The following is a 135,783-nucleotide window of genomic DNA, read 5'->3' as shown; positions in this document are numbered from 1 at the left end:
TGGTTCTTCCACCATGCCAAGATATCAAACTGACCACTAAGCTTGAGAAGTGGATCGGCCATATACTTATCCAACTCATTCATCTCATCAACATTAGGTCCACTAGACTCATACAGGTAGTTCTCTAGTTCCTCATCTCCATTGTCCACTAAAAGGTCTGCTGTGTCAATATCCATATCACTAGTGTCGGTACCCTACAACTGGGGTACCCACTCCTACTGTGCCAAGACTCGCGTAGTTATCCGTAACTACGCCCTAAGGAGCTGAGCAGCCGGACTCCTGGGTTCCGACTCCATCTCACCGGACCAACGGTCCCGGACCCGCTTCCCGTTCGGGGACGGGTCCGGTGTCACCACGTGTCCCAGAGGTGGAAATGCTCAGCACCTGTGGCCGCGGACCCGGATTCCCGCAGGTGGGTCCGGGACCTCCACGTGCCATCCGGACCCCCCGTGAGCTCTCGGCTCAGCTAGCTACTCGGGAGGGGTCCGGAGCCACCACGTGTCGCGCAGACGCGGGCGCGGGCGCAAGCCTTCCGCTGGAAGCTCCCTCACCCACCCGCATTAAGTGCGAGTGGTTGAGGCAGGCTCTGCTGCCGCTGGGCACGGGGCAGCTTTTGTCAGTCCACACTGTGGATCGCCAGTTACCGAGGCGGCTCGTCAGTTACCAATGCAAGCACTAAAGACGCAGCGCCGCGCCCATGGGCGACGAGTCATGATGACCAGCTACTGACTGGAGCAACAGTGCACGCTGCTACAGTGGACTGAGTCAGTAGTTCGGCGCTTCATCATGACCTCGACGCGCGGCTGCAGAGGCTGGACTCTACTCTGACAGGACAACTCAAGACCATCCCTGGTCAGAAGCTACGCACAGAAGCCGACGACAAGATCTCCGGATCTGAGCCATTGAAGGCCAAAGTGTAGTTTATAATACATCGCCGGGTCCACATGTCGGGGCCCCGCTCAGTGTACGTGCTCCCCTTGGACATATAAAAGGGAGAGCACGCCCGCTAGAACACGGGGGGGGGGTTCACACATCATCTCCACAATCCAGACTCAAGCTCTAGCGAACTTCTCACTCTCGTGGGAAGGCAATACAACACACAGTGGATGTAGGGTATTACGCTCCGGCGGCCCGAACCACTCTAAATCCTGCTGTGTTCATCGTGTTCTTGAGGAAGATTGATCTAAGACTAGCTAACCCCCGAGTACACACCCTCTGGGCTAGGGCGGGTGCCTTCCGCCACCCGGCTGTGGTTTGCAGCACCACGACATTTGGCGCGCCAGGTAGGGGCGCTAGCTGGTCGCATTTCATCATCTTCTTCGTCCCCATGGTTCGCGTGGACGACGTGGAGATGACGGAGGGGGTGGCGTCCTCCACGCCACATGCCTCTCGCGTTCCTGCTCCAGGGGCAACTGTGCCTGTGGAGCAGCCACCGTTGGCGGCGGCGCGCGCCGCCCGCCGGCAAGAGTCAGGGCACCCGTCAAGGGCCCCCTCACAAGCTGCGAGCGGCGGAGCGACAAATCCCAGCTCACAGCATACCTCACTCATGAGAGGAAGCCCGCTCCGGCGGAAAGCCGACTCCAGTCGCACCAAGCCCGCTCCGGCGGACTGCCGACTCCGGTCGCACCAAGCCCGCTCCGGCGGAAAGCCGACTCCGGTCGCACCAAGCCGCTCCGGCGGAAAGCCGACTCCGGTCGCACGAAGCCCGCTCCGGCGGGAAGCCGACTCCGGTCGCACGAAGCCCGCTCCGGCGGAAAGCCGACTCCGGTCGCACCCCCGACTCTACATCTCTGTAAGTCCTACCCTTAGAGGCCCAGCAGGGAATAAAGCCTTTTCCTTTGTAACTAGGTAGTACTTCCGTGTGGTCCAGTCCGGTGAGCCTCCCTCGTGGAGGGGTCCGGACCTCTGCGAACCAGGTTCAGGGAAGCGTACTCACCCTCCGGGGAGGTCCGGAGCCGTGTAGCCGCTTAGCCTGGTTCCGTACCCTAAGCCTGCATGCTCTACCTCCCCAGGGCGAGTGCCGTAGTACCTAAGACTGGGGGCCCGGAGGTCCGGACAGCTCCGGCCTCATAAACCTGTGTTCTGGCTTACATCGCACATCTCATGTACATCTAGTTATAAAGGAAAAAGTTTATTCTCAGTTCGCCTCTAAGGATGTTACATTCCAATTTCAATTTACGCATTCTGTTTGCGCTAACCCCCACGTGGCTTCTTACTCTTGTGCGGTGATTGTGGTCCGAATTGAGTTGGCTAGTTAGTGACTTAGCTCGAGACCCCTCATGGAAGAGAGGGGTTCGGACCCCTGGGAACCTGCAGGTTCAGGGAAGCGCACTCATTCTCCGGGGAGGTCCGGAGCCGTGTAGCCGCTTAGCCTGGTTCCGTACCCTAAGCCTGCACGCACCACCTCCTGTGAATGAGTGCCGTAGTACCTAGGGCTGGGAACCTGGAGGTCCGGACTTTCTCTTAACCTAAAGGCCGGCCCCTTGAGCTCCGTTCACTGAACTTAGCTGTCTATCTCAAAGGATTACAGCCAACAGGATTTGGGACCCGTGGGCACGGTACTAAGCATCTACCTTGAGTCATGTGCAGGTCCAAACGTGATGATGCAGCAGGTGACCCAAAGGATGGACGATGCAGGGCAAGACCCTTGCGGCGCGCACCGCTGGGCGCTAGAAGCAGCCAAGTTGCTCACAGTAGTGGCCCCACCTGCGGGTTCGTTGCCTCTCCCGAGGCGGGCCCGGGGGCCTCTGTCGGTACCCTACAACTGGGGTACCCACTCCTACTGTGCCAAGACTCGCGTAGTTATCCGTAACTACGCCCTAAGGAGCTGAGCAGCCGGACTCCTGGGTTCCGACTCCATCTCACCGGACCAACGGTCCCGGACCCGCTTCCCGTTCGGGGACGGGTCCGGTGTCACCACGTGTCCCAGAGGTGGAAATGCTCAGCACCTGTGGCCGCGGACCCGGATTCCCGCAGGTGGGTCCGGGACCTCCACGTGCCATCCGGACCCCCCGTGAGCTCTCGGCTCAGCTAGCTACTCGGGAGGGGTCCGGAGCCACCACGTGTCGCGCAGACGCGGGCGCGGGCGCAAGCCTTCCGCTGGAAGCTCCCTCACCCACCCGCATTAAGTGCGAGTGGTTGAGGCAGGCTCTGCTGCCGCTGGGCACGGGGCAGCTTTTGTCAGTCCACACTGTGGATCGCCAGTTACCGAGGCGGCTCGTCAGTTACCAATGCAAGCACTAAAGACGCAGCGCCGCGCCCATGGGCGACGAGTCATGATGACCAGCTACTGACTGGAGCAACAGTGCACGCTGCTACAGTGGACTGAGTCAGTAGTTCGGCGCTTCATCATGACCTCGACGCGCGGCTGCAGAGGCTGGACTCTACTCTGACAGGACAACTCAAGACCATCCCTGGTCAGAAGCTACGCACAGAAGCCGACGACAAGATCTCCGGATCTGAGCCATTGAAGGCCAAAGTGTAGTTTATAATACATCGCCGGGTCCACATGTCGGGGCCCCGCTCAGTGTACGTGCTCCCCTTGGACATATAAAAGGGAGAGCACGCCCGCTAGAACACGGGGGGGGGGTTCACACATCATCTCCACAATCCAGACTCAAGCTCTAGCGAACTTCTCACTCTCGTGGGAAGGCAATACAACACACAGTGGATGTAGGGTATTACGCTCCGGCGGCCCGAACCACTCTAAATCCTGCTGTGTTCATCGTGTTCTTGAGGAAGATTGATCTAAGACTAGCTAACCCCCGAGTACACACCCTCTGGGCTAGGGCGGGTGCCTTCCGCCACCCGGCTGTGGTTTGCAGCACCACGACAACTAGGTTCATTTGATTTGCTTTTAGGCCTCGAAGACATGGGTGCATCAGTAACATAGAACTGGTACAATTTCTTGATGATATCAACAAGTTCATCAACATGAACATGAGATGCATTGCCATAGAATTTTCTCATGTAAAACTCTATAAGCCTTTTCTTATACCTAGGATCTAGGAAACAAGCAACAGCAAGTGTGGTGGATGACTTCTTCCAATATTTTTCAAACTTTCTACTCATAGAAGTAGCCATTGCACAAATTGTGGTATCTTCACTAAAAGACCATTCATCTAGCAAAACCTTAATCTCACAAAACCCTCTATAGAACAGATTTGCAGTGGGATATTGTGTTCCAGACAATAGTTCGGTGAGATCAAAAAAATTCTTCAAGCATTGGAAAAGTTTGAATGCCATAGCCCATTCACTAGGAGATGGAGTAATTTTTTCATACCTACGACGATCTGATGATTTCAGCCTCATGAATGCATTTTTATAGTATAAGGCATCTCCGAGCATCAAATAGGTTGAATTCCACCTTGTTGATACATCAAGTGAAAGGCCCTTGTTTTATCCAGTCCACACTCGGTTGCACGCTTCATGAGCTCCTCCCATTGCAATGGAGATCCTTTGACAACAAGTACTAGTTGTCTAATATTCTCAATTGTGGATGTGATTACACTCAAACCATCCCTAGCAACTAGGTTTAGTATGTGACAAGCACACCTCACATGAAAGAATATCCCATCACATACCAAAGCTGAAATACTAGCATTGGCCCTTAGATCAGAGATGATGTCTTTGACTACTACTTCATTTGCTGATGCATTGTCCAAGGTCAGAGAAAGCAATTTCTTGTCAATATTCCACTTGACCATGAGTTCAGTAAATGTTTCAGACAACTTGGCACCAGGTCGACGCCCACCTACATGCACAAAGTTCACAATCCTTTTCTGCATACACCAATTGTCATCTATATAATGTACAGTGACACACATGTAGGACTTGTTCTGATTTGAAGTCCATATGTCCATGGTAGTACTAATCCGGCAAGAGACATATTTGAAATATGCATACAACTTCTCTTTCTCTTGTAAGAACATGTTCATGATTTCTTTCCTAATGGTAACCCTAGATTTGATTGGAAAGCTTGGACGCAGGGATTTGATAAACTCAACAAAATACTCATGCTCAGATATATTAAATGGATACTCGTGCATGACTATTGCCAAGTAAAACTTTCTCAAGCTTGCCTCTTCGTCATACCTGTATGGTACCACAGCTTTGATGTCTTCTTCCACTTTTAGCTGCTGCTGGCCCTTCACTACACTATGTGATACCCTCAGATGAGTCCAGAACCCTGTTGTTCCATAATTGCTCTCACATCTACCCCTGAATTTGCATTTTGGGAATTTGCAGTAAGCCCACCTCTGAACACATGTCTTCCCGTTATCCTCAATGACCAGCTCCTTCTTGGTGTAGTGCTCCCACACACCAGACGTGCACCTCTTTTGCCTCTTTCCATTTCGTTCATCTCCGTCTCCATCTCCATCTCCATCTTGGACTGCAGGATCATCACCTTCAACAATGATGGCATTTGTAATATCTCTTCCTTCTCCCTGTCCACCAGCAGCACCAGTGACACCCCCACTTGGCAAAGAAGAACCAGAACCTGCACCAGCTGCATCACTAACACCCCCACTTGGCAAGGAAGCTGCATCACTAACACCCCCACTTGGCAAGGAAGCTGCATCAGTTGCTGTTCCTGGGCTAGATCTAGATGTAGGAGTTGTATTGGATATACAGAGACCAGAATCTTGAGTAGGAACAGGACTTGGGCTTCCATTTGACGAGCTTGACCTCTTAGATCCTAACAAGAGAAAAAAAATCAAAGGCATACACCCATTTTTAGATAATAAGCTTCATTGATTTAGTAATGAACTATGAACTACTCAAATACAAAATCAACTGACTACTAATTACTAAACTAATCAAATGCGGTAGGATCTAATCTACTCATCTACCAGCAGCACCATAAAAAACTATCCATCATTCATCAATGGATCAACTAAGAACTGAGAACCTTCAAGTTTCACATGCATACACATGTACCTGTTGTCTAAGGTGGAGGAAGAGTGGCGCTGTGCACCACCACCGGTGGCAGTGGTGGCTGTAGCTCTAGGATGAGTCGACGCTTGGATGCCGATGAGGCACCACCAGAAGCAGTAGGACCTCCTGCTCGCGACATCCTCAGCGGCGGCGGCGGACCTGAGGGTGAGGAAGGACGGGCGGTGGTCGGCGGCGGCCAGACTGGGGACGGGCCGGCGCCTGGCCTGGGGCTGCCGGGCTGGGGCCCTCGCCGGTCGGCGGTGGCGCCAAGTCGCCCACTCGTGAGGCAGAGTGAGAGGGTGAGAGAGATTGGCGGCGGGCGGCGGCCGATTTGGATTGGAGGGTGCGGTGCGGGCGGCCGAGCGCGCGGCTTAGGGTTAGGTTTTGGCCTTTTGGGGGCGGCCAGGCGCGGGCGCGCGCCGCGCGCAACAGATTTGGAGGGAGGGGTGGGGGACAGTGGTGCTGGGCTGGGCCGAAAATTTGACGTTGGGCCAAAACGGAGGATGGGAGCCAAAAAAACAGGAATTCCTGCGGGATTTTTTCCGGTTCTATACGGGATCCGCGAATTTGGGCGGGAAAACCTCCTTCCCGATTTCGTTCCTGTTCCTAACCGGATTTCCCGGGAACTTTCCCATTTCCTTTTTTTCTAAAAAACAGAATACGATGAGTTTATACGGTATACGGTGTCGGTCGGTACGGGATTTTACGGTTCCCGCTTTCATCCCTAACGGCGACGCCGCTGCTCAGTCAATCCACACAGGCGGGAAGACAGTGGCACCACGGCGTGCGGCGGCTGGGCGCAGTCGAGGGCCTGGGTGCGTTGCCGGAGGCAGGGGCGGGACAGCGGCGCGCCTCCCTTCCGGACACTCCGGCACGGTGGGATAGGAGGAGGGCGGCGGCGGTCACTGGACGGCCGGAGGCAGGGGCCGGATCCGGGCGGGATTGGGGACGAGCGGCGCTGACCAGGAGGCAGGCAGAGACAGGGGGCGTCAAAACGGGATGGGAACGATGGAAACGGGAGAAAACAGGATGTCTGTGGGCCCAACTAGTAGTAGGCGTTGGATCCATTTTTAAGGGCCAAGATTCACCCAATGTCACGCTGTGACATGCTTAAGGGATGTCACCGAATCTGGATCCACCCCACCCCACCCCTACACCGAGGCGGAGCTCCATAGAAAACGACGCCGTCCGAGCGGCCGCAGCGCAGCCCGCCGCCTCAAAACCTCAGACACAAGCTGCTGCTCCGTTCCCTCCCCATTAAGCCTCCCCCCACCCTCCCCCCTTCCCCCCTTCCCATCACTCTCGCCGCCATCCCCCTTGGCCTGCTGCTGCTGCTGCTGCTGGTGGTGGTGGTGGTTGTTCCCCAAATCCAAGCCTCCGATTCGGCCGCCCTTCCGAGCTCCCCTCGAGCCGGCCTTTCGCGCCGCCGTTGTGGTCCCCCTTGCGCGCAGCTAGCCATGGATGAGGTCCCTGCGACCGCCGCCGTCCTCGACTTCCGACCCGGTTCATCTCCCCCACGCGACTCCGCCGTTCCGCACCGCGACACCGGTAAGCCCTCCCTCCGCCGCCGCAGCGGCTTCCCGATCGACGCTGTTCTCTGCCTCTGCGCGGTTGGTGGTGAACGGAACACCAATCCCCTGCCGTGGTCGGTAAATGGAACGCCGGACCCCTGCCGTGGTCGGTAAACGGAAGACCAACCCCCTCAGCTGTGGCGGTTGAACGGAATAGCAACCGCCGTTTGTTTGACTGCTTGCCGATGATTTTGCTGCTAACTTTGGTTTACTTCTTCGTTTCCTGATTCGATTCAGCTTGGTTTGCTCTGGACGCAGGCGGTGCAGACGATGCGGCGGGAGTTCCGGGTTTTCAGGACAAAGGCGCCGTTGCAGCGGAGTTGACGGGGTCAAAATCGGCCGTTCCTGAGAGCCAGGCTGTGAGTGGTGATATGTCCGGAGGTCCCGCCGGCGGTGATGCCGGGGGTGTGGATGTTTTCTGCTCAGAGAATGGCGCCGAGCTCGAATCGGCGGAACCGGGTGTTCTGGACGTCAGATTAGGGGCTCCAGTGGTGGGACGCCATGGCCGGAAGTTGGATGGTACAGGTTTTGGCTCTGATGAGGCTGGTGAAGTGGAGGGGATTTCACCGGTTGAGGTGTCCCACTCAGATGCCAGTTCAAGTTTGGATGCCACTAGGTCGATTGGTGGATACTCCCTCGTGGAGGGGTCTCTGCCAGAGGCCGGAGGTGCCCGAGGATGTGAACAAGAGGTGCAGGACGTACCAACAGAGACCTCTACTGATGTGGGCTTCCCCAATGGGGATTTGAGTCCTGGATTCGGAATTCAGCAGAGTGATGATGTGGATGGTAGAAATGGCCTTGCCGGAGGGGAATTAGAATTGTCTACTGATGGTGACGATGCCAAGCAGGCCACAGAGATGGCTGGTATCTTGTGTAACGAAAGAGTGGAGGGGATGGAGACTAATTTGGGGGAACGTGAGGCCTCAAATGGTTCCACAGACCGAGTGGACAGGATGGAGACGAGTTTGGATGACTCTGAGGCTTCGGACGGCTCCACCACGCAGGATTTTGATACTGACGTTGAGACAGAGTCGAGTGGTTCTAGTATAGAGGAACAGGACACAGGATACGGAGCCCACATCCCTCAACTGGTATGTGTTTCATGCAAACTCCTGTAGGAACTAGACACTACTTGTCGACTAAGCTATATTTCACATAGAACTTTGTTGATTCCTTTTCTTTTGTAGTTTCATTTGAAGAGTTAGAGTTAAGCTACTATGGGTCAAAATTCTTCTCTTGAGATATTTGAGGCCCGAGAGCATATTTGTCATATATTCTATTTTCATGTTGCAATTTGAAAAATTATGTGTGAATCAGCACCCTAGGATATTTTCGTTGTGCAGTTAACTTATGTCAAGATATTATGTTTCCGTGAGGATCTGTTTTAGTCCAGTTCTATGCTCGTTCATAGAGATTTGGATCACTTCTGGACAGTAGCTGATTTGTCTACTTTTATTTGGCCATATATTTATATCTACTAGTAAGGGACCACTTTTATACTTACTTTCTTGAGAATTGGGACCATGTTTATAGTCAAGCAAACACTCTCCATCTAACAGAGATGGCACCCGTTGTGACTTGGATGCACCTATTTACAATTATCTCATATGTACAAATCTGGTGGCATGTTCTTATTTCATGGGTTATGGGTTACCTTCTGGAAAACAGTAGGTGGTTCTTTTAAACCTGTCTTGTGCTGCTATATTGATATACTTCGTCGGAGATGGTGCAAAATTATGAGGCTTAGTGGATGATGTGTATAACTCTTCTCTCCCTTTGTAGGATCAAGCAATCTGCAAGGTGGCTAGAGAAAACAGCACGTCAGGAACAAAGAGCTATTACAGGTATTATTTTGCTTTATTGATTTAAGTATTTTTGTTCTGTTGCACATATTTGCAGTGAAATATTCAGATAAGGCTTGTGTGTACTGTACTTTCTATTGAGAGTTAGATGAACTCATTTGTTTTTGTATTTTCCCTGGTATATTCTGTTGAATTATAAAATATTTGAATATATGACTTTATTGTTCAATTTGTCATAGGATGACTTCAGTTCCCAAATCAACGCTTGTTCTGGCTTCAGGTGCAGCAATGCTGCCACATCCTTCAAAGGTACTGCAACCAGAACTAAATTATTTGGGTTGACTTCTGCATCTGATTTACATATGCTTCTTTATTTGGAGACAAAATAAAAGATACAGGTTTCCATACTGATAATGGTGTAGCCACTGTTTCTTGATGTTATTTTTTTGTGAAATTGTACCTGTTAATTTTTCCAGGTATCGACTGGTGGTGAAGATGCATATTTTATAGCTTGTGATGGCTGGTTTGGTGTAGCTGATGGAGTTGGTCAGTGGTCATTTGAAGGTAAAAAAATCTTTTTCTCCACTGTAATTCTGTGTTTTAGTGCATCCCCATCATGTTTCCACTCCATCCGTGCCTTCTTTTTTCTTAAGTTGTACTGTACTTGTTTTTGAATAGTGGTACTCATTACCATTTTCAGATGCTGAATCTATGTTTGTGCCCTTATAAATTGATGTAGCAATTTTCTGTCATACTGGGTGTATTTATGGTTAAAGTTGACCACTTGACGTCAACAGATATTTGGAACCAGGCAAGGGAAATATGAAATATGTTTGTTGACTTTAGGGAATGTAAGAAAAAAAAGAAGAAAATGAAGTTCTGTAGTAAGATTGGGAACTAAAGGACTTGACAAACCTAGACCCGAATACAATTTGGCCTGGCATGAATTAAAAGAACGCGATCGCACACAAGCAATAAGGTATTTTGCAGACACCTATGCCTGTTGTGTCTCATACATGTACTGGACTCATTCCAATGTGCCCCTCGGTCGGGTAGAGTCCATGTGTGCTGTTGGAGAGACTGTATGAAATCCAGTGTTTATTTCTGGCCATTGTGTTTTTTTTTAACTTTAGGTTCATTAGTTTGAAGCACCTGCAAATTTACTCTAAAAATTTGAACAACTCTAATTGTTGATGGGATTTTTATCTCAGGGATCAATGCTGGACTTTATGCGAGAGAACTGATGGATGGTTGCAAAAAGATTATAACAGAAACCCAAGGAGCTACAGTTATGAGAACTGAGGAGGTTCTTGCAAAGGCTGCAGATGAAGCACGGTGCCCTGGTTCTTCCACTGTTTTAGTTGCTCACTTTGATGGCCAGGTATGTTCTTTGGTTAAGCTTGAGACTTGGCTTCCCTTTTTTTCATATCCATGATGGTTGAATCTGTGTGTATTGTCCTCAAAACTTAGATATACTTGTGTGAACTCGATATTGCAGGTCCTACATGCATCAAATATCGGTGATTCTGGATTTCTTGTGATAAGGAATGGAGAGGTCTACGAAAAATCAAAACCAATGACTTATGGTTTCAATTTCCCATTGCAAATTGAAAAGGGTGATGACCCTTTAAAACTTGTACAGGTGCCATACCACTTTCTGATGTTATTGATTCCTCTTGTAAGCTCTATCAACATGTTGTACTCAAGCTGTTCTTAACTGGGCAGGAATATGCCATCGACCTACAAGAAGGTGATGTCATTGTAACAGCAACAGATGGGCTTTTCGACAATGTGTACGAGGAAGAAGTAGCAGGCACTGTATCCAAATCTTTAGAAGCCGATCTCAAGCCCACGGTCAGTGCTCCGTACTCAAAACCAGATGAGCATTTTTGTTTTATGCAGTGGAACAGAACCCAACGAACACCCCACATAGGAAAAATGAAACTGACAGGCAAGAATGATACTGACACGAGCCATTTTTCGAACCATTGCAGGAGATCGCCGAGCTCCTGGTTGCTAGAGCAAAGGAGGTGGGGCGGCGTGGATTTGGAAGTAGCCCATTTTCGGACGCGGCCCTCGATGCTGGGTACTTGGGTTACTCCGGAGGCAAGCTGGATGATGTAACAGTCGTTGTATCTATTGTTCGGAAATCTGAAGTTTAAACTATAAAACAAGCACTCGAAAGTTCAGTGCAGCCCCGAGTTTTTGCTACAGCTGCACGCGCTGGCAAATGCCCATGAGCATTTCGTGCGCCATGAGCACAGACCTGGCTTACGCTAAGCCAAACGTGTATACAGTCATGCATACTAAAAGTCTCTTGTCAGTATATCTCTTTGAGCACGGCCCCAGTAAGTCGCGAGCCGTTTCAGTGAACTTTATGCGACTTGATGCACTTTTGCTGATTGGCTGGATGAATCCATTCGTGACTTGTAACATTATCATCGTGTGTAGCAATGAAATCTATGAACTTTATTTCAAAAAAAAAAGTCCATGAACAATGCACGTCCAAAAGAGGCGCAACCAAAACGGGAATTCTCACAAGATACAACTCGGTATAGGGGCTATACGCTGGTACTGGTAAGACGAGGGAACGGACTGAACTGATGAACACAACTGGTGAGCTGGGCTCACAAGATACGGTACACGAGCAGAGTAGCGGCAGCAGCTGCTGCCGTGAAAAAGCTCTGTGCTGATGCTGCCGAGAGGCTGGCCGCGCGAGAACGCGTCGGGGAGGGAGCTGGAGTGCTGGAGGCGATCCCGGTCCCTGCTGGCGATCCCGAAGGAGCTGGCGACGACGGTGACTGACTGAAGAACGGGGCCCCGGCAGATGGAGCAGGAACTGAAACAGCATGAAAGACAGTTTGTCAGTCGCCTGCAACACAAAGGATCCCTGGAGAATTTTCGACAGGCTTTCTATACTCGGACAGAGGCCAGCGCGAGCAGGGTAATGAAGAAACCAAACGTACCTGGAGACGCGCTGGGCACACCAGGAACAGAAACTGCATCGGCAACAACAAGAACGAGTGGATTCATCCATCAGTCAAACTCGCACAGGGCACAGCTGCACGGTAGCAGAGGCTAACAGGGGACAGCGTGAGGGCGTACCGTGGCACTTGCTGACGGGCGGCGTCTTGACCTTGCAGGCGGCGGGCAGCTGCAGGGCCTTGGTCATGTTGAGCGGGATGCCGAGGTTCGGGCCGCCCTGGAACACCTGGCAGAGGCAGGCCACCTCGCCGCGCACCACGTCCCGGAGCCCCGAGCAGCAGGTCGGGTCGGGCGTCGCCACCGTGCTCCCCTCCTGCACGTAGCTCAGGCACCCCGCCAGGCTCAGCAGCGCGCCCGTGCAGTCCGCCGACGGCGCCGGCGCCGGCGCGGCCGTGCCCGTGGCGCCGTCGGCGCGCGCGGCGGCGGCTAGTAAAAGCGCCGCGAGCGCGAGGGCCAGCGGGCATGGGGACCGCGCCATGGCCGTCGTCCTAGTCGCTGCCATTGTTCCTACCGGCTTCGCTGCCGCCGTCGTGTTGGTGCAGACGTGAAGTGGTAGCGGCGGGACTAGTGGTCGCGAGTGCTACTTGTAGATGCAGTAGCACTTGGCACTAGCGGGGGATTTGGTCGTGCTCGCGGAATGTGGCGTGGGAACGACGATGGGGGTGCACGGGTTTATGTGGAGGCGCCGAGACGGACTACTGCCGCCGGCCAGCCACCGCGTGGGCGGTCAGCACACGGCGGACGGCACTAGTGGGGAGTTGGGTTGGTGTCTCGCCGCTGGCAGATGACAAAGAAGTGGGGGCAGTGGCCGCACGGGTAGTGTGGTGGCACAACACTATTGGCGCTTGCACACGGTGTGCAATAGGGCCACAGCTAGTGCCTGTGATCGATAGCAGCAGCAGTGTAGGATCGCTGATGATTGCTGCATCGAGCTCGCGATTAAACAAAGCCAAGGGTTGCGGCGGATAGGATTTTTGCTTCTCCGAGTGGCGGTGCGCCTGAAATGATGAGGCGCGTTGCGGCTGTGGCTTCGAGCTAGCGAACGGAGCGTGACTTTGAGAAATCTTTTCCGCTTTCAAAAGTGATCATGATTCAACGGGATTATGGCAAGAACTCATCTTCACCCCCCCCCCCATCCATCCCCCTTCCCCCACTCTGCCATTCCGTGGCTGCAAGGGGCGTCGCAACCGACACGCACAGTAGAGAAGAGAACTAGTTGAGCGAGCGATGCAGGGGAGATGAGAAAGAGGGCTAGAGCTAGCTTTTGGAAGGATTAGTGGTGGGCGGCATGGAATGGGGGAAGAGACCAAAAGAGAAGGCGCACGACGGCACGGGCAATGGAAATATGTGGAATCCACCACGAGCCGTGCTCCGTGGCCGGGACCAAAGTTCACACAAGATGGCGCACGCCCACCTCTAAACCCCTCTCCTTTTCGTGCGTGTCTGAACCCAACGACCGACTCGGCCTTGAGACATGGCTGCTGCTTACGCCGCCGCGTCGCATTGCTCACGTCACGATCCACGGTACGGGCAGGCTAAGCAACACGTCGCCGGCACAAAAGTAGAAACGAATCGAGAAGAAACAAATAGAGACGAATCGAGAAGAAATAATAATAATAACTCTACTAATTCCAGATGATGATATTGCAACTTGTTGTATATAGGAGAAACGGGAAATCCCTAGCTTAGCCTTAGAGCGATGGCGGCGGCGGCGGCGAATACCAGCGCGGCTCCCGTGGAGGCAGCCAGACCGGCGGCGCCGGAAGAAAGGTCGTCCGCGGGCGGCGCTGAGCCCTGCGTAGATGCCGTCGTGGCCGGCGTCGGAGCTGGATTCGGTGTGGCCGGCGCTAGAGCAGCACTTGGACTAGGTGGCGACGGGATCACCGGAGCTGGAGCTGCACGGCACGGCGGCGCAACGCGTTAGCCTGAAGCCAGCACAGCAAGCCACTGCTGATTTCCAGTTCAGTTCCAGATGCGATCCAGCAAGGTTCACAAATTCAAACTACACTGACTCGGAGCTAATGGTCACGGCTTACCAGGTGGCCCCGGAGATTGAATCACCGGAGCTTCTGCTGCTGGGGCTGCACGAACAGATTGTTAAGCATCAGAGTTAGGCTTAGGCATCAGAATGCGATGCGACTTTAGCTACATGATTTATAAATAAAAGGGAAACGGAACGATCAAGAAAAAAAATAGAAAGATAAAAACTGCGAATGGGCCAATTCTGGGCACAAGATAAACCCACGGGGCCTAGCGGGCCCAGTCAACCGAACGAACTTACGCGGTGCACGGGGAAAAAAGTGTAGCGCCGTGGTGTCGCGCACGTACCGGGCGTCGGCGGCGCTGGAATTGCGGGCGACGGCGCCGGCGTGGTCAGGGCAGGCGCGGGTGCCGTCGCCGGGGAGAGCGCCGGTGCCGGTCCGACGGGCATGAGCGGAGACGGAGACGGAGCCGGCTGCTGCGAGACCGACGGCACGGGCGCCGCGACGGGGCTAGAACTAGAAGGCGGCAGCGCGCTGGGCGGCTGCACGGGCGAGATCGACGGGCCGGTGGTGGGCTGGGCGGCGGCGGCCGACACGGCGCGGAGACGGTGAAAGTGGAACGCCCTTGGGGCGGAGTACACCGCGGAGGTGAGAACACCTGCAGCAACGGGGGCAAACACACAGATGCAAGTCTTCGGATTGATGATGCAATGCCGTTCGATCGGTGAAAACTTCATGAGACGCAGTGTACGGTGAGCTTACTTGATTCGACGACGGTGGCCGTGGCACAGAGCAGCACCGCCAGGACGGCGAAGCTCTTCTGCAGCGGCTTAGGCATGATGGCGGCTACGGCGACTCGGCGAGGCTGCTTGGATTGTTGCCCTCGCGGCGACGTTCAGTTTACTTGTCCAATATATATGGCAATGAGTAGGGCGAACCGGGGCCAGCCTAAAACTTCTTTTTCAAGCGGCATTTTCTTTTTTAAAAAAGACGCGTTTGTTTCTCGCCTCGGTTTCCTTTTTTTATTGCGAAGTTTACGGTCTAGAGATTTTGTTCCCTCATCCCTAACAAAACTCGTGAACAGGCAAGGTAGGCAGGAGAGAGTCTGTTTCGCGGATGGCAGGAGCCGGAATTGGCAGCATTTTCACACCATGGAAATTGTGACGGAAGACATGGGAAACACTACGCAAGAGTCACTCACGGATGAACACATATTTGCAACGAACACTAGTAGGAGTCCCTTAGGAATAGAGAGGGGAACTAGCACCCTCAGTACATTATCATACGACACAGTTACAGGATTCGTGCCGCTAATAGCAGAGCCCTGATAATTACGACCTGACGAACAAACCCATACTTGTACAACAATGAGCAGGAAAGAAGGCAAAAAAAACAAACGAGAAGCCAACACAGTCCCATAGCTAGTCTCGCCTTTCTTGTTCCCTTCCAGTAGGCGCCCGCCCGCAGCGCTCACTTGTACTCCAGGATCATGTTGTTCTCAGGGGCCAGCCCGACGCAGGCCCTCATGATGTTCTCCAGCATCGCCCTCTGCTTCGCTAGGGCGTTCACCACCGGCGTGCCGGGGGGAACCTGTTGTTCAGTGCTTCCATTATTGGAGGAAAATGATGCGCAGTGATGCCAGAATGCATGAGACTAAGGAGCTTACCAGGGGTGCCTTGGTGAGGTAGCTCAGGATGGTGGCCACTGGGTGGAAGGAGTGGAACTTCTCCTGAACCAGAGCAAACATTGATCAGATGGTGTGAAATGCTGGAGCACCTGACACGGGATCATCATTCAGTCTGTGGACAGAGCTTTTACCTCTCCCTCAGCTTTTAGCTGAATCCTGGTGCTGAGCTCAGCCAGGAGCACCAGATCAAGAATGATTGGTGCGGCGAGGAGCGAGTCCTCGCAGGTGTTGTGCAGAACGATGGTGTTCTTGCCGCCCATGAAGATCTCAGAGGTGTACTCATCCATGGCTCTCTTGCTGTCCCCAACGTACGGCACATACTGCAATTAGGTGTGGCAAGTTTCAGAACAAAATCTAAACTTTTTGATAGCTGTATGTCTGCACTCTGCACAAGGTGGAAGATCAGCTGACGAACCTTGATCACGACAACGTGATCAGGATGCTCGCCGGGCTCATAAAGGATAGCGTTGCTTGAGACCATGTCATCCACCACATTGCTCTTGGAGATCTCCTTGGACCGGAATGTTTGAGGGGCCGACAGGTTCATGCCATCATTGTTTCCCAAGTGGTTGTAGCTCACAATTGAGGTGGGCTGCAAGATCATAAACAAAAATTATTGTAAAGATGGTATTTGCCAAAAACAGATTGTCAACTTAATACAGGAGACATATTAGGTTTGGCTGATATTTGTACCTTAATTCCAGCACCAACAAGGAAATCAACCAAAACAGACTTCATCTTGGTCTGTCCACTCTTGAAATCATCTCCTCCAATCAAGCAGTTGTTCTTGATAGCAAGGTCAATCAGCCCTGCGCACAAGAAACTAGTATAAGCCATGAAACAGAATTGGCAAACCATAGAAAACTTTGCAGACAGCAGACTACACACCAGGCACAAAGGTGTTCTGGGGGCTTCCATTGATGAATGGTACACCCTCCGTGACACAGGCAATGGCATACAACGTCGACGGTGAGATCTCCGCCTCGTTCTTGTCTACAGATTTCAGGAGGTTCTCCACTGTGTCGTTGAGACCAGTACAGACATTGCTGTACCTTTCAGTGTTTGCAGTCCACAGCACAACTACCTTGTCCACCTTGTTCTTCTCCTTGAACTCCCTGTTTCATTAGCCACATGACATAAGCCACAGCTTTTGAAGGGATTACTTATACTTGCAAACCATTTTGCTTTCCCCATGTTAATCTATATTCTCAAACCATATCTACCAAATAACATCGTCAACTATATGATAGCATTGCTTATGTTGACAGTACTTTCATCTCTCTTGAGTCCTCATGAAAGTGTCAGTGAGTGCTGTATACTTCATACCAAAACGACACTACTTTAGACTGTACTGTGAGACATTTTTTAGCATCCACGCCATAGAAACTTTTATTCCGTCAGTTAAAAAATACATTCTGTTATAAGCAAAGTGCCTATCTTGGTTCACATGCACCATGTTTGTAGTATTGTTCCTTTGGTTTTTCAGTTCACCTGAGTGTAACTCACTTGTGTTAATTATAAAAAAGCACATTAGCATTCATGTCTGTATACCTGATGTCCTTGATGATCTGGTCAACCTGCTCTTTCTTGGTGCCCTTGATGACATTGTTGGCGCGAGAACCCTGGTTTGCTGCGATGAAGTCGGGATCATAGATGCCGGGAAGTGGCACCATGGACTCCATGTATGGCCTGAGCTGCTTCTGCAGGTCAATGTCCAGCACCTTGGCCCTGGTCATGGCATCGGCCAGGTTCATGTTGCTAATGTCCCAGCCTCCAAACACAATGTCATCAGGGTTTACCTGAAAACAAGTTCAGCTTAATCATGGCAGGAAGGTACAAATTTTGCAAATCTACAACCTATCAGTGACATCAGTGTTGCAGGACTAATGAACAGGGCAATCATTATCCAGTCCAAAAAAGATGGAACCTTTCAACTGACCCACAACGTTTTGACTTGCACAAGTAGGATCACCATATGGCATAGCCTTACTTTTTTAAACACCTTTATTTGACAAGACTTTACCTTTTTGTTATGCAAAGTTTAACATTCCTCTCAGGAAATCAGAACCTTTATTTGTTTATTACGCAATGTTTAGCGTCCCTTTCAGAAAATCAGAAACTTTGTTTGTTTATGCAAAGATTAAAATTCCTTTCACTTCAGAACCACTGGCCTTGAAGAGAGGTTTATTGTATAACACCAACTGGCACCTTCGGAATATGCCTTGTTCTGCATGCGTCTTTGCTTTGAGTGAGACAAGACTGCAGCAATAATATTAGATTACCATGGGCAGGAGGCTCTTGAACGGCGCGTAGATCTCCTCCCCGTTGTAGCTGCCAACCCTGATGGTGGAGGCCTGGGTGAGGGAGCCGAAGTAGTTGGCTTGCTGCACCTTGTCCTTGGTCGCCCATGAGATCCCCCTGAAACAGGACCAGCTAGTTCAGGTTTCAGGACATGGAAACACACGCAGGAACGGGAAGCGATGTTGAACGAGCACTTACTCCCTGTTGGCGATGACCCCAGCCGTCAGCGTGGACCCGTTGTTGCCGCCCCACCCTACGAGCATCACCCTGCACCACCACACAACACCCGACAGAAATCAGCATCTTCTGTCGCCTGTCGGACACTGTAACACGACGATTGCACGTAGTACTAGCCAAACATGCACAGGAACAGGAAGAAAACAAAGTGTTCAAGATGGCAGCATCTGGTTCCGCACACTTGCAAGTAGTATACTAGGGGCCGTGTTTAGTTGTTTACATGTAAAATTTTTGTAAAAGAATAATTTGAAGTACTAAATAAAGTCTATTTACAAAACTTTTTGTACAAATGAGTTGTAAATCTTGAGACGAATCTAATGATGTTAATTAATTCATAATTAACGGATAGTTATTGTATCATCACTGTTGCAAATTATGAATTAAATAGGCTCATTAGATTCGTCTCGCGATTTACAGCCCATCCATGCAAAAAATTTTGTAAATAGATTTCATTTAGTACTTCATGTATGTGTCCAAATATTCGATGTGACATTTTTTTTGTGTTTACCAGATTTACGGGTAAAGATCTAAACAGGACCTAGGTGAGGGTGAGGAGTTTTTTTGCGCTGCTCATCGTCCCAGCTGGACTCGGATCTTGCAGGAACAAATTGCAGCCCGCTCACGTGCACAGGGCAAAAACAAAGGCTAAGTTCAGAGGAAAAGGACGTTGCATCGCCGCAAGGCAACAAGCCCAGGTTCGGAGGCCGCCGTAAACTCAAGGCGAACGCGATTTGGACTCTAGAAATGTCCCTCTCGCGGCCTCTGCGATGAAAACGAACCCCGAAAAATACGGTGCGAGAATGAAAACAAAAACGGAAAGCTCGGAGCACCAATCGAAATTCCAGTCAGAAAAATTCGAGATCGTGCAGATTCGACGCATCCGGCCGAGCATGTGTGCGCGCGTAACTGTCAACGACGACGAGTCGCCATCAGGCAAAGCAAAGATTCCATCAAAATGGGAACGCCGACCGGCTGATCTGGACGGAGGTGTGATGACCGGGCGCGAGGAGGGGACGAGATCGAGCGAGGGGCGAGAGGGTGCGTCCGTCCGTACGTACCCGAGCTTGGGGACGGCGGTGCTGGTCCGGAAGTAGTACTTGACGGACTTGGGGCGGACGACCCAGCGGGAGGCGCCGTCCTTGCCCTCGTGCACCAGCTCCGTCGTGTCGTACCGGTACTCCGACTCGATCTCCGACGGGCCGTACCGCACGTTCGGGCTCTCCACGCGGAAGCTCTCGATGAACATCTTGCCTCCCCTCCCCTGCCCTACCCTCTCGGTCGATCGACCACCACTATCTACCTGCCTCACTGCTCTCCTGGAACGGAACGCGAAGAGCAGCGCGAGAGAGAGGGAGAAGAGGAGGAAGGAGGCGGCTGCGCTGCTCTGGGGTGTGATCGGGGAGGAGCGCCCGGGGCGGGGGATTTATAGCCGGTTCGACGGCCAGTGCCACGTGGATGCACGCGAGTAGCTGGATCTTCCGGGGCCCACTTGAGCGAAACGGAGCCCATGGGGGGAAGCAGGCGCGGGAGACGGTTTGTGCCGCCGGGGGGGCTTGGCGTTGCCGGAGGTCCGCCAATGGAGGGGCCAGGCTACCCGGGAATTCCGCTGGATCGCAAGCAGCGGAGACGGATGGATGGTTCGGGAGGAAGATGGAGGAGCAAAAATCATTGCGCTGTGTGAATTTGCATAATCATCCTTCTTCTTTTCCTGTTTTAACAGCGGTTTGGATCCCCGAGTATAGGGACCACATGGGGACCACCGTACCACACGACACCGGCCGGTGAAACAGGCAACAAACGCCTTTCATGGCCGTGGCACGAGAAAAAGGAGTCCCGAAAACATGGTAATTTATTGCGTCACCGCACTGAAATTGTGGTTGGATAAAATTTTAACCCATTTATTTACAATGCCAAAATTGCTGATATAATTACAGCATCTTCAAAAATCTAGTCAAATCTTTTTCTATATATCCCCATTTAGTCAAGATTTTCTCTCTATATTTAGCTATCCAATAGACTAGCCAAATCAGACTCTTTATACACTTTTAAATACTATTTAATTTTTTTTTGCTTTATCCAGATCTGATTGGTTCTTCCTCCGTGCTCTGGCTCGCCGATGCCAGCGGGAGGGGCCTCGCGGGAAGAGCTAGCAAAGCTGCCCGTCCAATGCCGCCACCCGCTCCTACTCCTCGACGATCCGCTCCGCTTCCACCTTCAAATAAACCAGCCTAGAGCTTCCGACGTCACCTCCAGCGCGCGCGGAGGACGAGCCGCGCGCGCAAGACGAGGGGATGGCGAGCCGAGTGGGTTTGCGAAAGATGGCTAGCGGAGGGGGCTGGATACCGATCTAGATAGCGAGGAGAGGATTTTGGAGAGACTGTTGGACCCGATTTTTATCCGAGCTTTGTTATTTCTAGTTAGTCAACTTGTTTTATCAGAGGCTCTTGGAGATGCTTATTAGAGCCCATTAGCCTTCGACACTAGCACATGTTTAGCTCCATTAGCAAGGCTAGGGTTAAAATGTAGCACCCATATTTTAGCGCATCCAAACTTCCTCTTAGTTACGTTGAGTTTAATTTCTTTAAATTTTGATGTTTCAAAAGTACAGCGCAAGCCACAACACATCGAAATTTAGTGTGCAAACATTGGTACGGAACACAAGCTATCTCCTTTATCGAATATAGTATGACGTTTAGAATTTTATATATTACAAACACCATATATTTAATGGAATTAAACAACGTAGGACATCCCTAGTTAGTTCTATCATACAAAAGTTATTAGTACTCAAAAAAGACATTATTAGGTGCATGTAGTTTAAGGGGATGTTTGGATCCATGTGTTAATGCTCCAAAGTGCTCAAGTTTAGCACAGCACCAACCAATCCAAACGGAAGGGTAGGCTAAAGTTTAAAACTTAAAGATTTTAGCAAAAGTAAGTGCTAAGAGGTGCTAAGCCGTTTAGAAACCTGATGGGAGCTGGGCAAAAATAGTACAGTACATGAGTAGGATAGATCTGTTATTGACAAAAAATGAATTACCCTAATTTAATTCAACATTTCAGCAAAGCTGCTAGATATATAGAGACCTAGACGCATGCGTAATCTACACGGTCTAGCTCTATAACTTCACGGATATGAACGTTCCAATAGACATGATGCATGGTATAGCGACGACAATTTGGACGGGTAATAATGCAGAGTACCAGGTCCAGAATCCCCGGCCCCGCGCTCCGATCTGCATTGCGAGTGCAGGACCAAAAGCCAAGTTCAAGTTCAGGTGCAGCTTTTAGAGTACCCACTTGCTCCACCAAGCCTGGAACATCTCATAAACTTCAAAGGAAACAGAATACAAAACATCTTCTTGCTCGTAAATTAAAGCTAGCCATGAATAGCTGCAGCCGCCGTGCAGGTATACTAGATGCAAGTCGTCTCAAAATTTAAAAATATAAGACTTCCCTGACAGAGAGCGTGAGAGGAAAAGATAATAGTCCATAGTAATAACCGGTTAAAAATAGGGGGAAATGAAGGATCGAGAGCGCACAAGATCAGAGAGCGTGGACATCAGTTGGTGCCTTGGTGAGCCGGACCCCGGACGTGGATCGCTGCACGCACGTCCGGTAATTCCACGCAACCCCGGGGGGCACCGCGCAAAACCGCCGCGCGCGCGTGGCTGAGAGCCGCTCACCACCCCACCAAGTGGCGCTTTTGGTGGCGTGGAGCTCCCCCGCGGCGTCACGTGGTGTCCCCCCCGCTCTCGATCGTGGTGGAACCTCCTGGAACCGCCCCCCGCCTCACGCCGTCAGGCTCGCCGTTTGCTTGTGCGGCGCAGCTTCGTCGCGGCCCACCTAGGAGCGGTCCATGGACCCCCAGGGCGCGGCACTGACTCCCACCAAAGCCGCCGAGCGCCTGGCGCCACGAGAGGCCCCTGGCCCCTGGGCGCGTAGGCGCAGCGCATGTGGTGGTGCGGTGTCGGGCGCACGGCGCGCGGCCTGTGATGGCGGGTGCGCCATGTGGCCCGGGCCGTTTGTCCTTGCATGTAAAGGGGCTTGTCCTTGCATGTAAGGGCTCAGGGCTCTTGTCCTTGCATGCAAATAATTCACAGGAGGAGCACGACACGGCGGCCTACGGTGCCTGGCTGCCTGCTGCCACCAGTGGCCAGTCCTTTGTGATTCGTAGCACGCACCGGCGTGGGCGGCGTGTTCCGATCCGTGTTTCTCTGGGCCAGTCTTTGTGATTCGTAACATCTGCTCGTACTCTGGAATTCTGGATCATGGTGGGGTTAAATTTTTTATGTTTGGGGTAAATCCTGTTCCAATGAATTCAGAAAAATATGAAAGTTGCTTCAAAATCTTCACTCCTATCGGTTCAAATTGATTGGTTACGCACTTGTGCGAACAAATTTATTAAAAATTGGCACATGCAAGCCATAGAGACCGAAGAGGCAAAGTGTTCAGCATTTCAGTTCATATAAAAGTGCAACATAAAAGAAAAAAAGATGCTCCGAGTGCAATCCAAATGTATTTCGATCGAGAGAGCTTCTGGGCTAGTTGTTGACGGCGGCCAGGAGACGAGATCCTCTGGATTCTGCTAATCTCCCTTCACAAGTCCAAACAACACAGAAGATGCGCGGATGCGATCAAACTGGAAGGGAAAAAAGTGTTGAAAAGAGCTGCTGACATGGACGGGCTGGACAGTAGCTCGCAAAATTCTCGCAAATTCGTGGTGACCGCGCCGTTGCGCGACCCCTCGCCGCGCCTTCGGGTCGTTCTGGGAGCACGCAGAGGAGGCAGAAAATCACTACCGGGCTACTGCCCCATCTCGTTCTCGTCCCATCTTTTACTTTTGTCGCTCCGCTCTTGCCTTTTCAGGCTTTCGCATTTCACGTGCTACCACTGCAGTCACGATCGTGGTAATGAAAAGCGCAGGATTCACGAATTTCTTGGATGCGATTCCACGATATGATCGATGGGGGGCTCTGTCGTCAAAATTATTGTATTTATTACTATATATAAGCACGGTCTAGAGAGTTCTTGCAGTTTTTTTTTTAATTTGAGGCCGGGTGTTATTGCCAGGTGTACCTCGTGATCTGCCCAACAAGCGTTGGCATCTGTCAGGGCCTCAAGGCAGGAGAAAGAAAAATAAGATTGTGCTTATTTACCGCGCAGAAATTTGTGACCTGGAGTATTATTAGAAAACAACTGTCATTATTAGGTGGACAAGAAGCCAAAATGTTGTGACCTACTCTCCGGTCCAAATTGTAAGCAAATCTAGATATATAAGTTTTACCATACACTTAGATAAACATTATATTTAGATACATAGTAAAAATTATGTATCTAGACTTGTCAAAATGATTTACAATTTGGAATGGAGAGAGTAATATTCTTTCATGTATTTTTTTAAAGCACGGACACATTCATGATTCAAATCTCACCAACTTTGACTACAAATTTGATAAGTAGTTTTCTTAGGGATAATTTGCCATGTGCAAGTATCACGTAGGAGAATTAAATGGTCGCAACGTTCTATCGGAGGCGGCAGCAACTCAAACTGTAAACGTTTTGTAATATTTTGTGATGGAGAAAGTATTCCCTACGCTAGTAGAGAGAGCAGAGCACAGAGCAGGTCTTGGGCCTGGAGACCGGAGGTCCGGAGCACACACATGAGATGAGAGTGCAAGCGCTTTTCACGATTTTCCTCGGCCCATTTTAAATCATGCTGAGAGGAAAGCCCAGCAAACTCGCGTCAACAAGCTCAAACTCCCTATTGTTCCCTGTTCAGATGGCAGGGAAAACGTTCCTTGCGCCAGGGCATAACTGTGAGCACCATGCTTAACACAGGGGGGTTAGTGAAAGATCTGCTGAAGGGAACGCCCGCACAGATCCTGCCCGTTCTTTCTCGATCCAGAGGCGGCAGAGTGACGGTTCCCGTTCCCGTTCCCGTCCTCTCTCTCTCTCTCGCCTTCCCATCCCACACCGCCGCCGACGAGGGATTTCTCCTTCAGTTGGTAAGTAACCCTAGCTGCTCGCACAGATCGTTCTAGGGCTCGTTTTGTCCTCGGAGGCCTCCCCTTTGCTTCGATTGGGAGCAATGATTTATCCAATTATTTCTAACCACTGTTATGTTACTCGTGGGTTTGATTGCCGCGTGGTATTCTGCTAACCTAATCTAATGCGCCATGTTTGGATCGATTAGGTTCTTCTTCAGAACAACAGCACTAATAATCTTCTTCAGAAACACTGAGTCTCTTGCTGTCTTGCATTATTTATTTACCCCTTTCTTCTGTTCTTGCATTGCCCAGCAACCTCATAATTGTTTTTGTTTTACGTTGTCTAACTAGTAACTACATAGTTATTTGGGGATTTGCTGATGCATGTTTTGTTATAAGCTAATATGAGTAATTAGAACATTATGAGTTAATTATCTTCCTTTGTTTTCAGTCCGACGGGTTAACCGTGATCCCAGAATATGATTGGAAATTGTTCTCTGAGGAGTGGAGTGCCACTCCTGGAAAAAGTATATATGCTGAAATTGCTTTTAGCAAGAACATTCAAGATAAACTGCACATGGCATCTGAAGCAATGCCAATTATGGATGGAAAGCTTGACCAGTCTCTTGATGATGCAAATGATGATTTGAGGGCCAGAGAGCCCTATCTCAAAACTGATCCTGAGGTAAGCAAACTGTTAGGTTGCACTATGGCTTGACAGCGTAAGTTGATGTTACTCTTTTATATCTGATATATTTTCACAGTAGTGGACTCTTTCTATCTGACATATTATATTTCCAGTTTCCATTTATATTATTAGTCTGTGATGTGTTGGAGACTGTATCCACCCTAGTGGATGATAAGAGGAAGTAAGCAACAAGAAAATAGTTCTTTATTTTTTTAAAAAAATAGATCTTTATTTGGATGGGACAGAAGCATGCTTATACTGGTATGCTTGGCATATTGCAGGCGAAGTAACGTGGTGCTTTCACAATCTACAAAGATATTATGGAAACAATTTTTTATGAGGTTATTTCTGTAACTACATATCTCTTTAACAGAAAAACGTTAGTATCGGCTTCGACAATCTATATAACTAAAAGATTTGGGATCTCATCTCCCAGTAGTTGAGGTTGGATCCCATCTGATAATATGGGATGTAAGAAACTGCAGATCTTGAACTTATGCATATTAATTAAACTCTTCGAATGAAATGATCTCTAGCTCTGCTGCTTCAAAAAGTTGATGCTGCTTGTAGCAAGTTTCTTGAATGTCTGGGCTTCTAGATAACCAAAGTTATGAGGAACTGAAATGCTTTATCTAATGTGTATAAAGGTTGCTTCCTATTTTTCTGCCCTTTTCAGCTCTACCTATGAATTTTCTGTGCTAGGTTTGTGTAGAATGTATTGGAGAAAGAGAGAGATGTGCATTGGTGGAGAAGGTCAATTATCGGAATGAAGACACCCATATTTATTTCATCCGTGGAAAGGAAGCACCAAAGTGTATCAAAGAAGCGTCTAAAGCTGTTCCTGTATCAGATCGTCGGACTTCAAAGCGTTCCAGGAGAACAAGCTCTGAGAATTTAGTCAGTTTGAAAGTTTCTAGTTCTACATCAGTCTATCAGTTGAATCTTTTGGGGGTATGCTATAGGTATTGAGACTACAAAATTGTTGCCAGTGCGGTCACTAATTGGTATTTGTTTAATTCCGCATGTTTGAAAGGGACTGGCAGTTTTGCTTTTCCGTCAAGATCTGCAGCATGCTTTCTTGTGACATATTATTTTTATACCCCTGCTTCTTTGGACGACGGCAAATTATTCAAATAGCTTACTTATGCTCTTGTTACATTTAGATCGTTAAGGAGAATCAGAAGCTTCACAAAGGTTATGTTGAGATTGAAGATGACTGACAAGATAGTATTTTTCATGGGGATGTTCTTTGGGTGAGATACTCTGAAATCTACGAGAACCGTGACATAGCAGGTGAAGTACCAAATATGATGTGTCTGCCAGATCATTTCTGAAAGAAAACTAAGACTGTTGAATGTTGATGGTTATAAAGTGTTTTTTTCGTTTTTTTATGTTTCAGACGAGATTTCAGAGCAGAAGGGTGATACACTACAAGCCGAGGAAGGCTTTAGAGGGACTCTATTGACATCAAGTGGCCCTGTTTAGTTCCAAAAAAAATTTCTACAGTACCCGTCACATTGAATGTTTGGACACATGTATGGAGCATTAAATATAGTTGAAAAAAATAACTAATTACACAGTCTAACTGATTAGCACGAGATGAATCTTTTAAGTCTTATTAGTCCATGATTGGACATTATTTATCAAGTAACAACGAAATGTGCTACAGCAGGGGCGGAGCTGCAGCTTCTCACCGGGGTCCGCCGACCCCAACGAATTATATAAAATGCAATGGAAATCACTGTTGCTACGTGTTAATAGTGCTTAATGACCCTGTTGATTGATAGACATGACCCCGACGAGCTGGTGGCCTGGCTTCGCCCCTGTGCTACAGTTCCAAAATCCAAACTTTTTCGCGAACTAAACACAACCTTGTCAGGTTATAGCACTTGGTGAATGAGTTCCCGCTGGCAGATACATTGTGCATACCTCTTCGCTTAAGCTGGTTAAGGTTAAGGATATACTACCTGATTGCTTCACGGAGTAGTACTGAATCACGGGGTGTTCTTGTTAGCCCGGACGGATATTTTTAATTTGTCTGCCCTTATCTCCCTCTGGTGTCGCACTGAAGGTTAGTCTTTTTTCTTGGCTGTGACGCGCGACCAAGGCCTGAGTGGCCCTGTTTAGTTCCCAAAAAATTTTCTACAGTGTCCGTTACATGAATGTTCAAACACATGCATTAAGCATTAAATACAGTTGAAAAAATAATTAATTATACAGTCTAACTGATTAGCACGAGATGAATTTTTTTAAACCTAATTAGTTTATAATTAGATATTATTTGTCAAATAATAATGAAATGTGCTACAGTACCAAAACCAAAAACTTTTCACCGACTAAACAACAGGTCTCTACTCTCGGACGGAGCTTGTTTGCATGCATGCTCAGAGAGATGAGCTTGGAAATCGCTTAGCTTCCATTTTCAAAAAAAAATAAATCGCGTAGCTGTTTTCTAATCAGCTGATGTCTAACTAGTCTTAAATTTGCCTAGCTTGGCAAAATGCAATATCCTATGAACCTGCATCCTGACAGCATATTTTACATGACTACTAGATGCATTGACTTCCCCCAACTGACCTCACTTGTCATGCATGGAGTATAGTACTCCATCCGTTCTAAATTATAAGTCATTCCAAGAATTTTAGAGAGTCAAAGTTTTTCAAGTTTGACCACATTTATATAACAAGATAATAATATTTATAATACCAATTAAGTATGATTAGATTCTTTGTTAGTTATATTTTTATTGTGCACCTATTTGATGTCATAAATCTTTATATTTTTATTTATAATTTTGGTCAAACTTTGAGATAATTTGACTCTCCAAAATTCTTAGAATAACTTATAATTTGAAACGGAAGGAGTATATGCGAAAAAGGGAACCAGAGCTAGGCTTTTGGTGCTAATCCATCCATCTCAGAGTCTCAGACGATGATGACACGGGGCAGGAGTCCGTGCACAAAACAGCGGCATGACTGACGCGGCAACCCACCCACTCTCTTGTCGGAACAGCCAAAAATGTGCCGACCCTGCGACTGCGAGCCCAAACAAAAGGCGAATTTGTGCAACGAGTCGCGGTCCACCAGGGCACGCGGTTACGTGGACCATCCCCGGTCCGACCAGCCGGCCGGTCAATGGCTGGCTTGGCACGACCCAGCGCCAGCCGGTTTCCGTGAAACAGCTGCGGCCACCAGCTTTCTGGCGGGCGACCCAGCGGCCAGCGCTTTGCCTACGTCCGCGTGCTGTCGCGCTGCCGTCATCATCCCGTATTCCTCCCTCGGCTCGGCTCGAACTTAGGATTTGACTAAACTGCCCCCAATGGCATCAAAATGCTTCCAGTAAAATGCACTCCGTGTTTACTGTTGCAAGACAAGATGATGTAATGTAAATGTACTACGTCAGGGCCGATTAACTATCTCTTGGCCTGGTGGGTGCGTGGCAGGGTTGTGGTTGTGGGGGCGCACCCAGTAGACTTTGCTGGCTCTGTGTCGTCGCTGGCTGGTAGATTCACATGTGTCTATTGGATCGCTGTGCTTAACCTATTTCAGAGAAAAGGCCTCTGTGCTTAGCTATGATTCCACTGTGTTAGTACTTCCCTCCGCACATGCTGATGCAGTTGGGAAACAGGATGCGGCGACAACGACGGTCTCTCTCTCTCTCTGTGTGCAGGAACCATCATCCGTGGAGAGCGAGCATAGGACGGACCGACGCAGGTTGGCCTAGGTCTATCTCTGTTCAATTTTTGAAAAGGACACGATCTCTTTGCGTCACCAAGATAATCACACTGGCCGTTAAATGCGATGATATCTTCCTTGGGGACAAAAGTATCTTCCAGCAGCTCGACGATTGGACGTCCGATCAGCAGACAGCAGGTGGTCTGACTTGTGGGACACAAGCTGCCGTAAACTGCCGACGGGGAGCAGCATTTTTTCACTTGCCGACTTGTACTGCGGACCTGCTGTGATCGAGTGTCAAAGGAGTCCGGTTTTTCTTCGTGGACCGGCAGCTTCTCAGAAATTAAACCTCGAGAGTCCGAAGGCAGTCAGCGTGAAAAAAATGGAACCACGTTGTCTTTGTAATGATAGTGATAAATAGCACGACATCACACGGGATTAACCGATTGAGGAGTGTACTCCACTGTAACCTTGACTATTCCTGTGTCACCATCACATTTGAGATTTGACCACACGAGACTACTAACAAGTCGTGGCAGCTAACTAGTATGCCGTGGAAGAAGTACGTTCTGCGCAGAGGCAGGCGCACAGCAGACAAACTAGTAGAGGGCACTGGTGACAAATTTATCCACAGTCCAAAAACTCTAGACTCAAGAGGAACTTTTCTGCAACTTGCACACGACAACCCCATCTTCTCCCTTCCTAATTAGCATGCGTTGAAACTGATAACCTCAAGTCCAAATTATTCCCAAGACACCACGGATGGACACGGACACGCCCACGACGCTCCCCTTCCCTCCAGCAACAGCGACCGCGCCATGGCGCCGGCGCAAAAGGCCAAGCACGACGAGCCGGAGACGCGTCGACGCTTTGGAGGTGTGGAGCATCTCGCTTAAGGATAACGCGCCGGTGTACGGTGACCAGGAAGAAGTAGCGTGGGGGATCGGAGGGAAGGGAAGCGATTAATTAGTTAAGTGCAAGCACGCGAGGTGTTGGTTAATTAGGTGGGCGGGCTGTGCCTGCCCTGCCTGGTCATTATTCTGTGCCTGGTGGGGATCATGTTTTAATGCCTACTGCTCCTTTTAATTAATCGGGGATCAATTTTTTTAGCCCTTTTGTTGCTTGCCCTTCGTATTGTATTACCACTGCACCACCGGCCGATCACAGGAGAATCACGGATCCACCCTCCACCTGGCTTCTCGCCCTTCCTTTTCTCGTCTGCGAAGTGACGGAAATACCCCCGCCGCCCCTTCGGGTCCCAGCTATCAACAAGCGTCCCCTTTTTCTTCCTCCTCGAGTCCTCTCTCGTCCTGGGTCCTCGTCATTCTGTTCCCGGCGACGGTGAGTGAGGCAGCAGACGCCGCCACCAGGCACCAGTCCCGGTTCTCGAACCCCCTGGTCCCCCTCCTTGCCTTCTCCGTTTCCGCAGGCCGGTTGCCTCTTAGCCTCACCGCACCGCCGGGCGCAAACGCAGCCGTGCCGGCTTCCCTCCGCCTCTCTACTTTTTCGAGCAAGCTCCGCCTCTCCAGTGGCGGCCCTGGCGTGGTGTGGAGATCCTCCCGGACTTGGATCGCTTTCTTCTTTCGCTGGTAAGGAAGCGTTAATCTGCTAGGATGGATTATTTTTACAAGGAAGCGTGGGTTTTGTTCGTTGAGCATCTCTTGTTCGCTCTGAGAAATGGAATCCGAATCCTGCTCTCCGAGATGAAATTTGGAAACCCTAGGCTATCTGATTTGTTGCGGAATCGATTGTTTGTTGTGAGGAGCACTACCAAGTATTTTATTTTCCAGAAATTTTGGTGGTCCTCAAAAAGAAAAAAAAGGTTCTTCATGTTCAGCTCTTTTGCTTTGACCGTGCTCATATCGCTAGGACCAGGCAGATATAGGGCGGGGTCTAGGAAAATTTTGCATGACATAGCTGGGAACCAAGTTCATTGTGTCTGGAGAACGGGAGCTGCATGACTTAGGCATCGTCAATTCATCATATCAACCTTTTTGACTACTTGTTTGGTGGGGGGATGCGGTCGTCCGGTGCCATGTTGTGGCGTGCAACTATGCGGCACCTAGTAATTCCAGGCAGGCACGATATATGATGACCACAGTTGCTCTCAAAGTGTTGCTGCCATACCAGATCCGCTAGGAATTTCGGACACCCCAGCTAAATGATGCTATTAATTCCAATGGATCCGAAAATGACATCTCTTTTGCATTTTATTTCCTCCTCTGTCCTGCTTTTGCTTCTGTTCTGCTGCTAAGCAGGTGAGAGGGAGGGAGGGATGGACTTTGGATACCAGTTGCGGCTAAGTATTTATGGAGTTGGTCTAGCTATGTTGGCGACAGGCCTATAAATGGACTTTCCAAAAAGAAGTTTAATAATTTGATTGACATTCATCTTCTATTAATTTCTTAGCTTTTGTTTATTTATGGAGGATTATATCAGGATTTGCTTGTGAGACTATTGGGATTTAACTTGCAGATTTAATAATTGTGCGTGTATTCTTTTCAATGTCATACTGCCATGGCATAAATCTGGTACTGGTACGTCAACAAATAAAATCCAACAAGGAGAATTTGTTGATTATGTACAGTCCATTTATGATCTCTTCAAACCCTGACTCGATGCACTTCCTGTGCTTAAGCCTTTAAGCTGTATCGTCTTATCTGCAATTGTTCACCGCGACCATGACTATCTATTTATGTGTTAGTTGTCCATTCAAGTTACACGACACAACGAAGCTAGACTCTGCTCCTTATGTGCTGTTGTAGTAACATCGGTGAATGTTCCATGTTGTACGGGCACAAATGCTACAATACTTACACTGACACAATTCCTTATGTATCATTAATATCACGGTTCAGGAAATATCACATTTGGTACTCCAGCAGGTGCTAGAATATGCGCACTAAAAAATTAAATTGTATACTGCACAGAACATATAATTTTCACTAAATTTTCCACTATAATGGCGGGAATAGGTAAAACACGTCAAACATCATATAGTTTCCTAAATTCTCATGGTACCAATTTATTGCAGTATATAGTTATTCTAGCTATTGATTTACGTGCCAATGAGATAGCAGGTTGCAGTTTCTATTCGATAGCTTTGCATTTTTGTGTAAAATTACTGATTATCCTATACCTTATTCCCTATTTGTAAGGGGTTTAGAAGTCAGCTATGGTAACAGAGTGTTTATGTCATGGTGTTGTACTGTGTTTTTATTGGACATAGCTGTGACATTTTTAGATTGGGTGGTGCACCTAGCACGGTTTTGCACTGCTTTTCCAGACATCAGCATGTCTTTTAAGTCTTAGCAGAATTACCCCTGCACCCTGCCTTTCATTTATCTATATGCGGCAAACACATAATTTCCCTCCACTTCTCATTTGAAATGCAGTTCTTTGCATCATTGCAGACCAATGCAAAGGTTTTGAATTATTGTTGGATTTAGGAGACCAACTGTCATTAACCAGGGCCGTGATACTAATTAATATTAAATTAACCCATTAAATGACTGTACATGCATTTACTCTTTACGGATTTTTTTTTTGTGTTCCCACTGGATTCGATTTCACGTGTTGATTAGGAAATTATTTTGTTTTTCTTGTACCTTAGAGGTTTGGAACTTTGGACTATTTATCTGTTCTTTCATTATGATCTACCAGTAACTTTGTTTTTGTACAACTTAAAATCCATCTTACCTTCGTCTGTTTGTCTTGTCCAGTTGATATCATCATGCTGAGCATTTTGTGGTAGACGGCAAGATCATCTTTGGGTTCAAGCTTATACCTCCTTCCCACAAGGTTGCTCTAGAAAATATGTCGACACAGGCCTCTAACCGGTCGTACAGATATCCGGACAATACCCAAATACCATACTACAATGGCAATCTAGTGCCAGTTGGGGGCAATGGTACTTACTATATGCCACAAAATCATGATGATGGTCACTACATTTCCTCTGATGACGGATCGCAGAACACTAATTCTAGAGCTCAAGGTTTTCAAGCACAGTACTGCACCCTAGACTCGTCCTCAGCCAATTGTGTTTATCCTGCACATAACTCTACCTCTTCTCAGAGCCAAAGCGGGAGTCCCCTGTCTCAGCAAGAGAGCCACTCAGATCATGCATATGGTTCCTCTCCAAGTGCATCATGTGTTACTCAGGTTCCCAGTTGGACACTTAAGGATCTAGAAAATGTAATGCTCGGACCTGATTCTGACATAGGCAGCCCTGACAGCTCCTTACTATCTGGCACTGCTTTGCATGAAAACAATTGGAGAGAGCTTTTGGGAATTAAAACCGGGGATTTGAGGCAGTTAATTATAGCATGTGGTAAGGCAGTTGATGAGAATGCTTGCTATATGGACGCACTGATGTCTGAGTTAAGGCAGATGGTTTCTGTGTCTGGTGAACCGATGCAACGACTGGGAGCTTATATGTTGGAAGGTCTCATTGCGAGGCTTTCTTCCACTGGACATGCCCTATATAAATCTCTGAAGTGCAAAGAGCCTGTGGCTACGAGTTCTGAGCTCATGTCCTATATGCATCTTCTTTATGACATCTGCCCATTCTTTAAGTTTGGTTACATGTCTGCCAATGGTGCCATAGCTGATGCTGTTAAGGGTGAAAACTTTATTCACATCATCGATTTCCAAATCGCTCAGGGGAGTCAGTGGATGACTATGATTCAGGCCCTTGCTTCAAGGCCTGGGAGACGACCATACCTAAGAATCACTGGCATAGATGACTCAAATTCTGCTCATGCCCGAGGTGGTGGACTGGATATAGTTGGACAGAGGTTGCACAGCGTTGCTCAGTCATGTGGTCTGCCCTTTGAGTTCAATCCTGTTCCAGCAGCTAGTCATGAAGTTATGTATGAACATCTTTGTATAAGACATGGGGAGGCCATTGTTGTCAATTTTGCTTATCAGCTGCATCATACTCCTGATGAGAGCGTGGGCGTAGAAAACCATCGTGATAGGATATTAAGAATGGTCAAGAGCCTCTCTCCAAGGGTGGTGACTCTTGTAGAGCAGGAGGCAAATACGAACACGGCACCTTTCTTTCTTAGATATCTGGAGACTCTTGATTATTACACAGCGATGTTTGAGGCGATAGATGTTGCTCGCCCCAGAGATGATAAGAAGCGCATTAGCGCTGAGCAGCACTGTGTTGCAAGAGATATTGTCAATTTAATTGCTTGCGAAGGTGCAGAAAGAATAGAGAGGCATGAACCTTTTGGAAAATGGAGGGCAAGGCTTGCCATGGCTGGATTTAGACCATACCCATTAAGTCCAGTGGTGAACAGTACCATCAAAACACTGCTGGATAGTTACCACAGCTATTACAGGCTTGAGGAGAAGGATGGTGTCCTTTATCTTGGCTGGAAGAACAGAAAGCTGGTTGTATCTTCTGCCTGGTGCTGACATTTCCAATTTTGGAAGAAGCTTTGTTTAGGTATGTTGCTGGCACCTCACGTTACTTATCCCAGACTTATGCATCTCTGGCAACTTTTTAGTTTCCAAGCTTGGAACCACATCAGCCTTTTGACCGCATAATCTTCCATTAGGTGAGGAAATTAGTTAGTAATACCTGACCCAGTGATTTACTACTTTCCAAGCTTGGAATCATCAGTCCTTTCGGTTGGCTATATAGTTGCATAGTTAGTAGTTAGATAAGGAAACAAATGAATGATATGACCCATTATAGTTTTTCCCAGAAGATTATACTGGGACTTATAGCCCAATGCAAGTGTTCTACCTGAAGTCCCTGGACATATAAAATGGGATAGCAAGCGGCATTGTTCTTGCCAAATCTACTAAGCTTTTGGGATAATGGAATATCATGCTTCTACCATGCAACGTAGCTTAATGCATTTTGTGCTGTGTTGCTTCAGGATTAAATAACGTCTATTGAGGGAAATAAGTTTGTCTATGGGTTGAACACACGCTCATGCCATTCATAGGTACATTCCTTTCAACAACACAATTACTTAGTTTGTATTTTGTTTCGTACAGGTTCTTTCATGGCTTTGTGTTCAGCACATGAATCCAAGGTGGAACCTAGAGTTCTCAATGCAGACTTCAAAATCAAAAACAACTTGGTTGCTTCCTTGCTTACTGTTGTTGCCCAGCTTTCAAACAGTCCCATGCTCACCATCTTTTGGACTCAATGGTTGTGGCTGGTATACTCATCATGACTCTCGCTTCCATCCTCATCTAGGAGCAAGCAAACAGTGGTTGCCCCACCTTCTACTGGTATTAATATTGCATGTTGGTAGAAATCTAGTATCAGCTTCCGAATCTGGATTGCTGGAACCGTGCATGTTGCATTTAGGTTGACTTGTACAATGCTATACGAGTCTAAACTTATGCCGGGTTTTCGGTAGTAGGCACAAGAAGTGCCATTAGTCTGTATGTATAACCTGCTGCAGCTCGTGTATTGTACTACTTCCATACAGTATGGGTGATTTACTTGGATACTATGCCTGGTTTGTGGTGATCACAGTTCTGTTGGGCGTTAAGTCTTGCTCTCCATTGGTACGGCACAGAAATGCTGGGCCAAGATGGTAGGCAGGGGCAAGGAGTGCGAGTGTGAATGCCTTGTGACGTTCACCTGATTGGATGGCGATGCGTGACCGAACCACTCTGTGCTCCAAAGAAGCATGCTGATGCTGATCCTGTTTTCATCGCCGATCTCAGTTGAATGGTATGCTGCCTCTGGAGTCTGGATGCCTGTAGTGTGTAGTGGCTCAACCTTGGTATTCGTGTCTTGTGATATTTTGCTTTCAGTCGGGTTACTCCATCATCAGGGTTTCAGATTTGCTTGGCAAAACAGCACAATCCCAACAGCGAAGCGGCTGTTTGGTGACGAGGGCCTCATCTTGTGTCTGAAACTCTGAACAAATTCGCTTGCTACATATAATGAACCATCAACTGGAACCACTGAACAGATTTTTTTTTGAAATAAAACCACTGAACAGATTGATGAAGAGAATCGTGGCGCCAAGTCATAGCCCATCAGACCATCGCCCACGCTGGACGCGCCGCACCACGGTTCCGCGCGTCGCACTCATGCTTTCGCTGCGGCGCTGAGCTACTGCTAGGTGCTAGCTGTTGCAGGGTTGGAGTCGCTGCCACCCACACCCATTCTCGTCTCCCTTTTCCCCTCCTTTCCCTCCCCCACCCAATCCATCATCCATCGTCGCATCTCTCCTCGGTAGCCATCTCTTCAAGGAAAGTAAAGGTTCCTCATCATCCTTTCGTTTCTTGGGAGCCGAGAGCCGCTGGGACCGGTGCCTTTCCTCCTCTGCTTCCCTTCGCCCTTCCTGTAGTCTTGCTGGTTGCTGCTGTGAATTTCTCCTCCTCCTCGGTTCTTGATTGCTGAGGGTGAGAGAGGATGCCGGCGGAGCTCGGCTCCGACGCCTGATCTTTCCGTCGATTGACCAGGCAGCGGGTGGCGGTGGTGCATTTCTGGGATGGGACTGCTGTTCGTGGAGCGGCTCGAGGGGGAGGGCGTGTTCAGGTGCCGGCGCTGCCGCGTGGACGCCGCCTCCAAGGACGCCATCATCTCCAGGGACTTCTACGGCCGCACCGGCCGCGCCTACCTCTTCGACCACGTGTATGTTCTCTGCCGCCTCCCATTTAGCTTTGCTAGCTCTCGCGGCAACGGTGGCCGCTGGCCTGTTGGAATTCGGCTGGTAGTGCAGCTGTACTGCAAATAGAATGTGCCGGTTTCAGATTAATCTATGTCAGAATTGAAGCGAGATTATAGAACTCTGTTCATGTTACATTGGAAGCCATGGTCATCACAGGTTCTCCAATGCTAGAAATGCTGCTGCGAATACCACGAACGAATTTTGGCTTCCTCGTCGAACTATAGCATGCCTATGATACGCCTGTAAATAAGTTCGAAGTTTGGCTACCATGTTGGAGCCTTTTTCAGAGTTGACAATGGCTTAATCCATTCCTTGTTACGTGTACTTCTCTGTGATCTTTGAGGTCCCGAGTCCCGACAAATATGCACGCTTGACCAGTCATCAGACTGTATGTACTCCTGTAACTTGCTTCACAACTTAACGTAGTGTGATGTTGAATACTGTTGGTAGGGGTGGGGATCACATCGGTATGGCAGTTGAAAAAGAAAAGTCCTAGGTGTATTTCAAGGATGACAAAGGCTAATTACATGTTTGGCTATGGACTGATAGTTATAGCTGCACTTTGTGGGGTCTGCCTTAAAATGAAGCCATTATCATGAGCGTAACGTAGTTCCCCTGTTTTGTCATTGTTATTGTACTTGCCACAAAACCACTCTCCATTCCATTTGATAAACTCACTGCCACTCTGTCAGATAGTGAATAGCTTGTAATCAGAGCAGCACAGGTCAAAATCCTATCTGTATCTTTAGCTTTCTTCCCTTATCCATGCATGCATGTTCAGATATGATCATTAAAATCCATATTTTTTGGCAATATTTCAGTGTGAACATATGCCTAGGACCGAATGAGGATCGAAATCTTGCAACTGGCCTCCACACAGTGAATGACATCTACTGTAGCTGCTGCCAACAGATTCTTGGCTGGAGATATGTAAGTACAAACATAATTTGGTTTATCTTGCAACAATGATAACCTCATTCTTTGGTTCATGCTCGGCACTAGACACAATAGGAAAACTATTTTGAAAAAAATTAACCGCAGAATTATTCTGTGACAATTTTCTGAAAAAAAGAAAGAATGCTGAAGAAGACATACATATAATTCCTTCATGAAACATATCCACATTGAGCAACCATGAGTATATGGGGAAAGAAGATTAACACTTCATTCAGTTTGTCAACAAATTACTAACGCATAAACTGATTTTCTTGGAAGTATTAGCTAACACTGAAGTGAACTCTCTGTTTCACTCTTTGGGCTTAATTATTGGATTGCAAGATGGTTTAAAATCTAGTTTTCTGGAGATGTCCCCCCTTCCCGGCACCCCTGTTCTTGGAAGTTAACTTTGATATTTCAGCAAAGAAGTCAAAGGATTTACTCAACTTGACAATATAATTTGCAAATGTATCTTTTTATTTCTCACGATCTCTGCATACTTCTCATTGGTGCTGTTGACTGTTAGTTTTGTCTGTTCAACCCAACTTCAGGTCCCATTCTGCTGCTATACTCACAAGTCAGAGGAACTCCTTTACCCCAATCATATTAACTGTTACTCTGTTAGTGGATCATATTAACTGTTACTCTGTTAGTGGATAGGATTTCATTATTTTTTGAAAAGATTGATAGAGTTTCTTTATCATGTAGCAGTGTAACACCCTTGCTTCTAATGTCTAAAAAAACACATTACATTTCATAGACAGGATACCATTCCATTCCTCAAATGCTAGTCAGGTTTTTGGTGGCCAATTGCTGGCATATTACTACCATATTCTTCTTATTATGTATCCTAATTCATGGGTGGTGTGCAGGAGAGAGCCTACGACCAAAGCCAGAAATACAAGGAAGGGAAGTACATCCTGGAGAGAGCTAGAATGGTGAAAGACGGCTGACGATCATCGGAATGTTTTTTTTGAAAGTTTATCATCGGAATGTTCTTACCACCGAAAATTGAAGAAGCGCACAACCATAAAGATATCGGGCAGCTTGAGCTCGCTGCCGATTAGCTAGGGAGATGATTGCAGATGCTGTGATTTGTGGAAAATTACTGATTCTGAATTCTCGTAAAAGGATTCTGGTAACTTGTTAGCAGTGCTAACGTTTGGTGACTTATTGGTGATCCGGTGAATAGTAATGAAGCTGATTTCACTCTGATCATTTGTTTTTTGAAAAGCTACTCTGATAATTTCCCCTTCATCAGGCCTTAAGGCATCAGCCCTTGTGGCCTCTGAACTCCTGATCCCACGGGCAGCTTTGTGGGCCCGCCGCTTCTGGATTCGGGCTCCTGGCTTAACCGCAGGCGTCTGGAGCGGCCGCTCTATATAGCGCGCCGTCATTTCACACGCCTCATTTTGAAATCCGCAACGCAATCCAGCGCGATTCGGTCGCCATGGAGCCGAACCGCAAGCAGGGTGACGCCGCCTCGTCCAAGCCCACCGCCGCCGACCTCGAAGGCGGCCTCCACGCGATGCGGCTCAGCGATCCCTCCTCGCCGCGACTGCAGCCGCGCCATCCTGCGGCGGCCTCGTCGCTGCTGCTCGACCCGCAGCAGGTGCTCGCGCCGACCGCGGCGCCCGTCGAGCGGCCGCCGCCGCACGTGCCCCAGTCCTCGCCGAGAGAGATCGCGCCGACGCCCGGCATGCGGCTGCTGCCGGACCAGCACCAGCCACAACCGGAGGCGCGGAGCTCCTACGGCGGCGCCGAGCTCTCCCCAGCCGACCGCATCCGAAGCAACTCGAGCGACTGGCTGATCTCGAAGGCCCCGGCCGCGCCCACCCCATCGGTGGCGCCGAAGCGGAGCAAGCTGAGCGCCAGCGCCAAAGAGTTCCACCCCACCTCCATGCCCCACCTCTCGGTAGCGCAGTGGCCGTCGACGCCGATCCCCAGCACCAGCCAGAATGAAAACGGCAGCCTCACCGCGTACCACCCATCCGCCCTTCTCGGAGCGCTGCGCGCTGACGCGGCTCTCCTCCGATGGACGCGGGAGCATGTCCGGGATCGCCTGCTTCGCCCAGGCACGTTGGATGCGGATGCGGCTCTTCTGATGTCCCCGGAGCTCTCGCCGCACGTGGTCCGCCTGCTTGAGGAGCGCGACGAGACGATGCGGCGGTGCGTGCTCGCCAAGGTCAAGCCCTTCGTGCACACGGTCATGGGGAGCCGCGAGGGGCACGCTGTGTTCCTCGAGTTGCTGCGCGCCTGCGAGGGGCGCTTCGACGAGCTCGAGGGCATCGTCCAGGCCGCGTGCAACCGCAAGGGCTTTCTGATGCGCGTCGTCCAGCAGAACCCCGGGTACGTTCGCCGATCAACTCCTCCGTCAATTTTGCACAAATTGGTGCGAAATCTGAAGTTGAGCCCATCTTTCTGACGAGGAACGTTCGCTGCGCAAGTTTTGGGTACACGTTTTTGCGATTCACATGTTCAATAGCAATTCCGATGAAAACCGAGAGAGGTAGATCAATGTAGACATGCGCACTACGTAGATTCAAAGTGCTCATACTAGTTTTGTTGAAATATCGTGATCTGCTAGAATTAATGCTGCCGTAGAACTAAACGGCGAGTGTTGTGTTGCTTGCACGGTGCAGGGTGATAGCTCTGAAGGAGCTCATCAGGGTGGTGGCGCCGGTTCCTGAACTGCGCGAGACCCTCCTCGCCGGGCTCTTGAATGAATGCCTGATGGGACAGAGCAATGGTGATGTGCTGCTTCACCACTGCTTCATGTTTCTGCCTCAAGAGGATTGCAAGGTATGTGCCCTTACCATTGGGAACACGACGCGGCTGTGGAAACCTATTGGCCGAGCTGAGCTCTTTTCTCTCTCGATCTTAGATTATCATCCGGCTCGCCGTCGCTTCCATTGACGAGATGCTGTCGTCTCCGATCGGGTGCAACTGCCTGAGTGTGTGCTTGTCGAACGCAAGAGACGGCGAGCTCCAGGCTCTGGAGGAGAACATCTCGAGGCGCGCCATCGCAATCGCCACGGATCAATGCGGGTACGAGCTCGGCATACGAACGATGCCTGTCGTCTTGTGCGACGACGATCCCTCTCATCAGCTCGAGAGTTTTTTTTTTGCCGTCGCAACTGACAAAATCAAACCTCTTCGTGCCGCAGCATCAACTTCCTGCAGTACGCCCTGAGGTTCGGCAGCGAGGAGCTCAAGGTGCGCATCGTGGAGCGCGTGGCGGAGAACATCGTGGACCTGTCCAGGCACGGGGTGGGCAACTACGCGGTGCAGGCGTGCTTCCTCCTGACGGAGTCCGACGAGGCGATGCGGCTCGTGCTCTCCGCGTTCCTGCTCCTGCGCCCCGGCGAGCTGGAGGCGCTGGTGCGAGACCCGCACGCCCCCTTCGTCCTCGCGAAGCTGCTCGACAAGGGCAAGCGCGTGAGTTGCCTTGATCTTGCGCACCCCCCCCCCCCCTCCTCCCTCGTCGCTTGTTTAGTAGCTGATTGACTGCTGTGTGTGTGATCGGCGGCAGTACTCCCCGTTGCTCGCGGGGGATCTGGCGAAGCGGATCGATGCGCTGCCGGCGGCGGTGCGGCAGGAGGAGCATGCGACGAGGGTGTTGATGTGGGTCATCGACAGGCTGTTCCACAACTAGCAGCCGCTCTCCATCCAATAGGAAGTAGACGAACTCTTCTGTTCACAGCAGCACATCTATGTGTATACGTGCTTGCGACTGTAAGTAGATACAGTACTAGATAGGATATGCCGCAGGCCGTGCCGCAAGCAACTGCAAAGAGGCACCGCGTGTCATGTGGTGAGCTTGTGCCGATTGGTAAGTAGGTAGGTCCGTAGGTGATGCTGCAACTTTGGGTTGTCCAGCTCTGCAGGGCTTGGTTGATTGTTGATCCCGTGATGAAATTTGAAACGGCATGTCAAGGTTTTCTGGAAGTCCTCTTTTTGTGCGCCAAGCTTCTAGTGGCATTTAATTCCTTGCAACTCGATTCATTATCAGGTCAATTTTGTATGAGCATATTGGCTTTGTCAGGGCAGGGCACAGGGCAGAATTCAGGCGCGGTAGAAAACCGCCTTTCACGCGCCAGGCATCTTGGCCTGTCCAACCAGACACCTGGAGTTGCTGGTGCCGGAGAAAGGCGGTGCACGGGCGACACGCTGTCGCCAGGGAGCCGTATGGGTTTGTTACAGTCCGTTTTCCACCGAAGGGCCCCACCGGTCTGTGACTGATCCTTGTCTCCCCGCCCGCTGCCTCCACCCCCGCGCGCCCGCAGCTCGGCAACCGACCGGCACAAGCAGCCACCTCTCCGACGCGACGCGTCCGTCTCCCCGCAGTCTCCGGCCCTCCCCAACATGTCAGGCGGCGCGGCCGATGCCGGCGCCGGCGCGGGCATCGTCCCGGCTGATCATCCAGGCCGTGGGCCGCACGCGAGGCTCGCTGGGCCTCTCAGACGTCGCGGCGAAGCTGTTCGACGGAATGCCGCAGGGGGGGACATGGCGATCATTCTGTCGCGATGGGCGGGAAGATGGAGAGAAGCGTTCTTACACCTGGACATTGGTGAATGTCGTGACCACGTGCTCCAGAGCAGGAACCCTGAGTTGGTTTGGCTCCCCAGTTTTGCACGTGAACCCTTCGCCCTTCGCCCCTCCGAAGTTGCCGACCGATGTTCCTCGGCCGGCGTCGCACTGGGCATCGATGCGGAGCTCCAGCTCCAATGGCCCTCAGCCCGGCGCCACCGCCCTCCTCCTGTGCGGCCACAGCGCCAGCCTCGACCCGTACGCCTCCGCCCGGCAGACCGCGCCGCTCGTTAACCAGGCCGACTCCGAGTTGGGGAGTTTCGAGAAAGAGATTCTCCGCGGCCTGAGGGACCCAGCCGTTGCGATGATCCCGGAGCTCTCGGATCGAGTGGCCTCATTGCTCGATCGGCCCCGTTTGGTGGCTTTTTCAAAAGACATCTTTCTATATTTGAAGTACTAAATATAGACTAATTACAAAAATAATTATAGAACTCGTCTGTAAATCGCGAGACGAATCTAATGAGTCTAATTAATCCGTCATTAGAAGTTATTTACTGTAGCATTACTGTAGCGATTTAGCATCTGATTACAGCCTAATTATGTTCATTAGATTCTTCTCGAGATTTACAGGCAGCAGTCGCAATATGTTTTTTATTTCGTCTAGATTTAAGTCTCCATGCAGGTGCCGGAATTTTTTTTTTGGAATTTTGATTTTTGCATCTAAACACGGGCCAAAACAAACGACCAGGACTTGCGTGCTCGACGTGGTTTGGTGCGACGGCAGTTTTCTTATTGCGCGCGCTGCTAGCAGCTAACAGCGAACAGACACGCGTCAACTAATAGATAAGCTTGTTTCTCTTCTTTCTTTTCCATTATCCGTTTCATTTTCTCCAACACCCACCAACGACGCTGGGCACACATTTCATTTCCTGCTAGTCTGCAGTATGAGAGCTTCTATATGTGTATTCAAAGTTATAGATATGAGATTAAAATATTTATAATAGGCTAGTACAAAGTTCTCAGTTTCAGAATGCAAAGTTTTTAGTTAAAATTTTTCTGGTTTTGGAGAACAAAGTTTTGTGTCTAGGAGTAATCTGTTGGTATAAAATTAATAGATATTAATGCCTGACTTAAAATTTTGGATCTAGGAGTAAAAATTTGAAATGTGGTCGCACAAAGTTTGCAAAGTTTGGAATTCGGAGCTAGGTGTACAAAGTTTATAATATGCTAGTAGAAAGTTTATAAATTTGGTGTGCAAAGTTTTAAATTACAAAGTGTGTATCTTTGAAATACCATGTTTGAAATATGCTAGTAAGAACTCCCTAAATTTTGAGTGCAAAATTCCGGACTTGTTTCTAAAAATGTTTATTTGTTTAATTTTTGGAATGCAATTTTAAAATCTGGATATCTGTAAAGCTTTGAAAATATAGTTGAAATTATTTTCACTACCAATTATAAAGATTTTAGAATGCTACTTGAAAGTCGATATGTGCAAAATTTTAAATTATATGATTTTCAAGTTTTTGGAGCGTAAAATTTGACATGCGACTTTGAAAGTTGGATTGTTAGAAGTTTTAAACATAATTGGAAAGTTTTTTAACTTTAAGTCTAAATATTTTCAAAATGTGAATTCGAAAGCTAGATGTGTACAAAGTTCTTCTAGTTCCATGTACTTTGATATGTTAATTGAAAGATATGAGGTTCCTTTTAGTTTCAAGTATAAATGGTTTTCATTTAGGATTTTTTGAATATCTTGATATTTAATTGTCATTTTAGCTTTTCAGATCCAATTATAAAGTCTCATGCATATGTCTTGAAAGTTAAGAATAATTAACTTTTTTTATATAATGGCGGGCAGGGACCCCTCCAAAGCAGACGATACACATCGAACAACACCTAAGGCAGTATAAACCACCACACAGGACATAGGGTATTACGCTCCGGCGGCCTGTCTAAATCTTTGTGTTCCTTGCACCAACGCGTTCTGATCTCGGCGAGTTCCTGCCTCGGGGTATACCTCGGAGAGCTTAGCGGTTAAACACCGATAGTGGGTCTTTTTTGTTATGACTAAACCATGGTGAATTTATTTTTGTGACCATGATGTGTCCACATTAATAAGAAGCTTAGTAAACTCCCATTTTGCACAGGTTTGGCCAAGGTTCATTGATAGCTCTGAAACAAGACTTTTGACCACAACACTTCATAAGCATTCAGGTGAGATCAAGGCATATTGATTGCTGTGAAAAAATTATATACATATGTGTTTCAAAATACAATGGTATGAAGTCCCTAAATTTAGATGTTAAATTTATTATAATTTAGAGTTCGGAGTATAAAGTTAGAATGTTATATTTCTGAAGTTCATATGTTCTAATGTTCAAGGACGTAATGTTTTTCCAAATAAAGTTTTAGAACCGAGAAATACAAAGTTTATGATAGGCTAGGTTAAAGTTCCCAACATGGGAATGCAAAATTCTTTAATTATGAGTATTAGATCCAAAAGTACAAAAATGTTTTATCACAAAGTTCTAGATTTTTTGAAGAGTAAAGTTGGATTCACGAGAGTACAAAGTTTATAACTTGCTAGTAGAAAGTTTTCTAATTTGGGCTGCAAAGTTCAGAGTTTATTTTACTAAAATATTTTTGAAAAGTCCAAAGTTATCGAACTTAGTGTTAATTTTTATTTCAGTAGCAAGTTTTTATGTAGAAAGTTCTATATCTATTTGTAAAAGATTTCAAATATCCATGTATAAAGTTTTGTATCTAGTAGTATAGACTTTTAAATTTAATTGTAGAAAGTTCTGAAATTTAGTGTACAAAGTTTTGGATTTACAAAGTTGTGGAGTCCGGTGTGAAAGTTTGAAAATATATTAGTAGAAAGTTTCTGAATTTTAGAATGCAAGATTTGTATTAAAGTTTTGGATTTGGGAGTACAAAATTTAAAATAAAATAATAGCAGGTTTTTGGAGCTAATAAAGTTTATTAATGTGATATTGAAAAGTTCATAGCATCAGGTTCGAAAGATTTGGAACCAACAAATTATTATTGTAGTACAAAGTTTATAATTTTAGATTTTATAGTTTCTTAGAACTACAAAGTTATTAACGTGCCAGTACAAAATTTCACAATTTTCAGATTTGAAAGTTCTTTACAACTACAAAGTTATTAATGTGCTAGTATAAAGTTAATTTTTCATATTTAAAGGTCTAGAATTTGTAAATATTTTTGTATCTAAACTTATAGTGTAAAATAACAAGATTTTATATCTAGAAATACAAAGCCCCAATATTCATAGTGCATTTGCATTCTCTTTTTCTTTTTATTTCCAATATTTTTTGTGTACAACAATATTTTGAATACAAGTATCTTTTCCCAAAGGAAGATGCAAAACCACTGCCTGAATGCATATCCTACTACCTACTGACAGAACCATGTATGAATGCATATCCTACTATCTATTGACACACCCATGCAACGAAAAGTATGACACCCTTGTAGAAAAAAAATACCAAACATGCATGTAAGTTTTTCTATGAATATCTTTCTGTTTATTTTTTAAAAATCAATTATATAAGTTGAGCATAAGGGTTATAATTTTTCTTATTTTCAAATTTTTAGGTATTACCATTGGATTATGTAAATGAAGATGCAATTTATTCTACGTTAGAGAACGATAGCCAATCTATTTTTTATTTATCCTCCTATACTATGACACTAAAGAATTGTTTCACATCTTCCTTTTTTATTAAATCTTATTGTCTTTTTATTTTTATTTTTATTTCTCAGTCTTACTAGTTCTACATGCATATGGATGTGAAACCCCCCGCCCATCCACTCACCCACACACCCGCTGTCCCGAAAGAGAAAAAAGAATAAAGTAGAAGTCAGTGTAGAAGCCTAAGCACAGAACTAAAGATGAATTGATTAAGGTAATGCCAGAGTGTGTTTCCTACCAGAGCAAGTCAAAATATGTATTCTCTACTATAACTATTGGTGCATGAGCGTTGCTTTCTAGTTGCTGCGCTCGTTCGCCGCAATGCTGCCGCGGCGCACGATCGTTAAATAATGGCTCCCGTGCGACGGCCGTGTTCACCACGCTGCTGCGCGCCGTCGTGCGCGTGGTGCAGGTGGAAGGGCTCCACCTCCACAGCACAGCATCGTCCAGGCCGTGGCGTCGCCCTGGGATGCGACAGGAGGTTACTGATGGGCGTCGCGAACCGTAAACCCGGGTACGCGTCGCGTCCTCTGCGAGCTGCTGGTGGACGAGGACGATAGCCCTGGCACGGCGGACCAGGACGAGACGTCCCCGCGGCATGTGCTGTCCTGGCAGCGGCAGCCGGCAGCGCTAGCCGACGGCTTGTTCTGCTCGTACGCGTCGGCGCGTGCGTCTCTTAATCGGGTAGGATTCGGTACGGTGATGCGATGCAATCCGACCCGGCCGCCGCTCGGGGCTGTCCCGTGCCGTGATCCCGTCCGTTCCGAGAACCCGCACTATATAAATGCGGCCGGCAGGCCGCAAAATCCTCAACGGCAGATTCGCAACAACGCAATCCATCCGGTTTGTGCCTCGACGCCCCCGAGATCGACATGGACGGGACTCATCAGAGCGCCGCCGCCGCCCCGATGGACCCCGCCGCCGAGCTCAGCGCCTACTTCCGCGTGATGCGGCTCGGCGACGACGACCCCTCGCCGCGGGACCAGCCCAAGCCCCAGCCGCCGCCGCCGCCGCCGCAGGTGGTGCCCGCGCCGGCCGCGAGGGCCGGAATTCAGATGCAACAGCTCCAGGCGGAGGCGGAGCAGTACTACCTCCCCCAGCCGCCGGACTACGCCTCCGAGGGCGCCGGCTACGTCCCGCCCTACGCCTCCTGCAGCGCCGGCGGCTTCTACAACTCGCACTTCGGCGCGCACAGCCCGCGCTTCAGCGCCGCCCCCGCCCCGCCGTCGACGCCGAACAACCCGGGCGCCGGCGCCGGGCACTTCGACCCCGCCGCCGCGTCCCACCCTTCGGAGCCGTCGCGCTCGTCGTCGGCGCCGAGCCCCAGCGCCGCCCACTTCCAGCTCGTGCCCAGCGCCCCTCACCCCGTCGGCGACTCCTACTCCGGCCTCAACCCGTTCGCCTCCGCTTTCCAGAGCACGCTGAGCGCGAACCCGGTGGACTACCGATCCTGGATCCCCGCGCCTGCCCGCTACTACTACCCGACGCTGGAGCAGGTCCGCTCGCGCCTGCGCCGCCGCCCGATGGATCCCGACCTCCTGAGGTTCCCGGAGACTGCGGCCCACGTGGCCCGCCTGCTCCTGGAGGGCGACGAGCAGGCGCGCCGGAGCGTGCTCGTTAGGGTCAGGAGCGACGTGCTCAGCGTCACGGGAACCAGCGAGAGGCAGGCCGTTTTCCTCGCGCTGCTTCGCGCCTGCGCGAAGCGGCCCGACGAGCTCCGGGACATCGTCGAGGGCCTGTGCAAGGGCAATGGCTTTCTGATGGGCGTCGCCAAGCACAATCACGGGTACGTCCGTTCCCCTTCTGGAAAAAAATAATCAGGCCTGGCCTTTCCTTTCTGATCAAGCTTTGAAATTGTACCTCAAAAAAGATCCCTCAATCAGAACTCTAAAAAAAAGATACCTCAATCAATTTTGCGAGAAAAAATTGGCACTGCCTCCTTTAATTTGGCATGATCACTTGACCAGATAGATACTCGAATCGAAACTGAGAAGAAATCACAAATGTTCAGATAATAATTCCTTCCTTATACATTATACACGGCGCAGGTTGGCAACTGTTGTGAAGGAGCTCGTCAGGGCCCTGGTGCCTCACCCCCAGCTGCTCGTGCAGCTCATCTGCTGGCTCCTCCGCGAACGCCTCATGGAGCAGTACAATGGCGGGGAGCTGCTTCAGTACTGCTTCACCACGATGTCTTACGAGGACAGCAAGGTGCTATGAGTACTGCTGCTTGCTGTTAATTTTGACCTGTCATTTGACGATTCCTCCTTTTCCGATGATTGGTTTCTGCCAGGTCATAATCCAGTTCGCCACCGTGATCGTCGACGAGCTGCTCTTCTCGTCGTTCGGGTCGAGGTGCCTGGCGGAATGCCTGGTGTACGCGAGGAACGGCGAGCTCCGCGCCCTCGAGGACATCATCCTGAACCGCACCGCCGAGATCGCCATGGGCCAGTACAGCAACTACTTCCTGCAGCGCGCCATCGAGTGCGGCAGCCAGCTCCTCCAGGTGGCCATCGCCGACCGCGTGGCGGCGGACGTGGCCAGCCTGTCCCTGGACCGGTTCGGGAGCTACGTGGTGGAGGCCTCCTTCCTCCTGCCGCGCACGCCGGTGCCGCTGCAGCGCCTGCTCGCCGCGTTCGTGAGCCTCCGCGGCAACGAGCTCGCCGATCTGGTGCGGGGCAGCTACTCCAACTACGTCGTCTCCAAGCTGCTCGACGCCGCCAAGAACGTGAGCCCTCGATCGGTTACCTGCCACGTCATCTGATTCGATCCGATTCTCCCTTGATGTATAGTAGATGCGTGTTTGCTTGTTTGGCGCTGACTTGTGGTTGACTGGCGGCATGCGATGCAGCACTTCCCGCAGGAGGCGAGGCTGCTGGCGCGGCGGATCGAGGGGCTCCCCATGTCGGTCCAGCGCGAGATGCACGCGCGGGGGGTGATGAGGACCGTCGGCAAACTCAACCACAGGCACCTAGGCAGCCACCGCACGCCATACTAGCCTAGCCGAGATGTGTTGTTCGATCTGTAGTGATTCTTCTTCGAGTATGTCATGTAGGATCAAGGATGCCGTGCCGCGATGCGATGCGGCGTTTTGTGTGTCATTTGTAGTAGTACGTTCAAAACAACTATTTTAACAGTTTGTTGTTACAGTTGGTTGTTTTCTTATTTTAACATAAAAAAACTATTTTGTACAATCTTCAAGACCACGTTACAGTTGGTTAAAACAAACAGTTTACTTAGAGGCAACAATCAATGTGCAAATCATGGCAATGGAGATGGGCGCATTGGGGGTGAATAGTAACAAACTAATCGCCGGCCTAACAAAGAATGCAATATCTAGTGTGGATTGTGACACGGAACCCATACAAATCTCTGATATAAAGTACAAAACGAACAGATTAACAGATGTCTCCTTGAAAAAACAACCATTCCCGTGTAACACAAGAAGATCGTTTGAATTCAAAGATTATATATATATACAATTTAGCTTCTTTTTTTTTGGGGGGGGGGGGGGCAGCTCCCATTCTGGAACCCGAAGTTCCAAGGTTAGCCCAATGGTTACAGGTAAACCGAATCCTCATCATTTAGGATCATAAGTTGACATATTGGACAAGGAATAATTGTAAGATGAACCCTTCTTGCCTGATGATGATCGGGAGACAGCCGCGAGGGGATCTCCAGAATACAGCCTTGACCTTGACGACGCACGCCCACTTGGAACATTCAAAGCACTTGGTCCAGGAGCTAGAGTGCTGGACCTATATGGCCTGGAGGACGTTGCTTCATAATCTGCCAAGCCACCATATTGAGTTGGAACACCAGGCGCAACAGGGACCTGACTTTGGATGCCAACTGGATGATGATTCCAAGTAACTACTTGCGAAATCTGATTGATCGCAGGTAGTATGTTCGGTTTTAAAGCAGTTTGATACTGATTTGGTGCTACAGCAGTATGGATGCTCTGCCTCGGGGTAAATTGTTGACTAGGAGTTCCAGCTGAATGGACATTCTGGCCTGAAGAAACTAGCACCACATTGTCTACCTTTGATCTCTTAGCAGAATGCATCAGCTGCTGTATCTTCTGCTGCTGCTCAATGCTCTTGCTAACTTGTTGAGCAGCTGCCACCGCTGCGGCAGCAGCTCTCTTTCTCTCTGCACTTTGCTGCTCCAAATGTGCCACCCGCTTGTTGGCTTCTTCGAAAATAGGCAGTTCTTCTAGCTTATTTTCTTTAATGAACTTCTGCAATATTCCGAGCAGCGTGCGCTCTTTTTCATCAGCTGCATTCTGCCAAAGTCCAAGAAAGTTTCGGAAATAAGAACTGTCTGTCTGTCTGTACAACCTTTGGCGTAAAATGTTCATAATAGACATTACTGGAGCAGACATGTACCTGAGAGGCAGGATCATCTCCCCTGATGCGGATCATCTTCCCAGCTAATGCAGCAGCACTAATGTACGACTTCAGAACAGGATTCAAAGGATACTTGTGCACTACATTAAGAGCTTGAATGAATTTGACCGCCTCAAGCTGTTTACTTTTTTGTTTCATTTTCTCAATGAGAACTGGTACAGAGAAAAAGTTTCATTTCAAGGTCAATTTTGTTTTCACCTAAGAACAATTAAAAACATTGAAACTGGAACAGGAAACAACATTACTGACATGAATTTTTATAACAACAAACACAGAGCTGTCCCAGGAAGGCTGACAAATAGACTATAGTGTATTTATGAATAAATACATGACATATGCCTAAGATTAAATCTTGTTGGCAGCATTTCTTTAAAACCACTCAAGAGCATGTTTGTTGTCAAGCAGAGCTGTCAAAGACATTCACAGCCTCCCGATAAGAATCCAAAAATCTTCCTAAACCACAAATAAAAGAAATTCAATTTATAAAACAAGAGAAAATGATGGAAAGAAACAACACATTTATAGAGAAGCGCACACCATTAAGACACTTTAAAGGAGTCCATAAAGAACAGTGCAGCCACCGAACACATGAAGAAATACAATTGCCAACAAGATATATGAGAACATAAGAGGGAGCAACAAGAATTTGGCAGCATATGACCAAGCATACCCGTAGAACATACTGATAAGATAACAACATAACTAGGAAGAAGGAACAGCATCCTACATCTGGTTGATTATTTGAATGATGCGAATTTGAGTACAGGAATAACAAGTTGGATTAATTAGAAACTGTAATGAAGTCTGATTTGAATTGATTGAAGCATCAATGAATTAGCTTAGGAATCATACAGAACTAAAGGGTGCCAAATATCCTGATCATTGAGTTGGTCAATCTTAAGTAATAGAACCGAATATCATGACCATGTCGGATTCAAGTGGAATTTGGCGTGTCCCCAAAAACTCTGTCGAATCTAGTACTTGCAGCTTGCAAGTCGCAACTGAGTTGAACAAGTGACACCCGCATCCGTGTCGATTTAACTTACAATCAGGGGAAGCACAGTCTATATGCCTAACCTCATTGTCTGGACAGGGAACCAACCTGCCAACCAAACACTCTCCATACCAGCTCTTTAAGGTGAAAATACAGGAGGATAGCTCTCCTAAACAGGCCTTAAAAAGTAAGCATTCTAACACAACACACGATAGCATGGCATGGATCACTGCAAACATGTAAACCAACTACCACTACAAGCATCATCCTGAATCCGCAGGACAGATGAGTGACTACCCAACTTGGCTGGACAATTCAGCACATAAAGTTCCTCTAAAAAAATTCAGCACATAAACAACAACAATGCTAGCATTCCATAGTCCATAGAACACAACGAAACCAAAAAAAATTATCGTACACAAAGTAAATGTATTTACCAGGCATATGCTGGTCGAGGTCGAGCCCAAGGCCAACGAACGCATCGACGGCGCGCTCCCGGCTCGCGGTCAACACGATCAGATCTAGCACCTCGCCGGCGCCGCCCACATCTTCAACCAGGCCAAACACCCCCACGAGAAGCAGGAATGCGAACGTCTCCTGCTTAAAAATCGCCTCCGACCCGATACGCTTGCCTCGTTTCCAGTCCGCCGCGACAGCTCTGGCCTCGTCGCGCGCCTCTGACGACGGCTTCACTCCTGTCGTGGGGATTCTAGGGGTACCCACAGTCGGGTGGCGGAATGCACCCGCCTATTCCCCAGTGAGGGAGTACTCGGGGAAGAACTAGGCGATGAGGCTGAATCTACGCTGGGATAAGGGCTCAAGAACACACGATTTAGAGTGGTTCGGGCCGCCGGAGCGTAATACCCTACGTCCACTGTGAGATGTATTGTTCTTGGTTGTGTGTATGAACCTATCCCAGCGTAGATTCAGCCTCATCGCCTAGTTCTTCCCCGAGTACTCCCTCATTGGGGAATAGGCGGGTGCATTCCGCCACCCGGCTGTGGGTACCCCTAGAATCCCCACGACATTTTGGCGCCGTCCGTGGGGAAGATAGGCGTTGGCTGGATTTTCGGGCTTCTGGGCCGTGTTCATCCTCTGCAACGACGAGCGAGAAGATGAAGCAAGGCAGCGCCACACTCACTTCACATGCCATGGCACCGGCGCTCCAACGCCCTCGGTGCGGCGGCGCACGGCAGCGACGCCTGCTATGCGTCGCCACTGCGACACCTCAGAGCCGGCGTGGCAGCGCACAGCGGAGGCGCCGCTGCGCGCTGCCGCCCCTACGTCGACTCAAGGTTTTCTCTCAAGCAACGGCCACGCCTCCTCTGCGGTGGCATGGCGTCGGCTCAAGGCTTTCTCTCAACATAAAGCCTGGAGCCGACGGCCATCCCGGAGGAAGTTGACCGTGTCGTCTTGCCGTCTCCAGCGCCGGAGATCCACCTCAGCGTTGCTCGGCGCTGCTGCAGACAGGACCCCGCCTCCTCGTGCGGGGGCCCCTGGTGTAAGCATCTAGGCCCTCAAGGTATGTTTCGGTGATTAATGACAACCATTATTGTGACTAATGAGTTTGTGCAGCTTAATAGATCATTATCGCTCATTTGGTCATATGTCAAAAGAGGCCCCTCAATTTCATTATTCAAAAAGGCGATCTCGGTATTCAACTCAATTTTATGTCAAGACTAAGGATCTTTCTAGTCCTAAGTGTCATAAGGTTGAGAAGGACACTTAGGTTAGTATAGGTTTTATAGTTTTGTAGTGATCGCACTATTAAGAGGGGTTAAGGCTAAGTAACTTGAGCATGGACATGATCATTTGAAAATGGATGCACACTATGGTCACTCAGGTTTCTAGAAGTTCAAATAAGTGGTTCTCAAACTATATCTCAAGAATATTTGGATTTCATTCAAGACTCAAATCAGAAAAGACAAAATCAGAAAAAGTCTATACACCGGTTTAACCGACGCTCTCAATTTTCTATACGTCGGTTAAACAAAGTCAGCAGAGTCTGGACAAATTCAATACACCGGTTAAACCGACGTATTTGAATTTAACGTCGGTGCATTGGTGAAGAGTTGGTTTTTCCAGGGAAATTCAAGTTCTATTCACCGGATTAACCGACGCTGTTTGAATCAAGACGTCGGTGCAATTGACCAGTGAGATGGTTTTTCAGAGGAATTTAAAAGTTGTACTCACCGGTTAAACCGACGATAGGTTTGAGTTAACGTCGGTGCAGTTGTCCAGAGACTTGATTTTTCAGTGGTTCAGTGGACAACTACACTCACCGGTTAAACCGATGCTACGTCGGTTAATCTGCCCCAGTTGTAACGGCTAGTTTTCAGAAGAGGCAGTTTACATTCACCGGTTAAACCGACGATGACAATGGGGGGTACGTCGGATTAACCGGCGCTACGCAGTTTTCTGGCAGCTTTTCTCCAACGGCTCTATTTGTGTGAGCTGCCTATATATACCCCTCCAATGGGTCATTTCGCCCACTCTTGACACCAGGCAACATCCATACACTCATACTATAGTCAAGAGCCACATTGAGCTTCATCATTCACATACTTGTGCATTCAATCAATCAAGAAGCAAGATTAAGGACTTGAGTAGAGAGAAGCTAGTGTGCATCCGTTCTTGGTGATCGGTTCTTGCTCAAGTGAAGGCCTTAGCTTGTTACTCTTGGTGATTGGCATCACCTAGGCGATCTTGGTGATCGAGGTATTTCTCGCGGAGCTTGCCAAGGATTGTGGGAGCCCGGAGAAGAAGATTGTACGTGGCTTGATCTCCACCACGCCGGGATGGTGAACGGAGACTCTTAGTGAGCGCCCTCGTCTCGGTGACTTGGGAGGTGACAATACTCTTTGTGAGTGTCACAACGTGGATTAGGGGTGTGTGCCAACACATCGATACCACGGGAAAAAATCCGGTTGTCTCTTGTCCATTCCTTTTATTCAAGCATTTTCTTTCATGCAATTTACTCATGTGCTTGACTTAGAGATCATAACTTAGCTCTACCTTGCTAGGCTTTACTTTGTTTTAGCTCCCTTAGCTTGTGTTAGTAGCTTAGTTATCCGGTTGGTGAATTGGTGCCCTACTAGCATTGCATAGGATAAGGTTGCTTTACTTTGTTTTAGAATTTGAAAAAAGCCCAATTCACCCCCCCTCTTGGTCCATCGATCCTTACAATTGGTATCAGAGCCTCGTTGCTCATTTGGATCATTAGGCTTCACCGCCTAGAGCTATGGCCAAGATGGGTGGTTCGCCGCCTCACTTCGAGGGCAAGAACTTTGCCTATTGGAAAGTTCGCATGGCCGCATACCTTGATGCGATTGCCCCCGAAGTATGGTTGACAACTAAGACCGGGTTCACCGAAACTCCCACCACCGAACAATTAAAATGGAATGCTAAGGCTAGAAATGCAATTTTCGAAGCCATTAGTGAGGAAGTCTTTGCTAGAGTTAATGGCATGGACTTAGCAAGTGATATATGGAAAGAACTAATTGAAATTCATGAAGGCTCCACAAAAGTCCGTGAACAAAAATATCACTTGTTTAGAGCTAAGTATGATTCTTTTAAAATGCTAGCTCATGAAAATTGCAATGATATGTACTCTCGCTTGAATGTCATTGTCAAGGACATTAATGCACTTGAAATATCCAAAATTGACAGTGCCTCCATCAATCGCAAGATTCTCATGCTCCTCCCGAAGCCCAAGTATAACATCATCAATGCTATGCTTCAAAAGGAGAATCTTGACACAATGGAAGTAGGAGAACTTGTGGGCGAAATTCGCGCTCATGAGATGAGTATCCTTGGTATGTCCGAAGAGCCAACTTCAAGCAAATCAATTGCTCTAAAGACCAAGGCAAACAAAGCCCGCAAGCTCAAGATGATCAAGCAAGATTCAAGCTCAAGCAATGAAGAAGATGATCATCATGAAAGCTCATCCGATGTTGAAGATGATGGAGAGCTTGCTCTTATGATGAGAAAGTTCACCCGCTTGAATGACAAGATCAACAAGAAAGGGTTCAACTTTGACTCTAAGAAGGGAATGTTCCGGCCAATGGATGTCAAGAACAAAATTTGCTACAATTGTGGAGAAAAAGGTCACATCCGTCCAAATTGCCCCAAGCCGGACAAAAGAAACAAGGATCACAAGAGCAAGCATCGCCATGATTCAAGCGATGATGAAGAAGAAGAAAGGAAGAACAAAAACAAGAGACTTGGGAAGAAAAAGAGCCATGACAAGAAGACCAAGCTCTTCCCAAAGAAGAAAGGGCACACCAAGAGAAGCTTCTTGGTGGAAAAACAAGAGTGGGTAACCGATGTCTCATCAAGCGAAGATTCAAGTGATGAAGAAGACATAGTCACCATCGCCCTCACAAATGAAGAACCATCACTACCTCCACCTCCAATGTGCCTCATGGCCAAAGGTAACTCTAAGGTATGTGAGAGTGAAGATGATAGTGATGATGAGCTTGACCCTAATGAGTTTGCTAACCTCATTAATGAGTATACATCCGTCATCAAGAGGGAAAAGGGCAAAGTCAAGATTCTTGAGAGCACTCGTGCAAAGTTAGAGCTTGCCCACTCCGATTTGCTTGGCAAGTACAATGACTTACTCAAAAAGCACAATGAGTCACTTGTACTTGCTAAGCAAGTTGAAGAGAGCCACAAAAAGCTTAAACAAGAGCATAGGGAGTTGGCTCACAAGTATCAAGAACTTGAATTTGCCTATGAAGCAATTGACCCAAGTCTTGAAAACTTTGCTCATGAAACTATTGAGAAGGTCAATGCTTCTACTTCATGTGATGACCTACTCATTAATGCAAATGCTACTAATGCTTTGCCCAAGCTTGCACCTTCTAGGGAAAAGGAATTGATGGATCAAGTTGCAAGCCTCAAGAGTAGTGTGGAGAAGCTCTCAAGAGGAGAATACATCCACAAAGAGATTCTCTTCAACAATGCCCGTGACTATGGCAAGAGAGGTCTTGGTTCATTTCCGGAGCCAAACATAGCTACTACTCCTTCTCCGGAGATCAAGATTAGCTTCATCAAGGAAGTTGGATCATATTGCCAACATTGCCAAGTCACCGGGCACCACACTAGGGAGTGCACTTCACCATCACGTCCTCTTCCTAAATTACCCAAGAATTACTCTTCAATGTTTGAAAATAACCATTTTCTCTTGAGTAAAGTGAAGGGCAAGGTGAAGGCCAAATTCATTGGCAAACTCACTAAGGAGTCAAAGAAAAAGCTCCCCAAGCAACTTTGGGTCCCAAAAGCTCTTGTCACACATGTGCAAGGCCCAAAGCTTGTTTGGGTTTCCAAAACTCAAAAGTGAATTCTCATGTGTGTAGGTGAACTACAAAGCCGGTGGAAAACATTGGGTACTTGATAGCGGTTGCTCTCAACACATGACCGGCAATGATAGCATGTTCACCTCTCTTGAAGACCCCGGCGATCATGAACATGTCACCTATGGTGATAACTCAAGGGGAAAAGTTTTAGGTTTGGGTAGAATAGCTATCTCTAAAGATTTATCCATTTCTAATGTCTTGTTTGTAGAAGCACTTAGTTTTAATCTTATTTCTATTGCTCAATTGTGTGATCTTGGACTAACGTGTACCTTTGACAAGAATGGTGTTGTAGTAACTCTTGAAGAAGACAAGTCAATGGTATTCACGGGGTTTAGGCATGGCAACATCTACCTAGTGGACTTCTCTTCAAAGCAAACAAGTACCATGACATGCCTCTTCACCAAGTCTTCTCTTGGGTGGCTTTGGCATAGAAGAATTGCTCATATTGGCATGAGCAACCTCAAGAAAGCCCACAAGAGAGGGATGATCACCGGCTTGAAGGACGTCACCTTTGACAAGAACAAGCTATGTAAAGCATGTCAAGCCGGGAAGCAAGTTGCAACACATCATCCCATCAAGACGATGTTGTCTACCTCCAAGCCGCTCGAGCTACTTCACATGGATCTCTTTGGTCCAACTACATACAAGAGCATTGGTGGTAACCTCTATTGCCTAGTAATCGTTGATGATTTTTCACGTTACACTTGGGTTATGTTTCTAGGCGATAAGGGTGAAACTCCGGAACTCTTCAAGACATTTGCAAGAAGAGCTCAAAGGGAGTACAACTCCCCAATTGTGAAGATCCGGAGTGACAACGGCACCGAGTTCAAGAACATGAAGATTGAAGAATGGTGCGATGAAGAGGGCATCAAGCATGAGTTTTCCGCCACCTACACGCCTCAACAAAATGGAGTGGTGGAAAGAAAGAACAAGACACTCATCACCCTAGCTAGAGCAATGTTGGATGATTATGGCACGTCCGAGAAGTTTTGGGCGGAAGCAATCAACACGGCGTGTCATGCATCCAACCGAGTGTATCCCCACCGACTCCTCAAGAAAACTCCATATGAGCTCATCACCTGGAAGAAACCAAATATATCCTACTTTCGAGTCTTTGGTTGCAAATGCTTCATCTATAAGAAGAAAAGGCTCGGTAAGTTTGAAAGTAGATGTGATGAAGGTTTCTTTCTTGGTTATGCATCAAACTCCAAAGCATATAGAGTATTCAATCAAACCTCCGGGTTAGTTGAAGAAACATGTGATGTGGAGTTTGATGAATCTAATGGCTCCCAAGAGGAGGTTGTTGGCTATGAAAATGTAGGTGATGAAGAGATTGATGAAGCTTTGAAGAATATGTCCATTGGGGATATCAAGCCGGAAGAGGTGCATAAAGGCAATGATCAAGGGGGAGGACCTTCCTCAACTACACCAAGCACCTCCACGGCGCCCCAAATGGATGAAGATCAAGAAAAAGATGATCCACTACCTCAAGAAGATGTGCCAACACCAACACCCCAAGTCCAAGAACAAGAAGAGCAAAGTGTTCCACAACAAGCACAAGTCACACAAGATCCACCCCAACAAGCATCCACGCAAGTACCGCTAGTGAAGCATGGTCGCATCTCCAAGGATCATCCAATTGGTCAAATCATTGGTAGTCCATCAAAAGGAGTAAGAACTCGCTCTAAGCATGCTTCATTTTGTGAACATCACTCGTTTGTTTCTTGTATTGAACCCACTAGCATAGAGGAAGCACTTGAGGACTCGGATTGGGTGATGGCCATGCAAGAAGAATTGAACAACTTCACCCGCAATGAAGTTTGGGTCCTCGAAGCTCCTCCAAAAGACAAGAACATCATCGGCACCAAGTGGGTCTTTCGAAACAAGTAAGATGAACATGGGGTGGTGATACGCAACAAAGCAAGACTTGTGGCAAAAGGGTTTTCTCAAGTCGAAGGTTTGGATTTTGGTAAAACCTTTGCTCCGGTCGCAAGACTTGAAGCTATCCGTATCCTTCTTGCTTACTCTTCACATCATAACATTAAGTTGTATCAAATGGATGTGAAAAGTGCATTCTTAAATGGCGTTATTAACGAACTTGTTTATGTTGAGCAACCTCCCGGGTTTGAAGATCCGAGGAATCCTAACCATGTTTATAGGTTGCACAAGGCACTCTATGGGCTAAAACAAGCTCCAAGGGCTTGGTATGAGAGGCTTCGTGACTTCCTAATCATGCAAGGCTTCAAGATCGGGAGGGTGGACACCACGTTGTTCACAAAAGACGTCAACGGGGATCTTTTCATTTGTCAAATTTATGTTGACGATATTATCTTTGGCTCAACTAATGATTTACTAAGCCATGAGTTTGCTACCATGATGTTTAGGGAATTCGAGATGTCCATGATTGGCGAATTAACCTTCTTCCTTGGTTTTCAAGTCAAACAAATGAAGGAAGGGACATTCATCCATCAAGAAAAATATACTAAAGATATCTTGAAGAAGTTCAAGATGGATGAGTGCAAGCCAATCAAGACACCCATGGCAACCAATGGGCATCTCGACTTGGATGTGGACGGTAAACCGGTTGATCAATCCCTCTATCGTTCAATGATAGGGTCTTTGCTTTACCTTACCGCATCTAGGCCCGATATAATGTTTAGTGTGTGCTTGTGTGCCCGCTTTCAAGCTAACCCAAAGGAGTCACACCTTTCGGCTGTGAATAGGATCCTTCGGTATCTCAAGCACACTCCTAGCATAGGCTTGTGGTACCCCAAAGGCGCTAGTTTAGATCTCTTGGGATACTCGGATTCGGATTTTGCCGGAAGCCGTGTGGATCGCAAGAGTACCTCCGGGGGTTGCCACTTGCTTGGGCGTTCTCTAGTTTCTTGGTCAAGTAAGAAGCAAAATTCCGTGGCTTTGTCCACTGCGGAAGCAGAATATATAGCGGCCGGTGCATGTTGTGCCCAAATCCTATATATGAAGCAAACCCTTTTGGACTTTGGTGTGAAACTAGATAGGATCCCACTCCTTTGTGACAATGAAAGTGCCGTAAAAATTGCCAAGAATCCGGTTCAACACTCTCGCACAAAGCACATTGATATTCGCCATCACTTCTTGCGTGATCACGAAGCCAAGGGGGACATTTCCCTTCAAGGTGTGAGATCCGAGGAGCAATTGGCGGATATATTCACAAAACCTTTAGACGAGAGTACCTTTGTTAGGCTAAGGAATGAGCTTAATGTGTTAGATGCGGCAAACGTCATGTAAGTTGCCATGTCATATAGAAAAATGCATACATATAGGACACTTGTCTAACCATGGTAAGATAGTGATGAGCAATGGTTTAGCTAGAGGTGGTGGTCCACTTGTTTTCCTCTAGGCTTGTAGAAAGGCTCATCATGAAGAAGCTTCCCATGGGTTCAAACTTGACAAGTAGATCTTAATTTCTTGTTATGCATTTCTTGTCATATAGATGTGCACTTCATGTTTACTATACTTTCGCATGTGGTTGTAGTTTGCATCATCATTGCATGCGTAAGGGTCACAAAGGAGATCACTTGATGAAAATGAGACTTGTTTCATATACAAGATCTTAATTCATGAAAAGTGAAAAGAGCAAAGTATTAGGTGCGTTATTGCCTAGTGAGCAATGTCATGATGAGTTTGAAGCTTTCTATTTTCAATATTCCTATGACATGGCTCATACATTTCATTTGGCGCGTTGTTTCTCTTGCGGCTTTTCCTTGTGTTTAAAAAGAAATTTATTTAAGCAAGTGTGCTATCCTATTTATTTTGAGGGGTAAAGTCGCCTATGCAAGTCCATTAACTTGAGTTCTTTTGAGTTTTATAAGTTTATTGGACTTAGCATAGAAGAGTGAGCTGAGTGTGGGGTTTTTGGCTTCACCGGTTAAACCGACGTTCAAAGGATCTATACCCATCGGATTAACCGGCGTTACTAAAGTTTGTCTCAGCTCAGTCAAGCTTCAGGCGTTCAACCGGCGTATACAAAAGTCAGAGCATCGGATCAACCGGTGATAATAAATGCAAATCAGACCTAGCAATCAACCGGTGTTTTGATCAATCAACCGACGAGTACACTTTTGGCATCATCGGTTCAACCGGCGTTCAGTTTCAGATCTGCAGAAGCCTCGGGTGAACTACACCGACGCAATCAACCGGTGCTCAAAACCTAGGCGTCGGATCGACCGGCGTTAAGAAAAATCGTGGGCCCGCCTGTCATATATGTCTCTTGCCCGCGCTGCCGGCCCCTGTTTCTCTTCTCTCTTCACGCCGCCGCCGCCCGACTCGTTCCCCTCACGCCGCCGCCGCCCGACTCAAGCCTCCACGCGCCGCCGTCCCACTGCGCCGCCACCTGCGCACCGCTTCAACCGCCACATCTCGCCACCGCACAGCAGCCCTTCTCCTCTGCGCCGCCCGCGCAACAGCTCTGCGCCGCTGCCTGCACGCGTAGCCGCCGCACCACGCCCTCACCGCCGCACGAGTCTCCCTCGCCAAGCGCCGCCGTACTCCACGCCATCCTCGTGCTCAGAGCCGCAGCCCCGCGCCGCAGCCACATCCGCAGCACCTTTTCACCCAGTGCTCGCCAGGTGCTCGACGTTTTGCCTGAGCCGCTTCTTTCGCGCCGCGTTCGTGTTCCGCACTCCGTCAGTCGAGATGGGTTGCGAGAAGAGAAAGGGGAAGGAAGTCGTGGTCGAGAAGCCCGCTCGCAAGCGGACTCGCGCAGAAAAGGAGGCCGAGAGGGCCGAGATGGTGGCCAAGGCCGCCGAGGAGCAGGCATCAGGCCGTGCTCGTCCGTTCCAGATCAGGGAGGACCCCAGAGGCAGAGGCAGAGGCAGAGGCAGGGGCATGGGCAGAGTGAGAGGTGCCAGGGCCACCAGAGCCGCGACAGCAGCAGCAGCAGAGTCAGATCAGTCAGATACAGCTGCAGATTCAGATTCAGAGGCAGAGCAGTCCGAGCAGTCTCAGGGGCAGAGCACACAGGAGTCACCGACTCTACGACGGTCTGGCCGCACTCGGCAGACATCCCCAGCAGCAGAGACTTCACCGGCGACCGAGCGTCACACTGGACCGAGGACGCGAGGAGGTCACCAGCCACAGGAGCCTCGCAGGTCCACAGCTGCAGCAGCAGCAGCTCGTAGAGCCGAGGCCCTAGAGGCCGAGCGCGCAGTGTTCCGTATGGACACTGTTGTGCGTCTGGAGCCAGGTGTGCTGCTCCAGAACTTGACCAAGGCCAATGCGGCGAAGGTCAAGAGGCTCAGGTGGAGTGTTCAGGAGGAGGACTGGTTCCCCGTGACCCATGACAGCCGAGTCGACCGTAGGTTCTGGACGCTTCTTCAGGCCAGTTTCTACGAGACCTACCAGAGGCGGGGTCACAGGATCTTCCCGCACAGAGTGCTTGACTGGGTGTCTCTGAGGACAGCCGCAGGGGGAGCAGATGTCAGAGAGCACTTCGCTCACTTCAGGGGCCTGCCCAGGTTACTCCAGATTGAGCAGAACAGATATATTGAGGACTGGGTCAGAGTCTTCTATGCCACGGCCTGGATTGCTCCCGAGCGTCGAGCAGTACACTTTGTTTATGGAGGCCAGGTCTTTGGTTTGTCGGGAGCGACGATAGCAGGGATTCTCGGAGTTGACTTAGTTGACGTCTCCCTGCACGAGATGGTTTACGGAGATGCAGATCCACCGCGCAGAGCAATGATTGGCGGGATTGCACCCTCTCATGAGGCGATCTCTCAGTGTTTCCGCCAGCCGTTCCCTGCCTCCTATGCCAGAGTTCCCAGCCTGCTGACCCCAGAGGCATACGCAGTACACATGGCACTCCGGAGGACTTTGCTACCGAGGAGTGGCTACCCAGAGGGGTTTACAGGACTGCAGCAGCTCCTGCTTCTACACATCCTCACTCACGAGCCGTTTGACATAGTTGACTTTATTCTGGCTGAGATAGAGGATGTGATCACAGACGGGATGGGTGTGGTGCGACAGTTTCCCTTTGCACACTGGATCAGCTATATATGTTCTATGATTGTGCCAGCAGAGTCACCCATCAGCGCTCCCTACCGTCACGACGAGGCTCCCCGGTTCCCAGTTTACCGACCGACAGCTCCACAGGACCGGAGGAGGGGCAGACAGGCAGAGAGAGCTGCCATGGCACAGTTGTCACCAGAGGCACAGGCCCATGTAGCACAGGAGGACGAGGCACTGCTTACCGCCGAGGCACAGCTTCCCGGAGGAGAGGATGAGATACACTGGTCTGAGCTTGAGTCAGACTCCTCCGAGGACGTAGAGTACTTCCCTGCAGCAGCCCCAGCTAGTCACGATCACGAGGCAGGGGGGTCTAGAGAGCCAGCTCCAGAGTCACCAGCAGCTGCTACAGTCTCTGAGTCTCAGGTGACTCAGCCGTCCGAGCTCACTTCACTACTACAGCAGCTCGTGACCCAGCAGAGGGAGGACAGACTTGCTCAGGAGGAGGCCCGGAGAGCCCATGAGGCCCAGATTGCTGCTATACAGAGAGAGGCCGCCCGAGAGCGGGCTGCGACCGAGGAGCGTTTTGTCGGCCTCATTGACAGAGTTTCACAGAGGACAGACGCTCAGTTTCAGCAGATGCAGCAGGGGATGATGGCGATGTTCGGGATGATCTCACAGCTTTACTCTCACACCGGACTCGCCCCGCAGCAGCCAGGACAGCCAGGCCTTCAGGGTGTTGGAGCACCTCAGCTTGCCGTTACACCAGCTCCAGCCCCTACTGCAGCTCCAGCCCCTACTGCAGCTCCAGCTACCTCAGCGACACCGGAGACCACGTTCTCGATGTCCGCATTACTTGGGTCTGCTGGTCGTCCACTGTTCTCTCCACTGCCAGCGACCACACTCTTTCAGGACTCACCGTCAGCGGTTCAGTCGGTCGCCCTCCCTTCCTCACTTCAGGCAGCACCTTCAGGGGGAGGAGCAGTAGAGGAGTCCCTGCTTCCACAGTCGACGCAGCCGGCAGCCTCAGCAGTCACCTCTTCAGATATTGATACTTCTTCTGCTGACCCAGTTACGACTTCTACGGATCCTCTACCAGGCAGTGCCAGCACGAGAGCCTCCATGACAGTTACTCCCCCAGTGAGCTCAGACCCAGACCAGCAGCTTCCGTCTGTCACCGAGGGTGAGAGTTCTCCGTCTGACGACGACGACCCGGACCGCTTCGTCGCCGTACCACGACAGCACGACCCGTAGCTCGCCTTTTGGTGCTTTGATGCCAAAGGGGGAGAGGTGTTAGGGGGAGCACCAGAGTTAGGGGGAGGGTAGAGCTAGAGAGAGCTCGTAGTTATCAGGACTTTGATTCTTTGTATCACATTTGGTGTTAGTTCATGGATATGTACTTTTGTCGCTTGCGTATGCCGTGCTTTGAGACATATCTATGAATTTCGTTTGAGCCGTTGAGCTCTTTGGTCCATATTTTCGAGTTCGCTTGTGTTTATCCTGCTTTATCTTTCTCGCTCTCTCGTCATTTATGTTTGTGTTGTCATCAATCACCAAAAAGGGGGAGATTGTAAGCATCTAGGCCCTCAAGGTATGTTTCGGTGATTAATGACAACCATTATTGTGACTAATGAGTTTGTGCAGCTTAATAGATCATTATCGCTCATTTGGTCATATGTCAAAAGAGGCCCCTCAATTTCATTATTCAAAAAGGCGATCTCGGTATTCAACTCAATTTTATGTCAAGACTAAGGATCTTTCTAGTCCTAAGTGTCATAAGGTTGAGAAGGACACTTAGGTTAGTATAGGTTTTATAGTTTTGTAGTGATCGCACTATTAAGAGGGGTTAAGGCTAAGTAACTTGAGCATGGACATGATCATTTGAAAATGGATGCACACTATGGTCACTCAGGTTTCTAGAAGTTCAAATAAGTGGTTCTCAAACTATATCTCAAGAATATTTGGATTTCATTCAAGACTCAAATCAGAAAAGACAAAATCAGAAAAAGTCTATACACCGGTTTAACCGACGCTCTCAATTTTCTATACGTCGGTTAAACAAAGTCAGCAGAGTCTGGACAAATTCAATACACCGGTTAAACCGACGTATTTGAATTTAACGTCGGTGCATTGGTGAAGAGTTGGTTTTTCCAGGGAAATTCAAGTTCTATTCACCGGATTAACCGACGCTGTTTGAATCAAGACGTCGGTGCAATTGACCAGTGAGATGGTTTTTCAGAGGAATTTAAAAGTTGTACTCACCGGTTAAACCGACGATAGGTTTGAGTTAACGTCGGTGCAGTTGTCCAGAGACTTGATTTTTCAGTGGTTCAGTGGACAACTACACTCACCGGTTAAACCGATGCTACGTCGGTTAATCTGCCCCAGTTGTAACGGCTAGTTTTCAGAAGAGGCAGTTTACATTCACCGGTTAAACCGACGATGACAATGGGGGGTACGTCGGATTAACCGGCGCTACGCAGTTTTCTGGCAGCTTTTCTCCAACGGCTCTATTTGTGTGAGCTGCCTATATATACCCCTCCAATGGGTCATTTCGCCCACTCTTGACACCAGGCAACATCCATACACTCATACTATAGTCAAGAGCCACATTGAGCTTCATCATTCACATACTTGTGCATTCAATCAATCAAGAAGCAAGATTAAGGACTTGAGTAGAGAGAAGCTAGTGTGCATCCGTTCTTGGTGATCGGTTCTTGCTCAAGTGAAGGCCTTAGCTTGTTACTCTTGGTGATTGGCATCACCTAGGCGATCTTGGTGATCGAGGTGTTTCTCGCGGAGCTTGCCAAGGATTGTGGGAGCCCGGAGAAGAAGATTGTACGTGGCTTGATCTCCACCACGCCGGGATGGTGAACGGAGACTCTTAGTGAGCGCCCTCGTCTCGGTGACTTGGGAGGTGACAATACTCTTTGTGAGTGTCACAACGTGGATTAGGGGTGTGTGCCAACACATCGATACCACGGGAAAAAATCCGGTTGTCTCTTGTCCATTCCTTTTATTCAAGCATTTTCTTTCATGCAATTTACTCATGTGCTTGACTTAGAGATCATAACTTAGCTCTACCTTGCTAGGCTTTACTTTGTTTTAGCTCCCTTAGCTTGTGTTAGTAGCTTAGTTATCCGGTTGGTGAATTGGTGCCCTACTAGCATTGCATAGGATAAGGTTGCTTTACTTTGTTTTAGAATTTGAAAAAGGCCCAATTCACCCCCCCTCTTGGTCCATCGATCCTTACACCTGGCGCTAGCACCAAGGACAGGCCGGCGAACGACCGCACTTCTCCACGCGTCGCGCCGGTCCATCTGCTGCGCAAGCGCTCTGGTTTCCATCGGCAACGGCGACGGCAGGGGGAGGGGGCCTCTTCCATTCAAAGCCAAAGAATTTATCTCATGCCATGTAAGCATGTGACAGCTCTTAGGCAAGAAGGGGTCCCCCGAGCTCCCGAAGTGATGCTGGATGATGCGGTTCAGGCACGTCCAGGGCGCCTTCACCTCCGAAGAACACGCTGTATAGCATGCAGCCGTAGGTTACTTCTAAGAAAAAACTAAGAGAATTCCTCCTTTGTAAAAGCGTGGCGTCTATGTGTGTGTCCAGAGCGGTCAAGGTCCGACCTTGTAAACCCGACCTCTGGTCCTATCACACAAACAGGCAAAAGCGGTCCGGAGCGGTGGAGGTCCGACCTCGTAATCCCGACCTCCGATGTATACCGTGACAACCACAATAATAGAGGAGACTTTCTTTCTCAGTTTTACCTAGGCTCCACCCTGATTATATCTATTCGCCTTGGTTTAACTATTCTTTCCTCTTGACCGGAGTTTTCCTTATTGCTAACAATCCAAGTTAAGTTGCTGGCTTGTGGTCAGGTGAAGACACCCCTTCTAGCTGGAAGGCGGTCCGGACCCCTAGGGACCTGCTCTGGGGAAGTGGTATTTGTATCCTGGGATAGAGAAGCTCCGCGTGGCTTAGCCTGGTAATATACCCTAAAGTTTACGTACTTCACTACCCTGTTACAAGTACCCTAGTATCCAAGACTGCTGTCTTTAGAGGTCCCGGGCTCTCTTCTAGTATAAGGCTTGGTTTCTTTGCACCTTACTATGAGATCCGGTAACATGCTTCATCGGATTGTCAGCAAACGGTAGCTCCAAGTCCACTCCGGTGGCCCGCTCCGGCGGAGACCGCTCGCCACGGTCGCTCCAAGTCCACTCTGGTGGCCCGCTCCGGCGGAGACCGCTCGCCACGGTCGCTCCAAGTCCACTCCGGTGGCCCGTTCCGGTGGAGACCGCTCGCCACGGTCGCTCCAAGTCCACTCCGGTGGCCCGCTCCGGCGGAGACCGCTCGCCACGGTCGCTCCAAGTCCACTCCGGTGGCCCGCTCCGGCGGAGACCGCTCGCCACGGTCGCTCCAAGTCCACTCCGGTGGCCCGCTCCGGCGGAGACCGCTCGCCACGGTCGCTCCAAGTCCACTCCGGTGGCCCGCTCCGGCGGAGACCGCTCGCCACGGTCGCTCCAAGTCCACTCCGGTGGCCCGCTCCGGCGGAGACCGCTCGCCACGGTCGCTCCAACTCCACTCCGGTGGCCCGCTCCGGCGGAGACCGCTCGCCACGGTCGCTCCAAGTCCACTCCGGTGGCCCGCTCCGGCGGAGACCGCTCGCCACGGTCGCTCCAAGTCCACTCCGGTGGCCCGCTCCGGCGGAGACCGCTCGCCACGGTCGCTCCAAGTCCACTCCGGTGGCCCGCTCCGGCGGAGACCGCTCGCCACGGTCGACAAAAGCCAGGTCCGGGAAGCAGTGCTTGCTCCCTGGGCGATCCGAAGTCTGTATAGCCGCTTAGCTTGGTTCCGTACCCTAAGCCTACACCTTCGTCGCCCCATGGAGAGCACTCTAGTACCTAAACCTAGCAACAGGCATACCGGCCTCAGGGGTCCGGGATGCCCGCTCTCTCCGAGAGCACACCAACGCAATCAACTTGCGTAGGAGCTCATCACGATGGTGGCCCCACCTGCGGGTTCGTACCTCACCCGAGGTGGGCCCGGGGGCCACTGTCGGTACCCCAGGACTGGGGTACCCCCTCTTGCTGTGTCTAGGCAAGGGCCTTGTAGTTATCCTTGTCTACGTCCAAACAGCCGGACCCCTGTGGTCCGGAATTCTGTTCTCTCGGCAACGGTCCCGGACCTGCCTCACGACTGGGGAAGATCCGGGAACGACGCGTGTTCCGGAAGAGGCGGGCAGCCCGAACAGCCGGGGCTCCGGACCTCCCGAAGGATCCGGACCCCCGCGGAAGTCCCGGACCCCTCATAGGGTCCCGGACCTCTTGTATGGTAACCGGACCCCTCGCTAAGGGAAGAAGTCGACGCCCTACCTCTGGGTGGTCCGGCGCGGACACGTATACAAGGGCGCTTGGTCTCCATACAAAGCCTCACCCACCACTGCATTTATTGCGGTAGGTGGACGTCCGCATTGATATAGCAGAAGCCGAGGCGTTTGACTAGCCAGGGGACACTATTGGTCGCGTATTACCAAGGTAGTGGGGGCACTGGCGCCGCCCACGCCGCGTCTGCCAGTCTGCCATAACAGATGGATACGACGGCTCGGCTTCACCCATTATGACGCTACATAATAGCCTCAGCAGGCCACGCCGCAAGCTACGCTGCTCCAACGGGCACCTAGCCGACGGGACAAGAGAAGACCCCCCTGTGTCAGAGGAGCAGCAGTACGCATATCGGAGGAAAGATTCGCTACCACTGCTCCCACAGTCACGTTGGGCCCACCTGTCGGGGCACAAACGTCCTATGTATCCGCTCCCCCTTGATCTATAAAAGGAGGGGGCGCCGCTAGAAAACCTCAGGCTGAGCAAGAGCCAAGGCCAGCAGAGGATAGGTTCATACACACAACCAAGAACAATACATCTCACAGTGGACGTAGGGTATTACGCTCCGGCGGCCCGAACCACTCTAAATCGTGTGTTCTTGAGCCCTTATCCCAGCGTAGATTCAGCCTCATCGCCTAGTTCTTCCCCGAGTACTCCCTCACTGGGGAATAGGTGGGTGCATTCCGCCACCCGGCTGTGGGTACCCCTAGAATCCCCACGACAATGGCCGTCGGCTCCAGGCTCCATGTTGAGAGAAAGCCTTGAGCCGACGCCATGCCACCGCAGAGGAGGCGTGGCCGTTGCTTGAGAGAAAACCTTGAGTCGACGTAGGGGCGGCAGCACGCAGCGGCGCCTCCGCTGTGCGCTGCCACGCCGGCTCTGAGGTGTCGCAGTGGCGACGCATAGCAGGCGTCGCTGCCGTGCGCCGCCGCACCGAGGGCGTTGGAGCGCCGGTGCCATGGCATGTGAAGTGAGTGTGGCGCTGCCTTGCTTCATCTTCTCGCTCGTCGTTGCAGAGGATGAACACGGCCCAGAAGCCCGAAAATCCAGCCAACGCCTATCTTCCCCACGGACGGTGCCAAAATGTCGTGGGGATTCTAGGGGTACCCACAGCCGGGTGGCGGAATGCACCCGCCTATTCCCCAGTGAGGGAGTACTCGGGGAAGAACTAGGCGATGAGGCTGAATCTACGCTGGGATAAGGGCTCAAGAACACACGATTTAGAGTGGTTCGGGCCGCCGGAGCGTAATACCCTACGTCCACTGTGAGATGTATTGTTCTTGGTTGTGTGTATGAACCTATCCTCTGCTGGCCTTGGCTCTTGCTCAGCCTGAGGTTTTCTAGCGGCGCCCCCTCCTTTTATAGATCAAGGGGGAGCGGATACATAGGACGTTTGTGCCCCGACAGGTGGGCCCAACGTGACTGTGGGAGCAGTGGTAGCGAATCTTTCCTCCGATATGCGTACTGCTGCTCCTCTGACACAGGGGGGTCTTCTCTTGTCCCGTCGGCTAGGTGCCCGTTGGAGCAGCGTAGCTTGCGGCGTGGCCTGCTGAGGCTATTATGTAGCGTCATAATGGGTGAAGCCGAGCCGTCGTATCCATCTGTTATGGCAGACTGGCAGACGCGGCGTGGGCGGCGCCAGTGCCCCCACTACCTTGGTAATACGCGACCAATAGTGTCCCCTGGCTAGTCAAACGCCTCGGCTTCTGCTATATCAATGCGGACGTCCACCTACCGCAATAAATGCAGTGGTGGGTGAGGCTTTGTATGGAGACCAAGCGCCCTTGTATACGTGTCCGCGCCGGACCACCCAGAGGTAGGGCGTCGACTTCTTCCCTTAGCGAGGGGTCCGGTTACCATACAAGAGGTCCGGGACCCTATGAGGGGTCCGGGACTTCCGCGGGGGTCCGGATCCTTCGGGAGGTCCGGAGCCCCGGCTGTTCGGGCTGCCCGCCTCTTCCGGAACACGCGTCGTTCCCGGATCTTCCCCAGTCGTGAGGCAGGTCCGGGACCGTTGCCGAGAGAACAGAATTCCGGACCACAGGGGTCCGGCTGTTTGGACGTAGACAAGGATAACTACAAGGCCCTTGCCTAGACACAGCAAGAGGGGGTACCCCAGTCCTAGGGTACCGACAGTGGCCCTCGGGCCCACCTCGGGTGAGGTACGAACCCGCAGGTGGGGCCACCATCGTGATGAGCTCCTACGCAAGTTGATTGCGTTGGTGTGCTCATGGAGAGTGCGGGTATCCCGGACCTCTGAGGCCGGTACGCCTGTTGCTAGGTTTAGGTACTAGAGTGCTCTCCATGGGGCGACGAAGGTGTAGGCTTAGGGTACGGAACCAAGCTAAGCGGCTATACAGACTTCGGATCGCCCAGGGAGCAAGCACTGCTTCCCGGACCTGGCTTTTGTCGACCGTGGTGAGCGGTCTCCGCCGGAGCGGGCCACCGGAGTGGACTTGGTGCGACCGTGGCGAGCGGTCTCCGCCGGAGCGGGCCACCGGAGTGGACTTGGAGCGACTGTGGCGAGCGGTCTCCGCCGGAGCGGGCCACCGGAGTGGACTTGGAGCGACTGTGGCGAGCGGTCTCCGCCGGAGCGGGCCACCGGAGTGGACTTGGAGCGACCGTGGCGAGCGGTCTCCGCCGGAGCGGGCCACCGGAGTGGACTTGAGCGACCGTGGCCAGCGGTGTCCGCCGGAGCGGGCCACCGGAGTGGACTTGGAGCGACCGTGGCGAGCGGTCTCCGCCGGAGCGGGCCACCGGAGTGGACTTGGAGCGACCGTGGCGAGCGGTCTCCGCCGGAGCGGGCCACCGGAGTGGACTTGGAGCGACCGTGGCGAGCGGTCTCCGCCGGAACGGGCCACCGGAGTGGACTTGGAGCGACCGTGGCGAGCGGTCTCCGCCGGAGCGGGCCACCGGAGTGGACTTGGAGCGACCGTTTGCTGACAATCCGATGAAGCATGTTACCGGACCTCATAGTAAGGTGCAAAGAAACCAAGCCTTATACTAGAAGAGAGCCCGAGACCTCTAAAGACAGCAGTCTTGGATACTAGAGTACTTGTAACAGGGTAGTGAAGTACGTAAACTTTAGGGTATATTACCAGGCTAAGCCACGCGGAGCTTCTCTACCCCAGGATACAAATACCACTTCCCCAGAGCAGGTCCCTAGGGGTCCGGACCGCCTTCCAGCTAGAAGGGGTGTCTTCACCTGACCACAAGCCAGCAACTTAACTTGGATTGTTAGCAATAAGGAAAACTCCGGTCAAGAGGAAAGAATAGTTAAACCAAGGCGAATAGATATAATCAGGGTGGAGCCTAGGTAAAACTGAGAAAGAAAGTCTCCTCTATTATTGTGGTTGTCACGGTATACATCGGAGGTCGGGATTACGAGGTCGGACCTCCACCGCTCCGGACCGCTTTTGCCTGTTTGTGTGATAGGGCCAGAGGTCGGGTTTACAAGGTCGGACCTTGACCGCTCTGGACACACACGTAGACGCCACGCTTATTACAAAGGAGGAATTCTCTTAGTTTTTTCTTAGAAGTAACCTACGGCTGCATGCTATACAGCGTGTTCTTCGGAGGTGAAGGCGCCCTGGACGTGCCTGAACCGCATCATCCAGCATCACTTCGGGAGCTCGGGGACCCCTTCTTGCCTAAGAGCTGTCGCATGCTTACATGGCATGAGACAAATTCTTTGGCTTTGAATGGAAGAGGCCCCCTCCCCCTGGCGTCGCCGTTGCCGATGGAAACCAGAGCGCTTGCGCAGCAGATGGACCGGCGCGACGCGTGGAGAAGTGCGGTCGATCGCCGGCTTGTCCTTGGTGCTAGCGCCAGGGGCCCCCGCACGAGGAGGCGGGGTCCTGTCTGCAGCAGCGCCGAGCAACGCTGAGGTGGATCTCCGGCGCTGGAGACGGCAGGACGACACGGTCAACTTCCTCCGGGATGGCCGTCGGCTCCAGGCTTTATGTTGAGAGAAAGCCTTGAGCCGACGCCATGCCACCGCAGAGGAGGCGTGGCCGTTGCTTGAGAGAAAACCTTGAGTCGACGTAGGGGCGGCAGCGCGCAGCGGCGCCTCCGCTGTGCGCTGCCACGCCGGCTCTGAGGTGTCGCAGTGGCGACGCATAGCAGGCGTCGCTGCCGTGCGCCGCCGCACCGAGGGCGTTGGAGCGCCGGTGCCATGGCATGTGAAGTGAGTGTGGCGCTGCCTTGCTTCATCTTCTCGCTCGTCGTTGCAGAGGATGAACACGGCCCAGAAGCCCGAAAATCCAGCCAACGCCTATCTTCCCCACGGACGGCGCCAAAATGTCGTGGGGATTCTAGGGGTACCCACAGCCGGGTGGCGGAATGCACCCGCCTATTCCCCAGTGAGGGAGTACTCGGGGAAGAACTAGGCGATGAGGCTGAATCTACGCTGGGATAAGGGCTCAAGAACACACGATTTAGAGTGGTTCGGGCCGCCGGAGCGTAATACCCTACGTCCACTGTGAGATGTATTGTTCTTGGTTGTGTGTATGAACCTATCCTCTGCTGGCCTTGGCTCTTGCTCAGCCTGAGGTTTTCTAGCGGCGCCCCCTCCTTTTATAGATCAAGGGGGAGCGGATACATAGGACGTTGGTGCCCCGACAGGTGGGCCCAATGTGACTGTGGGAGCGGTGGTAGCGAATCTTTCATCCGATATGCGTACTGCTGCTCCTCTGACACAGGGGGGTCTTCTCTTGTCCCGTCGGCTAGGTGCCCGTTGGAGCAGCGTAGCTTGCGGCGTGGCCTGCTGAGGCTATTATGTAGCGTCATAATGGGTGAAGCCGAGCCGTCGTATCCATCTGTTATGGCAGACTGGCAGACGCGGCGTGGGCGGCGCCAGTGCCCCCACTACCTTGGTAATACGCGACCAATAGTGTCCCCTGGCTAGTCAAACGCCTCGGCTTCTGCTATATCAATGCGGACGTCCACCTACCGCAATAAATGCAGTGGTGGGTGAGGCTTTGTATGGAGACCAAGCGCCCTTGTATACGTGTCCGCGCCGGACCACCCAGAGGTAGGGCGTCGACTTCTTCCCTTAGCGAGGGGTCCGGTTACCATACAAGAGGTCCGGGACCCTATGAGGGGTCCGGGACTTCCGCGGGGGTCCGGATCCTTCGGGAGATCCGGAGCCCCGACTGTTCGGGCTGCCCGCCTCTTCCGGAACACGCGTCGTTCCCGGATCTTCCCCAGTCGTGAGGCAGGTCCGGGACCATTGCCGAGAGAACAGAATTCCGGACCACAGGGGTCCGGCTGTTTGGACGTAGACAAGGATAACTACAAGGCCCTTGCCTAGACACAGCAAGAGGGGGTACCCCAGTCCTGGGGTACCGACAACTCCAATCGCGCGCAGCCGGTCGAGCAGGCCGATGAGCAGGCGGCAGGACACCTTGATGTCCCCATCGCTCTTGGCCCCCTCCGGCGGGGCGCGGCAGAAACCCGCGGCCGCGGAGAGGACCAGAAGGCCCGGATCGGGCGCCACCAGGAGCGCGGCGTCGAGGGCGCGCGCGGGCTCCTTGAGCTCGTCCCTGTGCTCGGTGAGGTGCGCGCGAAGCCCGGGGCCGTCCATCGCGGAGCATATTAGTTCGAGCTCCGAGAAGCCGTCGAGGCGGGCGGCGAGGGTGGAGTCGAGGCCGGCGGCGTGGGACTCGACGGCGCGCCACGCGGCGGTGAAGGCGGAGAGGGCCGTGGAGTAGGTCTGGAGGGAGGCTATCGCGGCCGGGATGGACTGCGCTGCGTCGGCCATGGCTACGATGTCCGAGACCCTATCGAGGTTTGTGATACGATGGGTGCAGGTGGAGCCCCACTTTCCTCCTCCGACGGCGGAGGGGGGCGGAGGCGACGAAAGGTAGAAGAAGAAAGGGACACGGTCTTTGCTCCTCCAAATTGAGTAGAAGTCCATCATTGGGCCCATATAAATGTGGCCCAAGAAACCCCAAGACCCTCCCTACCCACAACTGAAAAACCCCTCAAAAAAAAAACACACACAACTGAAAAGGCAAGGTCCATTAATTTGTATTGCTTCCCTAAAAAAATTAATTTGTATTGCGAATTTGCGATCCTTTGATGTTAAACAAGAACTTTGCTTGTAGAGAGACGAGAACAATAACATGTACAAAAATATGAGCCATACAGTAAAAGAAATCAAATTAAACTAAAGAAGCTAGGGACACCATCATATTGAATATACATCATATAATGATATCTTGATACACCCACGATTGTGAGTACGAATACTATGCTATTGCAACATATACACTTGAATGCTTGCTGCGCTAGGCCAAAGGCGCTGCAAACACTCAACCTATTTTGCCCTGCTTCAAAAGCATTTGTAAGTCCGAATCGCATCACTTATTTTGTAAATTTTATAGAAAATGCTACTTTTCCAGCGTGCACGTGCAAGTTGAAGGACCGAAGTCGGCGACCAGAGGGGGTGAATGGGAGCCGATCAAAATTTCTTCAAAATTTCAAAACCGTCGGCCGATGTCCCAAAGTCATCTCAAACCCTCAAACCGAGATAAGTGAGAATAGCTATGGACAAGCTATCTCAACTCCGAAAAACTCGGATCGCAACGTGGAAGCAAAAGCGTGAGAACCAACTCAAAACGAAGCTGCTTAGGCACATACCGGTCTGACCAGTATAGAAGACCGGTCTGACCGGTCAAGCAGTTCAAAAACAGGCAGACCGGTCTGACCGGTCTCTCCAACCGGTCTGACCGGTGGCGTCTAGAAAACTCCGAAAATTTAGTTCCAAACCGTGAATCGAGAGCAAATAGCGTCCAAATCGGATGAAACTTGGAGGATAGCTTCGTTCCTACCCCAAGAGTGTATCCCCAAGAAATCTCACACTAAAGATATCCATAGCACGAGAATTTTGGGATGAGATCAAAAGGGGTGGGGTTTTCTCTAGTCTCCAAGAAATCAAATTTGGACGGCCTAGTGATTCCAGAGGGTTCAAGAACAAAATAGAGGCATGTGAATCACGACAAAAAACTCGTGGACTCCTCGCAATCAAGTGCACCAAAAACGAAATCAAAATTTCATCAAACGAGGCACAAAACGAGGAGATGGATTGATTCAAACCGCCCAGAGGGCACAAGGAGGTTAGGGCCTCATTTCCCAATCAAATCCACAAGAGTTCTCACACAAACAACATTCAAATCTACCCTAAAGAGATGAACAGGGGGAGAAGAACACAGAGGCGGCGGCCTAGGAGTAGAGACAATTCACGGACGCAATTACAAAAGCCGCCCCTTAACCTAACACAAGTGAAGGGGTATTTATACCCGCGGGACCGGTCGGACCGGTACGCTGGACCGGTCAGACCGGTTGGTTAGACCGGTCAGAACGGTGCCAGGGACCGGTCAGACCGGTTGGCCTGCAGCACCCCTGTACATGATCTCATCCGACGGCCGAGGTTCTTTCTTCGAAACGAAGTCTTCTCCGCGATGCCGCCGTCTTGATGAAGATCCATTCCGAGGTTTTGGAGGGTCCGCGAAACCCGGGTAAGTGGCCGGTTTTGAGAAAACCGCCAAAACCTCATGCGCGGGAAGATTCCCGCCTCCGCGCCGTGGCCCTAGACGCCGTTCCCGCCTCAGCCTTCTGACGGCCCTAGACGCCGTCCGACGCCCGTCACCTCCTCGCCCGCAGCGAGGCCCTAGACGCCGTCGACGCCCGTCGCCTCTGTTAGTCCCGAGACCGACGCCCGTGCCTCCACGACTTGGCGTCTTCAACCGCCATCCGCCTCCTTGGTTTTGTGGCGCAAACCAAGAAACCCGCCTTCCTTCGCCGCTTGCGCCCTCGATCCAGGAGTGGACGCCACAGCTGCCGCCCGGTCCGAGCTCCGGTCCCGGCTGCCCTTCACCGCCGTCCACCGCACGGTCCATCGGCCACAGCACCTCCACGGCAGCTCCCCGTCGACACTCGACGCCCGTGTACCTGCAATCCAAAGACCAAGCGCACGATCACACCGCACGATTGACAATTCACTCATCACAAGCAGGATAGAGTACTCAACATTCCTCACAAGTGCCTTCGCCTATATATATAGACACCTGCTATTGTCCGATGTGCAAAGACAAAAATCCAACTGCGCGCCACATCATTATTCTTTGATTTGTTAATGCAGGGATGTCGTCAAACTCCACCCTCAAGCTCCGGAGCTTACGGTCCGACTTCGACCACCTTGCGCAAAACGTCTACAAGGAGGAGTATGTGATGTCCCTCAAATGCAGTAGCGCACCATATTTTTTTTAATATATAACTCATATACAAAATAGTATAATACAAAATAGTATTGAAAATTCAAAAATTTGTATGCCGTTGTATTCTTACTTAAAGATTATACTATTTTTTACCATACATCATCATGTTCATTATCGTAAATTATGTCTTATTGTTGATTAAAACAATTCAACTATGATCTACCTATAATAACAATTTGATTTGTTGAGCTTTAATAATATTATCTAGATAATTATTCTTATTTTTATTTTATTTTGATTGATTGTTATTAGCTTTTGTTTTTATTAATAGTATATATTTGTAACTGATACATAGCTAAATGGTATTTTATATTTAATTTTTCATAATGGCATTGGTGGATGATTTTTAATTAAGCACAGGGGTATTTTAGGCTAATTTTTATCATAATGGCAGTGGTGGATAATTTTTATTTTTTTTATTTTTCTCCGATTAACATGAGAATTTTTAGGCCTTAAGAGCGAATGTGGAGGCTCCGTTTGTTGGCCAAATAATAAGATAATTCATAATGGCATTAGTGGGTGATTTTTAATTAGGCATAAGGGTATTTGAGGCTAATTTTTATCGTAATGGCAGTGGTGGGTAATTTTTATTTTTCTATTTTTTCCGATTAACTTGAGAATTTCTAGGCCTTGAGAGCGAACGTGGAGGCTCTGTTTGTTGGCCAAATAATAAGATAATAGATGCGCTCTTGATTGTATGGCTAATAATTGTGATTAGAATTTTAGGTATGACATGACATATGTGGTCACCCACTAAGAACGCCACTGCTCAAATGAACCGAAAATGCTTAAGCTAAACCGATAAAGCAGCTTTTTTTCAAAAAAAAATCAATAAACTAAATTAAATATGCTTCACGGAACGCACATGGAAAAATTACAGTTTACGAAAACAGAATCTAGTGACATGAGTTTAGAAGGTTTACCGACAGGAATTCAAAAACATCATGTATATTGAACCAAGGGGCATAACATTTTTTTTCTTAACATCTTTTTACTGCTTGACTTGCAAATAGAGGTGGTAAAGGGCCCAACATTTTAAACTAGAAAATCTAAAGGCCGGACTCTAATCTTATACAATTTTGAGCTAAAAAATTTAAGGATCTTGTTAGGCTGTGAAGAGACCACTAAGGCCATAACCCATTACCACCCCTACTTGCAAACTCACCTCCTCACGGTTCACCACCAGCATCAAAAAGGAATTGGCTCGCTAGTTTTACTTGTCCTTTGGTCGCTTTGGAGAGAACGAAACAACATAATTTCAGAAAGGATGAACTGACCACCCCATGTTTCATCTCCCTACTGAGAGACGAAATCAGGATGTGGATCTTTGCTGGAGCAAATCATCTTGACTCTTTAGTTGGCCGTATTTTTTTTTGCGAGTAATCCTTGTAATCTCTATTCTTCTTATTAATGAATGCTGAATACATCAATGTCTAGGTCTTTCAAAAAAACATCTTTTTACTGTAAATAAATAAACTGCAGTGGTGGCCTCTACGATGAACATTACGAACAGAAGAGAATTGACCGAGCGGATTATGTGGAAGAGAGTGGGAAGAAACTTACCGGCATATTGCACACTAGTGGCCGAGACGATATGTCCGTCCTGCAGCTACTCTGGATCAGTAAGTAGGGAATATATTTGGTGCAAACTACAACTTCATGAAAATCTGTGTAAATCACGTCAAAAAATTTGTCTAAATTCATCAAAAAATCACACATATAGATAATATAATGATACATAATCTTGTAAAATATCTTGTCCAAAATCGACTTCGTTTGTGAGATATAAAAATAAAAAATTTCTAACAAATCATATGGACAGCTTTCTGGCTTGAAATTTGTTATTTTTATATCTCACAAACGAAGTCGATTTTGGACAAGATATTTTATAAGGTTGTGTAGCATCATATCATCTACATGTGTGATTTTTTTTTATAAATTTAGATGATTTTTTTGCCCTGGTTTGCATGGGTTTTCACGAAAGCTGTGCTTTGATACGTTCCGCAATACGTATCTGTCTGAGAAAAAACCAAAATGCAGAAGAAAATTTACTGTAGTATGGATATAAACTGTATCTCATGAGCAAGTTCCGCAATACTACAGAAATGAGGGAAGATTGCAGTCTCTTAAACGTTCCAGCAAACTCCCAACAATCTTCTGACGACACTAGGGACAGACTCACAGACACTAGGCAGTATTAGCACTAGTGCCAAATGTCCTTTGAAGACTGAACTCACCGTTGGTTAACCAGTTGCAGAATCCTGAAATGATACCATACACACAACGCAGGACTAATAATCTGACGGCACGGGCTATTAAGCCATATTCTAAGCACCAATGATGGTCACCCTCGGATGATGAGTGTTTGACAACGCTGGTTGAATTTGATGTCTCTTAACTCTTGTGATATGCAAGCAGAAAGCGACGTGGCGGTCGATGGATACAGTGAATGTTAAGCGAAAGGTTCGTGCCGATGGACTAAGGGCGGTAAAGGACGAACGCGAGTAGGCTTGGACTGAGAAACCCGAGAAGTCTGAGCGGAGTCATGGGCGGTCCGCGTGGTGCATGGAAGGGTAAGAGGACATGGAGCGCGAGATGGTGATAAAAACAAGGTCAAGTCAAACGTGAAGACGATGGCAAGCTCGAGTATACTGCCCGTGCGGTAAGAGCGCGAAAGACTTAAAGGCGTCGAAACTCGGCGGAGGCCGGACATGTGTTGACATTAGAGGTGGAAGGTTTATCGATTTGGGTCTCAAAACCAGACGGCAGGTTTCCTGATTTGGGCCATAAAACCGGAGAGCATCCGGTGCGGCCGGATGGCGGTTATGGAGGGCACATGGCGCTATCGTGAAGCTTGCGTCGAGACAAAGCAAAGTTGTGAAAAGTTGTGTGTCCGTCCGACGCCTCTACAAAAAAGATTGACCGTTTTGCCCCTGCGTGGGTGTGTATCATAGTTAATAGTGTAGGGGTATTTTAGTCTTTCACCAGAAACCTTATATAGATAGGTATAGCTACCTATTTTTTTCCTTTGAGATTTTCAGAAACCTTATATAGATAGGTATAGCTACCTCTTTTCTTTTTCCTTGAGATTTTCGAATTAGGGTTTGCTGAAGATTTTGATGGAAATGAAGGCTATAACTTCCAATTGTCCTCCGGGTTTCAAGATATGAGTGATTTTTTGTTTCGCTTCGCTTTTCTTTTTCTGCGATTTTTCGGATATTTTTCGTACGATTTTATGATTTAGGGTTTCGGATAATTTTTGTATGATATTTCTCGAGTTATATTTGATTTTTTGGCAGATTGTTTTCGAATATGTTAATCCTTGAGGTTATGCTTGTATGGCTCGAGTTTCGTCTCAACTTGTTGCAATTTGAGAGAGTATTTTAAATTTGAAATCTTGGGTTCATTCTCGTTTTCCTCTTTTCCCTTTCAGTTCCTGGCGCACGCTCACGCGTCTTCAGTTCGAGGGCCAGCTCTATTCGCAAGGCGCAGGGGGGGCAGGCTCAGTCAGCGGGTGGCGGCTCCAGGCGCGAGCGGCGGGGCACACACGCCGGCCAGCGCCGGCGGAGGCGGCGCGGAGCGCTCCAGGCCGGCAGAGCGGCAGGTGGCCCACGCACAAGCCAGTCAGACCACGCACAAGCCAGGCGGCCCAGCTCGTGGATGTACGCGTGACCCAGCGCGTGGCCTGCTGCAGGCCGCAGCAAGTGGCCCAAGGCGCGGAATGAGATCCTCTGCAGTCGGGGCACTGACTGGACTCTGCAGTCATGCTCATCCGCTCGTCCTTCTGTGATTCGACGATGGCTTCACGATGGCTCAAGCGCGTGGCTCTTCTGCTTGTCTGGTCTGACGCTCGTTCGGCTCGCTCGTGGCTGATCCCCCAGACCGACGGCTTGCTCGACCTCCTCTTCGCGAATGGCACCACCGCCATCCAGTCCTTCTCGGCAGCCTTGGTCCTCGACATCGTCTCCAACTACACCGGCTTTAGCACACACAGGATGGCCATCGCCGTGGCGCTGACCACGGCCAGCCTGTCGGCCGTGCTCACGGACAAGTACCTGGTTGGCCGGGCCTCACCAACGCCCAGGACGACGATGGCAACGCCGCCATCAACCACCTGCTCGCCGTCGAGCTCGACATCATCCGCATAGCGTCGGCACCGAAATCCAGAACGCTGCTGCTCTCCTACCCCTGCAACCTCTCGACGACGGGGCCGGGAACCCCGGCACTATGTCCTCGGCTGTAGCTTTAGCACGAATGGGCGCCTGGCTTCGACGTCACCTGGCTGCCTCGTCTGCCGCAGCTGCAGCGGTCGCCGTCCGACCCTCGGTCCGAGATCGTGGAGATCGCAGTGCCGCTCGCGAGCGCGGCGCTGGTCCTCGCCGCCGTGGTCCTTCTCGTGCGGCGAATCGGCGATCAAGATCGGGCCACACCGGTTCGCGTACAGAGAACTGTTCTACGCCACCAAGGGGTTCAAGGACAGGAACCTCGTCGGCGCCGGCAGCTTCGGTCGCGCCCTGTCGAAGGCCTCGGCGTCGGCGCTTCCCGCGGCCGCCAGACCCCTGACTCCTGAGCCTGCGCCGCATCGCCGCCGCCTCCTGTGCCGTGGCCATCGGGTCAGCTTCGCCTCGGCTTGTCTCCGTGGCCGCCGCGCACTGCTACTGCTTGGCGGCGTCGTGGTCAAACCAGCCAAAGGCAAGCGAAGGGGAAGCGAGCCGTCGGCATGGGGAATGAGCCGCGAGTCCGCGACTCGCGAGCGAGCCAAGCCAGCGTCGGGCAGATAGGAGAGCCGCGCGTACGAGCCACCGTCGGATCACGTAAGGACGGGTGGATGGACATGACTGTAGAGTCCGGTCAGTGTCCCCCGACTGCAGAGGATCTCATGCCCAAGGCGCCCAGGCGTGCACGACCCCACCAGCAGGGCGGCGTGAGCAGCCCACGCAAGCACAGTGAGCATGCATCTCCATTCTTTTTCATGTTAAATTAATTCCTGCTTTTGTGCTCTAGTTAATCTAGTGAATTAGTGATTAATCTTGTTAATAGTTTTCAAATCCTTGCTTGGTTAGTTAGCTAGTTTTAATTAATTTTTGTTCTAGTTATTTTTAGTTAATTTTATGCATACTTAGTTAGGGTGTTTTAGAGATAGTTATCCTTTCTTCTCTTCCGGTGCAAGTTTTATTTTGACGAGCTTTCCGTAGCTTCCGATTTGTGTTAAAAATTTCTAATCATTTCTAGGACGAGCATGTCAGTAAAGTACAACATCCGATTGCTAGCAGGATTTATTAGTTAGAGCAAACTATGATAGATGGGATTTATTAGTTAGAGCAAACTATGATTTGCCTAGAGGTGGTAAAGAGTCCAAGATTTTGAACTAGAAAATCTAAGAATTGAGTTCTAAAAGAGCCGGGCTCTAATCTTATATATTTTTGAGCTAAATAATTTAAAAGCTTTATTAGACTATGAAGAGGCCACTAGAGTCATGGTCTATTGCCAACCCTAGATGTACCACTTTCGATGCCGATTGGTTTGCCTCAGCGCTCAGCAACCATGGCTCATGGCTCCCCACGGCCGGTGGGAAGGACGAAGCGGAGACTTTGGTGATTGTTTACTTCCTCGTAAGATTTTGTGACGAGTTTGTAACAATATAATTAACTCCATGCTTGTTCTGGTTCGATCTGTGCAATCGGTACCCAGAGCTCTTTCTCCTTTGTGAAAAACAAGCATATGTCCTAGCATGTTCGGTTGGGTGTGGCTGGTGTTGATTTGTTGTAGAAGAAAAATACTGCTGGTTGTCCGATAGCTGGTGGCTGGTGCTAATTTGATACGAGAGAAAAACATTATTACTAGTTGCCAGCAGAACAGAGTGGATGCTCTTCCACCTACCTCTCTCAAAAGGCCTATGTGCATCTCACTGGTCATGCTCAAGGACAATCGGTTTTCAAATGGCTCTAGAACTCCAGTTGTCAAATCAAACGCAAAGTTTTTTCCTAGCTTCTACTTAAAGACCGTCTAAGCACCAGAATTATATATACTCAGAAGAAAATCAATGGTACTCAACTCCTATGAATGTGAACTCTACAGCTCAGAAAATGAAGAGACCATGGAACATCTTTTCCTACACGCTCTGTTCTGCTTAATGAGTGTTGCTTGTTACCAACAGCAGTACATTTCTCTCACACTAATCAGCACCAGCCATCACTCATCAGCTAACTAGCAGTATTTTTCTCTCACAACAAATCAGACCCAACCACTCTTGTTGGAGCCTGGTACATATACACTGGTCCCCTTCCCTTTGCTACTCATGTTGGAGCCTGGTACATACACAGGTCCCTTTGCCACTCCTGTTGGAGCCTGCTGGTACATATACACAGGTCCCCTTCCCTTTGCTACTAACATGAGCCTGGTACATATACAGGTCCCCCTTCAGGCACCAGTTTTTCATGCAGTCGACTGCTTTAAAGCTCAACTAGCCACACCTACCGCCTTGGTAATTCTCTTGCTCCGCTGGACTATCTGAAACTCAAGAAATGATATCATATGTCAGAATCAGCGTGTGTCTAACATCGTGCAGGGCCTCTTTCAGGAAGGAACTTAAGCTGCTTTCGCACCGTGCGAGGCCGAAGCATAAAGACTGTTTAACTGAATGGATAAGCAACTTTGAATAATTTTTTTCTTAGCTTAATTTTCTTTCTCTTTCTTTGTATCCTAAGTTCTGTTTGTAAAGACTTTTTTTAGCCATCTAATTCCTGTGTAATAGCTGCCAAACTCTTTCATTTGTGGTGATCTCTCTCGAGATCACGTGTTGTTGTAATGCTACCTTTTCTCTTCTCCTCTTAATTATAATGAAAAACACGTCCAGATGCGATCGCTAAAAAAGATTTTTTTTAGCCATCTCTCATTATAAATTTCTAATCAGTAGGGGATGATCATCCCCTCCTGCTTAAAAAAAAACACTGCGCGTTGTATTAGAACACGTGCGTATAATTCAGGTCCTTTTCAAGCAGGACAACACATTTAATCTGCGTGCATGATTACTGTCCTAGCCGGCCCCAACCAGGAATTCAATTCGTGACAATGAAACCGAGCGAACCGATTAATTTGCATGGCCCGCGCGTATACTTCTGTGGATCCACGTACGCCGTCTGGTCCAATCGATAGGCGACAGCAGCAGTGATTTGATAAATTAAAGATAGCTGACAGCGCCGTGAATGCCAGTTAGCGGCAAGCATACGCGAGCACACAGTACCTGGTAGCTAGCCGGCCAGCCACCCAGCCAGATGAAATGGCAACACGTGAGTGTAAACGCCATCATTTAACGCATTAATTTAATTAAGTATAATTTGACATGCTGTTTTAACCCACAGACCGACCGAAACACACCAGAAGTCTCGCACGAAGGCGAGCGCAAAAGGTACCAGCATGATACAAACTTACAAAAATAGCAAATTATATTAAGACTTTTACAAAACACCTTTAAATTTAAAATTTACAAATAAAAAGATAGCAGCGGAAAAAAAATCTAACTTACAGAGCATTTTACTAGAGAATAAATAAAACAAACTAATAAATCGAGAACTACCAAGACGTGAAGACAAGGCGCCACATCGAGCCCACCGATGTGAAGTCTAGTTAGCTCCTATACCTGAAATAGGGTAAACAACAAACCCTGAGCAACTAATACTCAGCAAGACTTACCCGACCCGTGGGTATAACTTAGCCCACATACCTAGACATGCAAGGCTTTTGGCTGGTGGTTGGTTTTGCGGAAAAGAAGCAATTACAATTGAGTCCTTATTTTTCCATGTTTTAGCTTCAATATAAAGTAAACAATTTACTAATCCTCTACGATTTGTAAATCTACAGCAATCATGGTGAATAATTCAATAATTAGATAGTATCAGCCCACATCTCATCTCTTTTAATTCATTTCCTTTCTACGATGTGACCAAGAGATAAATGCTCTCATGACCGCGAGACACGGCGAATCGATCCAATTTAACCTTGCAAGGTGGACCTAACCAACACAGCACGCAAAAGCCCCGTCGGACCCCACGCACCAACCTTTCCTCTCCCCGCCTCGAACTACAGGAACCAGCCCAACGACATATGGTCAGCCGAGCTCAACGTGAGACCACCAAAAGTAAACATATGCATCCCAATTCTCCGCGACTACTCGACTCGCCCCAGGAGTTGGGTGCGGGTTCCTGTACTTTCGAAGCAAAGCAGTACTCGGCTTACCGGTTTCGACTACCTCCTACTCCCGGCATGCGGCTAGTACAATTCAATCCCCGATCAGCACAGCCGACAAGATGGGGCTACACCTTCCCCCATCCAGTCTCCCATCCCATACCTTCCATCTTGAATATAATAATTCATATAATGAAATATAAAAACACCCTATATCTCGCGAGTGACAGAATTATCACTCGACTTCTATCGAGCCCTATTAAGCATAGCAGTGCTAATGACCTATTCATACTAGTATAAGGCCCAAGAAAACCTAGGGATCATGCAGCTAAAGTTTCAAACAATTCCTAAACCTAATGCACAATTATAGAGACATATATAGGTGACATAATTTAAAATAGTAGGATGTGCACCGGGGCTTGCCTTCGGGCTGCTGCTCGACACTGGGCTCAGCTGGGCCTTGGGCCGGGTGCTCACAATTCTCCTGCTGAACTTGCCCCCGCTGCTCCTGTGGCCCGGCGATCACCTCGTACATGGCTCCTTCTGCTGCGGTGTCTACACGTATCCATATGACATGAAAATGCATGCAATATGATTTGTAACTTTGAAACAAGCCTAACCCGTATACACGCACCACTACCCGAGACAATCCGACGTTCAAAATTCTGAAAAACCCGGAATATCCGGAATTCAATCCGGAACATCCGGAATTTCCGGAGTATCCGGATTAATACCCGGAGTATCCGGACTCCCAAGTCCGGAGTTTTCGGGCCTATACCCGGAGCTTTCCCCGGAGTGCTCCAAATCCGGAGTATCCGGGCTTATACCCGGAGTCTCCGGACCCGACAGCATTTTTTTCTACCAAGAACAGAAATTCTCATGGTGGAAAAACTAGCCCACCAAAATTGAAACCCTTTTGAATCCTAGTTCAAGGATGCATAAGGAGATGATTGACCAAAAGAAATCACTTAGAACCTCCTAGAAAGATAGATCGAGCCGGCACAAGTTGGAGTACCTTGAACGAGCTTTTCCCCGCGCGAAGAACTTGAAACCCAAGACTTCCCGGGGAGGAACTTGTGGAGAAGAAGGTGCTCCTCGCCATCTTGAAGCCTTCTTGGCCTTGAGCTCAAGTTGGGGTGGAGGATTTGGGGTTTAGGGCTCTAGGGAGAGGGAGAGCACTTGAGGGAGAGAGTGAGGGAGGGAGTGGACGTGAGAGAGGGAGAGAGTGACGTGAGAGAGTGAGGGTGAGCGTGAGGGAGTGAGGAATAGAGAAGAGCTGATGTTTTATCGTTTGGAAACAGTGCAAGAGCTAAGACACGTGATATAGAAACTCCAGGTCCGGACTATCCGGAAGCAAATCCGGAGTATCCGAGTAATTTCGGAATATCCGGGTGCAAACCCGGAGTATCCAGGTTTTCCTAGGCTCCAGAAAATTGGACTGAACTTGAGTCGATTTTAGTGACTCAATTTGTACCCGAAGGATTGGGTCTCTAATTAACTAGTTAAGCTCGTGATTAATCTTGATTATAGGTGATTAACACCTGGGGTGTTACAAAACAACGACGACGACGGCGTGTGGCGAGAAAGAATTCGGTGCGTGGAGAGCCTTCTCCTTCACGTCGCCGCGTCTCCCAGGACCAGGCCGCGCTTTGACAAATATATGCTATGCTAGAAATTGTGTCAATTTTGACTGCTAATTAGAGGTATTAAATTAAGTCAGTTTTCAAAACCAACTTCAAAACCCCTGCGCTAGGAACCCTGAAGAATCTAATGAGATCTTTGACCGTATGATTAGAGAATGATTACTGTAGCATCATTGTAGCCAATCATCAATTAATTATCGTCATTAGATTTGCACGAAAAGTTACACCCATTCCTAAATTTTTTTTTACAAATAGACTTTATTTAGTACTCCATGCATGTGAGATTTTCTTATCGGGAATCGTGTACTAGGACGATGGAATGGGAACCAAACAAGCCCATCTATTTGCCTAGCGATTTCTGCTGGGGATTTGTTTTCTGTGCCTTGCACAGGCATGCATGGACGATCGAGGAAGCAGAATCATTGCAAGATGACAACCCTCAAAAGACATGCAACGTGTGTCACGCGAGAGAGAGAGAGAGAGAGAGAGAGAGAGAGAGAGAGAGAGAGAGAGAGATAAAGATCCACGTTGTAGAAAAGAACATGAAAGATCCAGAAGAGTTTTTGCATCAAAGATTTCTCTAACCCACAAGTTACAAATTAGCTCATTCTTTGATATACTCCTACATGACAACTTCAGGTCTTCAGGACTACTTTGTAAGAATCAAAGTTACTAATTTCTAAAAAGAATATATATAGTAACTTCACTATTCTGGCCGGAATATATTTAAGTAAGATCTTGTTTTGATTCTTGTTAGATCTGGTATTGAAGTTCTTGTTATAATGAACGTCTGTACTTTGATTTGGATGTGTGGTTGTAAAACTACAAATTGTTTAAATTCAAAACTAATTTTCGTGTGACGATGTCATTTTTTCCTCTCGCATGCATGCGACATACAAGAACAGTGAGGTATAAGGGCTCTCCATCAATTGTTATCTGGAGAGCTATCTCCATGTCCGTTCAAGATTTTTTTTTTCCTCCACCAAGAAAATTTCCTCAGTGTGGTTGTTGAGATTTCTTCCCCACCACTACTCCATCATGCTATATAGTGGTAGGATATGATCAAATTTATAGCTCTGTTGAGCATGTAGACCCTACATGTATTCGAAAATCAACATAATTCACACATTTTTATTAATAATTATCCGCTCGATCGAAATTTCTGGAGAAAAATTCTACCAACCGCGCTATAGCTATAGCTCGCGTGTATATAAGCGCACGCTGAGTGGCCGCAACTCTCCGCGAGCTACTACTACCTGCCACCATAGTCGCGTCTCTTACTCTCTTCGTCTCGGTTGAGAGACAGAGAGAAGAGGGAGGAAATTAAAATGAAGTCCTCCGTCGTGATTGCTCTAGCAGCAGCGGTGCTTCTGGTCGCGGCACAGTACGCCTCCCTCGCCGACGCCAAGGGGCCAAGGGTCATCATCGTCGGCGCCGGCATGTCCGGTAGAGTAGTATAACCAATAATCATTAATCAACCATGCACGGCGTGCTTGTGTTTCGTTCATGATGCATATGGCTTCGTTCGTCGTCATGATCGAGAGATGCTAGCCGCGGCCACTGCGGGGCATGCATTGATCACTTGACTTGCATGCAGGGATCTCGACGGGGAAGCGGCTGTGGGAGTCGGGTGTCCGGGACCTGGTGATCCTGGAGGCGACGGAGCGCGTGGGCGGGCGGATGCACAAGCACAACTTCGGCGGCCTCAACGTGGAGATCGGGGCCAACTGGGTGGAGGGCGTCGGCGGCGACAAGCTCAACCCCATCTGGCCCATCGTCAACTCCACGCTCAAGCTCAGGAACTTCTACTCCGACTTCGACAGCGTCGTCGGCAACGTCTACAAGGAGGAGTACGTTAATTATATACTTACTCTATATATAGCAGCTGCATGCATGCTGAATAATATATGCATGGTTAAAACAACTAACGTTGCAGGCATCTATCATCATCTATCCATGACTTACAGGGAGAAGAAAACAACTAACTAAATATATGCCGAAAATTAAAATTTAATGTTTGCTAAAAAAAGCTTAATTAATTTACCTAATTAACTTGCATATGATGCACCTATATGGAGTATAACAGTAAGAGATCTTCATCTTGTCCGAACTGAATGAACCAACAATTAATATGTCCGTGCGTGGTCCTGGTCGAGCTCTTATTATCACTGAAAAAGAATGTTTGGCCGGCCAGCCAATGAGCTGGCCAGTAACATGCATGCATGACCATGGACGATGTTCTTCCTCAAATAAAGGAGAACGATGAACGATCAAATGGTGTATTGTGCAATATTGACCCACCCAGACATTATGTATGAAGTATGAACCATGCATGTTCAGTTGCCAAATTAATTGAAGGGGATGGAGTTGAAGGAAAAGAAGCTGCAAGCCTGATCAGAATCTATCACATGCATTAATTGATCGCAACAGATCGATCGAGAATGGACAGATGATAATAATACCGGTGGTCTCTTTAATTAAATAAAGAAAATTCTATATGCAAACATGCATCCGTATTAATTGATTCACTCTGCATATATCATGCATGCCCGTTTTTGCCAAACCATGCATTTTATTTGAACCGTCAGTTTGTTTTATATATTCTTCCTGTTTTAATTTAATTCATCCTTGCCCAGCGGCGGTGGCCTCTACGACGAGGACTACGTGCAGCAGCGCATGGACCGCGCCTACGAGGTGGACGACATGGGCACCAACCTTACCAAAATGATGGACCCCAGCGGCCGCGACGACATCTCCATCTTAGCCATGCAACGGATGTTCAACCAGTACGTCGATCGATCGGTCGCATATGTATATGCATGCTGCATGATGCATAGGGGTGGTAATTAAAGGCCTAGATAATCTAATAGGATCAGACTCTAATTTTATTTAATTTTAAATTAAAAATATATAAAAACCAAATTGAATTGTCGATCGGAGCAGCGTGTTTAATTTTAATTTGATGCATGCATGGGGCGCCGTACGTACGTGCAGCCAGCCGAACGGGCCTGCGACGCCGGTGGACATGGTGCTGGACTACTTCATCTACGACTACGAGTTCGCGGAGCCGCCGAGCGTGACCAGCCTGCAGAACACCCACCCGCTGCCCACCGAGGCCGACTTCGGCGAAGACAACCATTTCGTCGCCGACCAGCGGGGGTTCGAGTCCATCATCCACTACATCGGCAGCTCCTACCTCGCCACCGACGCCAACGGCACCATCTCCGACCGCAGGGTCCTGCTCAACAAGGTGCACGCAGTGCGCGCGTAATTTTTATTATATGTGCATATTAATTAATTAATTAATTACGCAGGAAAGATCGATCAGCACAACGAGCTAGAGTACTGAAACAGAATTACGTAACGAACCTGCCACATGTACATGAGTACATGTCTGTGAGATTGATCCTCGTGGAACGATAAATCGTTGTCGAAAACGACCATTACTATATTTATTATTTAAATTTATTATAAATATAAAAAGGAAAATTGAATTTTTATCGACAAAAAAAACAAAGAAATGGTCCAAGCAACACTGAAAAGAAAAGACAAGTAGACAACCGCTAATCATAAATTTATGCAATAATCAGCCTAGCTAGGTTACAGGAGGCGACACATACATCCAACTTGGTATCTAGCTAGGTTTCCATTTTAGTATGGGAAAAGTCCAATTTATACATTTGAACTATCACAAAAGTCTGATTTTTAATTTTTAATTACAAAATCGGATAATATAGGCCACCCAACTTTGAAAGCGGACAAGTTTGGTCCTTAAGGTGATTTTTTACTTTTCTTTTAATTTAAAAATATAAAATTTAAACTAAAAATTTCATAATTAATTCATTTTAAAACAAAAAAATATGAAACTAGCACCAAATTGTTTCTAAAAATGTAACCTATCTATTGGCGCTCTACTACTTGTTAGTTATTCAGGTCCAAATTCTCATGTTCCTAGTATTTGTTTGCTTATAGTTATGTCTATTATTTTAAAAAATAATATTCAAATAGATCAATAATAGATAGGATACTTTTTTTAGAAAAAAATCTGGTACCACTTTCATATTTAAATGAATTAGTTTTGATTTTTAAGTTTGATTAGAATTTTTCAATTTCAATACTTCAAGGGTGTAAACTGGATTTTTCTCTTTTCATATGGTTAGTAAAGCTATGAAGGAGAAACTAAAAACAGAATCAAGCACTGCATGCGGTTCTCAGACCAGTACACACAAACAAATCAAGTAACTTCTATTTACCCAATTAAAACTTTTTTTTGGAAAGAGAAACTTCATTGATTTGAAGAAGTTACATCAAGGTGATACAACAACTTAAAATTTTTCCGACCTATGCCAAACGGCACACAACCTAAAAAAGTTTGAAACATAAATATACAAACTAATGACTGTCAATCATAAGGCTAGACTGCCATTCATGTGTCAAAATAAAAAAAAACCTTGGCCACCCTCTCTAAGAACCAAAATACCACCACAAGCACCTCCTAGGAAGTAGACTGTTGAAAGATAGCTTATGTACAGAATCAGTGTGTAATCTTGTATATATTACTTGCAAAAAATAAGAGTATCTGTCCTTAAAAACGACAATATTTCTGTAGAGCCAAACAAACCAACACATATAAAACCCAATTAAAACTGATGGATATGATCATATATGCAGGTGGTGCGGCAGATCGCCTACAACAACCGAGGTGTGGTGGTGAAGACGGAGGACGGCTCGTCGTACGGCGCGGACTTCGTGGTCGTCTCCACCAGCTTGGGCGTCCTCCAGAGCGACCTCATTCAGTTCACGCCCCAGCTGCCTGTCAGTTCCAGTTGTTTATTGTAAATTATTATCTGAATTGATTTTCGACTACTTAATCAATCAATGCAATAATATTATCCAGCTCCATGAAATAAACCAATGCAAATAATTAAATTAAACCTGCACCTGCACCTGCAGTTCTGGAAGCTGGCCGCGATCTACCGGTTCGACATGGCGGTGTACACCAAGATCTTCCTCAAGTTTCCCCGGCGGTTCTGGCCCGTGGGCGAGGGCAAGCAGTTCTTCGTGTACGCGAGCCGGCGCCGCGGCTACTACGGCATGTGGCAGTCGTTCGAGCGGGAGTACCCGGGCGCCAACGTGCTCCTGGTGACGGTCACCGGCGACGAGTCGCGGCGGATCGAGCAGCAGCCCGACAGCGTCACCAAGGCGGAGGCCGTCGCCGTGCTCAGGAACATGTTCCCCGACGCCGACGTCCCCGACGCCACCGACATCTACGTCCCGCGCTGGTGGTCCAACCGATTCTTCAAGGGCTCCTACTCCAACTGGCCCATCGGCGTCAACCGCTACGAATACGACCAGCTCAGGGTATATATATATTTTTTTCGACCTCAAACCTCAGTTATTAATTCTTATTATTACCTGATGACGCATGCAGCAAATGATTAAATATATTAACCGTGTGTTGATTTTTTTCTATCTACTCTTTTTCTGTTCGTTCTGACAAAAAATAAAAAAGGCGCCGGTTGGGAGGGTTTACTTCACCGGTGAGCACACCAGCGAGTACTACAACGGCTATGTCCACGGAGCATACCTTGCAGGTCTCGAGTCTTTGTCGTCCTAGCTCTCGTCTTGGTCTTTAGAATGTCTTTATTGTTTCCTAATGCACGCAAAGTTGTAGTATAAGCTGCTTATACATACGGCGTTGAGAGCTGTTTAATTTTCAGGTGTCGACTCTGCGGACATCCTGATCAACCGCATCTTCAAGAACGAGGAGTACGAGGTCCGTGGCAAGTACGACAACCAAGCTGCAGAGGTAAACGGGAAGGTTATTGCAGAGGTAAAACTGACGGCAGCAGGATCAGAAGCTAACTAGTAGCTAACTAGTGCCGCGGCAGCACCACCGGACCAAGACCACTGGGCTAACAGTAAAACTTTTTCACTACTGCAGGCTAAATGAATGACCATGATGAGCTGACGTGCCCTGCTACACCACACCAGCTCGATCATCAAGGGAATAATGATAAGCTACTCGTCGAGATGAAATCATGATGCCTTTTTTTTCAGTAAAACTTTTTTTTCAGGCTTTAATTCGCTTCCCAGTCGGTGGTTCATACGTTTCTGTCTTGTGTTCTCGGATGTATTTTCTGCCGTCGTAATAAAAGCACAGGCACTCTGCTCCTGTTTACTGGTTTAGCTTAACGGCTGCACATCACTGTCGCATCCATCTGCACGTTTCGTCGCATTGGATACGCGATCATTTCGGTTCGTTATCACTCACTGTCACTGATCAGAGGGCCTATCGACATGCAAGGATCTGATGATTATGCCACCCCTGAAACAAATGATAAAAATCACGGCTCCGCAGAAGATCATGGTCACCAGTCACCACACCCACACCCTGAAGAAAATTCCACTGGTAGACAGAGAGGATGGCGATGGCAATGAATTCTTGGGGCCCATGAAGAACCCACCGCTCTCCGCGGAAGATGATGTTATCGTCTGGGGGCACGAGGTGAGATTGGCATCGATCGCAAATTAAAGACGCGTCCCTGCACATCAATCGCATTCTATAATGATGCGTGATGACTGATGAGGAATTGGACAGTTTCACCTCAATCAGTTAACCAGTTAAACCTGAACAAAGTTTAGAACAGATAAACAAAGTGTTCAGAAACGTGTGCATTGCGGAGAAGAGCCATGCTCTAACAAATCACTACTGTTAGACTGTCATTTGGGCAAAGAGATTATACCTGAAACTGCTATGTCATCAGGAAAAAAAACATTCATAATCAAGCAATCCAATTTATCTGTCATTTTCTCACCAGCTGTTGCCTCATGCATATAATAATTCAGACTAAAAAGATAACGACCTTCTGCATCAAGCTATCCCTTAACTGTTAGCATCCGCTTCCATCGCTTGTTTCGTAGAGCAAAAGAATGGTTAATGTTCTCGATAAAAAGAGAGATAAGACTAGGGTGGAGGAAGTCTTGTATAACCACGGACTCCCCCGTTCATCTTGCCTTCTTGGGCCGTAGTGTAATTGGTAGCTGCAGAAGCAGAAGGGCCCATGGGTAGCTCCATTTCATGCACATGTGGGCCCTGGCCATGCGCCAGTACACTTCCGTCGAACGAGCCGAATTCCTATACATTTTTTATTTTTGATAGATTTTAAATTCCACATCTTCTACTATTTAAAATTCGTACAAATAACCAAAACTCTTATATCTACTCTAAATCCTAGCTCTTCCTCTCTCTCATGCCTTCGCTCCCCGTCGCCACCCACCCGCGCTGCCCCCGCACGAACCCCGCGCATCGCCCCGCTGCACTGCGCCTGCCCTGCTCCGCTGTTGTGGCGCCGCGCCGCCACCTGCTCAACGCTGCACCGCTCACGCCTCGCCCCACGCGCTGCGCTGCCGATGTGCGCCGCGCTACCGCGCCGTCGCTGCCCCGCCGCCTCGCCGGAGAAGAAAATGCCTCGTTGCCGTTCAACATTTCAAATTTAACATTTCATACTCCCAATTTTAACATTTTATATGTACAATTTCAATATTTTGATCATCAAATATTGAACCTGTTTAAATTTATGTTGATTAATTATATCAAAATGTTGAAACATACTTATAGAAATTTACACAGAATAATTAGGCTAAGTTTTAAAGATGGATGGAAGATACTCCTAGATAGGAAGTCCCTCGAACGGGCTCACCTCCAGGCTAAACTGGACGAACCACGCGGATTCGGCGCACGAGTTGCCATCTTGTCGATCGCTTTTGATCCGCTCGATTTTTTTATCTGCAATTGGCAGCGCCAGTGTAGCGCGGCTATACGGGAGCAGAGCTGGTGGAAAGCATCTCCCGTTCCAATTCGCGTCGGTGGGCCTTTCAAAAAAAAAAAAAAACGCGTCAGTGGGCAGTAGAGATGGGAGGGAAACTCGTTCGCCTGTCCTTTTCTTTCCAGCACACCGTGTCCCGCACGAACAAGAACAGCGGCCACTGCGTCCCCTTTGGACAAAGAGATACATCATGTCATCAGCGAAAGAACAAATATGTGAAGAAATACAAATTGTCTGGCAGTTTCCAATCAGCTGTTGCCTCAGACTAAAAGACAGTCACCGGCTGCATCAGCTTATCGGTTTTTACACCCTTTCGATCACTGATCCAATCTTACTACCAGAGATTAAGCTACTAAAAACAAGTACTCCCCCTTCTAAATTATAGGTCGTTTGGACATTTTTAGATGTATAATCTTTATTATGTATCTAGATATAACGTATATCTAAGTGCATAGCAAAAACATGCACCTAGAAACACTAAAACGATCTATAATTTGGAACGGAGGGAGTAACTATGATGATATCAAGTAATCAGTTAGCATCGTCTGTTCAAAGTTCCAATGTAAAATGACAGGGAAATGTTTGAGGCTTCCATATTAGCAACACCAATTCATCAGAGAGCATCAGGTTCTTGATGAAAATAGAATGTTTAGTATGACAGTGCATTGCTGCTCTGCTATGGTCGTGGCTCCACCAGTTTCTGAGAAGCAGCATATGGTTCACCCAGAAAACATTTCATGACAAGATAAAACTGGCAAGAGCCTATGAGGACCTGGCATTAGCTAGAAGAAATTATGATAAACAGGCAAGCCATAGGACCTTCTGAAATAGATTCAATTACGCAACCGTCCAGACAAAGAACTGATTTCATTATCATTACTATAATCATCGACACATATTAGTACACAGGGTCAATCTACAACTCTGAGAGGATATTATTCTGAAATTATTGTTCTTTTTTAACAAAGCACAACACTATGAACAATACCAAGAGTGAATCCTAGCAGTATATTGCGGTGACAGAAAAGTATGTCAATACATGCCAGCCAATACCTGACAAACCTGAACAATATATATAGGTGATGAGCTAGCACTACTTCGCATCAGAAACTTAGAAGAAGGCCCTGCTTCCATAAAAGACCCTAGAACCCTTTGACAAGGATGCTGATGGGGATGGGGATGACTTCTCAATTGTACTGGAGTCACAGTCATCATTTGAGGGACTACTATTCTCAACATCCAACGGAAGCTTCATTTTTGCAAGAGATTCTGTGAACTGTTGCATGCTCTTCATGTACATGTCAACTATGTCCTGTTGGACAACTGACTGCTCTGGCTGAAGATTAATGCTGATCATAGGCTGGACAAATTCATCCCTGGGTGGTGCTTCAGAAGAATCAGCCTCACCATCGGTAACATCTTGGCTTTTCTCCTTCTGTCGTTGTCTTGGAGATGCCCCAACAGTGGTCTCTAAAGGTTCAGAACTTGTCTCAGAAACTGATTGTCGAGTTGCAGACAGGGCGGTGGAGGAACCTGTGGTTGAGACACAACTTAGAGGGCTTTCATCCTGATGTTCCTCCAGCTTATCTGCACAGATTGCAGTACCAGGCACAGCTGCATGGAACTGCAGCAACCTGCCATTCTCGGAGTCTGGGAAGTCGACCTTTCCTAATTCAGAAGGAATGTCGTTATCATTTCCAGAATGCAGCAACTTGCCATTCTCAGGTTTTATAGGGTTCTCAGAATCCAAAGACCCCATCTCGAGATACTTTGAGACCATAACCTCATCCTCCTTCACGACATTAAGGTCTGGAAACTCGATCTTTTCAATCTGAGAAGGAACTGCACAATCATTTCCAGAATCGGCCACTCTTGACACTGATTTATTGGGTGATGACATAAGGATGATATCTGGGGAACAACCAGCATATGACAAGGACAGCTGCACAAAACCAGCTGGTGTGTGGAACAGGTCAGTGGATGTCAGGGAGAACTCCTGGACCAGCTTCCCGTTACCCATTACGATGTCTGCCAGAGGAACAAGGGCAAAACCAAGGAGCTGGTCCTCCAGGTAGTTCCTTATTCTGCTTAACATCCATATCTCACATTTGAGTGAAGCGTCCACAGTCTGCACGTCAAGCTGTAGGCTTTCATCGAATACTGGGTTGCGCCCAGCACTGTTAATCACCTTGGTTGAGCATGAAACATCTGGGCTGCTTGTAAGGCACAGCTTTGCATACACATCCTGCTTGTGGTAGATACAGACATTGTGGATATCGCGTGCCTGATGAACAAACACATCCAAGTAGCCAATGGATTTGTCTTTTCTGGCAGTGTCAGAAACAAAGTTATTAGTGGCCTTCTGAGTGATGATCTCGTTGTTCAGCAACTGTGGCTCAGTCACAAGGCTAGTTTGGTAATCCGCCATTGCAGGTGTGGTAAGTACTGCACTACACGCAGAAAAAATGATAATGATAAATCAGAAAGAATGCTGTGTGAACAAATAATTGTAGCCCTGTAAAAGAATAACAGTACAAAGTTCAGGCTAAGTCAAACTGATTCTCATAAATTCAATCGATAGCTTGTAGCTAAAATGATTGGACCTACAGTGGAGGAATCTTGGGCTCACAGCAGCACAACAAATGTAAGCATGTAAAACTGAAAAGCGAGGTGCTTACTACTTCTTCTAGAATTTACTAAAGAACTGAAGCAGATAAAAGGTTAAAAGAGCACTTGGTACTTGGCTACTCCGGTGGAATGTAAATTTGGGTTCAGATATGAAGGAATTTGAGCTTAAAGATCTCCAACTGCAGCAAAAGACGAAACTTCTGGTGTTACAAAGGTAACGGGGAAACAGTATGCGAGCATGTGAATATGAGGAACAAACCGGGGGGGGGGGGGGGGGGGGGGGGGGGCGGGCAAAACAGAACCAGTATTCGCCGCAACAGCAAGAGCCTGGACGATTTGAAACTTCCATAGAAGCACAGAAAGCGATTGCATTTGGTTTTTGGTATATCCATCAGGAACCCACTGCCCAGCCCAAATACTCGAATCAAAGACATAATTTGATAATTCGCCGGCAAAGCGTGAAAGCGAAATGACAGCAAGAACATTGGCGTGGGATATAAATAGCCAGGCACATAGTGGAATTACATACTCGATTCAGCCAACAAAGAACAGAGATTCTTGACCTCCTGCGCTTATCAAAAACCCTATCTGTAACGGAAAGGAATCCTCCTAGCGCCTCTTCTTGGAGAAATTTGGGGATTTGGCTAAACAGGCGGGAGGAGAGATCCGGAACCCCCAAATCAGAACACAGCGGTAACTAACGCGGGGCGTGAGGAATCGTCTGGCCTAGGAACAGATACTGGTGTCGAACTTGAGGGATTAGAAACTCCGTAATGCAAAATAACGGGGAGAATGGCGGTAATTACCTTCTTCGCCGGCGATTGACGAGTGTGAACAGAGTTACCCGCCGCTGCTGCAGGATTTCGTGGGGAAGTGTTCGCTGTTGGGTGCGCGAGGCAGGAACGGGGGGAGGGGTAAGGCCAAATATAAAAAAGGAGCGCTGCTTTTTGCAGAGAGGCCATCGTTGTTTCCACAAACTTGGTGGTCATGTCATAATTGAAGCTTTGTGTAAAAAAGTGTCCGGAATTGGTAGTGCAATGGAAAAGAGCCTCATAGAAGTAGAACCGGACGACGGGGTTCTTTCTTCTGCTGCAGAATTCCAACGGCGAAGTCTCTGAGACTACGACCGCGCACATTGTTGAAGAAGAAAGTTACCTCGGCAGGGACGGTGTTCAGTAAAAAATGCTCAGGGTGTGTTTAGTTCGCGAAAAGTTTACGAAAAAGTTGTTGTAGCACGTTTCGATTTTATTTGGCAATTATTGTCCAACTATAGAGTAATTAGTCTCAAAAGATTTGTCTCGTCATTTACAACCAAACTGTGCAATTAGTTATATTTTTTTAACTATATTTAATACTCCATGTATGTATTATAAAATTCGATGTGATGTGCGTCAGTAAAAAAATTTGGAAATTTTTCACGGAACTAAACACAGCGTTAGTTTTAGTCGTAAATTAACCACCACCAGTGCTACTGCTTTGCAGCGAAATGACAAACCAGTGTAACTGCTTTGCAGCGAAATGACAAACCAGCGACTACTCCACGTGACACTATGCCGTTTTGTCTTCTTTTTTTCCCTTTTTTTTTGTAAGCTCTAGTACCATTGTGCGGGCCGAAAAAGAAAACACACTTCTGTCTAAAACAAACAAAAAAAGAAAAAAAGAAAACGCCCACAAGACGTTGACCCAGCGACATAATTTGGTCAACGTCTCAACGCAAAGACCACTAGAAAGGGCAATCAGTCGAAATTTCTTCATGTTCTGTCAGTCGTCACTCGTCAGTGAAGATAGACCGGAATGGATGCTTTCAAAAGTTATCCACATGTCTTTTTTAGCCTTACTGCATGCAGTTGCAGAAATAGAAATCAAAGGTTAGCCGTCGAGTTGATTTCAGTTTTTTTTCAACATAGTGGCGCCAACTTTACACCACACTCCAGTCTCCACCAAAGCGTTTTATCTCGACAAAAGGAACTTCTAGATCCCGCTCGTGCCGAACAAATTAAAGTGCGGCTGGATCATCCGCACTGTGCCAAAAAAAAAAGGCTATGTAGCTGTTGGAGTGCCCGGTTCTCACTATTTTTTTATTCCGAAATCAAGAGCTACTTCGCTGGCAAGCCAAAGATATTAAAAGACAATCATATGTTTAGATGCTAATTAGAAGTAGTAAACATAATCTAGGTAGCATCTCATCGTGAGTTCGACTTCCAGTGAAAGCGAATATTCTAGAATTTAACAACGTTGTGCTTTCGGTGGTAGACGACGTTCTCGTCGACACCGAAGAGTCTGTGATGACTTCGTCAATTTTAGAGATTTTTCGGCTCAATTTTCGAAGATACTCATAGGGTAGGGTCTGCGTACGTTGTGAGTGTTTGAGTTGTATTGTGTAATCTGGCTAAAAGATATAGACTAATGATAAAAAATCATAACACCAAGGTTTTTTTGCGAGACGAATCTATTAAGCATAATGAAGCGTCCCCTCATAAGAGAAGACTTAAATGTGATACAAACATCAGTCACAGGAGGCTGATGACACACTTATTACATCAGATGGTTCATTACCGTACAACTCTACGCGGTAGTGAGCAGAGAAGCGTCACTATCGCGAGGATTACAACCCACACCCACACAACGATATTAATTATAAAAAGGGGGTCATCAGAGTCTTGCGCCATGCGGTATCTCCTGCGGGTGACCCTAATCCACAGGCAAGGCTGGGTGCAGGACGGTACCCTACTCAACGTCCTCTGGAACGAAGTCTGGGTCTTCCTCTGTAAAAATTAAGAATGGGGTGAGTACAAACGTACTCAGCAAGTCCAACCACACCCACGGAGGGGGTATAAACAGAATATCATGCATAGGATAAATCAAGGATAAGGCTAGGGTTTAATTTGCGGAAAGCAACATTTTTATGCATGGGTTCATTTGAAAGAAAGCATTTCCAAAACCAGTTGTCTTGTACCGAGTAACACGTAGTGTTGATCCATACATGATCCAAGTTTTAAACTGCTACCGGATTCCTCATCCGCTGTAGCACACGGCACACTTGCCGGACACTTTCCAAAACAAATCACACCAACCCATCCATTCCCAGAAGAAACACTAGTTATGTGACCACACCGTAACTCGCCCAGTACTGTGGGCACGGCTATTCGAATAGATTCTTAACTTTGCAGAGGTGTGCAACTTTACCTACAAGCGGGGTACCGCAACTCGATCACCTTAGTGTCGGTGTAGATCCCAACAAAGCCATTACCCACCTTAGCTAGACCTGACTAGCCATCACGGGATGCACCAAGGGGTCATCGATCTTTCACCTAGGTTTAACCGGGGCATAAGTCACATAGAGCTTATCCCTTCTCCTTAGTCACACGTTGCTCTCAGCTCTCCTGATGGCTATTAGACTAACTAGTGGGATTTATGCTAAGCCGTTGCCCATACAACGGTCGAGTGGTTTGCACGATAGTGGAGTTAGGTGAGATGTCACACCAACTCGGTCCTTAGTTGTGACAAGATGGATATCTTCCTTCCTTGCCCTGCCACACAGGCACGAGCACACCAAACGGCAAATCACACAGAAATGCCATCCATCCGGTCTAGACTCATCTTTCGAAAATCCACTTTTATCCCTTCCCACACACGCACACCTTTTCTTTATAAAAACAAGTTGTATTGTGTATAAGATCCTAAGCGTTCTAACAACGATTAACGTCCAAATAAAATCAGACATTAATCTAGGTGGTCAAGGAATGGTTATAACAAATCAAGGGGTGGCTATCCAACCGTGTTTTCAGCAAGCAAAATATATGCAATTTTGTAAAACAGGCCAATAGGTTGTGTTTATAAAAACTAGGACAAAAGCATGCATCATAGGGTGGGATTGAACTTGCCGTCTTCGAAGCCTTCCGGGAAGTCCTGATCGAGGTGCTGTCCTTCGGGCTCGGGGTCGCGTAACTGGTCCTCGTTCACCTGCTCGTAGTACTGCTCGTCGACGGGTTCCTCCTCGTTCGCACCGTGATCTACGACGCGTACAAACATGCACACAATCAAGAAACAGAAACAAAAGTTTTATCGTTGAGCTCGAATCGGAAATAATTAGGATATGGAGTTCGGAGTAATATTTTTGGGTGGTTTCCTAATGGCATGATCAAAACTATGTTATGAGAGGTGTGGTAAAGTTTTAGGTTGATCCGAGGTCGTTTGGCGCATGAAATGATAGGTTATATAAAGATTTAAGGGTTAAATAATGGGTCAGGGACCTGTTTGTAATTATTTCTAAGAGTGGAAGGGCTTGATCGTAATTTCTAGAAATATCCGGGACACACTGAAAAGGCGTAGGGGTTTATTTAAAATTAATTATATAAGGTGGGAGGGTTTGTTTGTAAAAAGGGAAAACATGAAGGATCTTTTTGGAAAAAAAGGTTATAAAGGGAGGGGTTCTTTAGTAATTAGAGGGAAGGTGGGGAGTTTCTGGGCAAAAAGCCCTTCTCTTTTCCCTCCCCACGCTAGAAAACAGGGGAGGGGGCGGCGCGTCGCCGGCGGCGGCCCTGGGCCGGCGGTCTGGACCAGGGAGCGGCTCTGGGGTGAGGGAAAAGGGAGAGAGAGGCCCAAGGGGTCGACCCCCCTCGATTTGGCGAAAGGAGGCCCGCAGGGCGGGGATTCATGGCGGCGGCGGTCAGCAGGCGGCGGCGGCCATGGTGGCGCCGCGGTGGGGCTCGACGGCGGCCAAGGTGAGGAGGGAGAGTGAGAGGGAGGCGAGGAGGTTCTACTGCACCTCTTACCCCTGGGCAGAGGCAGCACGAGGAGACGGCTCCGCGGTGGCCGGCGTGCTCGGCGGCTATGGCGGCGGTGGCGGCACTGAGAGCTCGGGGAGGGAGCTAGGGATGGCGGTGGAGGTCGTGGTGATGGCGGAACGCGGCGTGGGGGGGTCTATTTAAGGGCGAGGTAAGGCGGTTGGCGGTGGCCGTGTTGGTGGCGGCTCGGCGAGCTTCACGGCCGGCCTTAATGGCGCTGGAACCGGCTCGGCCGTCGTGGAGCGGCGTGAGCGCCGAGGGTGTCGTCGTGCACGTGGAGGAGAGGACCCGCTGCTGCTGTTACTTGTCGCCGTGCGCGGCTCGAGCATCGAGGCGGCGGCGTTGTGAGCGTGCAGTGCTCGTACGGTGGCGCGGGCGGCGAGTCGGCCAGGCGAGCACAGGGCGGCGGTGGCGATGCTCTGGTCGACGGACGGCACGGCGAGCGGCGCGGCCGCGTGGAACGCGTGATGCGCCCGGGCCTGTGCGCATGCGGTACATCGACGGGACGAGTCGGCGGCGAGCGGCCGGCGCGGCGCGTTCGGTGCATCGCGTGTGCGCGTGGCGGGGGGTGCGCGCAAGCAGCAGCAGGCGAGCGCGTGGGCAGCAGGCACACGCGTGCCGCGCGTGGGGTCGGTCGGGGCAGAGCGCGCACGTGGGCCGAGCAGGGGAGCGGGTGCGCGAGCGCGTGCGCGCGGGCGGCGCCGGGCGGAGCGGCGAGCTCGTGCGCGCGGCGGCGGCCTTTGCGGCGAGGCAGAGGGCGGCAGGCGGCGGTGCACGTGCGCGTGTGCGTGGGCCGGCCGGGTGGGGCATGCGTGCAGGGGCAGGCGGCTGAGGCGAGCATGGAGGATGGGGGCGGCGCGGGTTGAGCAGTGCTCGGGGGAGGAGGGAGGAGAGGAAGGGAGGAGGAGGAAAGAAGAAAATGGAGAAAGGAAAATGGAAAAAGAGAAAAGAGAAGAAAAAGAAAAAGAAAAAAGGGGAGAGAGAGGGAAAAGAGAGAGATTCGCGGCGAACCTTTCGGCGGCGACCACGACGCCGGTCGAGCACGCGCAGCGGTCGCGTCCGCGTGCCGCAGCTTTGGCGGGAAGTGGCGCGCGCGGATCGAGGGGAACAGAGGGACGGAATGGAGAGTGGATCCGGGTGTCGGGACATGGGAAAGGTTTTCGGGAGTTAGGGTTCAGGTTTTAGGAGGGTTTTTGAGCTCAACGATGAAAAGAATTTTTTTAAAAATATATTTTTAGCTTGTGGTTTATTTTGGTGGATTTTTTTTTCGGGATGTCACACATAATTAGTTAATATGGTGCTACATTAATATGTGCTACTCATGGATTAATTAAGTTTAGTAGATCGTCTCGTGAATAAGTCCTAAGCTTATACAATTGGTGTTATAATAAACTTATTTTAGTCTTTTTAATTGGAATCAAAATATTTGATGCGATATGGTTTAAAGTAAGCTCTTGCAAGCAAGGCACCCCTAATAATACGCATTTCAGCCCCTCTTGTCCCTTCAAAAAATAATACGCATTTCACATGATGTTTTCTCTTTCCATTTTCAATGAGAAAAACTTTGACAAAAGTTGTGGGAAAAGTGCTTTCGTTCCTGTCCAACTCACCGTGTGAACACGGTCAGTGGTTCAGTCCAAGTGCTGCTGACCAACGGACTCGATCCCTAGCTGGTAGGTTAGCCCAGGTAAGCGCACACATCAGCGGACAAGGGCATCTCCATCATCTAGATGAAGCAAGGCAGGACCTTCAAATTTTTTTTTTGAAAATAAACCTTCAATAATTTTAGCCGACCCACAAACAAGCTGCGATCAACGAAAGCTCCGTCGTATCCTTTTCCTTTGTTCTTGTGCGCTGGTCCACGCCTGCTGCGACTGTAATTTCAGCATCTTTGTTGTTTGTGTTAAGCTCCCTATAAGATAGATGCCGTTACTATCTTCCATTTTCGCCCTGCTCTTCGTTTTCACAAGTTGACGTTACAAATTGACCAGGATGAAACAAGCTAGTTCACTCCTTCCCTGTCTCTCTTGCTTGCACGTATTCTCTTCTTTACAAATTATAATTTATTTGATTTTTAACTATAAGTTGCACTACTAATTTTATTTAAAATATTTATGCAAATATAATTATATTTAAATCATTCTTGAACAACTTTTATTAATAAAGTAAGACACAATAAAAGAAGTGTTATTTTGTAAAATAAAAAAATCGAATAAGATAAATGGTCAAATTTAAAATTAGAAAAATTAAACGGATTATAATTTAGAATGGAGAAAATACTTAACATGCAACCAGCCGTCGATTCAGATGAAGCCCGGACAGGACCGTCCTGATTCAACTACGTAGCAAGATCCGTGCGATCCAATCATACTGGGAGAGGTCCCCATGCGGTGGCCGGTGGAGACGGTAGGGCACCACGGGATGCAGACACTAGTCAGGTCACCGCTGGCTGATCCGAAGCTGCCGGAAGGGGCCTTCTATACATCATGTGGAAGATGAATAAACTATACATCTATAAAGCCCACTAAAAATCTATTAACAATAGATTTAAATTCATCAATTAAAAAAATTAAATTCAACATTTTATGAAAAATTGATCAACAATTAGAAACAGTAGATTAAACATTTTTCAAAAATACATACATCAACTTGTTGAAAAAAATACTAGTTTCAACATTTTTAATAAACTATTTCAACATCTTAAGAGAATACATTCAACATTTATAAAAACCTAGATCAACATTTTTTCAAACTGGATGGCGGATGGGGAAGGGCATGGCCGCATGGGGAAGGAGCCGTGGCGAGCGGGGCTGGCGGCGGAGAGCGGCAGCGCAGGGGCGCTCGCGGCACGCCAGCAGCGCGCGTCGAGGACGGCAGGGGCGGCGGCGGAGCGTTCGGATGGGCGGGGCTAGAAGCAGCGCACGGCGAGGCCATGGGCGGCGGCGGGCACGGCGGCGGAGTACGCCCGCGCAAGGCGGCGGTGCGCAGCGAAGCTCCAGGGGCAGGCGTGCGGGGCCAGCGGCGGCGGGGCGACGACGGGAATGGAGGAGGAGGCATGGGAGGGGTTGTGGGTGGAGAGGATCCAACGGTGTTAGCTTGTCGCACGAATCTCAAATAATGGAAGGCGAGGAAAAAAAATCTTGCAGAAGATATATAGAATCGACGGCCGGAAAGAAGGACGCCAGGAGGCCAAGTCGTGGGCCATATAATGTGGGCCGAGGCCCAGTTGAAGTGTTACGCCCGCCGCCGGCCCATTTCATTTTAGGGTTGACTGCTTCGACAGTTGAATGTTGAAACACAGAGTCCTCTTGTTTACTTGTGATGCTCAACATGTTTTTCTACAGAAAACCGCTATCTCCTACAAACCATAGATTTCGTTGGGTAATTGCAAGTCAAATGCGTAACTTATACAAGAATTTCTACTGTATATATAGAGAGAGAAAGGACAGGAAAAGAAACTCGTATCATGCGTTGCGACAAAACAGAGCACGGCTCGCCATTTGTCTTGCCAGTGAATGCACCCACCGTGCATCCTCGAGGCATCGCTCTCGCCGGCCCCGACCTCCCGTCAGGCCGTCAGCCACAGTTGCCTGCCAGCGGAGGCAGCAGAAGCGAGCACTAGAACGCACCCGCCCTGTCCTTGACGACGACGTCCTCCACCTCCCTCCTCATGAGCTTCTCCTCCTGCTGCCTGCGGCAGAAGACCACCCACGCGTTCACCTCCAGCGCCACGCAGGCGCCGATCAGCGTGGCGAGCGCCAGGCAGTAGCCGAGCTTCCAGTAGGAGGCGCCGAGCCCCATGACCTCGAAGCCCTGGAACACGTTCACCACCCCGACCACCACGCACCCGTACCCCACCAGGTGGTGGTACGACTTCCAGTACTTGCGGTACCGGTTCGTGGTCTTGGGCCGGAAGAACACGGCCAGCGTCTGCAGGCTCCCCGCCGTCGCCGCCGCGATGCCCAGCCCGCGGTGCAGCTTGTACGTCACGCCCGGCGACGCGGCCCCCATCACCAGCCCCAGCGTGAACCCGGCGGCGCCCATGGTGTACCCCGTAGCCTGGATCGCCGCGTGCGCGTAGAACCACGCGGGCCCCGTGGACGCGCACGGCCGCAGGTACCGCGCCACCGCCGCGCCCACCGGGAGGAGCAGGCCCCAGGAGAGCGCGTTCAGGGAGCCGTGCAGCCACTGCAGCGCGGTCGAGGCTATGGGCGAGGCCTCGGTGGCGGTGGTGAGGATGTCCACGGTGGCGTGCGACGCGAGGTCGGAGGCGTCGGTGGGGTGGATGGTCGGGGAGTAGCCCTGCACGTAGAGCCCCCGGTTCCACACCAAGTGGACCCTGGTGCGGTTCGGGGACAGCCGGATGGTGGCGGCGATGGTCACCCTGGCGCCGTCGCGGACGGTGCGCGCGGGGGCGAGGAGCGACGCCGAGGACGCCAGCAGCGGGATGTCCAGCGGCCGGGACACGAGCGGCGACGCCTGGAGCTTGACGTCCTGGGAGAGGACGAACGGGAGCGCCAGGAGCGCTCCCGTGGACGGGTCGGAGAAGGCGGCGAGCACGCGCGCCCCGGTCATGGCCGGCGCGTCCGCGTTCACGCCCCAGGCCACCCACCCCGACGGCGAGATGAAGGAGCCCGTGAACGCCGCGTCCAGCGTCGCGTTCCGCGCGTCGTAGGTCCACGCCAGCGCCGCGCCCTGCGTCGGCAGGGCGATGCACTTGTCGTACGCCTTCACGGGCGTCGACGTCGTGCACCGCCCGGCCGCCACCGCCCCGGCTCCGTCGGGAACGACGGAGGCGACGGCCACCGCCACGAGCAGCAAGCCTCGCGCCTGCTGCCACATTGCAAGCTCAGCCGCCCGCGGCCACCTGCTAGCTAGTTTGCAGTGAGGTGCGTGGCGCGTGCTTAGTTTGTTCGGCTTTGTTTGCGCTGCGCGCGTAAGTGGGATTTTAGTGGGGCGTTTCGGGGGTGCGAGTGTGATGATGGCCCTGAGGATGTGCGTTCGTTGGTCGCCTTTGTTTCGATGGGTACTTAGCTTTGAAGGCAAGAGACGAAAGGCTCCAAAAAGAAGGCTACATGCTCGGCCTGTCGACTGTGATCTGGATCTGTGTGGTGCCGACCCTAGCTTGGCCCCCATCCTTTGCTCCGAGCTCTTGTCTAGTCGGATTAGTAGGTGCAAATTGAAGTGGTGGTCGCACTGGCCTACAGAACAGTGTATAATGTTCCTTCTACTAATAATTTTTTTATACAATCTTTGGGATGTACAATAACAAATTATACATGAAATCAGGAATGCTATAATCATCAATATACGCTTGCTATGCTTTTTGGGTGCAATAGAGTGATCATTCAGTGCGTGAACTCGTTAAGGTTAACTGAATGCGAGATGGAATGTTTGGTGAGCGCAATAGAGTGGGCTCTCGCTCGCAATGTGGTAAGGGGATGCGATGCGATGTGATGGATTTGGAGAATATTTGTTTCCAGCTTGGGGCTTTTAAGCCATGCGTGGTGCCTGCTGCTATGATGATGATGATGGCCCATGTCATTGTGAATGGCTTCAAAGGCACGGCTGCGAGATCGTGGGATTTCGGTTCGAAAGAGCTGAATTCGTGAAGAAAGTAGCATGGGCGCGTCGAGTATCAAATTCGATCCACGTTCCCGGGAAAAAGCAAGCCTACTTTAACTTTAAGGATTAGTGCATTGTCACAGACGCCGTCAGATAACCTTTTGGGACAGTAATCACATTTGTCTGACGAACTTAGTTACAGTATATTTCTGCTTGGCCAATAAAACTGTGACGATAAGCATGACTTCTGATTTCTGGACAAGGCGTCACTCGTTTGTTAATCTGCATGAGATGGAAAGACAAATCAAGATAGAAAAACTGTTGCTCATGGACCTAACCTACCAATAGGGGCGAAGCTAGAGCTGAGTCGAGAGGGTGCCGTGTCCATTGTTCTGCTGCTAGCTATCTAATTTATAAGGTGGAAATTTAATGGTTAACATTGAGTTTTTACAACGTAGCTCCGCCCCTGCCTACCAATGTCATGCTCCCTCTGCTGATTCACATGAGCAACTACTTGGGATGATTGGGTGAAGGGGAGTAATGTCGCTCATCAAACGAGGTGTTTTTCTCGTCTCATCATAGATGCGTGATGAAATCACCTTGGTGCTGCAACTTTTGCAATAGGTTGAGTGCGTTCAAACAAACAAAGGCCAGAATATTTTCCATCATCTAAGAAAATGAGCAACTGTCTGCCTGCAATCCCTCAGTTCAGTCGCTGTGAACAGCTCCAGAACATAGCAGAGCAGGGCAACAGGCGGCACGCAACTGCGCATCCATCCAGCTGCAGAGCAGGAAGTTCTTTCAGAATACGTCTTTGGCTTGTAAACACGTACTCTCAAAAAAAGCGTTCAGTGCAAAAATAAAACCGCCTTCAAAGGGAGTCCGCGTATTTCCAGTGTATTCCTTTTAGGTCACTGTCAGCTGACGTCACTGCCGAATCCGTGCTGCAATGGAGGTGCCCGAGGCGGCACCGGCAGCCGCCGCCGGCGTAGAAGCAGAGGTCGGGAGCGGCGGAAAGGGTAGCTGGTACGTGCTAGGTAAGCGTGCGGTGCTGGTGCCCTACCTGCGGGAGCACGTGCCGCGGTACCACGAATGGATGCAGGACCCGGCGCTGCTGGAGGCCACCGCGTCGGAGCCCCTCTCCCTCGACCAAGAGTTCGACGTGCACCGCTCATGGACCCTCGATCCCCTCAGTTTCGCACCGCATCCCTCCTCCCGGTTTTCCTCGATTTGATTTGAGGCGTTCTGTTTGATTCGATTAATTCCCTTTTTGCTTGCCTGTTTGTCCGCAGAGCATACATTCATAGTGTTGGACAAGGAGTTGATTCGGGGAGAGTTCGCACCCGGCAATCCGCACACTGAAGGTTCATTCCCCTGTTCCGCCCATTACCTTGTTAGCCCTCGGCTTGTTTAGCTAACTGTTTGATCATGATGAATGGGGAGGACAGATTATGTTGACTTGATTTTACTTTCGTTAATTTCGTAAGGAATCCTGAAAACCGTGTCTCGGTTGCTGCCAGTAGGATGTTCAGAAATATATGACCTATAAGATCTTGCTAATTTAGTACCCTTGTTCTCTGTACAATCACACAGGCAAACGTATGCATCTTCAATCAGCAGAGTACAACCCTAGTGAATTACAGAGGGTTTGACTAAAAATCTTATGCAAATTTTCATCCATTGTTTTGCTTAAATGATTGTTCATCTGTTCCTTAAAATATTTGTCAGACACAATAGCTATGCTAATGATACTGTTTTCCCCCCTTAATAATCACATGACCATCTTTATTTATTTTGGTCCCAACATCAAAATATGGTAGTATGTGTCAACAATATCCAAGAGGTAGATTGTTTTGTTCAAGCAATGTTTTTCCAAGAGCATAGTAGTGTGCACTGTATCTAGTAGAATGACCATACTAGTTTCTGCTTGGTTTGGTTTATTAGTTCACTGGAACTTTTCGACTTCTATATTCTGTTTGTTCTTAGTATTCTGGTTTTGTTTGCCAATAGCTTTCTTTTCTTGCTAGCATTCATTTCTACCTTATCCACTGCAGCTATGGTTGGTGATGTGAACATATATATGAATGACCCTGATGATATGCAGCTTGCAGAAATAGAGATTATGATAGCTGAACATAAGAGGTACCTTCTCTTTAATACTGATCATGACACTATTTTTACCATCCTTTTTACACAGTTCTGTTCTGTAGCCAGTTGCATTTATACATTTTTACTTGGCTCAGAGTAATGTGGACATACTTGGTTACTTATGACCTGAGTAATTTTTTGAGAGATCAAACAAATAGTTGCAAGTCCTTTTACTTTCAGTTGTCGGTTGCTTCACTTCCAGATCTGTATAGTGTGTCACATCATAGTTTGCTAATCTGCGACAATGTGATAATCCAGCGGAATTATGTTATCGCTAGGTAACTCATTTTGTACTGCAAGAGAGACAAACGCTACTTAGCATGTGAATTTGTTCTGTACCTCTTTCTCCAGGGCACCTGGTCCTGAAAACTTCTGGCATGATCTTGTTTTTATGTAGGGACAGAGTAGTTGAAGCAATAATTACATGTCACATGAAAGTAAAGTAGATGCTGAATGAGAACAGAATGGCCAATTTGGCACGGCATAGTGATACAATCTGGTCGCGCTAACTAACCTATCCACTTTTCGTTGTCGCAGCCGTGGGAAGGGAATTGGTCAAGAAGCGATATTACTGATGATGGCATTTGCAGTAGAGAAATATGGAATTGCCACATTCAGAGCAAAAATTAGTGAATCAAATATGGCATCCCTTAAGCTCTTCAGAAAGTTGGTTAGCATCTCTCTTTTCTCATATTCTTGTTTGTTCTCTAGTTTGCTTATATATTTATTTGGTTTGGATACAGGGCTTCAAGGATGCTTCACACAGTGCAGTGTTTAAGGAGGTATGAATTGTGATACTTTATCTCACTTTTGCAAAGAGCTTGTATGCATTACAGAGAACGTTTCTGCTAAACTACATCACAACACATCAACAGTGATGTACCCCCTGTGTCTAAGCGAGTCAAAAAAGTAGATTGGTCCACTGAAATAGCACAAATTACTTCAAACCCATCTTGAATAAGAGCAATCAGTCAAAACTCACTCTCTTTCTCTTAGGTGACTCTGGAGGTGCCCGCTCATGAACTCCCGTTGAGATTTCCTCTAACCGTAGGAGATTGGTAACATATCATGTGGCCCAAGCTGTTGTCATCTAATCGTCGTTATATCTGATGGGTTTTCATGGAGCAGAAGGCGGATCTAATTCCGTGCGTTGGCACAAGAAGCTGACTACTGTTTGTCTGTACTCTGGCTGATCCCGTATAAATACTGGATACACAGAATCGTAGTTGATTGTGTAAAACCATTGCTAGCTCGAATTTAGGATTGACATCATGGTAACACGGAACATGCTGCACTAATCTGCAGGGTGGGGTTGATTTTTACTTCTTTGTAATGGTCACCGATTAAATTGTCTCAAAGAGGGAGTGAGAGACAAGTTGGTGTTTTTTTTTGCGGGTATAGACCAGTTGGTGTGACTGGTGCTTGTGCACATGTTATCCTCAGCTGTGGGATCGATCTCCTTAGCTGTTAAGTGTTAACCTCAATCTTTTTTTTATTTTTTTATAAGAAACCTCAAACGCCTGACGAGCAACAAACACGGCCCGTTTGGTTTTGGCACTTGGGCTCGTAGCCCGTATTCCCGTAGTCGTCAAGCAGGCCGGCCCAGATAATGGGGTGTGATGCGGGGCCCAGGCGCAGAATCCGTCTTCCTCAGTGAGCACTCCACTTGGGTACAAACCCTTAGGCCTGTCCGCCTGAGCAAAACGGAACACGATAACGAGACGGCAGGTGGGGGAGGAGCCGAGGAGGGCTTCAGGGGTTTCAGGGCGGAGAGGAGAAGATGGCGGCGAAGCGCGAGACCGAGTCGGACGGCGAAGAGCTCGGCGGCGAGGCCTCCAACCCTGCGAGCGGTGGCGCGACTCCGCCGCCCCTAGCCGCAGCTCCCGTCGTCTGCCTCCTCCGCTCCGCTGGGGACTTCGCCGGCGGCGCCTTCGTCGGATCCATCGTCGGATATGGTACTTCCACGATTTCCGATTCCCTTGTTTTCCCCTACTGCCCTTTTGATTTTTCCAGGGGTCGTTAGGATAGTTATGGTTTTGTAGAATTTTGGTTCCTAGGGCACGCGAAGGATATAAGCCTTTTTCCCCTTCTAATATTTGCCCAATTCCTTCCACAGACGAATTGCTTATTCTCGACACCCAATAAATTAGTTGTTTCAGTCATCCTTGGTAGCACCGTTTTCGGTTGTAATTGCACGTCTCATGGAAATCCCATGACCACTTGCAATTTGAAACTTAGATCTTTATTCTGTTTGGTCGGTGAGGGCCTTATCACTCTAGTTGCCAAGAGTGCCATCAAAATTGCTAAGTTTATATTCTGCCACACGTGTGGCTGTTTCCCTGAGATAAAGTTCTTATGTTGCACGTTGGATTCCTTGCTCAGGACAAGGCCTGATCACTAAGAAAGGTTTCAAGGGTTCATTCAGCAATGCTGGGTCCTCTGCTAAGGTTAGTTGACTGTGATGTTTAATGTAAATATTTTCTTTGATAACAATATTGCTATGTGTTTTCCTGGACAGCTGCTCATAACAGAAATATCTTTGATCAGACTTTTGCAGTTCTATCTGGGGTCCAGAGTTTGGTTGTGTGCTTGCTGAGAAGGCTGCGTGGGAAAGATGACAGTATGTATACCATGTTAGCTGGCAATCTGTTTGTTAATATATCTGGAATTGAATGTGTGACATGAACTGACATGTTCTGTTGGCAGTTGTCAATGCTGGTATAGCTGGTTGTTGCACTGGCATTGCTTTGAGCTTCCCAGGTATTTACATTTAACCCTTTTTTACTAGTTATGTATGCTGTTGACACATCTTAGTTCAGTTAACTGTTTCAGAAATGTCATATTGCTACATGGTTCTCATTTTTGGGGGGGTTTGAGTGCTGCAATCGTGTTTGTGTGGTAATCTTGTTGCTGTGCTTAGTTCTCCTTGTCATTAGGTTCCTGTGTTCCTTGTAAATTGTAATAGAACAGCAGTCATTTCGTACAATTTCTTATGAGGGCAAATTTATGTGTTACATGAAGTTTTGAGAGTCTCATGTATGGTTAGAATTATATACCATTTGGAGAATGAATTTGAAATGTTTCTTGGTTGTGCTTAGGTGCAGTTAGTTTTTAAAATTAGTCCGCAGTCATCTATTTCAAGGGTTAGACACTGGGAAAATTTGTGAGAAAGGGTTTATGAACCTTGCCCCATGAATTAATGGCTGCATTATTTTTACATTCAACATAAAGCTGAATCTTCAATGCATCATTTTGTGCTGGCTAATGACTTAGCACAAGTTATATCAGAAAATCCATTGCTGCTAATGGATTCTCAACTTGTTTTCTGGTATCTATACATTGTTCAGTTGCACATAGTGCTCAATCTCATTTTGTGTTCTGATATTGCTAAAAACATTGTTATTCGCTTTTCTTTTTAGTTTACACTGCATATTTTGTTGCTTTATGTCATTATGCCTTAGTAATATAATCAACGGCTATATTTACATTACCTTTTAGCACTGTGCTGATAGTATCTGGCCAAGTGTATAAGGTGGATCATGGTATTTGTGATGTGCTGCCAAAGGAATAAACATAGGACTACTACTTATCTTTGATTCTTTAGAGATTTTTGTGTATAGTTCTCTTACATGTTTGTTTTTGTTTTATCAGGAGCACCACAAGCGTTGCTTCAGAGCTGTGCCACCTTTGCAGCGTTTTCTTGCATCATGGAGGGGCTCAACAAGCAGCAGGCTGCAATGGCTCACACTCTTGGCACAACTGCATTGACGGTTGCGCATGATAAAGGAGGTGTACTGCCCCCATTCACGCTTCCACCAATTCTGGATGCATCAGATGCTTTAGCCTCATGCTGCCAAGCCTTAGTAAAGCCTAAGCACTAGACTACAGGATAGGGGAGAGAGACATGCTGAAGAAAGATAGCTTCAGTTTTCATTTCTTTATTATGTTGACCTAGCATATCTGCATATGTAAATTTTGCTTCTGGACAAGCTGTGGAACGTGCCTAAAACCTAGTTTTGCTTTGAGCAACTGGACAGGTTTTCTTGATGTGTTCGTGTTGCGAATTCCGCTGGTTCTGGCATTATTAAAATCATAAATACTTGACTCGATGTTCAGCCGTTTGGCCATCATTGATACAGTGAAGTGTCGGTTTTCAGTAAGATTGTTAACTGGCTAAGTTATGCATATCTAATTTGCATCCTTGCACTACAAATTTGGTTGAACCGGATGGCGTTTGCTGGCAAGGTGTATCGGAAGAATGCCAGATGCGGATGAGTTTCCTTTTTTTTCCCCTATAAGCAACACCGTTGCATACCGATCCTTTCATCCTTGGGCCAGTTCACGATATTGCCATGCATGTTTTTGCTCACTGGTGATAACGCAGAGAAGTTGGCATTCAGCAGGTTCCACTTGCGTGATTGCGTATGAATGTACTGGGAAATTTACAAAAAAAGAAATATCCTGCACGACAACACCGGCTAAAACGTAAAAAATGGGAGGTTCTTCAGAAAATCGCGGCAGAGGAGACCGAAGTCCCTGGACGGTGCGACACGGCGGTGGTTCCGACGCATAGCTGCATAGCGTACAAGAACCTCAAGAACTCGAATAAACTGGCCTACTTTTTTTAGATACTGGCCTAGATTAGACGGCAAGACGCTGCGATGTCGACTTAGTTTTGCCAAATGTATATAGCACACCTCTCTTCCCTGCTGATATCGCAAGCATCACGATTCACGACTCGTATTTTGACAACCTCACTAGAGTCACTGCTGCCATACGTGTTCTCTGCTCCTGCGATGGCGCCACGAAACCACTCGGTGTGGCTCCTCTCCGGGGCCATGCTGATGCTGCTGTCCGCGGCCGGCGCGGCGGCAGCAGCCCAGGGCTGCGCGGCCGCCAGGTTCCAGGCGCCGGCGAGGTCGTTCCAGCGGTGCACGGAGCTGCCCGTGCTCGGCGCCACCCTGTTCTGGACGTACCACCCAGCGAACGGCACCGCGGACCTGGCGTTCCAGGCGCCGCAGGGCGCCGGCGGCTGGGTCGCCTGGGGCATCAACACCGACCGCCCCGGCAGCATGGTCGGCAGCAGCGTGTTCGTCGCCTCCCCCGGCGCCAGCGGCGGCGTGGCCGTCCTGATGACCGTCCTCGAGAGCACGTCGCCCAGCCTGACCAACGGGACCCTCAAGTTCGACGTGCCCGTCGCGCCCGCCGCCGAGTACGCGGGCGGCGCGTACACGATCTACGTGACGGTGGCGCTCCCGGGGAACGACACGGTGCAGAACACGGTGTGGCAGGCCGGCCCGCTCAGCGGAGGGAAGATTGCCGCGCACCCCATGTCCGGGCCAAACCTGCAGAGCACCATGAGGCTGGATTTCCTGTCCGGCGGCAGAAGCGCAGGGACCTCCAACTCCGTAGTGCACCGTCGTAACCTGAGGAATTTCCAGGGATGATGAAATTGAAATCTCAGCGACATCACTGAATAGTAAATTCAAATCCACTTTACCTATTGCTAGTAGTTGTTCACACTTTTCCAAGTTTGAGTCCCAAACTGATTGTGTAGACAATGTGGACCAAATGCTAAATGTGTAAAATGTGTTGTGTGCATATATATAAAGGTTTCTCGTCCTAACTCCTAAGCGATGAAACTATCATAAGTTTGTCGAAATTTGTACAGGCACCGAAACAATGTCAAATGTGTATCTGTACAGCCGTACAGGCAGCAGGCGCCACCTGGAGGAAGCTTAACGCAGATACTATACGAAGTGACGAAGTCGTCGCTCGTCACCGTGTTTTGCTCGTTCCAGGTTTCCAGGTGTTGGAGAAAGGGATGGTACATAGGGCACGTCTGTGGAGGTGAAATTTTTTGGTGTGTAGAATGAGGAATTTCAGGCTCTGACTTGGTATGCGAGTGTAAAATATTGGCAGTTTGACACTGTCGACATAGTAGTTAGTCAAATGTCCAAACAACCTCGCCTGAAATCCCAACGGCCACCTCTAGCTCCAAGAAGCAAAAAGCACCAGCAGCTCTGCTTCTGGCCACACCTCAAGGCTTGCACTCTCGCTTCGGGTGGGATCCCCAAGAGGCGCGTCCGTGCAGAGGAGCTCGCAATCGAAACAGCACAAGAGCGCATCCGTACGTGTCCGGTGCTCCGTGCTCTCCAGTTCCAATGGCAAGACAAAACCATTCGGTGTGGCTCCTCGCCGCGGCCGCGCTGCTCTTCGCGGCCACGGCGACGGCGCAGGACAACTGCTCGTCCGCCAAGTTCCCCGCGGGGCGGTCGTTCCAGCGGTGCACCGCCCTGCCCGAGCTCGGCGCCAGCTTGTACTGGACGTACCACCCGGCGAACGGCACGGCCGACGTCGCGTTCCGGGCGCCGCAGAGCGCCGGCGGCTGGGTCGCGTGGGGAATCAACACCCAGCGCCCCGGCAGCATGGTCGGCAGCAGCGTGTTCATCGCCTCGCAGGACGGGAACGGCGCGGTGCCCGTCCTGACGACCTACCTGGAGAGCACGGCGCCCAGCCTCAGCAACAACACCTTCAAGCTCGCCGTGCCAGCCGGGCCGGCCGCCGTGTACTCGGGCGGCACGTACCATCTACGCGAAGGTGAGGGATCGAAACTGCCAACCAGAGGGGTGAATGAGAGCCGATCAAAATTTCTCACGAAATCGATCCGTCGGTCTATATCTCGAAAATCACCACAAACCCTCGAAGCTAGGATGAGAGAGTAACTATGGACTAGCTATCTCTAAGCAAAAACGCCCTAGGAAGCAAAACGGAAGCAATAGCGAGAAACCCTCCAAACAGCAGTTTCACTGGATCAGACCGGTCAGACCGGTCGGGCTGGAGTGAAAGTTTTCAGACCGGTTTCTCCCAGACAACCCGCAAATAAAGCTTCAAATGTTAAATCTCGAGCAAACGAAGTCCAAATCCAACGAAACTTGGAGGATACCTTCACATCTGTCCTGTGAACATATCCCCAATAGATCTCTCCCAAAAGATTAATAGATCGTGAGAAATCAAGGGAAGATCAAAGAGGATTGGGGTTTTCTCAAGAACTCAAAATCTCCAATTCGTGAGAACTCGCGATTCTAGGGGTTTTGGCACTAGGCTAGATAGATCAGAATCGTCACAACGAGTTTGGCAAAACACGAATCCACGGGCTTGATTCCTTTAAACACGAAACATCCCAAAAGAGGAGAAATCAAGTCCAAAACGCAAAAGAGGAAGGGGAGAACGAATACTCAGTACACAAGGGTGAATCTTAACCAGATTTCATTCATAAATCTCAGAGGAATTCACCTATACAAAGGCTAGAGCCATCCGCCCATCATTCTACCCACTAATTTGAGAGATTGGCTAAACCCTAACCCTCATTTGCGTTGGAGTCCTTGGCTCTAACCTGGAGCAGGGGAAGGGAAAAGGAAAAACGAAAAGAATTCGAAAAGACTCAAGAGACTCAACCAGCCACGGGCTGCTGGGGGTATTTATACCCGCCGAGACCGGTCAGACCGGTGCCAGGGACCGGTCAGACCGGTTGGTCTGTAGAATCCCCCTGTACACGATCTCATCTGACGGCTGAGTTTCTTTCTTCGGAACGAAGTCTTCTTCAGGATGCCGTCATCTTGACGAAGATCTGGTCCACGGTTTTGTAAGTTCCGTGAAACCCGGGTAGATGGCCGGTTTTGAGAAAACCGCCAAAACTCCACGCGCGGGAAGATTCCCGCCTCCACGCCGTGGCCCTAGACGCCGTTCCCGGCTCGGCCTCCTGACGGCCCTAGGCGCCGCCCGACGCCCGTCACCTCCTCGCCCTCAGCGAGGCCCTAGACGCCGTTGACGCCCGTCGCCTCCGCCAGTCCCGAGACCGACGCCCGTGCCTCCACGACTTGGCGTCTTCAACCGCCGTCCGCCTGCTTGTTTTTTGGCGCAAACCAAGAAACCCACCTTCCGTCGTCGCTTGTGCCCTCGATCCAGGAGTGGACGCCACAGCTGCCGCTCGGCCTGAGCTCCTCCACGGCAACTCTCCGTCGACACTCAACGCCCGTGTACCTGCAATTCAAAGACCAAGCGCACGATCATACCGCACGGTTGACAATTCATTCATCACAGGCATGATAGAGTACTCAACGTTCCTCAGACGGTAGCGCTGCCGGGGAACAGCACGGTGCAGAACACGGTGTGTCAGACCGGGCCGCTCAGCGGCGGGCAGATCGCGCAGCACCCGACGTCCCCGGCGAACCTGCGGAGCGCCCAGAAGCTGGATTTCCTGTCCGGCAGCCGGAGCACGGGGGCACCTAGGATGCACCGTCGTAACTTGAGGGAATTTCTGGGATAAAAATTCCCTATCAGCCGTCCATTAGGGTCAAAAAATTATTGTTGCTGGCGCTTGTTTACATTCCAGTTCTAAATTTGTTAATAGGCACTGCACAATACTGTATGCATGTTTCCATTCATGGTATATCAAGTTCGATGCGTTGAATACATTCATCTCTTTTGACACTTCATGTGTCGTTGATATTAAGTGCTAAATTAAGATTGCTTGGCAAAGTTTCTCTCTCCTGTAGCATACAAGGAACAACAATATTAAAAAAGTAGCACTTCTGCAAAAACAAACGAAATATGGTGGCAGGAGCGAAAAAAATGGGGTCTATCTGTACAGCAGAAGATTTGTGCCTGATACGCCGAGACTAAGTCATCACCATGTTTTTGTTCGTTCCAGACATACCCGTGACTATACGGTTAGGGCGGTTGAGATAACCTGAAGAACTTGCAAACGCAGCATGTTCTGACCTAGTATTTTCGACTGCGAAAGGTTGACACAGTGTCGATGTAGTCAGCCAACTGTCCAAACATGATCAGGTCGTATTGATTGGCTACTAGCTGTTATACGTGGTTGCACGGTGTACATGCAGCAGCATCACCATAATCCAGGCACAAAGTCAGGGACTGAATTGAAACTGCAACAGCATCGGTAACGGTACAGAACAAGAAGCCGCCCTCAATGAACACAACACATCTTCGAGGCTTGTCTGATTTCTGAATCTCACGATTGTGCCTGGATGTCGATATTGTCAATCAAACTCACCTTTCCAACCCATCAGGCGTCAGGCTTTCTTGCTCTGCATTCACAAAAGGGACTCGTTACATGTTATCAGTCACTTAACCATAAGGCTTCCCTCAACAAAAAAAAACCTTAACCATAAGTCCTCTCCTGAAAAGGCATCACACTTTTCTAATCGAAGTAGCCTAAACAACCAAACATTCGGTCTTTCCCGCAAGTTTGGGTGCAATGACAAAAGGTTTTCTGAATTTTGCTGTTTCAGATACAAACCTTGAACACTTAAAAGCTTTCAAAGTCTCGCGAGGAGAAAGCCAGGATAAGTATATCACAAAACAATAAGGACGACGACAACCATGATGGCCTGATGGGATTGTAGATAACTCAACCGCGAGAGAGATAAAAGGTCTCAAATAACCACTTGAAGAACTCAAATGTCTCATCATATAAGAGAACGGCATCAAAAACTACTGTTTCTCTAAACTGATTGAACCCAACAAATACACCAAAAGGTCTACTTTCCTTGTTTGTTCCAAAATAGTGTCAAAACTGACAATATCACCAAAATATGCATAGTCAGTGAGCATTTTAGCATCAACCCAAAATATATTTGCTATTTGTTCTTCTATGTCCATCTGCAATGCATATTGAAATGAAGGGTTCTCAGCTGTTTCAATTTTAAAACCTTGTAACTCTGAAATTTTTCTTTGAGACACCATCAAGTGCAAGGTTTGTGGCAACTGAAGCATGTGATTGTGTTCCAAAATCAAATCAGCAACTTTATAAGTTTCCTTCTCCCGGTCCATTATAAGACCCATGCGAACCTGACAATCAGTTCTAGTTTTAGCTCTTGGACACTTTGTTAGATGATCCCTTTTATCTTCCTTTCTATGCCTCTATGCCCCTCATTTGCACAAACATATCTGCAGGACCTAATCTTCCCATCTGACTTTCTTTTATTTGCGAACCTTTTTCTAACCTCAAATCCTTTTTGACCTCCATAGCTAGCCCAAAACATACAGCCTCTTGCACAGAACTGAACTCCATGCCAACTTGCGGCAGCAAACCCTCCCTACAATGAAACAAAATGATTTGGTGGTACTTTAAACAACTAAGATCTATCTGATTTCATGGGGAAAATAAACAACCGTGACAGTACACATCTATTTGCTTCCATCTCATGTATGCAAATTTCTTTTTGTTGTAGGAACACACAATCTAACGAGGGACCAGGGAAGAGTTAGGCAACAAATTTAATGGATCGATCAAATGAAATGCAAGAAGAACGGAGGGGTCAGTACATAGGAGGAGGAGGAAGATTAACACACCTGTTGCTTCCACGATGGCAAACGAGATCGCAGCAGGTGACTGCCGCCCTCACGGCTCGCCCTCGCGCCAGAAAGAGACGCCGCCGCGCCAAAAATAGGAGCATTCGCGCCAAACTACTAGCGGCTGTTTTCTTTTTGGAGTCTGGGCCGTGCTGTGTTGGGCTGAAGCCCAGTACGCAGAGGAAAGGATCTGGTATGTGCGCTGGTCGCCATAGGATGCGAGCGGACGGACCTGATGCCCGTGACTGCAGAGAGCCATCAGCGGTTGTTTCATCTACGAACTGGTGCTGCCGCCGGAGTGCCGGGGAACATCACGGTGCGGCAAGCCGGGCCTAGCCAATTTGACTTGGGTCGGCTCCGCATCCCTCTCGTTAGGCACATAGCCCAAGGCCCAAGCCCATGTCCCCGTGTCGGATCTCGGGGTCCCCGTGCTGGATCCTATATATCTTTCTGAAGTTTTTTTCTTCCTGATCTTCCAGTGTTTGAAATTCGTGCAAACCAATTATAATCCTTGGATCCCACTCAAACCCTAATTCCCACCTCCCTCCTCCCTCCCACTGCCCGCCGCCCCATGCCCCTGCCCGCCACCACCCGCCGCCACCCACCGCCGGTTGCCGCGCCGCCGTGTCCTGCTGCCCCGACAGCCGCGCGCCGCCGTCCCCACGCTGTTGTGCGCCGTGCGCCGCTGCCGGTGCTGCGCCGCACTGGGCCACCACATGCGTCGCCGTCCCTTGCGCCTCCGCGCCATATGCGCCGCCGTCTTCGGCCCCGCCGCCGGTGCTGCGCCGCCCAGTGCCGCGCCGGAGAAAATCCCGCCGGGGAAGACGTTCGCCGGAGAAGAAGTAGATGCGAAGAAGAAGTTCAACATTTCGATTTTACCATTTCAACATTTTGTTATTCTAGTTTCAACAACTTGTCTTCACAGTTTCAACATTTTGATGTCAAATGTTGAACCTATTTAAAAAAATGTTGACTTAATTCTATTAAAATATTAAACATATTTGCAGTAGTTAATTGTGCTAAATGAGCTTTAAAAATAGATGACTTATCTACCTTCCACAAGATGTATAGAAGGCCCCCCTTGCCTTGCCCGGCGCGCGCGTGCTCGCCATGCTTGCCCGGCCGACGGACCCCATCGCACGCGCCTTGGCCCTTGGCACGGTCAGGACGTGTTGTTTGGTAAATAATTTTAGTTCATCGATCCGCGGTGAAACGAGGGGAAAGGTGCCTTGACCCCGTTTACCGCCGCCGGCTTTGCTTAACCGCGCGTCCAAGCAGCATCATCATCATTCCTCGGAGTTATTGTATACGGAGTATATAATACGAACTGCCCAACCAACCCCAGTAGTCTGTAAAGCCGTCGGCACGGCGCCGAAGGTTCCATTCCATCATCTCTGGACGGCTGGACAAAAGCATCAACCAGCATTAGAAAACACAGCAGGGCCTCCGCTTTGAACATTGCCACATGACAGGATAGCTAGCTAACACTAAGCACGGTGTGAATATATCATCGTAGCATCTCATTCCGATATATATATATATATATATATATATATATATATATATATATATATATATATATATATATATATATATATATATATATATATAGTAGGTTTATTGAATAACCTAGGTATGGAATAAGCCATTCCATACCCGAGTGAGCCCGGGCACCCGATCCGGCTTGTCCCCGATCGCCGCTTCTAGTTTTTCCATCCGGTTCGCGACGTCCCCACCATCTCCACCTCTGTCCCCACGCCCAACTGCCCAGCTCCCCTCATAAAAAAAAACTGCCCAGCTCGCGTCTGCACTCCCCTGCGGCCGCGGACGCGGACGCGCGAGACGGCGAGGCGCCCGCAGCCTCCCCGCCTCCTCCCCCGCCGGCAGCGGCGGCCCCACCGCCGGCGCTACCGATGTCGGCGTCGCGTCGGGAGACATCCGATTGGTGGGAGGAAGCAGCAGCAGGAGCCGGAGCCACGCACAACCGCCCAGCTCCCGTCCGCACCACCCTGGCGGTCGTATCTTGCACCGCCGCCGCCGCCGCCGCCGCCGCGGACGCGTGGGATGACCAGGCGCCCGCAGTCTCCCCGCCCCCTCCTCCTCCCCCGCCGGCAGAGGTGGCCACGGCGGCGTGGGGACGGGGTCGACGCCACACCCCTCCTCCGACGGTGCTCCCTCATCCAGACCCCGTTCCGCGAGCCCATCCTCCCGTCGCCGTCACCCCAAGGAGATCCTCCTCTGACCCGCTGACCAGATCCTCCTTCCGTCAGGGTTCCTCACGTCCGGTGCCGCCCCCTCCTTTCTTCCATCTGCTGCGATGAGAGGAGCCATTACTGACCTGCCTGCACCGCACCTTCAATGAGAGGAAGTGTGTCAGCTCGATAGCGCCGCACCAGCACTCCCACGGTAAGAACATGTCCTGTACAGTTGCAGATACGGCGCTTGCATCTCCTGCACAGTTGTATGAATGGATAGATTGAACATATGCTGCCCTTGGTATTTTTTCCTCAATTCTGATGTAATTTGTCCTTGTCTGCATCATGTGACCTGAATTCTGATCTAGAGCTTTTTCTCTCGTTGGAACTGCTGGTTGAAATTATAGTTCATGAACCATATAATTACAATACGCAGAATCGCTAGAATTTTTTAAGCATATGATGGTAAATACCGATAATGGCATTTGTTGCCTGTCGCTGGCCATATGTTCGCTGCGCTGGCTTTTTCATAAACTGCTGCTTGAACTAAACTCCATAGTCATAGATAACTGCAAATAAGCTAATAGGCAACAGCAAGGAATGGGACAGGATGAATGACTTATCCTGTCCAAGTAACCACGATGTTGAAGCCCTTTATTTGCATGCTGAAAAATCAAACTGAACCATTGAATAAATAGTTGCTGTAGCTTATATATTTCAGTTTGATAGCGATTTATCTTGCACTAATGCTCAATCCAAAATTTATCTTACAGATTCAGCTTTCAGTTATATGCACGCTTAGGCATATAATCATGTTTTCTTCAAGTTTGCAGATTATATGATGGGCATTTGCGGCATTCTTCATTGGTAGAGGCAGCTTCCTCTCCCTCCCCTGCACCATGGATTTCTTCAGATTAGTGATCTCTAATTCACCCCCAAGCACAAGGTGCCCTCTATTCTTCACCCCCAAGCACAAGGTGCCCTCTATTCTTCTCCCGTACGATCTATTGATTTTGATTGATCCCCTGCGTTAGTACCAATGATATGTGAATGTATTAGAGCAGTGTTGGCCCTAGATTGTTGCTTTCTCGTAGTAGCGTGATTCTTTTCCATGTTCCCCATTTGTTCCCTCAACGACTGATTTTGCCATGTTCAATTTCGATCTTCAGAATTTTTTCTTGTAGTACCGTCATAGTATCTTTATGCCTACAAATTACATATTCTAATAGCATGTCTCTTCTACTTTTCAAAAACAATACAAATTTTGCTATTGGGTGATTGCTGATGAGCTGAAAAATCTGCTAAACTCAGGCCATTGAGGTGGGTCGTGTGACTATGCTTACAGCAACATCACTGCAGAAGTATTTATCATGTATTTTGTTTAGACATTACAGTACATGCATGGGTAACCTTATGCTGACAAGCCCCACTTTATGCTCTTTCTTCTTTCCCTATAGGAAGAACCAAGCACAGAAGCGCTGTCTTCGTTTCATCCTTGGACCTCTGATTACTCTGATCTTTGGTGTTCAACGTTCTGCCAGGTGACGAAAGGAAAAATAATTAAAATCTGGGCACAAGCAGTTTGCACTGTTAAACTCTGCAGCTAATGGAGGCATTGCCAGTTCATCAGGTCAATCCTATGATGTTGTCGAGATTGTTGGCACCTCGTCCGACTATGCCTTGTAGGACTAGGAGGAGCATCAGATCAACTTTAGTGTTAAAAGAGAGCTGATGTGGTGCATGCAGATCAGTGACAGGAGATGACAATTGATTTACATGAATGCTTTGGTAATTTACCATATGATCATCTGAATGTCAGGACCGTGAGGTTCAGTTCAATATAAGAGCGTGCATTTCCTTTGTTAGAAAATTTACTGATCTATCATAATCCACCCATTTTTCTGTAATAGGATTTGAATTGAGATGGTTTTATTTGATCAACTAATAATACACTGAGTAATACTGCATATGCACATGTTTAAATTTCTGTACAAATTCTATTATCATTTGTTGATTTGGGTATTCTGGTTGATATATATACACAGCAACAATTTATTCCGAGCTTAATATGCATTTTAGAGTTATATCATTACCACAAGCGAGATCAGTCCTTTTAGACAAGGGTATGCAGTACTAACTGATAGAGTCTACTTGCAAAATGTTAGGGTGGACTTCAATCAGGGTTCTGTCAGATTCTATCAGAGTATATTGATAGTGTCTTCTGTTGTACTAACTAGAGCTCAGGTTTCTGCCTTGTTCATACCATGCAATTTGTAGTTTTTTTTGCATGTTGTTTTATTTTAACTATCAAATATGTTAGAAAAGGTATACGTGTAATCTAAAAGAAAGGTGTATCATAGGTATCTACTTAGTATGTTCAATCCTTTGCCGCTAGTAAATTTCTTCATATAACCAAGCTATTAAGGGTTAGTATATGGTGATGGCTACTGCCCTAGGTAGTTGGTGTGGATGGCTGTACTGCTGCCCATGGACTTTCTATGGCACCTAAATTGCTTTGCGAATCATGCCTTGACTTTTATCACTATGCAAAATACTCATGAAACTTTCTCACCGAGGAGCCAAGATTTCCATTTAATTCACTGTAGCCTATTATTTTGTTTATTGTGGAAAAATCACTTACCAGAAATTGTGCCAGATTCCTGGTGTAGCGTGTTGCATCTGCTCTTGCTTAGAATTCTACACAGTCAACCCAGAATTTTGGGTTCCTCGTATCATTTGATTAGAATTGGTTGCTATCTGGACAACATCATAACCTTTATATGCAGAGCTATTGATGTGATATTAAAGCCAATACAAATGGTGCTATCACATTTTTTTCTTGTTATTGTGCTATAATTATGTGTGTACTACTCTATGGACGACATTGTGCATTCTCACAACTGAATGCTGATGCCATGAAAATTTTGAATTTTTGGTTCAGTTTTTATATGTGCACCTTCGAAATTTTGAGTGCTACTGTTTCTTCCCTGACCAGGTTCGCGCGAGTGTCAGTCACTTCTTGCCTTGTCTAATTTTGCATCTTCTTGATCTTGCATGTCTATGAACTTGGATTCATAGAAGCTATTATCAAAGAGTTTTGTTTTTCTTTAATACTGTTCCTTCTTGTTCTCATTTACTTGCACATGTCCTGCTGTATTTCAGTTGGGAGTATATGTAAGGTGGAAAGCAGACCGGCTAACTGAGAACCATGGATTCGGCCTTGCTGGATCAGAGGGCCAAGCTTGTGTTTCTGAACACTGTATTTGTTGGAGGCACTGCTGTTCATCATATAAATACTCCTTGGATGTGATTATGCTTTGTGTCATTGTAAGGGTGGGATTCTATGACCGGAACAACTAGAAAACTAGGTGTGAAATTATGAGTTTTTGTGATCAATTTCACACTTTACGTTTTACCTTTCTTTTCTTGTTGTAAAGATTAATTAATTTATTCCAAAAGATTGTGCTTCTGCATACCGGCACAAAACAATTCTTTCCAGCCATGTTCTCGGGATTGCAAAACTATATTTTCGACATTCACCAATGTATATGAATTTCCTTGGAAAATTTCCATTGCATATACAAACAGGATACATCCAAATTAAGAGAAAACACATATGCCTAACTTTAATAAAACATTGGAACCCGTGTTGTAAGAATGCACAGTCACTTGAAAAACCGCATCAGCGTGACCTCTAATGTTTAAACCACCGGACAACAGCACGTTTGCATCCGGCCCGAGAAAAACCGGAGCGGGACCACGGGAGAAGGACCGGGTGGTTGCGTTCCAGCGGCGCGCGGAGCCGGGATCGGATGGTTGGCTCGAGCGACGCGATGGGTGGGTGTGCTCGAGTATGGAATAGTTATTCCATACCCAGGGTAGGGATTAGCCCTGGCATATATATATATATATATATATATATATATATATATATATATATATATATATGCTGATCTACACCCTAGGTGGCAGCGCTATTCTACACTTCAGGTGTAGAATGAGATTCTACACCCAACCAACCTAACACCCACCCAGCTAACCAACCGATCCCTAACCCTACCACTTCGACCCGTCCACCCCACCTCTCCAGCTTCTTCGCTCGCGAGCGGCGAGTGCGAGACCTCACGGATCGGCAGCGCGCAACGGGCGAGGTTGCGTGCAGCGCGCGAGGTTGCGTGCAGCGCGCGCAGGACAGCAAGGGCGGCGGCGGCACTCAGGTGGGCTCGTGGGCGAGACTGCGGCGGCGCGCAGGTCGGCGGTGGCAGGGCCAGAGCGCGCAGAGCGGCACGGCCTGCACAGGAGTGGCGGCCGGTGCGCGTGATGCACGGGGTAGCTGAGGAGCAGGGGACACTAGTGGGTGCGCAGCAGGGGCCAGAGGCGAGCGGATCGTGACCAGCAGGGCGGGGGCGAGGGCGCGGCTATCTAGCAGTGCCAACCCGAGGACCAGGGTCGTGCTGCATGCGGCAAGCAGAGTAGAGCGCGCAGCAGCTCGCTGCTGGGCAGGTTGCGGCTCGAGCTAGCAGTGGGGGTGAGGGCCCTCCATGCCTTCTTCTCTGTGGAGCAGATTGGGAATTCAAAAATTACTGAACTCTTCCGCTAGAATACAATAAATTACTGAATTTATGTACCATGGCTAGTTACTGATGGTGGTAGGACATTTGTTTTTCTTGATAGTCCAGTTATGCAGATACTGAATAAATGTATTCATCGGTTGTCGGCACCTCACCGGAAAATCAAATTTGTTCAGTAGTTTCTGTAGTCTAGTATTTTTCAGGTAATGAGTTCTCTTAATCTATTATTGTTTAGTATCCCAGTATTAATATTTTAGTTAAAAATGCGGGGAGGAGGCACCTCACCGGAAAATCAAATTTGTTCAGTAGTTTTTACAGTCTAGTATTTTTCAAGTAATGAGTTCTCTCAATCTATTATTGTTTAATATTCCGGTATTAATATTTCAGTTAAAAATGCGGGGAGTAGTGGTACCTGAAGGCTGTGGTACGTGTGTGGGCAGCATCGAGGCGAGCAGAAAGAGTTTCCATAAAAATTACTGAATCTTCTCGTGAGATATAACTGAAGCATTTGACTTGTTGATTAGTTAGTTGTTTGATCCAGTAGTTCAGTGGTTTTTAGTATTGTTAAGGTAATGAACTCTCTCAATCATCTGTATTTTCCAGTAGATCCGTATTTTAGTTTAGTAGTCTGGTATTTTTTTCAATAGTTAAAAAATATTAAGTTGGAGCCATTGGATGTCGCATATGAGTTCAACAGAGTGTGTATCATGCTTGCGGGTTTTCTTATCAAGAAGAACAGGACAATGAAGAATAAGCAAGAATTCAATTACTCCTTCGGGGAGGCACAATAAGAAAGTTGTGCTAGAACAATGTGACCATTGGTTAATTCAATAAATAAAATACTGAACTACTGGATTTATGAATTACTGAGTCTGGCATATACATAAATCATTAGTGGATCTGCATAAGAAAAGTACTGAGTAACTGCTGGTACACCATTGTTGAAGGCAAAAAAATCATGTAAGAAAATAAAAAAATTAATGGATGGACATAAAACTGAATAACGGAAGAAATTACTACAAATTGCATAAATACTGAACAGATGCTCTCGGTTGCTGGATCCAAACATCAACTGAACAATTGTTCTATGAATCTCTTGGTAACTGAATCAAAACACAGGGGCTATACATAAATCCAAAATTACTGAATTCACAGAAAATCATCGCTTCACACCTCACGGTGCTTACACCTCGCCTATCGAAGTTTTGTTCGAAAACCTCGTAAGCGCCCCCATCCCCAACTGAATAACTGAACCTCTCTATTACTGAATCCAAGCATGTATAGTGGTGTCACTAGAATTAATGATTCACCTGCAATACTAGGGAAAATAATGAAGAAGTCCACAATATTGAAATAAATAAAGGCTTCTATAGATTACTGAATCAAAACATATACATATATTGTTCGGTGCTGACTACACATATGTATACATATTACTCACGATTAACTGTTATCATGCAGCCTTCAAAAAAAAATCTTAAAAGAGGTCTCTTTTTCCTCACTTGGAACTATCTCCCTTGTGAAGTTCAGTACTATCACTGTCATGTGCATGAGGTGATAAATTTGAAAAAGGAGTGCCAAGCCCACATGAACCTGCCACTAGTAAAATTCTAAAAAGATCATTGAGAAAAATAGAGCAAGACTGGCAGGATACTAAATTAGTGGGTTACTGCTTTACTGAGAATATATGAAGTGCTACATAGTATTGCTGGTTTACAAAGAATTACTGAAAAATAGCAAGTAATTCTGGGGTATCAAGAGATTACCAATTTATGTAAGTATTACTAGATTACTAGAGGCATACCTAGACTAAACAATAAAAAATGATTGTGCTTGAAATAACAAATTGCTAATAAAACTACTAGACTAACTACTCAGTAATAAAAAAATTGGACCAACTACTAAACCTAACAAATTACTGATACTAAATCGTAACAAAACTACTAGCTAAAAACTCAATTTAGAGCATCAACATTCAACCATCCAGATCAGTATCCACTCTAGATGGTTTAGTAATTAGTCTATTCAAATTATGTTAATTTAAATTACTCAATATACTGAACCTAACAAATTTGTGTTGTTGGGAATATTACTGAACCAAAGAAAAAAAAGAGCCATGATACTACTAACCTAATAAACAAATTACTGATACTAGATGCTAAAACAACTACTATACTAACTAATGTGATTGTTGGGTTCAGTACTTTACAGCATGGTTTTTGGTTTTATTTAGCCATCGAAATCAGTATCCGGCTCTAGATAGTTTGATAGTTAGCCTATTCAAACTATGTTGAGTTACCGAATATATAAAAATTGCATAAGCTCAGTAGTTTATTTTCTTAATTTTAGTAATTTTGGTTACTGAGCTCTATTCAATATCATGCAGTTCAGTAGTCTAGTATTTCATTGTTTGATCCAGTAGTTCAGTTATGACTACTGAACTACTATACTCAAAGCATCAAATGTTTAGTAATGATCGAAAATTACTGATATTAGATGCTAACACAATTACTAAAAATAACATAGTACCGAGTCCAAAACTAAGCAAAAAAAAAGAATAATTATGCTTGCAATAACAAAATTACGGAACTGAAAATGCATAGAGAACTGACTACTCGGTTCAGATCGTCAGCACTAAGCAATTCCCAAGCCTCTCAGCATACTCCTCTCGGGCATGGGTGCTGCATCCGCCTAAAGCCAGCGACACATTCCTCTGAGGGGAGGGGGGATTCCACGCTCGACTCGCTACGCACCCTGCTCCGTGCCAGGCTGCCAGCATCTCCTCGTCGGTGTCACGTAGGGAAGGAAGGGCGCACATGGGAGGGATGCATTCGGCCCGCACCCCAACAACTCGAGGTCGCCCGCGGCCGCGCGCAAGTGCCCGACACGGCATGGGGATAACCGGCAATCCGGCATGCGTCAGGTTACCCCGGCATCGCTCGAGGCGGCTGCGGGCATCGCGCAAGGATCCGAGGGCAGAACCCAGCTCATCACGCGCCCCACGGCCACGCTCGCCCCGCCGTAATCCATTGCCGGCACCGCACCCTGGCTGCTCGAGGACACCGACGAGCCGCCATCGCGGCCCGCGTCGCGACGCCACTGCAGCCTCCGCGGCCCGTGAACCGCCTCCGCACCATGCCGCTCACCGCCGCCGTAGCTCTGCTCGGGTGCGAGGGAGGAGGGGGGCTGCTCGGGTGCGCAGGAGCAGGTGCGCCGCCGCCTCCTGCATGCCTCCGAATCCACCGCCGCCCCCGCACGCCATCGAATCCGCCCGTCGCCGCCGCCGAATCGAGCAGCGTGGTCGCGTGGGCTGTGTTTGGGGGCGTGTAACAACCCGAAAAACTCACTAAATAAATCACACGCTAAAAATGTTTTTTTAAAAAAACTCTTTTTCATCGTTGAGCTCAAACCCTAATTCCTCCCCAGAGCTTTCTGCCGTCCCGACACCCGACTTCATTCATCGTTCCACCCTTTTTCCGCTGACCGTACTTCTCTCTTTTTCCCCGCCGCTGTCCCATCCCGCGCCGCTCGACCGCCGGTCGGCCACGCGCGACCGATCGCCGCGGTCGGCGCTGACGCATCTCCCCCTTTCTCTTTTTCCCCTCCCCTTTTCTTTTTCTTTTTCCCTTTTTCCCATTTTCTTTACTCTTCTCCATTTTTCTTTTTCTTTTTCCCTTCCTCCCTTCTCCTCTCTCCTTTCTCTGCTCCCGAGCACCTCCCGGCCCGCACTCCCTGTGCCGCACGCCCGAGCGCCTCTCCCCGGCCTGCCCTGCCCCGCGCCTCGCTCTCGGCCGGCCGGCGCACACGCTCTTCGCGGCGCCCGCGCACCTGCTCCCCCTCCCTGGCAAAGCGCCTCGCCGCGCCGCGGTGCGCCGAGCCGCGACACCGGCCGCCCGCACACGCCGCCATGCCGAGCCGCCGCCCGAACGCGCACGCCGCCCACCGCCTTTCCCCGCTCGCGCGTGCAACGCGTGCCCGCACCCCCGCCGCTGCCACCTCCGCGTGCCCACACCGCGCGCCGAGCCGCAACGCCGCGAGCTCCGCCGAGCCCGCGTGCGCCGCCCCACCACCACCGCTGCCACCTTCCTGTGCCCGCACAGCGCCGCCTGCGCCGCTTGCAGCCTGCCCGACGCGTCACATTCCACCTCGCCGCCCACGCCGCCGCGTCACGACACAAACGAGCGGCTGGAACGCCATTAACGCGCCCGCATCGCTCGCCGGCCTCCGCCCGCGTCCCGCCAAACCCCCACCGCCTTGCCACGCCTTTAAAAAGGCCCTTTCCCTCTGTGCCGAGCTCCACAAGCCACCTCCATCACCGCACGACCCCCTCCCGAGTCCCAGCGCCGCCGCTCGCCATTGCCGCCGCCGGCCACCGCGGAGCTCCCCTCCCCACTGCCCCTCGGCCTGAATCGAGGTAGGAAACGGCACCCCCGAGGCTCCCTGGTGCTCCTCCCCCTCTCGTTGACCGCTGCCGCCCCTCTGGGACACCGGTCCGGGGCCACCGTCGCCCGCTGCCGCCGGCCGTCGGGGCCAGGCCATCTCGGGCCGCCTCGGGCCGAGCTGCGGCCGGGGATCGGACCCCCGCATCGCCCTGACCCCCCACTCCGATCGTCCCCGAGGCCCAGGGCCGCCGGCCGAGCGCCGCCGAGGCCCTATGGCCGCCTCCTCTGTTTCCCGTGGAGGGAGGAGGAAGAGAAAGGCATATTTGCCCATAGCCCCCTCCCATTTTTGCTATTTGTAAAAGAGCCCCTCTACCTTTTAACCATTTTGCGAAACAGAACCTTCTTTCTATTTTATTTCAAAGTAAACCCTCCCCTTATGTAAACTTAATTCTAAATAGACCCCAGACCTTTCCAGAATGATCCAAATGTTTCCAAAAATTATAAACAGGCCCCTGCCTTCTCGAGATTAATTACAAATGGGTCCCTGACTCTTTATTTAACCCCTAGACCTTTATACAACCTATCATTTTATGCGCCAGACCATTTCTGTTTGACCCAAAACTTCACCACGCCATTTCTATTGAAGTTTTGGCCGTGCCATTTAGAAACCGGCTAAAAATATCACTTCTACCTCTATATCTCAATTGACTCCGAATCGAGCTCAACGATAAAGCTTGTATTTCTGTTTCTTGATTGTGTGTTTGTTTGTATGCGTCGTAGACCACGGTGTGAACGAAGGGGAGCCCGTTGACGAGCAGTACTACGAGCCAGTGAACGAGAACCAGTTCTACGACCCCGAGCCCGAAGGACAGTGCTTCGACCGGGACCTCCCCGAAGGCTTTGAAGACGGCAAGTTCAATCTCATCCTTTGATGCATGCTTTTGTCCTAGTTTTTATAAACACAACCTATTGACCTGTTTTACAAAAGTGCTTATGTTTTGCTTGCATGAACACACGGTTGGATAGGCGCCCCTTGATTTGTGATAACCATTCCTTGACCACCTAGATTAATGTCTGATTTTGCTTGGACGTTAATCGATACTAAAACGCTTAGGACCTGATACTTTAAACAACTTGTTTTATAAAGAAAAGGTGTGTGTGCGTGGGAAGGGATAAAAGAGGACTTTTCGAAAGATGTGTCTAAACGGGATGGATGGCATTTCTGTGTGATTTGCCAATGAGTGTGCTTGTGACTGTGTGGCAGAGCAAGTAAGGGAGATATCCATCTTGTCATAACTAAGGACCGAGTTGGTGTGTCATCTCACCTAACTCCACTATCGTGCAAACCACTCGACCGTTGTATGGGCAACAGCTTAGCATAAACCCCACTAGTTAGTCTGATAGCCATTAGGAGAGCTGAGACCAACGAGTGATCAAGGAGAAGGGATTAGCTCTGTGTGACTTATGCCCCTGTTAGAACCTCTGTGATAGGTCGATAACCCCTTGGTGCATCCCGTGATGGCTAGTCAGGTCTAGCTAAGGTGGGTAATGGCTTTGTTGGGATCTGCACCGACACTAAGGTGATCGAGTTGCGGTACCCCGCTTGTGGGTAAAGGTGCACACCTCTGCAGAGTTAAGAATCTATTCGAATAGCCATGCCCACGGTACTGGGCGAGTTACGGTGTGGTCACATAACTAGTGTTTACTTTGGGATGGGTTGGCGTGAGTTGTTTTAGAAATGTGTCCGGCAGTTGTGTCGTGTGCTACGGCGGATGAGGAGTCCAGTAGCAGCTTAAAACTTGGATCCTGTGTGGATCAACCCTTCGTGTTACTCGGTACAAGAAAACTGGTTTTGGAAATGTTTTCTTTCAAATGAACCCATGCATAAAATATTGCTTTCCGCAAAAGTAAACCTTAACCTTATCCTTGAATTACCCTGTGCATTATACTATGTTTATACCCCCTCCGTGGGTGTGGTTGGACTTGCTGAGTACGTTTGTACTCACCCCATTCTTTATTTTTACAGAAGGAGATCCAGACTTTGTACCTGACGACGTTGAGTAGGGTACCGTCCTGCACCCAGCCTTGCTTGTGGATTAGGGTCACCCGCAGGAGATACCGCATGGCGCAAGACTCTGATGACCTTCTTTTTATACTTAATATCGTTGCGTGTGTGTGGATTGTAATCCTCGCGATAGTGGCACTTCTCTGCTCACTACCGCGTAGAGTTGTATGGTAATGAACCATCTGATGTAATAAATGTGTCATCAGCCTCCTGGGACTGATGTTTGTAACACATTTAAGTCTTCTCTCATGAGGGGACGCTTCAGGGCGATGGGAAGGGGAGGTGTGGAGAGGACGTGGGGTAATTGAATTGGCGGGTGGGCTATGGGCCAAGCAAGTGGCTTGATCGGGTCGGACCGGATGATGGTCGGTTGGGTGGCTTGGCTGGTTGGTTCGGGTTGCTGGGTGTAGAATGCTATTCTACACCTAGGATGTAGATTAGCACGAGCGCGCGCGCACACACACACACACACACACACACACACATATATATATATATATATATATATATATATATATATGTTGCGACAAGGTGCCTTCTCTGTTGCGGATGCACATATCCTATCGTAGCACCAATCCGTGCCCACGAGGAAAAAAACAATAAAGCCAACCAACTATCTGAAGCCACGTCATCCCACAAAGCACCCACCAGAAGTTTGCATGCAGGGGAATCTTTTCTTGATTTGAATCTAAAAATACGATATCTCTTTCGTAGATGTGATTTCAGATCCATTCGAAGCATGTTGTTGGAAAAAATGTACCGAACAAAATGAGATCCATGAACGATATATTTCAATAATATTTTTAAAATAATATATAATTATAACTATATACACTATGAATTGCAATCACAGAAATAACAGAATTGCACCATAGTCTTAGCCTGCTAGTTGCAACCCCAGTTAGTACTGGTTGCGACCCGTTACCACATAATTACTACTGGTACAATCAGTTAGTACCTAATTGCAACTCAATTACTACTGGTTGCAACTAGTTAAGACTGAGTTGCAACCCAATTGCTATGCTAGTTGCAACCCAATTGCTATATTGGTTGTAACCAAATATGTGCCAACTGTACTTGATTATTGTGACATGATACAAATAGGACACATCGTTATACCTAGTTGTAATTTGATACTAGACAGAGTTGCAATCGGTAATAAATGAAGATGCAATTCGTAAAATAAATATAAAAATATATTCATATTGGATCTAGTTTTGTTAAGCACATTTTTTTGAGTAAGATGCAACAAACGGTTTGTTAATCAGACTTATGGTTTAGAAGAAAATTTGTTCGAATGAATCGAACCAAGAAAAGACTCCATCCATCCATGCATACAGGCTAGTGGGATTTTTGTGCGACGTGACTTTACCTGGTTAGCGGGTGATAAAAATTAATTAGAAAACACACATGCATGTGCGGTCGGATGCACCAGGTGGTTCAGCCTGAAGCGCTCGGCGGCCTGGGTGCATTGCATTTTATATACAAAATACACCCAGGTGCATTATATCATAACACTATATATATATGTGTATATATATATATGTATATATATATGTATATATATATATGTATATATATATGTACATATATATACATATACATATATATATACATATATATATATACATATATATATACATATACATATATATACATACATATATATATATACATATATATATATATTTATATATATGGCTTAGAACTGAAGGCACGGTGACTTACGGGGACGAGCTGACGAACGCCTTGGCACCACGTGCGGCGTTGCCGGGGCAACACGATAGCCGGGTTTGGAAGGGGAAAAAACAAAGCCGACCTGAACCGCGGATAGCAAAATGTGCAGGTTCAGGTATCATCTTGTAACGCGACTTCAGCCGCAGCAGCAGCTGACCTGCTCCGGTAACCGGCATGTATGTACGGTCCGGCTGCATGTACCAGTGACACCCTGACCGGATGATTTTTCTTCAGGCGATCGACTGCAGGCGTGCACGGCACGGCTTGTGCGGCGAGGATGCATGAAGGCTTCTTCAGATAACCGCTCCACGCTGCAACCTAACCAGGGATGTGTGCCTGCCATTACATGACACCTGGCTTGTGTTAGTTGCTGCGGCGCCGGTGCCAATGCCAAACGACGACGGCATGCATAGCTCTGAAGAAATGGAAGGCCAGATGAAGTCATGCCCTTGTAGTAGGTTCCAGGAATCCATAGAAAAAACCCTCAAGACGATCACTGTCTTGCACTATTGCTGATGAAAAGCACCCACCATACGGCAGTGGAAAGTACTTTCGACCTTCTAGATCCTGACCATAAGGATCAGTAGGTGAACTAACGGTTCTTTACGGGTGCCAAGTGCCAACTACTACCGAGGAATAAGGTTGAAGCACAAGGGAAATCAAGCAGCTGTAAGCAAACTACGCAACAAAATATGCACGAGCTTTATTAAAAAAATAAAATGGATCCATCTCTGAATCATCAGTAGATATAGATTGTGATCACAGCCGACCCAGCCAGGCGTATATAGAAGCCACAAGCGCGTTTCGTGCTGCAAAACAGTTAGTCCAAAAGAATTGTGGATCACAAGGTCAACAAGAAATACTCTAGTAGCCATAACAACTTGTTCCGAGACCTACCTGCCGGTCTACCATGTATCAGGACCTTGCAGCGACATGCAAGCAACAACATTAATTTTTAATCAACGTGACTATATTTTTTAATTCTCTTATAAACAAGTTAATGTGTTTGTGCATATACTGCTTGAACAGGCCGTCAAACAGTAGTAATGCATAGACAAGTTAATGTGTTTGTGCATAAGTTAATGATAGTTACCTTCAAGAAAAAATAATGGCAACTGAAGTAAGTCGATGTTGGAAATCACCAGTCATTTCAAACCAATTATGGAATCGTGAGAGCAAACGCACGAGTGGTAGAACTTTTCAGCTGCAGTATGCAGAGATAAAAAAAAACTGGAAGAAGCGTTCTCTGAGATGCAGAGATCAAAAGTATCTGATAGGTAGTTTGGAAATTTTGATTTTTCTGATGCACGGCTGTATATTCCAGCATTTGTTTCTTTACCTCGCAAATTGTTCTCTGAATTTTTAGTAAGGCGGCGACAGAGATGAAAATTAAACCGGCCTCCGCCTTCTTCTTTTTGTACTGTCTCGTGGCGTTGCCACTAACCATCGTTATTTGTTCTGTTCGTCAGTGTATTAAAACTTTAGTCATCAACTGTTGAAAATGTCGTTGATTGTTTACTTCCTCGAGTTTTTGTAACAATAGTTACGTAAGAAAAAAGGAAAAAAAA

General features: G+C 48.5%; 17 protein-coding genes across 23 annotated transcripts; 11 read left to right on the top strand and 6 right to left on the bottom strand.

Annotated features, from left to right (window-relative positions):
• Positions 1-7,204: 7,204 nt before the first annotated feature.
• LOC120647013 (probable protein phosphatase 2C BIPP2C1) lies at positions 7,205-11,702 on the top strand. The gene is made up of 9 exons (XM_039923608.1): positions 7,205-7,485; positions 7,767-8,599; positions 9,291-9,352; positions 9,550-9,619; positions 9,787-9,874; positions 10,522-10,691; positions 10,809-10,952; positions 11,036-11,164; positions 11,305-11,702. The coding sequence occupies exons 1-9, from the start codon at positions 7,395-7,397 to the stop codon at positions 11,470-11,472; spliced, it is 1,755 nt and encodes a 584-aa protein (XP_039779542.1). The 5' UTR covers positions 7,205-7,394; the 3' UTR covers positions 11,473-11,702.
• A 52-nt stretch (positions 11,703-11,754) lies between these two features.
• LOC120647014 (non-specific lipid transfer protein GPI-anchored 11-like) lies at positions 11,755-13,055 on the bottom strand. Its single transcript, XM_039923609.1, has 3 exons — positions 12,416-13,055; positions 12,277-12,309; positions 11,755-12,149 (listed from the first exon to the last, which is right to left on the bottom strand). The coding sequence occupies exons 1-3, from the start codon at positions 12,795-12,797 to the stop codon at positions 11,938-11,940; spliced, it is 627 nt and encodes a 208-aa protein (XP_039779543.1). The 5' UTR covers positions 12,798-13,055; the 3' UTR covers positions 11,755-11,937.
• Positions 13,056-13,892: 837 nt separating this feature from the next.
• LOC120648876 (vegetative cell wall protein gp1-like) lies at positions 13,893-15,164 on the bottom strand. Its single transcript, XM_039925516.1, has 2 exons — positions 15,040-15,164; positions 13,893-14,935 (listed from the first exon to the last, which is right to left on the bottom strand). The coding sequence occupies exons 1-2, from the start codon at positions 15,113-15,115 to the stop codon at positions 14,559-14,561; spliced, it is 453 nt and encodes a 150-aa protein (XP_039781450.1). The 5' UTR covers positions 15,116-15,164; the 3' UTR covers positions 13,893-14,558.
• Positions 15,165-15,479: 315 nt separating this feature from the next.
• LOC120647012 (inositol-3-phosphate synthase-like) lies at positions 15,480-20,052 on the bottom strand. Its single transcript, XM_039923607.1, has 10 exons — positions 19,561-20,052; positions 18,464-18,532; positions 18,247-18,382; positions 17,516-17,763; positions 16,853-17,079; positions 16,658-16,773; positions 16,380-16,556; positions 16,096-16,284; positions 15,944-16,006; positions 15,480-15,867 (listed from the first exon to the last, which is right to left on the bottom strand). Exons 1-10 carry the CDS (start codon positions 19,746-19,748, stop codon positions 15,748-15,750), a joined length of 1,533 nt encoding a protein of 510 aa, XP_039779541.1. The 5' UTR covers positions 19,749-20,052; the 3' UTR covers positions 15,480-15,747.
• A 4,278-nt stretch (positions 20,053-24,330) lies between these two features.
• On the top strand, positions 24,331-26,765 carry LOC120648235. Its single transcript, XM_039924969.1, has 7 exons — positions 24,331-24,510; positions 24,944-25,177; positions 25,294-25,361; positions 25,462-25,521; positions 25,883-26,142; positions 26,344-26,473; positions 26,580-26,765. Exons 1-5 carry the CDS (start codon positions 24,331-24,333, stop codon positions 25,890-25,892), a joined length of 552 nt encoding a protein of 183 aa, XP_039780903.1. The 3' UTR covers positions 25,893-26,142; positions 26,344-26,473; positions 26,580-26,765.
• Positions 26,766-30,123: 3,358 nt separating this feature from the next.
• Positions 30,124-37,442, top strand: LOC120647010 (scarecrow-like protein 21). Of its 2 annotated transcripts, XR_005664654.1 has the most exons (4): positions 30,124-30,443; positions 32,577-34,312; positions 34,752-34,820; positions 37,334-37,442. XR_005664654.1 is itself a non-coding variant. In XM_039923603.1 (3 exons), exon 2 carries the CDS (start codon positions 32,671-32,673, stop codon positions 34,279-34,281), a length of 1,611 nt encoding a protein of 536 aa, XP_039779537.1. In that variant the 5' UTR covers positions 30,125-30,443; positions 32,577-32,670; the 3' UTR covers positions 34,282-34,312; positions 34,873-35,359. The 2 variants fall into 2 exon arrangements, 1 of the variants encoding a protein (XP_039779537.1); XM_039923603.1 differs by lacking the exons at positions 34,752-34,820; positions 37,334-37,442 and adding an exon at positions 34,873-35,359 and having other exon boundaries at positions 30,125-30,443.
• On the top strand, positions 35,861-38,666 carry LOC120647011 (putative yippee-like protein Os10g0369500). Of its 2 annotated transcripts, none has more exons than XM_039923606.1 (4): positions 35,861-36,090; positions 36,304-36,475; positions 37,334-37,442; positions 38,321-38,666. In XM_039923606.1, the coding sequence occupies exons 2-4, from the start codon at positions 36,333-36,335 to the stop codon at positions 38,399-38,401; spliced, it is 333 nt and encodes a 110-aa protein (XP_039779540.1). In that variant the 5' UTR covers positions 35,861-36,090; positions 36,304-36,332; the 3' UTR covers positions 38,402-38,666. The 2 variants fall into 2 exon arrangements, with proteins under 2 accessions (XP_039779540.1, XP_039779539.1); XM_039923605.1 differs by having other exon boundaries at positions 35,861-36,149.
• A 232-nt stretch (positions 38,667-38,898) lies between these two features.
• On the top strand, positions 38,899-41,103 carry LOC120648234. Its single transcript, XM_039924968.1, has 5 exons — positions 38,899-39,797; positions 40,091-40,250; positions 40,333-40,496; positions 40,616-40,886; positions 40,981-41,103. The coding sequence occupies exons 1-5, from the start codon at positions 38,899-38,901 to the stop codon at positions 41,101-41,103; spliced, it is 1,617 nt and encodes a 538-aa protein (XP_039780902.1).
• Positions 41,104-46,748: 5,645 nt separating this feature from the next.
• Positions 46,749-48,691, top strand: LOC120648233. The gene is made up of 5 exons (XM_039924967.1): positions 46,749-46,901; positions 46,989-47,479; positions 47,742-47,904; positions 47,987-48,421; positions 48,545-48,691. The coding sequence occupies exons 1-5, from the start codon at positions 46,749-46,751 to the stop codon at positions 48,689-48,691; spliced, it is 1,389 nt and encodes a 462-aa protein (XP_039780901.1).
• A 415-nt stretch (positions 48,692-49,106) lies between these two features.
• On the bottom strand, positions 49,107-73,721 carry LOC120647009 (FRIGIDA-like protein 4b). 2 transcript variants are annotated; one of them, XM_039923602.1, is made up of 4 exons: positions 73,178-73,721; positions 51,534-51,791; positions 50,082-50,182; positions 49,107-49,978 (listed from the first exon to the last, which is right to left on the bottom strand). In XM_039923602.1, the coding sequence occupies exons 1-4, from the start codon at positions 73,581-73,583 to the stop codon at positions 49,274-49,276; spliced, it is 1,470 nt and encodes a 489-aa protein (XP_039779536.1). In that variant the 5' UTR covers positions 73,584-73,721; the 3' UTR covers positions 49,107-49,273. The 2 variants fall into 2 exon arrangements, with proteins under 2 accessions (XP_039779536.1, XP_039779535.1); XM_039923601.1 differs by having other exon boundaries at positions 50,082-50,254; positions 73,178-73,720.
• Positions 73,722-87,154: 13,433 nt separating this feature from the next.
• On the top strand, positions 87,155-92,117 carry LOC120647007 (polyamine oxidase 7-like). Of its 2 annotated transcripts, none has more exons than XM_039923600.1 (9): positions 87,155-87,374; positions 87,526-87,778; positions 88,565-88,714; positions 88,923-89,178; positions 90,600-90,743; positions 90,882-91,289; positions 91,441-91,522; positions 91,649-91,737; positions 91,873-92,117. In XM_039923600.1, the coding sequence occupies exons 1-9, from the start codon at positions 87,257-87,259 to the stop codon at positions 91,879-91,881; spliced, it is 1,509 nt and encodes a 502-aa protein (XP_039779534.1). In that variant the 5' UTR covers positions 87,155-87,256; the 3' UTR covers positions 91,882-92,117. The 2 variants fall into 2 exon arrangements, with proteins under 2 accessions (XP_039779534.1, XP_039779533.1); XM_039923599.1 differs by having other exon boundaries at positions 91,649-91,761.
• A 2,477-nt stretch (positions 92,118-94,594) lies between these two features.
• LOC120647006 lies at positions 94,595-97,349 on the bottom strand. 2 transcript variants are annotated; one of them, XM_039923597.1, is made up of 2 exons: positions 97,192-97,349; positions 94,595-96,207 (listed from the first exon to the last, which is right to left on the bottom strand). In XM_039923597.1, the coding sequence occupies exon 2, from the start codon at positions 96,183-96,185 to the stop codon at positions 94,869-94,871; it is 1,317 nt and encodes a 438-aa protein (XP_039779531.1). In that variant the 5' UTR covers positions 96,186-96,207; positions 97,192-97,349; the 3' UTR covers positions 94,595-94,868. The 2 variants fall into 2 exon arrangements, with proteins under 2 accessions (XP_039779531.1, XP_039779532.1); XM_039923598.1 differs by having other exon boundaries at positions 94,595-96,202; positions 97,192-97,338.
• Positions 97,350-104,460: 7,111 nt separating this feature from the next.
• LOC120647005 (cytochrome b561 and DOMON domain-containing protein At2g04850-like) lies at positions 104,461-106,285 on the bottom strand. The gene has a single exon (XM_039923596.1). The coding sequence runs from the start codon at positions 106,012-106,014 to the stop codon at positions 104,791-104,793; it is 1,224 nt and encodes a 407-aa protein (XP_039779530.1). The 5' UTR covers positions 106,015-106,285; the 3' UTR covers positions 104,461-104,790.
• A 1,336-nt stretch (positions 106,286-107,621) lies between these two features.
• LOC120647003 (N-acetyltransferase 9-like protein) lies at positions 107,622-110,271 on the top strand. The gene is made up of 7 exons (XM_039923593.1): positions 107,622-107,930; positions 108,030-108,101; positions 108,792-108,879; positions 109,423-109,555; positions 109,629-109,667; positions 109,882-109,893; positions 110,014-110,271. Exons 1-7 carry the CDS (start codon positions 107,687-107,689, stop codon positions 110,050-110,052), a joined length of 627 nt encoding a protein of 208 aa, XP_039779527.1. The 5' UTR covers positions 107,622-107,686; the 3' UTR covers positions 110,053-110,271.
• Positions 110,272-110,416: 145 nt separating this feature from the next.
• LOC120647004 (chloroplastic import inner membrane translocase subunit TIM22-2-like) lies at positions 110,417-113,019 on the top strand. 2 transcript variants are annotated; one of them, XM_039923595.1, is made up of 5 exons: positions 110,417-110,840; positions 111,268-111,332; positions 111,433-111,518; positions 111,592-111,645; positions 112,537-113,019. In XM_039923595.1, exons 1-5 carry the CDS (start codon positions 110,666-110,668, stop codon positions 112,664-112,666), a joined length of 510 nt encoding a protein of 169 aa, XP_039779529.1. In that variant the 5' UTR covers positions 110,417-110,665; the 3' UTR covers positions 112,667-113,019. The 2 variants fall into 2 exon arrangements, with proteins under 2 accessions (XP_039779529.1, XP_039779528.1); XM_039923594.1 differs by having other exon boundaries at positions 110,418-110,840; positions 111,433-111,505.
• A 662-nt stretch (positions 113,020-113,681) lies between these two features.
• On the top strand, positions 113,682-114,771 carry LOC120648875 (cytochrome b561 and DOMON domain-containing protein At4g12980-like). Its single transcript, XM_039925515.1, has one exon. It carries the CDS (start codon positions 113,682-113,684, stop codon positions 114,330-114,332), a length of 651 nt encoding a protein of 216 aa, XP_039781449.1. The 3' UTR covers positions 114,333-114,771.
• A 278-nt stretch (positions 114,772-115,049) lies between these two features.
• LOC120648874 (cytochrome b561 and DOMON domain-containing protein At5g47530-like) lies at positions 115,050-117,274 on the top strand. Its single transcript, XM_039925514.1, has 2 exons — positions 115,050-115,485; positions 117,000-117,274. The coding sequence occupies exons 1-2, from the start codon at positions 115,050-115,052 to the stop codon at positions 117,212-117,214; spliced, it is 651 nt and encodes a 216-aa protein (XP_039781448.1). The 3' UTR covers positions 117,215-117,274.
• The last annotated feature ends 18,509 nt before the right edge of the window (positions 117,275-135,783 follow it).

This window comes from Panicum virgatum, chromosome 9K (assembly GCF_016808335.1).
Source record: "Panicum virgatum strain AP13 chromosome 9K, P.virgatum_v5, whole genome shotgun sequence".
In the NCBI taxonomy this organism is placed as follows: Eukaryota; Viridiplantae; Streptophyta; class Magnoliopsida; order Poales; family Poaceae; genus Panicum; species Panicum virgatum.
This window is presented reverse-complemented; position numbering and strand designations above follow the sequence as displayed.

What these genes read in the sequence shown, in the direction of transcription:
- LOC120647004 (XM_039923594.1), top strand. Translation starts at nt 110,666, where the DNA reads ATGGCGGCGAAGCGCGAGACCGAGTCGGACGGCGAAGAGCTCGGCGGC. An exon ending in CGGATCCATCGTCGGATATG is followed by an intron (nt 110,841 to 111,267) that starts GTACTTCCACGA and finishes TTCCTTGCTCAG; the next exon opens with GACAAGGCCTGATCACTAAG. An exon ending in CATTGCTTTGAGCTTCCCAG is followed by an intron (nt 111,646 to 112,536) that starts GTATTTACATTT and finishes TTGTTTTATCAG; the next exon opens with GAGCACCACAAGCGTTGCTT.
- LOC120647006 (XM_039923597.1), bottom strand. Translation starts at nt 96,185, where the DNA reads ATGGCGGATTACCAAACTAGCCTTGTGACTGAGCCACAGTTGCTGAAC.
- LOC120648875 (XM_039925515.1), top strand. Translation starts at nt 113,682, where the DNA reads ATGGCGCCACGAAACCACTCGGTGTGGCTCCTCTCCGGGGCCATGCTG.
- LOC120648233 (XM_039924967.1), top strand. Translation starts at nt 46,749, where the DNA reads ATGCAACAGCTCCAGGCGGAGGCGGAGCAGTACTACCTCCCCCAGCCG. An exon ending in GTCGCCAAGCACAATCACGG is followed by an intron (nt 47,480 to 47,741) that starts GTACGTCCGTTC and finishes TACACGGCGCAG; the next exon opens with GTTGGCAACTGTTGTGAAGG. An exon ending in TGTCTTACGAGGACAGCAAG is followed by an intron (nt 47,905 to 47,986) that starts GTGCTATGAGTA and finishes GGTTTCTGCCAG; the next exon opens with GTCATAATCCAGTTCGCCAC.
- LOC120647012 (XM_039923607.1), bottom strand. Translation starts at nt 19,748, where the DNA reads ATGTTCATCGAGAGCTTCCGCGTGGAGAGCCCGAACGTGCGGTACGGC. An exon ending in ACCGCCGTCCCCAAGCTCGG is followed by an intron (nt 18,533 to 19,560) that starts GTACGTACGGAC and finishes GTGGTGGTGCAG; the next exon opens with GGTGATGCTCGTAGGGTGGG. An exon ending in ATCACGTTGTCGTGATCAAG is followed by an intron (nt 16,285 to 16,379) that starts GTTCGTCAGCTG and finishes ACCTAATTGCAG; the next exon opens with TATGTGCCGTACGTTGGGGA.
- LOC120647011 (XM_039923606.1), top strand. Translation starts at nt 36,333, where the DNA reads ATGGGACTGCTGTTCGTGGAGCGGCTCGAGGGGGAGGGCGTGTTCAGG. An exon ending in GCCTACCTCTTCGACCACGT is followed by an intron (nt 36,476 to 37,333) that starts GTATGTTCTCTG and finishes GCAATATTTCAG; the next exon opens with TGTGAACATATGCCTAGGAC. An exon ending in AGATTCTTGGCTGGAGATAT is followed by an intron (nt 37,443 to 38,320) that starts GTAAGTACAAAC and finishes GGTGGTGTGCAG; the next exon opens with GAGAGAGCCTACGACCAAAG.
- LOC120647014 (XM_039923609.1), bottom strand. Translation starts at nt 12,797, where the DNA reads ATGGCAGCGACTAGGACGACGGCCATGGCGCGGTCCCCATGCCCGCTG. An exon ending in GCCCGTCAGCAAGTGCCACG is followed by an intron (nt 12,310 to 12,415) that starts GTACGCCCTCAC and finishes TTGCCGATGCAG; the next exon opens with TTTCTGTTCCTGGTGTGCCC. An exon ending in TGTGCCCAGCGCGTCTCCAG is followed by an intron (nt 12,150 to 12,276) that starts GTACGTTTGGTT and finishes ATGCTGTTTCAG; the next exon opens with TTCCTGCTCCATCTGCCGGG.
- LOC120647010 (XM_039923603.1), top strand. Translation starts at nt 32,671, where the DNA reads ATGTCGACACAGGCCTCTAACCGGTCGTACAGATATCCGGACAATACC.
- LOC120647013 (XM_039923608.1), top strand. Translation starts at nt 7,395, where the DNA reads ATGGATGAGGTCCCTGCGACCGCCGCCGTCCTCGACTTCCGACCCGGT. An exon ending in CGTTCCGCACCGCGACACCG is followed by an intron (nt 7,486 to 7,766) that starts GTAAGCCCTCCC and finishes CTCTGGACGCAG; the next exon opens with GCGGTGCAGACGATGCGGCG. An exon ending in GGAACAAAGAGCTATTACAG is followed by an intron (nt 9,353 to 9,549) that starts GTATTATTTTGC and finishes AATTTGTCATAG; the next exon opens with GATGACTTCAGTTCCCAAAT.
- LOC120648234 (XM_039924968.1), top strand. Translation starts at nt 38,899, where the DNA reads ATGGAGCCGAACCGCAAGCAGGGTGACGCCGCCTCGTCCAAGCCCACC. An exon ending in TGCCTCAAGAGGATTGCAAG is followed by an intron (nt 40,251 to 40,332) that starts GTATGTGCCCTT and finishes TCTCGATCTTAG; the next exon opens with ATTATCATCCGGCTCGCCGT. An exon ending in ATCGCCACGGATCAATGCGG is followed by an intron (nt 40,497 to 40,615) that starts GTACGAGCTCGG and finishes TTCGTGCCGCAG; the next exon opens with CATCAACTTCCTGCAGTACG.
- LOC120648235 (XM_039924969.1), top strand. Translation starts at nt 24,331, where the DNA reads ATGCTTAACACAGGGGGGTTAGTGAAAGATCTGCTGAAGGGAACGCCC. An exon ending in AGGGATTTCTCCTTCAGTTG is followed by an intron (nt 24,511 to 24,943) that starts GTAAGTAACCCT and finishes CTTTGTTTTCAG; the next exon opens with TCCGACGGGTTAACCGTGAT. An exon ending in CTAGTGGATGATAAGAGGAA is followed by an intron (nt 25,362 to 25,461) that starts GTAAGCAACAAG and finishes GGCATATTGCAG; the next exon opens with GCGAAGTAACGTGGTGCTTT.
- LOC120647005 (XM_039923596.1), bottom strand. Translation starts at nt 106,014, where the DNA reads ATGTGGCAGCAGGCGCGAGGCTTGCTGCTCGTGGCGGTGGCCGTCGCC.
- LOC120648874 (XM_039925514.1), top strand. Translation starts at nt 115,050, where the DNA reads ATGGCAAGACAAAACCATTCGGTGTGGCTCCTCGCCGCGGCCGCGCTG. An exon ending in CACGTACCATCTACGCGAAG is followed by an intron (nt 115,486 to 116,999) that starts GTGAGGGATCGA and finishes GGCATGATAGAG; the next exon opens with TACTCAACGTTCCTCAGACG.
- LOC120647009 (XM_039923601.1), bottom strand. Translation starts at nt 73,583, where the DNA reads ATGGCCGACGCAGCGCAGTCCATCCCGGCCGCGATAGCCTCCCTCCAG. An exon ending in CGACCGGCTGCGCGCGATTG is followed by an intron (nt 51,792 to 73,177) that starts GAGTTGTCGGTA and finishes TCCCCACGACAG; the next exon opens with GAGTGAAGCCGTCGTCAGAG. An exon ending in CCTCGACCAGCATATGCCTG is followed by an intron (nt 50,255 to 51,533) that starts GTAAATACATTT and finishes TCTCTGTACCAG; the next exon opens with TTCTCATTGAGAAAATGAAA.
- LOC120647003 (XM_039923593.1), top strand. Translation starts at nt 107,687, where the DNA reads ATGGAGGTGCCCGAGGCGGCACCGGCAGCCGCCGCCGGCGTAGAAGCA. An exon ending in ATGATAGCTGAACATAAGAG is followed by an intron (nt 108,880 to 109,422) that starts GTACCTTCTCTT and finishes TCGTTGTCGCAG; the next exon opens with CCGTGGGAAGGGAATTGGTC. An exon ending in TTAAGCTCTTCAGAAAGTTG is followed by an intron (nt 109,556 to 109,628) that starts GTTAGCATCTCT and finishes GTTTGGATACAG; the next exon opens with GGCTTCAAGGATGCTTCACA.
- LOC120647007 (XM_039923599.1), top strand. Translation starts at nt 87,257, where the DNA reads ATGAAGTCCTCCGTCGTGATTGCTCTAGCAGCAGCGGTGCTTCTGGTC. An exon ending in CGTCGGCGCCGGCATGTCCG is followed by an intron (nt 87,375 to 87,525) that starts GTAGAGTAGTAT and finishes ACTTGCATGCAG; the next exon opens with GGATCTCGACGGGGAAGCGG. An exon ending in AGTTCACGCCCCAGCTGCCT is followed by an intron (nt 90,744 to 90,881) that starts GTCAGTTCCAGT and finishes CTGCACCTGCAG; the next exon opens with TTCTGGAAGCTGGCCGCGAT.
- LOC120648876 (XM_039925516.1), bottom strand. Translation starts at nt 15,115, where the DNA reads ATGCCTAAGCCGCTGCAGAAGAGCTTCGCCGTCCTGGCGGTGCTGCTC. An exon ending in GGCCACCGTCGTCGAATCAA is followed by an intron (nt 14,936 to 15,039) that starts GTAAGCTCACCG and finishes CCGTTGCTGCAG; the next exon opens with GTGTTCTCACCTCCGCGGTG.